The following is a 109,531-nucleotide window of genomic DNA, read 5'->3' on the forward strand; positions in this document are numbered from 1 at the left end:
CCTGCTGCCAACTGAAACGTGAACTTATTAAAATGGTGAATATGTAAACGGTAAAGAGGTGAATTTAATAAAATGGCGCAATGCTCCCAGTCTGGGGGTATTATTTTCAGAGCACCCTCGCCTAGTGCAAGCTATCAGTTCTACAAACGCAGCTGGTTACCGAAAACTCAGTAACTTTCCTGCCCTTTCTCTGGTTTGTAAATCCCCTGCAGTAGTGTGTGTTTTGCCTTGATGCCTTGACGGTGCTGTAAGTAGCAGGGGAGAGCAGGAGTGAGGAAGTGGACCGTGCACCTGCTGTTGGAATGAAATCTGGAATTCAGCAGTGAATTTTTCAGCGCTTCATTTTGTGTATCGCCTCCCAGCTAGGAGAAGCTCACTGCAGGATCCGACATGGAAATAATGGTTTTATCATTGCAAAAATGAGATGGTCTTATTGCTCTGTAGAGCAATGAGGAGTTTTAAAAAATCAAAACAAAAGTTGTGGAAATGAGTAGTTCGCACCAAAAATGCATATGCATTACTAAAAGACCAGTTTGGTAAAAAGCTGGCTTATTACTTGTTTTTCGTTTCTTTGTTTTGTGATTTTTCTGAGCAGATCCATGCTTTAGAACGGTATGCTGCTAAGCTGCCTTCGTGGTTTGGCATTAACTCATTCAGGAGACATCCTGCGTTTTCTGAAATGAAATAAGGTAGAGATGACAATTAATCTCTGAATGCCTGATGAAATAGCAGGCCCTTCTGCCAAATTAAATATTTTTCTTACAAAATTGGTAAAATGCAAAATGACATGACAATTCATCCAAAATATCCTTTCCCATGGGAAACCAAGGAGCAGCAAAGCTCTTTAATGACTATTGCGAAACAGAAAGCAATGTGGTTAAGCATTTTAATACTTCACCTCAAAGTACATCTTGCACAGGTGTCAAAGCATACCTAGAAATGAGAAGCGTGTTATGATTTTCTGTGTGTTACTGCGCAGAGGCCTTCGCAAGCAGAGAAATTAAATCTAACAGTTTTTGTAAAATGTATTTTCCAAGTTGCTTGGAACACTAAACTACAGAAAGTATCTTCAGGACAACTTGTTTGAAAATAGAGCTGGTGAAATCATACAAAAAGGTGTTGGAAAAAAAAAGTTGTTTATTTCCAGAACTGAAAATGAATCATAAATATAGCATTTAGAATATTAATGTTTAATATCTATTATCCTATAAACACATAAGAGTTGTTCATCACTGCTAATTTACAACAAGAATTGTCACTCTAGTTCGAATCTCATGAATTGGAAGTAGGTGTGCTGAAGTCAGTGGTGTAATTAATACAAGTGGAAGCATTGAGATCTACAGTATGCATCACAAAATCCCTAACATCTATTTAAGACTTGTTTATCATATTTTTTAAAGGAATTATCCTGGAATATGTACAAGGTGGTGAGCCGAAGACCAGATCTATAGATCTACTTGATCTTAGCCCTGAGTAAGTATGATTCCACTTCAGATAACAGCACTATATGCTGTTTTATAGCATGACCATGTACAACTCTACTTGGTTATTTTAAATGTAATTGAGGTCAGTTATGTCTTTTGCGCTAAAACAAACTAGCAAAAAGAGAAAAAGCAGTCATTCATTCTGCTTGTATTTTAAATACAGAATTTGCATTCCAACTGAATATTACCATCATGCTTTCTGCCACTGTTCAGAGGTGGAAGCTCTTTTTGCTTATGGAGTTACGATTATCAAGATGCCTGTACAAAGCCAGCAGAAATACTGAGTTTTATAGTGCCAAACTTGTAATGTTATAATTAGTGATAGTTAATTCTTAGGTACTGTAATAATATTTCTGTTCAGAATGTTTTCAAAAACCAGGTCTGATTCAGCTCCCAGTTACACTTCATTAAATGGACATGTTGAAATCACTGAAAACAACAACTAGGCATAAGTTCAGATCACTCCTGTTGATTAATTAATTGTCTTATCTCTAAGGTAAGATAGTGTAAGATAGGTAAGTAAGTATTAATAATTCCCTCTCATATATCTGTGTGGAAAAACTAAGTATCTGCTTCTGTTGAAAGTAATGGAAGTTTTCTGTTTCTTTTGTTAGGAATCTAATTGTAATTGGGTTCCAATTGTAGTTGGAAGAACAAGTACGAGTGCATAATCTGATTTTCTAAATTCCTGCAGATTATGATGGAAGCTGTAGGGGCCTGATATATCCCAAAATCAGGCCCTGATTGGCCTGACTGAGGAATAAAATTCACAATCTGTTTCACAGCCAAGTTTAGAATTAAGTTTGATATCTTTGGCTAAGATAGAAAGCTGAAATCGCTTCATGAAGAAGCAAGTGAAACTTATGTGGAAGACAGTCATCAATAACATCTAGCCCTGGCTTTTCAGACAGTTGGAAGGCACCAGTCTGAAACTCATCTGTCTTCTTTGTGAAGAACAGAACAAATCTGTTATAACGATTAATTGAAGGAGAGTTGACTTGGCAGGTTACTATACTGACATAGGTTTAATACTATTACATGTAACTTGTGCAACAGTGCTTGAGAAGTTATTTGACCTACTGACATTTTGCGCAGTCTGTGACAGAATATAGTTATATCTCTAGTGGATCTTTTCACAGAACTTTTTGGCTGGCACCATAGAAGGATTATCAGGGTTATCAGATTTTATGTACCTTCTTGGCTAAGATCTTCTAGGCACCCAAAAAAGGAAAAAAAAGAAGGAAAAAAAGGAAAGCTGAGAGCTCTCATACAGTTTTAGTCATCGTAGTCAGCAAACATCTCTACACAACTGGATCTGGTTGGAAGAGCTTCAGAAAGGGCTAAAAATGCCACCATTAAGTAAAGTTACCAAAACCAATGGAGCTTAGAAAGATATGAAGTAATATGATTGCCTTGTTACTGACAGTCATATGGAAGAGTCCTTGCATGTGGACAAAACTTAGTAGACAGTGTGACCTGCACATGCAAGCTGAAAAATCCAAATTAAACAATTACGTGTTTTTGTCTACCTGAAACTGTCCAGCTCAGTACTCTGGATAAAACCTAATGAGTCACTTTGTGGAAAGACAGAAGCTGTCTCATATTAGTTAACAGGAGTATAAGCACTGAGAGAATACTAACTTAGGAGAATGTGACTCCATTTTAGAGGACTGATATAGAAGATCCCTTTTAGGTTGTGATGATTTACATGATAATAAAATGCTGGGTTTTCTCAGTAGGACCAATTATAAATCTTTGTTAGTGCTCTGACTGATGGGTATTGTCAGCCCTCAGTGTTTCTGGTTAGATGGTCAGAAATGAGCAGTTTATCTGATGATATGAAAAGCAGATATGATTCCACCAACTGGATGTGAGCCACTTCCTGGGGGCTGCATAAACGCCAAKGGACCGTGTACTGCATTTTGGCAGTTATTGCTATAGCTAAGAGTTATAGGAACAGGCATAATTTGTGAAGCCATGGACAGAGATTATTTTAAGACTTTCATATATATTTTATCATGTTGTTACTTCATGTACTTTTGGAGAATTTATGAAACTCCACTTTAATCTAGATATTTATTCTTAAACTACCAGTTTTGGAAACTTTTCTCCCACATCTGACCTTCTGTGGGAACCCTTTGAAAAGGAAGAGGTCTTGCCAAGCTAAAATTTTTAAAAGTCAGATCTTACTGAACTGCTATACTAAAAGGGGAAAGAAGTACAGAAACAAAAAAAGATTTATTCATGTGTCTTTAAACCATTATAGAATGAGATAAATTTTATATAAATAATAATTTTATGTAAATAATTGCTTACTTTTGTTTCTCTGCAAGTAAACAATATGTTTTTATAATCATAACTATTGTCAGAGGATGAAATCTATTTTTTCTTTATTTATTTTTCATAACTAGCACAGATGTTATGGCTTTAGTAGAAGAAATTCGGAAAGGAGAACCTCTCATCACAGCTTCGTGCAAGGAGCAGGTCATACATTTAGTACGAAGATTGCAAGAGAAGCTTGGGGAAAAAGAGGATCACAAGTTCTATCTTTTTAAGGTCAGAGGCATCTTAAAATAATTGTGGGCATTTGGGGGTGTTTCAGTTGTAATATGGTGAGTGCATTTTTACTGATATATGTTGTAACTGAACACAAAATTTGGACTCTCTGACCAGTTCCTCAGTTGTTTTCAATCACCTCTGCAGCGTTTAGAGAGACTGACTGTGGCTTGGCTGTGTCTGCTAGGAATTCCCCCAGAGCACCGGAGGTATAACTATTCCCAAAYGCTCTTTACACGGGCTGATGTACAAGGGTGTGTTTTGGATGGAGAAAAGTAATTATCTTGTTTGTCAAATGACTTTGTGGACCAGCAACACCCAGAGTTACGTTTAAACAAAAACTGTGAATAGAACTCAAATAAATTAGCTGATGGGAAAGGCCCTGAATATTTTTCTACACATTTTTTTTTTCTGTTTTTCATTTTGTGTAGATTATGATTATTTTAGGCATTCTGCTGCATACAGCAATACCAGTTGTCATTACTTTCTGCTAGCCAAGGGATATGATAGAGAAATTCAGAGATTTTTCAAGGGTTGGGGCCATATAGGTCTTCTGTGGTGGAATAATAGATGGTATTTAAAAACAAGAAGATTATTAGCAGTCTTTCTTACTGTTTTGCTTGCAAAGCTGATGAAAAGGTAGTAATAGGAAAGTACCCAATAGTGTGGATCTTATAAATGCTAATTTATGCAGTGGTTCATTATCTGGAGATAATTTAAGATTAATAAAATGCCAGGCCTTGCAAACATCATCTTTATAACAGACCCAAGGCTAGGAGTGACACTTAGGGAATTTTCATCTTTTATTTTACTCACRTCCACCTTTCTTTTCTTTGTATATGGGAAAGTGTAGTTGCTGTGTTGATACTGTCTTGCACTAAGTAAAATTGTCACCTTTTAARCTGTAAAGGTTTGAATACTGATGGTTTGATCTTCAGCTCGCACACAACATTTTGTATGTTTATTTTAAAAAAGTAAGCTTTTTAAGAGTAATGACTAGAAGTGACCTCTCAGGACTTCAAGTCCAGTCTTCAGTCTATGGGAAGAGAATAGATTTAGCTGTCTTTAATTGTGGAAAGAAAAATAAAAAATTATATTTACCTCCAGAGATTTCATTTTACAGTCTGAAATAATTGTGTTGTATCTTTATTGTGTCAGCAGATGGCAATGTGTAGCTGTTTAAAATTGTTGATTGCTATGTTATTGAGTGTTACATTGAATTTAGAGGGAAGAGGGAGAAGCCTTGTGTTTTTAGATTTTTTTGGTATTTTTTTTTATTTATTAAAAACATAACTTAAAATGTTACAAGAAATAATTTGGATTCTTTTGACCAATAGGACACAACTGGATGAATAATATAACAGATTTGTGTATTTAAACTTGGAAACGAAGCTATGTGTAATAAGGAATCTTAAATTTAAAGATTTTTATGTGTGTTTTGTATGTGTGTTTTGTATGATGTGTTTTAAGATATACTCTTTGTTGTGGCAATGCCTTGATTTTCATAATCTTTTAAAATTGTTCATCACAGGCACTGACAAATCATCAAGTGTATGTCTGAATTTCAGTGTAAATTATATCTTTGTTCTTTGCTGGGTATAATGCATTGTTTGATTTTCTTTATTTGAAAATATTAGAAGCAGGCAAATCTGATCAGTGTTGGCTTATTTCCTTCACTCAAGAGTAGTTAGAAGTGTGTGAAAAGAACTTGTTTTATGTTTCAGTTCCATTTAATGCATGTAAATGATACACAAGTATTAGAAGCTGCTGAGATACTAATATGATGTGGCGAGACTGTGGTGAGGGGAGAAAACATTTTTCTGAACAACGTTCCATATGTTTGCTTTGTTTGGAAATGAATATTTTTTCCTTCTGCACAAGAGCATAATCGAAAAAGAATATGTAGGCAGCGATATAAACCCACCTTTGCTGTAATTTCCAGTAATTGTGGGGATGATGTTGTTGGACACCCAGCAGAGAAGCAAGCTATTGTAACAGGTTCTCAGCTTGTAAGCTATTACAAATCAATGGCATGCTGTACTGATCTGCAGAGCTTATTTTAGGGCCTGGTATAGCAGATTTTGCCCAATTGAGGTACATTTTTTTGATATCACCGATTATTGTAGCACTTGACTCAAGCAGCTCTTGCTGACTTAGAGCTCTGTAGATGGAGCAACTGCAGCATTGGGCCTTGAAAGAACAGTGCTACTTCTGCTGGGGAAAAAAATTGTGATCTGAAATTGAACATAAACCCACACCCTTTTCCTCCCTTTTTGTTCATGCTTGTTAGAAATATTTGTTGTTCAGAGCTGCCTGCATAGAGCCCTAAAAATGTCATGGATCAAATTTCTATAAATTTCCATAATTAGCCATGCTCAGATGCAGACATTTGTATACTTTGRGTGTTTGAATAAAGCAAAATATTTTTGTCATCTCCACATCTTCAAGGCCCGTTCCCACTGCTGTAACTGAAAGGAGAACTTGTCTTGTTTTCTGTAGAGAATAGAAACGGCTCTTTCTCTAACATAAAGTACCTTTCTCTCTCTGTCGCTCTGTCTCTGTCTCTCTCTCTTTCTCAGTCCTTCACCCGACCCTTGTTGTTACTCTTCCATTTTGGTCAGTTCCTCCTCTTCTGAGATCTCTGAGCTCCCTTCATTTTCCTTTCTGAATCTATGCGTGGCAGCTGAGAAAAGACGTAAGAAAGCAAGAGATAAGAACAAAAAGTTGAAGCTCTGGTGGTATGTCAGTGATTAAATGGCCTTGCTCATTAGTCATGTCTTCTTCATTCTCAACACTACAGAGAGGACCTGATGGAGCACTGCTGTGTTTTTAACACCCCTTTATTTCATTGTCAGCAGTTGCTGTGATTTTCCCAATTATGATTTTATTATAATGTAGACTCAAGCAGAAGCCAGCTTGTGAGAGTGAAAGTTTTCAAACACAAACCATGTTATACAATCACCAGGTTACTCAAACACAAACCAAATTATACTACTTTGTCATTTTTAAAATATGACAGTCTGACTTTCATGGGGCAGTGTTTGAAGCTATTTTTACCTATGTTTAATAAAATTTAAAATGTATTACTATAGGTATGAAGTAATTTGCATAAAGAATATATACTGTCTGACTGAGGATCTTAGAACCAGTGTTAGAAAAATAGTGGCCTTCATAACCTAAACAATTCAGACAGAAATTAAATTTGAAATCGCCTCGTTGAATTTTGTCCTGAGAGGGATCTTTGTTTTAGTTCTGTATGCCTGTCTTGTTATGACCCCAGAGGGTGGACCTGCACCTTTAATTTTGTTCTTCCCATTTTTAGAACGATATCATGTACTAGCCCAAAGCATCTGATAACATAAAGGGTTCAAAATACTCAATTCACCTGCATGCTTGGGTCACTGCATGAGGCTTAACAGCAGTTAGGATTTTTTTCATCAGTGAACTCATCAGGCATGGTCCCCTCAGCCGTTTGCTTTGCCTTTTCAGTGCCGGTGTAGGGTTACTTTCCTGGAGAAAAAGGAAACATGAAGGAAAGACTGTATAATTTTCGCAGAGATAATGTGATGAGGCATGGTTTTTTTCAGTTAGTGGATAATGTATTACAGTCATAACTGCTAAGTTGACTGGAGGAGGAGAAAATATTAAGCTATTTAATATTCTGAGTATTTGATTTTATGAAAAAAATGCATCAAATCTTGTTTTCTTCTTCCCCTCCCCCCTTGTATTTCAGGTACTTAGGGCACATATATTACCGCTGACTAATGTAGCATTTAACAAATCTGGTTCCCGGTAAGTTGTTTTTAAATTCAAAATATATGATTACTAATGCCAGTTTTGTATTTGTAAATTAAATTGTAAGTGAATTTCAGTGTTCTTATTTTCCTTGTAAAAAGAAGTCAGCCATGCTGCTTCTAAGCAGCTTTAGATTGGTGATGAGATTTCAGGCCTCTCTGGGAGACCCAATAGGAAATGCAAAAAAGTGGTGGGTGAGACTCAGTTTATATAATTTTTTTATTCCAAGATGATAGCTTGTTGATGATTAATACATTTAACAAAGAAGCACCTTTATGGCAAAAAAATGAATGTCATTAAAAGCAAATGAGTCTTTGACATAAATTCATTTGGGACTTAGATTGTAGCGGAATTCTGCATTAGCTGATTTCACTCTGGGCCTAGGCCTAATAATTTTTTCTTTTGTGTCTYAAAAGGAGCAGCTTGATTTTTAATTGAAATGCATTAAAGATTAGAAGTAATTTTTTTTATGGTTAATATTAAAAAAAGAAAGAAAAAGAAAAGGAATGTCCACGGTCATTAATCAATGTTTTGGAAAGAAAGAAAAGATTTAGGAGCCGAAACAATGCTGACTGAAATCTGTGGAAATAATTAATTTGGCTATGCTCCAGGACCGTTAAGGTATTTGTGGTATTCAGAAATTAATTTCTCTTTATTTTAGCTTTATCACTGGAAGCTATGACAGAACCTGCAAAGTATGGGATACTGCATCAGGAGAAGAGTTACGTACACTGGAGGGACATAGAAATGTTGTCTATGCAATAGCTTTCAACAATCCCTATGGGTAAATATATTTTCTCTGAGATGCATCATAATTGCTAATCATGCTATTTTGCAAATTCAGAATTGTTACTAGAACTTTGACATAAAATAGATTATTTAATCTCAAACCGAAACTGTTCAGATTCTGAACTGAGAAAGTTAAACTGTAGCTAATAACCATAGGAAGACACTGTATATTATTTGTATAAGAGATACATTCTAGCATATTTTCTACTTTAATTTGTAAACTGATATTTAGAAATTCACAGCTTAAATTTCATTAAGTATTCAGTGTCTTGAAAAAATATATATGACTCAATATAAATAACATATTGAAACATGGATTTATTTCTGATAATATCTATATAATCAGATTGTGTTCTGAATGTTAATCATTCTTTACTGCCTCCATGTAATTGTATATAATAGAAGAGAAATACTTATGACCACTTGTATTGCTTCAGTTATGGAGAAATAGCATTTCTATCATAACAAAAGTGGATTTCTCCATTGGGTGTTACACATTCATTATTATTTAGGACATGATTTGAAAATGTCAAAGCTGTCGAGTAGTTTTCATAAAATCCGCAGGGGGCTGCTGTGTGGATGTCAGATATGCATTTGTGCATCTTTTGTTTTCTGCAATAACTGTTTGCCTTGGTCAGAGCTGCCACCTGTTAAATAAAGGGAATTACATGTTAGGTGTCGCGGTCCGCGGGAGTGATGGGAAAGAATCATACGCACTTACAGAATGCAGATTCAATTCCAACTTTATTCAGCAATTTGTCCATCTTATAGGTACAGGAATGCGGCGCCTTGACCCTTGATTGGTGGTTTATACAGATTATGTCACAGGTAGCCAATCATGGCACCGATCACGCACACAGCGATCATGCCTTGTACCTTGCTACTTGTTTAGGAAAGCTGTCTTGCCCTTAACCTTGGTTCCCACTGGCTTCTGCTAGTTTATCTGTACTTTCTCAGGATGTATCATTYCCAGCTGCACCAGTGTCCTTGGGTACGTTTGTCTGAGGCTCCTGTTGCTTGCTACTTGCAACTTTCCACCAGTTTAACCCTGTCATGGCCCTCCACAGTTAGGTACTGAAGTTTTATTGTCATTCACTTCCTGAGGAAGCTTTTGTGTCAAAATAATCATTTTGCTTCTCTGCAAAATAAGATAGAATTAATTTCTATTTTTACATTGAAATGCATTACTTTTTTCACTGTCAGATGTCTTTTTTACCAGTTGAGCAGTACACAGTTAACATCAGGAAATAAATGTTAAAGACTTGTTCTTAGGTTATTCTGAGCATCRTCGGTTCTTTCTAAATGGAAGGACTAGAACCTACTGTGTCTTCTACTCTTACTTTAAAAGAACAATTTATGAAATTGTTCTACTTAGTCCAGAGGAACTACGTACAACAAAAATTTGTGATGAGATCAATAACTAGACTGTGACATAAAAGCATAAAAGTGGAGAAGCAATATGTAGCAGATATCTGCTATCTGTATGAGAGAGAAAACCTGATAAGACTCTTGAGCTACTTTTAAAAGTCCAGTAAAAAAGAATGTTTTTCTGCTAATCTCTAGGTTTCTGTACAGTGTCCCTCACTGCATTTTTGGGGCACCTAACTTCAGTTTGGTCTTGCTCTAATTGCATTAGTTACAACGCTCCCATTGACTTCAGTGGGAGGAGAGTTGGACCTTTGAAGTTTGGGTAAGCTGTTTGTAATACCGGTTTATAACTGTTTATAAAACAAACAAACCCTGAATTTATGGGAGGTCTGTCTGATGAAATGACGTTACTTTTGAGTATGTCTGGAAGCACAGCAGATAACCTCACCCCTAATGTAAGTTAGTCAACAGTTATGAACACCTCTGCCCTAATGGATAGTCACAGTGGCTGTTTTAGAAACTATTTATGTCTACAAATTTTTTTTACTGTAATATAACTTCCATTTGTGCAAGCCTGCTCCAGGATCTTGTAATGTGGCAAAATGCGTGCAAGAGCAGAAATCACTGCGTGAGCTTCTTGCAAGGAACTCTTGATTGTTGACCTGTGGTTTTGTTGAGCTCATACAGAGGGTATGTGACCGTGGACAGAAGTGATGGAAATTGTCCTTTGCTCTGTGCACAGAAGCATAAGGAGAGAAGTTCCCAGCTCCCATTCTCCTCCTTGCAAATCTGCACGGGAGCAGCCACTACCAATTGAATAAGTTTATTGCTAAGCTAAGAGCTTGCGACTGAGAGAGTTTGAAGAAATATACTGCTGTTATGCTTTGAAGTTAGTGTATTGTTTGTATGTTTTCTACTGTCTTTGAAATCAGAGTTTCTCTTTTCTAAATAAAAATGACAGTGTTTTTCCATTTAGTGACAAGATTGCCACTGGATCTTTTGATAAAACCTGCAAATTGTGGAGTACAGAAACAGGAAAATGTTATCATACTTTCAGAGGACATACTGCAGAAATAGTGAGTACTGATGGATGTTTCTTATTCCTTTACATTCCACACAAAGTCATACATAGCTGTGGGCTTCAAGTAACTGTGAGTTGACACTGGAAGGGGCTACTATTCTGCATCTGTTCTCACATTCAGACATTGTATGGGAACATGTATGAAGAAGCATTCTGACAGTTCTGAAGAAATAGAACAAAACATTGTACACAGTTTGAGAGGTTATTTTTAGTCTTATCTTGTTACAATTTCTCCTTTGTCAAATGTTAACACATTTTTGAAAACAATAGAACAATTTGAATTTTCAATTTATTGCACTTATTATTCCTTGATTTGTTTACATTTTACCCATTTTCTTCTAATATTTTACACTGCCTCTTGTATTTGCAGAACTGAATACATAAGAACATCATCGCTTGTATTGCTGTCTTTTACATTAACATTTGTACTAATAGTACAGGACCGATGGGAGTCATAGAAGAATTTCTGAAATAAAATAGCATTTTAAGTATGTTAACTGAGAATATGTGGGATACGGAAATGCCAAAGATATATGATAACAAAACAGTTTAAGCTTAGAAATGCTAAGTTTCCTTTTCAATGCACTAGGAGGCCTAATAGCAGAAGTAGCTATATTGATCGACAGCATTTCAGTTTCAGAGAGCGAGGCAAATCTACTGAAACACTGTTTTGGTGCAGAATATATTTCTGCATAAAAGTAGCTATAGAATCATTACTTAGTAAAGCATTTCTGGAAACTGTTTCTGGAAAAACTCTACATTTGATTTGTAGATTGCAAGGTCTATAACCAGTGTAAGAAAATGCTGGTTTATCTTGGTGGAAGGTAGGGTTGGTTTCAGTAGGTTTTTGGTTCCACGGGTATTTGAAACAGTTATCTCTTAAGATGAAAAACATGTTTGCTTACTGAGACAGACTGTAATGATTTTGCTTCTATAAATCAAGTAGCTAAATATTTAAAGGCCCTTTCAATTTCCTCTGACTTCCGTAGGGGTGGGATTAGGCCTAACATGTTATGAGTTGTGCTAACAAACTGGTAGACGAGTGTACCCAGCAGAAAATTGTGTGTTTCTCTGTATGAGACCTGTTTCTAAAAGAAGACCGTTATTGCATGTGTTGCATTGCTGGCAAGGGCATGTCCATGTCTATTCAATATTAAAAACGAAAAGGGCACCATAATAAAAATGCACCAGTGACCTCAACTGCTGTTTTCCTTTTTGTGTGGCACCTGCTGTTCTTTATTAGCAGGACAATCGTATTGAGTAATACAAAGAACAGGTTGCTGACTACTTCATTTTTTAATGTGAAAAATGAATTAAGGAAATTGATAAGGTTTCGTTCATGCTTTTTCATTATTAAATAAATATGGAATGGTGGGGACACATCCAACCTTTGGCAAGTGACCTAGATAACAACAGCTGTTAAGATACGCATGTGAGTGTACACAGCATGTGTGAGTCAGATACACACCCTCGGTTTGCCCCAAACTGATCATGTTAAAGAGCAAGACATCCATCAGCCCCCAAATGGCAGTGACAGAGAGGAGGACAACCATCAGCTGGATTGCACAGTAACTGGGGATTTCAAAGAGGTGTTTGAAACAAAGAAGTAGAAAAGCCTGAAAATAAGGATGAAAGAAGCAAGGCAATTTGTAACAAGGAGGAGGAGGCGCTTGCCTGGAAACAGCAGTACTCAAAACCTGCTTTGGCACTGCCGGAAGCGGCCCTACCGGCATCACTGTCTCTGCCCTAGATCAGGGAGCGCGGCCTCCCTGTTGGCCATCCGCATCCCACTAGGGGGTTGTCAGTATAGGGTGCAACAAGAGAGCCCCCTCAGAGGTGTATGTATGTGAATTTGGCTGCCTTCCCTCCAGCGTGCGGATCAGCAGGTTGTAGGAGCAGCACGATTTCCGTCAAGCCAGAGCGGGCAGGTCTCCTCCAGGAGGGGTGTGCAGCAGGGCAGCTGCGCTCCTAGAAGGGAGCGTGAGCCTCGAACCCACGCGAGAAAGGGATGTGTGCACAGGCGACAGTGTGAATGTGCGTGTGTGATTAAAAATTCCCGGGGTTACAGAAGAGTGTTTAGAAATTTGTAGGTGTTTATTAACATTACATAAGTATCTAGTGTTGTGGTTTGTGTGTTACATTTCTGGTCCTGATCCTGAATGTATAGTTCTCTGATTGCCAGTTAATCATTGTTGTTAATAAATTAGTTAACTGCTTCAATCCTGATTTTGGTTTAAACTTTGGGAGCTAAATAGCTTTTCCCCGTGATGCAAAATGAAAAAACCTAAAAACTGAATTTTGATCCAGGCTCAGAAAATAATACAGGAAATGTTCCAGTAAGTCTTTTTTTAACACATAGTCATTGTAAAAGCAGCCAGTTAGTCCAACTGATTTGAGTAGTTGTCCGAGCTATGTGATAAGGATTTGTTTCCTAGTGAACTCTCAGAACCACCTTGCAGTTTTCTGTAGGTCATAAACTATTAAGTGGGATTGTTGTCATATTCAGAAATTTTAATTCTGACCCATTGTTTTCAGAAAATTTATATAAATCATCTTCTTTCCATTTTTTTTCTCCAATTTTTTTTGCTACAGGTATGTTTATCCTTTAATCTTCAAAGCACCTTAGTGGCAACTGGAAGCATGGATACTACAGCCAAGCTATGGGATATAGAGAAAGGAGAAGAAGCAGTTACTTTAAGTGTATGCTTTCCGTCTTTATATTTTTTAAGGTGTTTCTTGCTTTTTTAGTTTTCTGACTGAGATAAATAACAATATACTTCTTAATTTGTGTTTCAAAACAAAGAAAATTGTGTTACCAGGTATGTCGTACAGTGACTGCAATTACAAAACAGATTAAGCAAACTTGAAGGGAATAAGGAATTTATGGTGTTTTATAATAAATACTATTCATCAAAAGACCGATTTTCTCATTTCAGTGACATTACTGTTACAAGTCGGAATGCCTTCCATTACCCACTAAAACATGTTGCTATACTGTAATTTATTGCCTCCTCTGCATTAACATAAAGCAACTTTGAGAACATTAAGGTCATAAGCTACATCTTTATGGGTCTTCTTCCTGAAAAAGTAAGCAGAGGAAAGTTATCCCGATATCTCTAGATGTAATTTCTCTTTGCTTTATATGGCATGCCAGGATTCCATGGATTCAGTGTTTTGGCCAGAGCTGCTAAGTTTCCATACATCTCTCTCACACAAATTCTGCATAATGGGCAGTGCATAAGCTTCTTTCTTTGGTGTATGTGACCTATAGAGCGGGGGAGGCAGTTCCTCCTCCTTGACTTTCTCTCCCTCAGAGCCCTAAGCAGAGGAAGGAGCAGTGGAAGAGATGGACCTTCAGCTTCCAAGTATGCTTACGGTCATTTCTCCAAGTGTCTGCACCAAGGCCAATGACAAGCTGTACTGTAGTTTTCTGTAAATGATTCAGATTCATCTGATTTCAGTATGTGTTGGTGAACAAATGTGATTCTGTTTAAAGTAGATATGGAAAAGACCAGTGACATGTCTGATTCATTATCTGTCATTGCAGGATTGCTCATGCACTTTACTGGTTAGTGCTTAAGTGATGTGCCTGATTTTTGCAGCTGTTGGGATATTGCCTATTCCACAGCCCAGTAGACCTTTCTGTCAAAATTGTGATATACTGGACAAGGCAGTAACTAATATGTTAAAGCATTATAGAGGGATTATGTAACAATACAAATAAAATTTCTTTGATTTTTTTAATGCTACTGAAAAAGCTACCTATTGAACTAAGTCTGGAAAAAGTCTTATTTACATTCTCATACTCCTTTTTTAAAATCCTCTCAGGGGCACTCAGCAGAAATTATTGCGTTGTCTTTTAGCACCACAGGAGATAGGATTATCACTGGCTCCTTTGACCATACAGTTGCAGTGTGGGACGTTGGCACTGGCAGGTACTGAAGTATTAATAAATGTCATTTTGTGTTTCATGTTTTAATGACAAATGAAAGGGAAAATGTTAAGCCAAGAATTACAGACCTTGCACTTCTACTTCTTTTTGGGTAGGCATTCCTTCATCTTTCCTTTTCTTACTTCTGCTCCCTTTCTTCTTCTGAAAAGGAATCCTGCTCACCAAATGATTTTCTGTGCAAAAGGTTTAGATTTTTATTCTAAATTTCCATTTTCTTATGAACACTAAGGAGGCAGATGGAATGGAGTGATCCTGTGTTTTTTACTAGGGAATTCTCTAAACAGGAAGATATTTTATYAGTATGGAAACTCATGATTTGGAAGGTGTTTAGATTTTTTAGATGAAACAGACTGTTTAAATAAAAAGAAAATGTATGTTATGTCATAGGAAATTGGTCTGGTCACTTTGTCTTGAAAAAACGTAGAGGGTTTGTTTTCCTTCTCACACTGCTTTATGTCAGTATACATTTATAAAGAGGAGAAAATTTGGTCACTCTGACTGCAGAGAACAAAATGTCTTGATTATGATGCCAACAAATAATAATGTAGTAGCTAAATACTAGCTGGTTATATTATCCTGACAAATCCTCTTGTTTTTCAACTGGAAACTCAGTATAAATGGAATACTGTAATAAAATGGTTGCCCTGATTACTGACAAAGTAATTTATGAAGATAAAGATTCTATTAAATTTCCAGAGAAGATGTCTGTCTTTGTGAGAACAAGGGGAATATCTCTGTAATTAATATATGAAGGGAAAGTGTATGCATAGTGATATCTTGGAATAATGAACTTAATGTGTATCGCTTCAAAACCAGAGTAATGTTATTAAAAAAGGTAATGTACACATAGTTTATCATTTAGGGCTTGATGCTGTAAGCTTTGAGCAAATACAACTTAAGCAGTTTCATGTTTGGCATGGCTAGGAGACACTCACTCAGCAAAYTGGGCCTTTGGATTCAGCACTGCTGTTCAGCCTGCTGTTCTTGCACATATGTTTGTTGGAAAACTGCTTCTTCTTTCATTGTCTCGTCTGGACCCGTAGTGAAGTCAAAGTCTTAGGATTTTCATGTTGCATTCTTTTTTTCTAAGAAATGACTGTGAACTTCACATCAGGATCAAATAGCAGGAAGTGGAATATAAAGGAGGAAATTGTTTAAACACTAGTAGCTCTGGTAGTTAGCTGGTGGGCAATGTAATCATGCCAGGGTCAGCATGCAGCCTTTGAGATGGCAGAGAGTCATGTGCACGTTTAGTAATAGAGAAAGGTTGCAGTTAAGAAAGACTTGTGAGCAAATCACACTTTGCTGAATTCTGCTTCAGGGAAATTTGCAAAAATCTTGTATGTGGGGTTGTGCGTGCTCTTTCCTTTCACTGTATCGAATAGATGAGAAACATTGCTCTGCAAATACGACTGTGATGGTTCCAGATCCTTTCAGTTTTGCTGGCTGACTTTGATGAACGCCTATGTTCCTCAGTTTTTTTCTGAGAGCTATCCAGAAGTGTCCTGAGGGAGCTGAAGTAGGGACAAGAAATTTAAATCTCAGAAGGTTCAAGATTCACATCAAAAATGTTTAAAATAAAAAAAAAGGGGGGGGGAAATATATGAAAGTGTATTTCATCAATAGTTTTGGCAATGACAAATGCAGTCAGCTATGGTTCATTAGAAGGTGTTTTCAGAGCTTCATTTGACAGATTTAACAGCCTGTAACTGGGATCAGGAGTGGGGGACACCAGAACACTGTGAGAGAGAGAGTTTCTTCTTTTTTACAATTGTGGTGCAAATACTAGAGCATCTACATATTAAATTTCACTATTCATGAATATTTATACCAGTAATACTTGTGGAAATTGAAGACTAAAGAAGCATGACTGAACCTTAATTTTTTTCTTAATTTAAATGGATAAGTTTTATGGTATTTCACAGCCCTATTATACAGGCTTTTCCTAATTGCRTATCTCTTAATTCATGGTTTCTGTGAGACAAGTTGCACACATTGCTATTCCTTCAGCTTGCTGATTGGAGTTTTAGCAGGTTGAAGATTGGACTGCCTTTTCAAAATTTGGAAATCAAAATGTTTGTCATGATTAGGTATTAGGATTGTAATAACAATAACAGCAGTCTTGATGGCCAAATAAAATATTCACAAAATTAAGAAGTTTTTCACTGTTACTGTTTTCTGTTTGTTGATTTTTTTTTTACTTTAAAAAGGTCTGTACAATTACAACAGACTCACATTGTTAGAAATTAGAAGAAGTAATTTTATAAGATGACATGAGCATAATCAAGTTTTTGTTATAAACAAATAGAAAATTCATTTGCTCAGGAGTTTTGCATTGTGATCTGTTCATTCAGCGTATATGTTAATTTAGCTCTCCTATATCTTATCCAACTAATAACATTTCAGTTACTTAAATGCATTTAGTTGTTTTTCTAGTCATTACTTTGTCCATTACTTAAAACTGTTTTCTATTAATGATATGGTAATATTAGAACTGTAATAATATCTTAAGTTACTAATCCTTTAATATGTCTATCAATTAATCTTTTTTGGAGTTCACTGCTTTATAGGCCATTAATTCATACCAAACGCTAATGGCTAATTGTACCTCTCTATTCAGCTAAAGCTGATTGAAGAATTTAATGGAACTAGCATTGTCAGTCCTTGTGCAGCAAGAAGTTTAGCATTAATGAGGATTAGAAGTCATATTTCAGCTTTGCCCTCATTTGTCAGTTACTTGAGTATATGCTCAAATTAAGTACCTGATTAATCTCAGTTGATCTGCAGTGGATTTTATAAAAAGATTTAGATTAAACACATCAGTGATACAGAATTTGAAAGATATACTGTTTGCAATTTGTTGAAATAGGATACTGGGAGATTAACGTGGAAGAACTTGCTGTTTGTACTTTGGATGTAGATGAATAAAAGAAATCTGTTTCTGGCATTACCAAGTCATAACATTTCACTGGGAATACATTCATTGAAATGCTTGTTAAAGAGAAGAGAGGACTCTTCCATTTTACTCCTTATTTCTTCTCTGTATCAAAGAGAAAAAATGGAGGTGATGTACTAGAGTCTAAATGAGCGGCATCACTCCACTTAAGCCCTTTAATGGATAAAACAGTGATGATTGGACCCCTTAATTATACCATCTTACAAGCTTGCTTATAAATACRTGTCTGTATCAAAATACACACTAAAAATGTTAATTTTCTTTTTTTTTGTTAGGAGGTTACATACTTTAATAGGTCACCGGGGAGAGATTAGCAGTGCACAGTTCAACTGGGACTGCTCTCTCATTGTCACTGGATCAATGGACAAAACGTGCATGGTAAGGAAGTGAAATATGGACAGGCCACTCCTGTATAAGATCTCTCTTGCTGCAACAAGTAATTTATTGTCAGATTTTACGTAGAATATGGTGAATCCCTGTAGTTCTTGTTACAGATTCAGAAAAACATTGTAGCTTATTTAAAAACCTTTTCTATAAATTAGCTGAGTGGTTTGTAAGGTTACCCGGTATAGCTAAACTAGAAGGCATGTTTTGGAATGCCATTACAACTCATTTATTGCTTTAGTAGCAAAGAGAAAGGAGGACTATTTTGCAGGTCATGTCATGGAATCTAACTCAGGGGTAATTGCTTATTGCTTCTTGTGGCACAGCCATCAAATGTGACTTTTGGCAGGTCAGGAAGAGATAGGTTTTCAGTAAAAATACCTGTGATTTTGAGTGCTAAATTGCGAAAGGTGTACATTTCAATGGTGAGAGTTTGTCTACCCTTATCTGCACATCACTGAAACAGAACTGAGGTGGAGGTGCTCAGAAGTTCTGCAAATTTGGTATACTAGCATTTAGAGTAGAGCACCCATATTTATAGCATCCTTTATTTTGCCCTCTACAGAACAGATGAAGCTGTAATATTTCCAAATCCAACTCTTCAYGGTTTATTGTAGAAGAAGTTGTTACTGTGAGGGTGGAGTTTTGCTTATTAGAATCAGAGGAGGAATGGGGGAATCCAGCATCTGACATACTTCTGAGGTCCAAGCCCACCATGTCACGTGTAAAACCTGAATAGCTTGAAAGACATTCCACAAGATGAATTACTGGAGTCTCATCTGAATAAATACCTTTGTGTGTGGTATCACAGAACTAAAATAAATGAGAGGTTGTAACAGCTAGATTTACGAAAAAGAAAGGAACTAGGAAAGCAAAATAAATTCCAGGTGTTTAGTTTTGACTAAGATGGGCACAAGAGGGAGTGAATTGAACTAATTTGATGGGCTTCACTTGCTAGATCCCACACGTTGTATATTATTACCCTTGACAAAGGTATCGTCTCTTTATTAATTAGCTACTGCTTTTCCTTCTTTTTAGGTAATGTAAGCAGATTGTAGTAATTGAGATAGATACTGATTCTTTTGCTGAATTTGATTTTTCTCTCTGATAGCTTTTTTACTGTATTTTTAGAATTCTTTTCAGCTCAGTTTCTACTGAAGCTTTCTCATCATCTGCTTTATATAAAAATATATCTTTTGTAACTGAAAGAGCTGGTATGTATAATTCATTAAAGAATTTACAATTAAAAGCAAAACCTAGGAGCTTTTTATATGAGCTTATTCATTTCAGTGAAGCCCAGTTAAATAAGATATATATTTTTAAATCTCGTTTAATCAATACTCCAAAATACAAAATATATCAGACTGCATTAAACTCTAAGCAGTGACTCTTTATTAATTTATATCCAGGTTTCACATTAATACATCTAGCCAGACATCAGAAAGGCTCTATACATGTCACGTTACTGATCAGCTAGATACCTATCAAGGAAATTAGTCAAAATAAGCACAAGAATTACTTTTATTTACCTGTAGTAGTTTAGATGGTTTATTTATTTATTTTTATGCATCTGCAGCTGTGGAACGCTATGACTGGGAGACATGTAGCAACTTTAACAGGTCACAGTGATGAAATATTGGATGTCTGTTTTGATTATGCTGGCCAGCGTATTGCAACTGCCTCTGCTGATGGTAAGTGAAGTGATTTGGATTGGGACCGCTATAAGGATTGCAATGGTAGTGTAAAAACACATTTGACCTTTTCCTTTGGTTTTGCTCTAAGTGGAGCTTGATCAAAGCAGAGGTTCGTGACTTGAAACTACAGATCAAGCTATGTTTGTTCCATTATAGAAAGTTAGCATTAAACTTAAGAAGGTTTCCCCAGTGAAAATTTTCATATTTCACACATTAATCAAATCAAAACATCTTTCCCCTTTAACTTCAAGCTTGTAGGGAAATAATTCTCTCGTGGCTGGAACTATGTTTAAAAAATATAGGGAGGTAGCTTTTGAGTGAAGTTTGGCTTAAGCAGCTCAAATTTAGGCTTAAATGAAAAAGGTGGCTGAAAGTTTAGTAGTGGATTTGCTACTAGATCTTCCTAATACACAGCAAGAGAATGCACAGTAAAGAGCTAGTGAAATAAGCAGTTTTGTTTTATTATTGGTATGCAGCAAATTTTGTATGCTTATTATTTTTTTATGAATCACAATAAATAGCTTTCTGTATTTACCTGCACAGCATTTTATTATAGCACATAATGATGATACCTTTTTTTTTTTTTTTTACATACTTACTTAGTGTATTGATTCTGCACTTTCAGGAACAGCATACCAGACTAGATGGGGGGACACTACTTGGATCTGATTTGCTAAGTTAAGACATAATACAATGTAAAAAGCTTCTTGAAATACAATAACTAGCTTATAATTAATAGCTTATTAAATACAACAAGTATCTGAAAGGTCATGAAAGCTTTCTGAATACAATGTAAAAAGCTTTCTGAAATTACAGACTAAAGTGGTCCTTGTTCAAAGTGGACATTTTGCAAGTTTCACTGCAGAAGCCATTATGAAGTTAACCTTTTCCAACCATATTACAGATACTTTTTGATACCCTTTTTCCTTGGGGAAAACTAGTAAGATAGCCATCTACTTCTGTTGAAATCAAACCTGAAGATGAGGCCCTTCCGGCCCTATTAAAATGTTCTTATTGAAATACATGCCTCAGCAGAACAAGCACAAATGGATTTTTATCTTCTACAACAGGATCAGGAAGAGTTTATAATGCAGAAACAAAAATGTGCATTGCAAAGATAGAAGGGCATCAAGGTGAAATATCAAAGGTGAGTTGTATGATTTGCACTCTTTCTTATTAATTTCTATGTGACATCCAATCCACCAGTTATTCCACAACACGGGAAGAAGGTTAAAGAATAAGCTAAGTTTTTTAGTCTCTTGATGACATCTTAAGGCTATTGCCTTCTGAGACTTTTGCCATCACCCTCTTCTCTTGCTTTCACTAGATCTACTCCTCTTTACTCTTTTTCATTTCTYTGCATGCCTGATTATGGAAAGGAACAGAAAGACCATATTTCTGTGGCAAAATACATGGTGGGACTATTTGTACAGGGGAATTGGAAGCCTAAAGCCCATTTCAAAAACCACTTGGTTATGAGAAGCATACTCATGTACTTCACTGAATTTTCTGTCCAGCTCAATTTTCAGTGCCAAAGTTCAGTTCCAAAGGCATTTAGTTACTTCTGGTTTTTTAAATTTTAATTAATATCAATAAGTAATTAAATTATTAATTAGTTTTAAAAAAATTTGTTATTTAATCCTTGTAACTTTTCCTCATTCTTTCAAATGGTTAGTTTTCATTAGCTCTGAGGCTAGTGTGCTAAGTCTGTGCTACTTTCTGTTTGATGCTTTTTGTAAATGAAATACTAATATTTTGAAATTAGAATAGTTCTTCATAAACAAAACTCTCACTCTTTCTTTGTGTTGATTATAATTGCTCTAATGAGAGAATATTAAGTTCAGAAGGGCTAGTCTTTCCTCACCTAAAATATTCTGTGCAATACTTCACACTCACTGTGTGCTGAGGAATGCAGTCAACATTTGCTGAAATGTGGAAGGGTTACAGGCAGTATCCATCGGGGTCTTTAGTGCTGGCATGGATTTCTTTGCTGGAAGTGAGAATTTGCTGATCTGGGAGCATTCTGAAAAGTCAATCTATTTCTGCAGATGTTCTGCATGGCTGTGATCACTTGGGAAAGTTATTGCTTGAAAATTTGATTTCTGAGGAGTGGGCATTTTGCCCTCAGTAATTAAGCAAGATTGCATTATATAATACACCTGSTATTTTCTGGTTAGTCATATAAAAATATATGTGTTTAACTGGAAATGCATGCAAACTTGGCAATGAACGTTTAGCAAAATATGAAGACATCTTACAAAATAAGTTGCCTTCAGTGGGAATTTGAATATTACAGAGACATTGTTATTTAGTGTAGAACTCTATAAAATATGTATTTTACATAGGAATAATGACATTTAAATAAAGTTGTTACCATTGTAGAGCAAATGTGATCTGGTGGGATAATATTCTAAAGTCTTGGTCCTGTAATGAGGTCAATGTGGATAGATCTTTGTACATATACAAAATTTCCAGCCATAAAAGTTTTCTGGGGTGATTCTAGTGATATACTATACTTAATATTAGCTGAAAAATGAAATGTAAGAGTTGCTGACTTTTGGTTTCATGTTTTAATCACTAGACATGCTTCCTTTTCTAGGCATACTGACAAATAATATCACTCTTCTATTTTTTTTAAAGATATGTTTCAACCCTAAAGGCAACCGTATACTAACAGCCAGCTCTGATAAAACTGCTCGACTCTGGGATGCTGCTACTGGCCAGTGCATTCAGATATTAGAGGGTCACAATGATGAAATATTCTCCTGCGCTTTCAATTACAAAGGCAATATAATCATTACAGGTAACTAATGTTCTCCAAAGTAGATTTTCTCTTCATTTTTTAGAATCTTGTATTTTAAATCTTGTTATTCAAAAATTTATAGAGTCTGAAAGATGTCCTGGGACCACATCTCAAATGCAGGTACCAACAGTGTCTCAAAATATAGTCAAGAAAAGCTAGAAACTCACTTTGGAACTGAGGCTTAAGTGAGTACTGCCACGATCAGATTTGGGTGGAGGCATAGGCATACCCTGCCAGCAGTCCTGTGGTCATGTACAAGCTGCAGACCACTTACTAAGCCATGTTCTCACGCTGCATTGCAGTGAGGGAGCTCTGGATGCGCAAAATGCAAAGTTTCTTAAATGGGAGCAAACCTTTTGTGTGTTTGGCACTGTGCTCTGTTCAGGTTTCATTCACTTCAGACACAGGAAGTCCTGGGAGTGGGAAAACACATGAACAGAGTATTTGTGATTGTTTGCTTGGATCTTTTGGCTGAACCACCAGAATATGGGGTGCAGGATGATCTCAGCTAAAAATATCACTGCAGGTCCTGCTGTTTCTTGCTACTAATGTGCAGAAAAGGTTTGTTTCTCTGGATCTTCTGCATTCCAGATAGCTGTTGATTTAAGTTTTGTCAGAAATGGGTGAGTTATACAATATAGCCAAAGTATTCCCTCACAATGTGTCCTTATTACTAGGGAGCAAGGATAACACCTGTAGAATATGGCGCTGACTGAAGATAAGGAATGATCCAGTTTGGTACGTGCCTTGACCAACATCATGAATTTCATAGTCAATAAAAACTAGTTTTTCAGATCTGTTTTCTTTTATCCTCTTTGTTGGGTTTCAGCTTTGCTGAAGTAGACAAGTTACCTAGATTTTGACAGGTTTGAGTTCACTGACATCTGCTAGATGTAGAATCATGGAATAGTTGAGGTTGGAAGGGACCTGTGGAGATCATCAACTCCAACATCCACTACTCAAAGCCAGGTCAATTAGAACAGGTTGCCCAGGGCTGTGTCCCATTGGGTTTTGAATATCTCCAAGGATGGAGACTCCACAACCTCTGTGGGCAACCAACCTGTTCCAGTGTTCAATCACCCTTACAGTAAAAAAAAGTTTTTTCTCATGTTTAAATGGAATTTCCTGTGTTTCAACTTGTGCCCATTGCCTCTTTTCCTGTTGCTGGATACCACTGAAAAGAATCTGGCTCCATCTTCTCAGTTACCTGATTGTGAATGAATCCAGTAGGCTGGCCCCACTTATTTGTGTGCACTGCTTTTAATAAAAAAATAGCTTTCTCAAGTGTGAAAGGGATGTTGTTATGCATCTGCTCTAGGTACTGTGTAATTTTTTTTTGTTGCACAATAAAGGATTGTGTTAAAAAGCCAGTTATGTTACTTGTAATACAATGTCCGACTTGGTATTTTGGGGGAAAAACATTAGCAATCATTTGTGAACTGCACTACTATTAACTACCACATGCAGTAGTTAAACTCTCACTCCCTCCCCTTTCACGCTTGCCCACCTCTTTCCATTAATTTCATTCCTTTCTATGCATTCCTCATTCTTCCATTTTTACCTGAGGTTAAAACCAAATTGTGTGGTGACACCAACTTTGAATCCTGGCCAAAAGATTATGGCTCACATGACAAAACAGCACAAACCAAAGATTTGGAGCCAAGGATCCATAAACTGAGCAGTGGCAGGGGAACTTATGCCACACAATGAAATCCCACCCAGGCTTATCTGTCTCCAGCAATTGCCAAGAGGCTTCACCTGGGCAGCGCTCTCCCCGCCTGCCAGCCCAGCACCTGGAACTGTGGCTGCTCTTTGCCGGGGGTAGCAAAGGAGCAGAGCCTGGCTGGTCAGTCCCAGCACTGGTGGAGGGATGGATGAAGAGGCAAGGAGCGCAGGGCTGAGTGAGCTGTGCAATGGGTGAGATAGTGACGGAGAGAGAGAAGGAAGTGGGTGGCAGAGAATACAGTTGAAGGTATTTGTATTGCGTATTTCTGAGTGGTTATATATTTCTCAAATTTAATATGAAGTTACTAATGCTGGTGCATTCTGACTCTGAGTGCTGGCTCACTTTGTCATGTGTACAGCAAGGAACAAAATTGCCTCTTGTCACTTGAGAAATGTCCTGGTCACTCTAAGTAGAGCTGTCTTGTGGGAGAACTTGGCAGTGTGCTGCAGATCATTCAAGGTTAAACCTTTACCAATAGGTAAAGTGGTGGATGTTAGTATTACAGTAATGCTTGTAGTGTTTCCTTCTGTCTTGCATAAAGACTTCTGGCTCCACCAGAGCATCTTGGTAATCCTGATTTGAACGGGGCAGGAAGAGCCGTGTAGTTCTGTCTGTGTCATTTTAGAACTGCCCAGTGCCCCGAGATAAATTTGCACCTGTACGTAGAGATGAGAGAGAGAGATGATTTCTGTTTAGCAAAAATGGAGGAAAACTAGTATGATGAAATGTGCACAAATACTATTAAATAGTTAAAAACTGAAATTTGACCTTCCATGAAACCATCATAATGTAAAAAATTCTCTGGACTGCAAATAGGAGGTAGATTTTTGCCTAATCTTTCAGGTTGTGATCTTTTCTGTTGTCTTTTCCCTTGTGATTTTTCTCTTATGCTATGCTGGTGATTAAGTGAATCAAACGTGTAGTAGATTTGGCTTCTAGCTCTTCTCATCCTATTTTTATGACAAAATGGCAAGCGAGTTGAGGTCTCATAGACTAAACATTCGACTGAGAGTCAGGCTCTCTGGGTTCAATTTCTGGCTTTCCCTGGATTCCCTGAGTGAATACGAATAGAATGGCTTTTCAGTCTAAGGTATCCAGGTTTCTTGCTCAAATGTGCAATACTTGCATGTTGGGGTGATGCACAGCACTGCTGAAAAGCACGCTGACTTGGTGGCTTGTAAGAAATTAAATCATACTCTAGGTACCATCATGTAAATGCTTCGCTGCTAGGCTCCCTGCACCTTGGTTTACCCATTACAGTATCAAGCTGACTCCTTTCTCTAATTCCATTTCAGCCCTCAAGACCAAAATTGCATGCGTGTGCGCTGTAACTCTATTGTCTGSTGCCATTTTGGTCTTACCCAAACGTGGATTCTGTGCTCCTTGCGCTCTCCAGGTGACCACTGTAATCACTGGGCAGTTGGAGTGGGATGAGGCTCTTGACGTTATCCTGAGGTGCTGGCAACTTGATCCACTGTGACTTTATTGAAAGGCATTACCTTAGGAGACTTCTGAAGTGTGCCTTGGTAGGGACTGTCACTGGGGAAATCAGATTTGCTTTATTGTGTCCCTTAGTCCACTAAATCCTTCCATTATATACCGCTGCAAATATACAAGTCTGTTTTTGTGGGAAAGAAGCCCTCAACTTATTTGTGCCACATAATTTTCCTAGGATGGAACATATGTTTTACAAGACAAGGGCAAGGTTTTCTGTGAAAGTGTGTGACATGTACTTGGACTCTTGACATAAGCTTTTTGTATCTCTTGAAATTCGAATTCTTTCCTGAATATGTGAGGATAATAATACTCATGCCCACCCATGTTTTAAAAGTGGCATTTAGTGAAAACCTCCTTTCCAGTTGCATGTGATCACTTGTGCTTCCTGGGGATGTAGTGAAAGGATATGAAATATATCCTGCATGGTTGTATTTTCCAGTTGGCTGCACTTTACTGTCTCATTTTCAGCAGAAGTTGGGAGAAGGGCACGGTACTGCACAGCTAAACCTGTTTTTGCTACAAATCTTTTYAATTCGTTTGCTAGCCCAGCTGCCTACTTTAACTGTCCGTCCTGCTAAATGCTTTACAGCTACAAGCTATTTTCTGAGGGCCGATTCCTAGTGATGACAATGGCTTTAGAGTGGGCTTGAAAAATTAAAGCTAGTGGTATTAGGAGTTTGCTCATAGTTACCAAAGGTAAGGAATGGGTCTGGCTTGAATTAAATTTCTTAAATTGGCTCGTGCAGAAGTGCTTTCCCTCTCTGCTGGAGATTTTATTTATGACATAGCTCACGTGGGCTGTTCGTTTCAGTGCTGGTGGTTTTTCTGAAGTTCAGACCGGCGGAGGCAGGACCGTGGTGCCATTCCTCTGCCGGCTGTCGTGTGGCCCTGCGTGAAATCAGACAGGGGAAACAGTAAAATCAGCCTCTCCAGAAAAGTTACCTGCTGAATTTAATAGGATAACTGTAAACAGGTGACAATTTTTATCATGAACCACTATAAAATGATTAATTTATTGATGGTGTTATGAGAATCTTTAATGTTAGCATGAAAGAAGATTATAGTTTTTCAGATTATAGTTTAATGGAAAATTATAGTTTTTCAGTTTCTAATGATCCCAACATTAAAAGCATCCYGAACAAAACCAAACTAAAAAAATAAGTTTTTAAATACTTATTTTTCAATAATACTCTGCTACCACGGAGTTATTCTCTTATGTTTGAGCTCATGTATCTGCAGGCCAGAATGTGCTCTTCATTGGGGCGGGCAGCAGTGCTGACAGGGGGGAGGCACCTTCCTCTGACCTCCGTGTACGGAGCGGGATGGTGGGGGCGGCAGCGCTGGGGTGCTCCAGCGTGGCCCCGCTCCCTTTCCGGCAGCAGCTATAAGCAGATGCTGGGGCAGATGTGACTGCTGCTCCCATGGGCAGCCTCTGGTTGCCAGGGGATCTCCTGAGCCTCACGGGGTTTGTCTGTTTAGTAAACCATGGTGCATCTTTTTCAAGTGCTTGTCCAGCCTCCACTTGAACCTAAAAGTTTTGCATCCGCTTATTTGATAAAAATGCCACCTCTTCTTGTTTGTCTTGAATCTGGCTCCTCCAACTTGCTTTTCACGGGTCCTAGTTCTTGTACTGGCCAGGGCAGTGAGCAGCCACCCGCTCCACGCTACTCATGATTTTAAAGACCTCTATCACGCTCATGTTTAAGCAGAAAGGCTGAACTGCACATACCTTACTCTCTGCGATGTTATCTGAATTTGCATGTAGTAGGAAGTTTTAATTTCTGTGTATTTAAAATTGACTATAATTTTTTCAGCATTTTTGGTGGTGGACTCTTCCTGTTCTGATGTACTCAGCTAACCTAAGTGGTAATTTCCTGTTCTGTCTAGCAATAGAAAAACCTTTACACCCAGGTAGTCGGGCAGTAAATATCTGTGCAATATCTGTGGCCACCCCCCCCCCCACACACACCTTTTGCAGGTAGTGAAAGAAGGCTAGAGTAAGTGCTGGTAGGGGTTTGGTGCACTGGAGTTACTCTGGGGCTAACTCTGAGGGGCCACGAACACCCAATTCCTCTTAACTTCTGCAGTTCCACCATGAAATAATGACTGGCCTCACGTCGCTTGGCTGAGCCGTGGAGCCTGAGCACAGCCCTGCCTTCGGAAGTGAGCTGAGCCCTGCAGCTCGCCCTGACCCGTTTCGGGCAGGGCCGCGGTCAGGGTTCTCTTTCAGAAGCAGTAGCTTTGACAAGCTACAGGGACAAAATCCACCTATTATTAAATTGGTCAAATAAAACGTATCGCGTTCATGAACTTCTTTTAGAAAGACAAAGAGGACACACTTTAGAACATAAATTTATTTTTGAATAAATTGCAACATTAAGAACTACTGTACAGAGGAACGGCATCACACTGTTACAACTCAGTCATGATATTTGTGCTTTGTAGGATAAGTAAACATTTATTCTATCACAGCAAAAATTTGTATACTGACAGCTAACTAGATTTGGTTTAAAAATAAATACACTTTCCCATTTACTAACTCAAACAGAGCACTTTCAGTCTATAATACTTAGTGCTTTTTACTAAGTTTCAGCCTCAGAAATGCTGAGCACTCAGAGTTACCGCACGGGTTAGTGGGAGTTCAGCAGTTCTTAGGAACAGGCCCAGGGACTGCATGGTTAAATTTAGTGTGTGCAAGAAGTTGACCTTTATCTTGACAGTAAAGTGACCTTCGCTGTTTTGTATATACTGCAGAGCAGATGTAGAATTAGCTGTATTATTTCATCTCCTGTGTTAGATTTTTGATTCACTGATGATTTGCATTTCTTAACAAATGAGTGTGAGGGAATCGTGCAAGTTTAGGAATGGGTTTAATGATAAAATTGAGACTATGGCTCTTTTTCATAAATTATTTAAAACTACTTCAAAATCTCCAAAAATATTTAGTGCAAAAGGATAGTTTTTTTCAAGAAATATTACAGAAGCAAATACTGTTATAAGGAAAATAAAACATCTCTTAAATATTTTATTGGGAAAGGCAGGCAGATTTTCTATTACATGGGTGTGTAAAGACAAAAGATAAATATATTTTCAAAGAAATTGCGGAAGAGTTTTGATGTGATAAGTTATATTTATCATTAAATTCAAAACCAATCTCTTTGGCAGAGTCAAAAGAATGTATCATTAAGTGCATGAAACATCATCTCAACAAGAAGATACCATAGTTATATTTTATCAAACAGTTATATAAATGTTACAGTAATGTGAACTATCATATATAACCCAAACATTTATATCCAAAATGAACAATTATGTGTGCTGAAAGATGTTAACAATCATTTTGTTTTCTTGTAAGTTATAAAAACTAACATGGCTAAAGTTTTTATTTATGCCAACGTAATTCTCTTTTGGATGTTTATTCTTCCTCTCTTATTAACAATTTATTTGATTAAACTGAAATTAAAATAGTATTTATTTTTCCAGTGCTTTTAACCAGCACATAGTGCTTTACATAGAAGCACTTTAAATAACAAATTTACTGTCATTACTCCCCCTTACCAGATAGGGACACTGAGGCACAGAGGTGAACTGACTTGCCCAGGATCACGTGGCAGGTCTGTGGGGGAACAGGGATCCGAACCCAGCTGTCCCGATCCCCAGAGCTGTGCTCTGGGGTCTACCAGTTGTAGCTATCCTAAATTGCACTGCCTCCAAGCGAAAAGAAATTCATATTTCTGAAGGATAGTACTTGAGAGTCTAGATTTTAGTTTCTTGAGAAAAAGAAAGGAATGGGGAACAGCTATGGAAGAGAATCACATGGAAAAAAAACTGAAACATGTTTTCACATTTTATATCACATTTTATTGTGTTGTCTAACTGCAAACACCTTAAAGAGTTCAAAACTTTTTACCCCTTAGAAGGTGGGGCTGTGGGGATCAAAAAAAATTATGTATTTTTGTATTACTGATCTAGGGACCTAAGTCTTCCTAGGCATCCTGGAACACACTCATGTTCTAATAGTTAGACTGTGCAAAGACTGGTTTTTTAAAACTGCATTTTAGCACACTATTAAATTTCAGCTGGTTGATTTTATCCAATTGATGAAAATGGAACATATTAGATATTAAATTAAGCCTTTACTGTATAGTCCATTAATTCAAAAGGCTAAAATTCATCCCCTCCTAGTACAGTACATCCTGTAGCACAGTATGTCAAGAGTCCCTCATGATACAAAAAGATACGATGCACCTCGATTTCACTTTGCTCGGTGTATAGTTGTGGAACAGATGTGTGCTGTTTCTGTAGAGTTTGTATATCTTTGCTCATTTTATTCAGTGATATTTGGAAATCAGAGCATTACACAAACACTGCTTATTTAAACTGGATTAAAACAAAAATGCTGAACAGGTGAACTTTCTTAACCCAATTCAAGAAGCCAATCAAACAGGCTTGGTGTCATCTCTCTGCCTTCCTCACTGAGCTTGCAGTACTGCACCACAGCATGAAAGATATCCCCCACTTTCCAGGACTTCCGTTGAACTAATTGCACAACATCTAAAAACTAAATAAAGAAAACAACACACTTAGGATTTGGTCAATGTTCTGTGTAGTTTTTGTTAAATGAATACATGCAAACTGCTCTAAGACCATCCTTTGTAAGTGCACTATGTATCATCATGCACATCGCAACAGAGCAACATAAGGATTTCCATAGGCTCTCACAAGACTAGTCTAATCTCATGATGTTTTCTAAATCAGCTGCTCTCACCAATTATTTCTTATTTATTGCAATGAAATGGAGAACAATTAAAGTGAGCCTGATAAAGGATTACAAATTTCCTCGTTATCTACAGCTCACTGTCAAAATAACAGAAGTGTGACTATTCATTTTAAAGAAAAGCATTCTTCTTCATTACTTTTAGTTATGTTTCTGTTATATTAAGTTCCTGTATTTCCACATACACATCTCACAGAATTTTAAATATTCTTACAATACTGGTAAGAGAGAATTCTGGGTAAACTTCTTGCACATGAAGATGTTTGCCACAATTTTGGCTGAATCACACAGAGGATCTATATTTGCTTTTTATTTTTATTTTTTTTACCTCCATGTAAACAAGGGGTTAAATACATGTTCTTAAGCAGCTGGCAAAAATCCTGAATTTTGTCCACTTTGTACTTAATAATGGGCTTCACAGTGTCATGCATCTGGTCCAATTTTTTTCTGAAGCTTAGCAATGAAAATCAAAGCTTTTCATTTCCTTGAATTTCACAATCAATATCTAATTAGCTTGCTCCTTCTACATTTCTAGTTTTAAACCATACAAGAAAATATTGTGTCTCTCTAGTTAGTGTAGCTGTTTGCTATTTACATACTGAAGCCTAAACTTTTAATATGTATTTTAATGATATTTAATAGGCACGCGATTTCCAAGAGCACTGTTGTAGGCAGGATGTGCTTCATTATTCTCTAGTGTATTTTTGCAATTGAATTAACTGTTTGCCAAAGCACATGGGTAAAGCTGACAGCTGTTTCTTTAATTAGATGCAATTTGGACTGTTGCTGCTGAATGCATTTTAAATTATGTTTATGATTCCCAAATGCATGTACTCAAGAAAAATCAAACAATATCTCTGCTGCTCAAAATGATCTTCCCATAGACATTATTTTAAAAGACCAAAATACTGATTTGTAATACTTTTTTCATTAATCTATTTGAATACCATGACACTTTTTGAAAGCCTTAAGGCCTAAGTCATTCCTGCTGACTGTGGAAAAGGGGCAGCTTTGGTCATCCCTGAAATGTTGCAGGTGGCATTTGATGGTGTCTACAATGGAGCAGGAACTAATCATGCTGGAATTGAAAGTGTCTGTTTTTCTTGTGGCCATTTTGGACTTGAGTGCGGCTCTTGGTGCTCTGGCTTGGACTAATACTTCAAAAGGTTTCTCTGTTCTGCTAGTCTGTCTCTCTCTCTGGAAATAGATGCTGCTTTCAGAGTGGTGACTGGCAGAGGGCAAGCGACGTCTGCCTGGGATCAAGAGGGCACTGGAACACATGCTCAGCATTTTTTATTGCTGTGGGGGTGGTGCCTCATAATTTCCATGGCATGATGCAAAATATTTCAGTCAACAATTCTCATTTTCCAAGTAAGAGATGTCTGATTGCAAATATGGCTCCACTAGAAACACTGGCTKGTCACTGCTTGTGCCAAAACTGTCTCTTAGGGTAACAACAGTATAAGGATATGCCTACATGCATGGGTCCACCCTGCCTGTCCTATGAACTTTCAACCAGCTCTGGTGCAGAAGCCTTCTAGTCTTGTTATGTGTCACCCTGAGCCTGAGTCAACATGTTCTCTTTATTCTGCAGTTAGTGTCTACTGTACCGAGTGGTGTGCCCACTTCTTGTTGAGCAGCAAGCTCTTTCTGCCAGCATAAAGCGACTATAAAGCCAGTGCATTTGGCCAGGGTAGGTTTCACTTAAATACAGGAGGAACTGTGAGGCCCCTGCTGTGCCCTACTGTATCCCCAGCTGTAGCAATTTATGAACAGCCAGGTAGAAGTTCAGAGCTGCCTGAGGCAGATTCTCCATAAGGACTAAGGAATCTCAAAGCTAGTGTAAAGCCCATATGAAATCTTAAGTACAACCTCTGTCTCATGTCATAGTCTGTTCTTATTGTCATTGATGGGCCCTCCGTAGTAGAGCATTGTATGTGTGATGTCTACGCTGAAGTGACTTTTTCTAAGCTACATGTTTAAACTCCATGTAAGCTGTCTGTAACCATTCAAGTGCACCTATATAAAGGACCTTTTCTGTTAATTCTGTCTTTGGCATTGCTAGGTGATCTGAAAAAGGGAACTCTGATTCATCAAAGCATGTAAGAGTGATTTTGGAGAAGGTCTCATTTTAAGTGGTGATACCTTTTTTTCAGCTATATTATTAAAAATCTTCTTTCATGTGCCTTAAATTCTGAGGTATTTAATCCTCTCCTCCCCCTCTCTAATTAACAGTTGCATTGCCATCTCCCTGTAATGCAGATCTTTTGTTGTTTTTGCATCTGTTTTTAAAACTCAGTAACTTCAATACAATCACAACTGCTACTATGATTTAAGTGATTTAATAGTGTGTGCAATCCTGTAGATACTACCTTTTCAATTCTGTTTTCCTGAGATTTCTTAAAATAGATGGTTGGAATTCCAAGCTCAGAAGCAGCTATCCACTGAAGAGTGGCTCGCAGCTCTGCGTCAGGGCGTTCCGGTTCCAGATCAAAGTTGATCACCAGTAGGTCCTTCTGACAATTGGCTGTTCCCACTGAGAGCCCAGAAATACTTTCTGGAAAAAAAAAAGGAAAAAAAAACAGTTACTGTGTAGTTACTGTGTAACTACTTGTTTTAGCTTCAAATTCTAATCTATAATTGATATAGTTCAACTTACCCTCTATATTTTCTGTCTGTTCTTTAAGGAAAACCTTTTCTTCTACTAATTCACTTAGAAACAAACAACAACAAAGCTTATTAGTGATACTTAGGAACAGTCTACAACATTGCTTCGTGATGGATAAACTTCTCCCCCAGTGTAAGACTTTTCTCCTAGAAAACTGCAAGAAAAAATTTACATAGGATGAAACAGTAAAATACTGAATATACTACAATAATTTCATCTGTAAATCAGGAAAAGCCTTGGGAATTGTACAGTGTTACTCCCACAATAGGATGAACTGCTTGTACTATATGCACTGTGTATTACACTTCATTCRGATCTGTGTATCTTTACAGTTTATAGAATGAGAAAGCAAAGGACATTACATGACTTGCTGTGTGCTATCATAACCAAGGGGGAAGTACTGAATTTCCAAGGTGTGCATTTTGCAATTTTATAGTCCCTGGCTTCATCTTTTTCAGTCTTGCTTTCTAATTTTCTCTCTCATAGTTGAACACAATCATAACTAGCAATGACTTCAACTACTGCTGGTTTTAAATATATTAGCTGTTTGGATAAATAAATTCTGTTTACATGTTGCAAAAATTTCAGAAGATCTTCATTTCCTATGTACTACCATTCTTCTTGTTGAACTACAGGAAACAAACTCCAGATATGTAGTCACTGCTTTATCTTCCCTTTCTGAAGACTATATCCACACTCATGTACATGTAGCAGAAGACTGCAAATTTGGTGGTGATGACATAGCTATTTCATTCATTTCATTGCTCCTGGAGGGGATAAGCACTTACAATACACATTTGCAGACTGTCCCATTCTGTCCTCAATCAAGAGGAACAGTGCAAGTGTCATATTATGTTTCTAGCATGGGAGGACACCGCTCTTACCACCCTGTTTCACAGGATTTCAGAATCTCCCCCAAGGCTTCAAAGGATCGAGATTATATATACTTTTGTAGTGATTGCTGCCAGATGTGAGAGGAAAGAATAATATGGCAGCATGCAATGTATGGTTTGTCACGAGTTAGTATCAGAGGTGCTTAATAACATCCTTCACATCAGATTTTTTTTCCAGTTCTCTGAACAATACAAGTATTCTGTCCCTTGACTTTGATTTGTGGAAGTACAGGCTGCACTGAGTGGTGTTCTTGCCTTCCACACCATCTGTCCTTCCAGGATCTCCAGCCTATTGGCTGTCACCAGAGAATAGTGCACTGGCAGTGCACTAGGAATCAAAAGCTTAGCCCCTTTGTCTTCGGAAATGTAAGGAAGAGGGGTCGTCTTTAGGAATGTGTGTAGGAGCTAGCACTGCCTGCTGTGAAGACAGGAATGTTTTAACAAGGTTAGGGTCTTAATCAACAGCTGAAAGAGAACGCATGTAACTCTACAGAAATATGGATGCCTACATTGCTTACAAAAAAGAGCTTTTGAAAAGCAGGGTGGTTGGTTATAGTATAGTCTGGTAACAAGGTGTGAAGATTTTCTGCTGTCACTGACTTCACGAGGTTCTCATTTCTCTGCATGATGTACAGTACATACGTGTCTGCAGTGGCCATGCCCTGACTGCATCAGTTCGTTTACCATTTAGTAGCTGGCAGGTTATACCATGTTTCAGGGTACCAGAATCTTTAGGCAGGTACTTGCACGTCTCTTGATAGTTTTATTGCTATTGAGCATGCTTGGTAGAAGCATGCCCAGAAACAACAGATAAGGAGTGCCTTGGGCCAAATTATCCACCTTGAAAAGAATTTTATCACTTTTTTTTTCCTTTTAGCTTAAACTAATTGAACTTTCTTTGCTTGATCTCACTTGCTATTACAGTAATGTTTTGGTGATATTTGGAGTTATTTAGAGAAAAAAGCTCACAGAGTGGGAAATCGATAGCTCAGCAAACTGTCTTTTAGGCAAAGCAGTTGGTGGATCCATATTCTCTTGAGAGGTTCACCTGCGTGGGCTTTCCCATAGTCTTTCACTCTGCAGTGCTGTCACTCTGCACAGAGACACCTGCATGTGGATTTATTTTTCTGAAAGTGATGGCAGGCTAAGCAGCAGGTGCAAAGCAGGGCTTGGGACATTTTAGATGGCATAAATGATTTGCAGTTAAAATTAGACTAAACATCAAATCTCACTTCAGTGACTACTTACTTAATCATAGGAGAAGGTGGCACGTTCTCCTGATAAATTTCCAGGTCCATAATGCCAAGACTGCTAGTTGTACTGCTGTTGCCATTGCTGACAAAGYAAAAGTTTAAATATTAGTGCCAAGCTGCACCCAACATGTCTCCGTACATATTTTCTTATTTACGTACAAAGCAAAATGAGGGGGATGTCCCCAGTATGCAGAGTTCCACAGAATCAATTGTGCTCAACAAGTGGTTCCCAGGATAAAAGATACTAATCTGTGCAAAATCATTAGGCTTTTCTTAAAATAGTTCTAGATGGATCATGTATCAAGTGATGCTGTGAACTGAAAAAAAACAGTGGAATATCTTCTTGTGAATAGTTTATTCAGTGAACATTCGGCCTCCAACAGAGAAACAATCTGCATGAGTCCTTGGAAAGAAAGACTGTCAAGCATAGAGATGTCCTGGCAAAACCTGCAGAGATTCAGATACCTCTGAACGTGGTGAATTATAGCAAGGTATTTGACTGCCCATYGCATACTTACCTATTGGGTTACTCCATGCCCGTAACCAGGAGCAGGTTCAGCATATGAGATCATCCCCCCAAATACTGTCAGAGATCTGATGGAACCCACAGGTACAGGGATGGTCCCTTACATCTCTGCTACTCTGAAAGACTGAGATTTCAATTAAAAATTTTTTTAATGGTGACCCAGTGCTCATAGGGACCAGTAATATGCAGAAGTATTCTTTCTGGCTACTTCACAAGAATGAAGTGTTGCATCTGAGAATATTTGGAAAGGATAGTACTAGCTCACCTTGTAACATCACCGTAAACTAGACGGTGAATGTTTACGTGGATTTCATAATAGTCTGATAAACAGGTTGTGAATATACTAGCTACAAGTTGATTAGCACCAACAAATTTTGTGTGGTAATTAAATTGAGCCACTTAATTTTTACTAAAAAAGGCGATTAATAGTATTTTTCCTCACATCAGAGGCATTGACTAGACAGTTTTTCTTCATTCTGAGTCGGCGTCAGTATGCAATGCCTTCAGATGTGCTGTATCAATTTCTGTTTCAATGCAGAGCCAAAAGGCACAACACATGAGTGCTCTCAGACTGAGTTTGTTAAAGGCTGATACTACACATAATGGGATGACCAGTCACCCAATGGACAGACAAGTTTCTTTCACTATTTTTTAAACTAGCCAATGGTACTCTCTGACATGCAGAGACTCTTTCCTTTCTCTGCTTCATTATCTTACTTTTTCCCTCCTTGTCTTCAGAATACCCAAGAGAATGACATAATTAATTGGCTACATTAAAAAAACTAATCTAAGGGCATATGAAGAAAAAATCCTGCTCAATGTGAAGTTGGGAAAGGGCTAAGGTCAAACTAGCATCACTTTATATAAGCTCTAGGACTAGATGACATCTTTAAACACATGGCCTGACTTGAGTAGGGACAAAAAGCAAAATACTGCAATGTGAGCAGTGGAATTTATGCCAGCTCAGGGAGAGCTCTGCCTCCCATATGCCAGCCTGCTCCCCTGTGCTAGTACGAGCAGAACAGGGCTCTGCCCCTGCTCTCATTGCACCTGTACTTGTGGGGAACAGCAGTCTTGCCAGTCTCAGCCCAGGAAATGCCAAAATAAGCGTTATGCAAATGGTAACAAATAAAGCAAATTAAAGATCACAGCAATTAACTTGTCTGATGCCCTTTCGCTGAAGGGCTGTGAGGCACTTGCTTGATGTGCAGTAGTTTTTTCTTTGAATTTAGATGCTCACCAATGCAAAGACCTGGCTGAGAACCAGAACACGGGTCACTAGTTTTAAAAATGAAGAGATGAACAGCGTAGCTGAGCTTTCTTTGCAGCGTTCTGAATATACCTTGAGCTGCTGCCTTGCATTCCCAATGCGTGGTAATCAAATCTTTGGCTTGACTGATTAGACCCTATCGTATATTGACCACAGACAGAACGCGGGTACCTCAGGGATCTCTCGCTGAGTTGCAGGTAGCTACTTGTGTCGTCAGGATTGTCCTCGTCGTTAGCTAGCTGGGACCAGCTGCCGGTGCTTTCTTCGCTGCTGCTGAGATGGTTTGGAAATTCTTCAGCTGTTTTTGTCTCTGCTATGATTTCAGCATCTCGTCGGCTCTGAGTGCTGGTGCTGGTAGGGTGATAAGGAAGGCACATTGATAGTGTAAATAGAAAATACAGACAAATAACTAGTACCACCAATCTTCAGGAAATGCTGCTCATTAAAGTCAACCAAGTTGCAAAATTATACAGTTGCGAGAGATTGGATAAGCTTATAATTCATACACAAACTTCAGTTGAACATATGGTCTGGGATTCCCTTTAAAAACAGTCTTCTTATGGCTGCTATTAATAAACACAAAACAAAATTAGCCTTCTACTGAAATATGCATAGAAAATGTTTAACTTGTACAAGCAGATTTTACCTGTGCAAAAGGAACTGCTCACTGCATAGGCCTATTCCTTAAAGAAGTTTRGTCGCTCGGTGGTTGAAATGGCTGGTGTACGCCAGAGCCGACTAACAGCACTTCTTGGAACTGTTCAATGGCAGTCGGTTCCCGTCCTTCCGCTGGGCAGCTTCCTTGCCAAAGCTTCCCCCTCATGTCTGAGGACCTTTTATTTCTATTTGACCACTCATTATATTAGGTACGTTATTGATGTAATCATTAATTAGGTGCATTATAATATATTGAATACTTGCATGTACATGAACATTTTCTCCATTTTCTAAATAGGGGAGCTAATAAAGGATAAAGTCTAAAACATACATTACTCCTTGCCTGGCTCTTCTAATGCCAGCAATAGTCCTTAGCACTTGAGTGATGCAGCATTTTGTACTTTCAGAGTTCTGTACGCTCTTTTTTATCAGTATTTTCAGATTTCTTTTTTTCCAATTTGTGGTCTGTAGCAGTAGTGTTGAATTTCAAAAAGTACAATTTAAAAATGTATTAATCAAGCAGTAGAAATGCAAAATATATATTTAAGCAAGTAATTTCTATAATGGAATATGGGAGCAGAAGAAGACAATATTAACATATTTAGAAGTGAAATCATAGCAGATAGATGGATCTTATTTCATCTCATATGAGATCTGCAGGATCTCTGAATGGAGAATGAGTGTGATAATTCCAGTGTGATAATTATTTTCATCTCCCTAACTCAAAGTGACATGAAGAATACCAACTTTTTGTGCAGAGCCTTCACTGGTAATGCTACTTTCCAAAGGTCTCTTTTATTTCTGTTTGTGTATGTTTCCTTGAATTGTTTAAAATGTATTTTGCTTCATTTAAATACAGCAGAAACACTCAGAAAACTTAATATATTTTAAACAAAATTTAGCTATTTTAAAACAATATAGGAAAAATTCTACAACATTAGGCCTTTATGGCAACACTGAACCTGTTTATAGGAAGTTAGCAAGTAAAACAAAAATAAATATTAATACCTTTCATCATGCAAGACTAGAAAGCATCTCACTGACTATTTAAATTAACACACTTAAACCATCCTCGCTCTCTTATTTGCACACAGCTGCGGAGTTTGAAAGCAAACGAGATAACAAAGTGAGGGTAAATTCTGCTGAAGTGCTGCAAACGGAGCCTTACCCCCCAGGGTAGTTGTGTAGTCTGCTGCAGGCCAGTGACATTTTACACTTTCTTTCCTAACAGGACTTTTAAAGGCACCCGCATTCATATACCCTTATGTGGGTCACTCTATCACATAAACAAGCTTCCAGCGCTTCTACTGCCTCATGAAGTTCAACAAAGGSAAGTGCAGGGTCCTGCACCTGGGGAGGAATAACCCCTGGCACCAGTACAGGTTGGGGGTCGACCTGCTGGAAAGCAGCTCTGCAGAGAAGGACCTGGGAGTGCTGGTGGACACCAAGTTAAGCATGAGGCAGCAATGTGCCCTTGTGGCCAAGAAGGCCAATGGTATCCTGGGGTGCATCAGGAAGAGTGTTGCCAGCAGGTCGAGGGAGGTCATCCTCCCCCTCTACTCAGCCCTGGTGAGGCCACATCTGGAGTACTGCGTCCAGTTCTGGGCTCCCCAGTACAAGAGGGATGTGGCACTACTGGAGCAAGTCCAGCGAAGGGCTACAAAGATGATTAGGGGACTGGAGCATCTCTCTTATGAGGAAAGGCTGAGAGAGCTGGGCCTGTTTAGCTTGGAGAAGAGAAGGCTGAGAGGAGATCTTATCAACRTGTACAAGTATCTGAAGGGAGGGTGTCGAGAGGATGGGACCAGACTCTTTTCAGTGGTGCCCAGTGACAGGACGCGAGGCAACGGGCACAAACTGAAACACAGAYGCTTCCATCTGAACATGAGGAAAAACTTTTTCACTGTGAGGGTGACAGAGCACCGGAACAGGTTGCCCAGAGAGGTTGTGGAGTCTCCTTCTCTGGAGATATTCAAAACGCGCCTGGACACGATCCTGTGCAATGTGCTCTAGGTGACCCTGCTTGAGCAGGGGGCTTGGACTAGATGATCTCCAGAGGTCCCTTCCAACCTCAACCATTCTGTGATTCTGTGATACTCTGTTAGTGCTGTGGATCCAAAAGAAGTCTGGAAGTAAAATCAGGAAAGTATTGTGGGTTGCAAATCATTAATGAGTTTTAGCCTTCTGTGCTTCTTGGTAGCTTTCTTGAAAAGGAAAGGTGTGCTGCTTAGGTTGGGGATGGACAAAATGTTTTTTATTGGTAGGTGTGCATTAGGCAGTATGAACCCAAACTGAATTTGCAGCCCAGACTGCCTTTGGAGGCTATGTGGTTAGGAGAAAAAAAAGCTTTATAATTCTGCACACTTGACATATATATGTCTCTCCCTCTCCCTCTCTCCCTCTCTCTCTCTCAACTACATTTAGATATTTTATATTTTGTTATATTTATAATAAAAACTATGTTTACAATAACTTTTCAGAGCCCAACTGGACTTTGCAAGACTTACCAGGGGAATTCTGATATGCAGGCAGAAAAGAATATAATACAAATAAACCCCTCTTGGATGATAAGAAAAAGGTAATTACACCACTGCAGCAACCAAATAAGAGCTAAAGCAAAACTATAGTTGTGTTATATTTACTGCATGGTGTGCATTTGCAACTTTGTGATTAAAAAAACAATGTGTACTGGCAACGGGTGTCTGTCTGAAGGCTGTAGCTTCTCTAGACTTTTACCTACAGTTATGGCTGAGTAGCTCTGTCTTCAGTTAGAACAAGAGATCACCCCAGAAATTCCATTGCTCCCAAATAGTTAACTTGATTAAGAGAATACTGAAACTATTTCATTGTGGATATCTCCTTTTGCCATGCTCTAACTCTCAGGGCAGCTTCTGAGAAGTTGCTGCAGTAATGCTGGATGTAACAGAGAGAAAAGGTACTTATTTGCCTGAGGGCCTCTGACCTAGCAGGCACTTAACATCCTTCAGCTAACCAGACCCCCAATCCCTGACCTCTCGGGCACAAAGCTCATCATCCTAACATAAACCCACTCTGAAACCAGGTATGAGGGTAGCAATGTTATCAAGATGCTTTTTAATACAGGGCAGGTAGCACCTCATACTTAGTCCAAAACATATGAGATTTGGGGGGTTTTCTTTACTTTGCATTTTGGGTTTTGTTTGATTCATTATGCAATTACATATCACAACAGAAATACTTCCGCCTGGCAGTTCCCTACTTCAAACAGGCTGTTGGAACGTTTTCTGTGAATCTGTGACTGGCCTGGGTCTGATGCGCTGCCTACGTATAGGAAACAACTCTTTTTCCTCATTGAAGACCTTCTCCCCAGGCCTGCACAGCTTTCATTTTTTGATAATGAGTACATATCTGCCTGGTATTTTGCCTGGAGTGCCGCTTGCTTCTATCTACACTAACGAATAATTTCACGTGATAGAAACGGGTCAGCAGATCAAAGCAATTGGTGCTGATGCTTTTATATCTACATTATACATATTTGGGGGATTTTACTTCAGTCTAGGCTTGGTCCAAATGTCCATACCACACGTGGTTCAAACTGACATGAAAAATAGTGGAAAGTTTGTCTTTCCATGGGGGATGAGAGCTCGCTTGGTGCATGCTCGGAGCGCGGCTTCTGGTTTCGATTCCTCCCAAAGGAATCTGCCTTGCACCCTGCACACTGAACCTAGGCAGGGAAATGGGGACAAGCTGATTTCGAACTGCACTGCATCGCCAAACCAAAACACTAATGTAGGTGTAGCCTCTGGGTGCTAATTCTCATCTACCAATACTATTACTTTAAAATTCCAAAAGCCATTTCAGGAACTCTGCATCGAAGGCAGAGGAAAAGCTGTTATTTAAAGGGTTCATAAGCTGTGCAGAAAATAAAGTTATCTTCAAACAGTCAAGTTTCTAAACAGGCAGATTTCTAAATGTATCTTATTAAAAGTAGGTTGTGTGTGAAGGAAGAGGAAGGTTAGTGGGGGATAGTCAGCATGAAATAATAGAGGCACTATGCTAATTATCCACCTAATTGCTACCATACACAGGGAAGTACATGCTTTCTCACTTCAAGCAGAGCATTGTCAAAAGCCAAAACACAGTACTGTATAGAATAAAATGAGCTACAAAATAGTTTCTAACAGGAGCACCTGCAATCTTGCCAGCACTCTGAGATAATGGGGTGCTGCGATGCTCCAAGTGATTGGCAGTTTAGATACCATTAAAGTAACAGATACGATTAAGACATACAGTTAAAAATAGGCAATGCCTTGAAGGAGATTACTGCTCTTAACATCCACAGCAATCCTCTACATTTGCAATCCACTGTAATACAGCAAGGCTTTCATTTTTCCTTAACCAAAATAAGCTGGAGCTTCTTCAACAAAAGAAGCAGCTACAGGGAGAGGGTGGTAGGCTATGGTATAAACTCTATGAAATGAAATTTTATTCTTTTCTCTGTCTAAATTCTACCAGAGCAGCCTTGAACCAAAGGAGGTGAAGGATGTTTTTAATAAAAATTCTTTAGTAGAAAAAAAATTTACTTCTTGTTCCAGACTGTAAACACAAAGTGGAACTTCAAGCTGTAAGAAGCCTGGTCTGCTTTCCAGGTGCATAAATACATGAATAAGCATATTAGAGAACTAAAGGTCAAATGGCAGGAAAGGAGAAGGAATAGCAGACTATTTTTTCTTTTATAATAAAACTGATTTTTTTWAATTGAGATATTAGCCAGTTGCATCCACCCATGCCTATAGATGATGCTTGGTAGAACCAGCACTAATCTTTAGAAGGCAGTGTGGCTTCAAGTGAGTTAGTGAGATTTTTTTCTAATGCACAGCTTCCTCAGTTGGACTTGGAGACACCTATTAGTAATTTGACAAGCAGTGGACATAGATGGTGCCATCTATGAGAGTTTGGATAGCAGTACAAATGAGGCTAGAAAGTTCACACTTTGAGAGTCTCTCCTGTCTTGACTGTAAAGGACAAACATCTGTAAGGTAAAATTTACTCATCTGTGTAGTATTAGACTGGGCCCTCAGAACCATAATATTGGCATGTTCAATGCAAGTCTGTTCCAGAAATCAGTACTGAAATATATGACAGTGATTTTATGCCATTAGGAAACTGTAGTGAGAACTTACCCTGATTATTTCTCAAAAAGTGCTTATCTCCTTATCTTCTTCCTTCAWCAAAGTCATTTTTACTGGGAAGATAAAACAAACAAACACTAAAGCAATGTGCTGATTTTTTTTTTTTTTTGGTCACTTACCTATTTATTAGAGAACTGGAAACCACGTGCTTCCCAGCATATGCTTCTGGAGGCTTTTCTTTGCTTAGATGCTCCTCTTCAGAAGGCCCACATGAAGTTAAGGACTCTTCTGGCTCTTCTCGTTGATCAGTTTCTATCTGAATTAACGGCACTTCCCTGTGCTGACTTGCAGGGAGGGATCCAAGGTTCTTAATAAGCCCTTTTTTCTCATCCAAACTTACTCCCTCCCCTTTGGGTTTTGACTGAATCTGAGTCGCACTCTGGTGATGCTTGCTTTCCAGCGCATGTTCTCGGCTTGTATAATCAAAGGAATCCTGCTGGACAACAACAAAATTTTTACCACTTTCAACAATATTTGCAGCCAGTCTGTTTGCATATTGTTCCACGTGCGGTGGAGAATCACTGTGAAGCTGATCTGCCTCTGCAACCTCTGCCTCATCTGCTATAATTTTGTTTTTGCGCATTAGCGATTCAATAGAGTTTGCCCATGTCTCATGAATCAGCATGTCTGTTATCTGGTCAGTCTTGCATCTTTGGTACAGGCATGAGTCAGACTTGCAAAGACCTGAAGAAGCCACAGTACTGACTGGCTGCACACTTAAGGAATCCTGGTGATGATGGGCAAATCCGTCTAATGAGTTTGCTTTAACTGGGGTATTTACTGTTAGTCTAGAGCCTGATGACCTGTTGTCAGGCATGGAGGATTGTCTAAAACAGAAAGGTGTTCGTAGAGAGGGTGGTAGCAAACTGCCACACCAGTCCTTTGAATTCCAAGGGGAAGATGCGTTATCTTTGTTTTCCTTTTCTATTTCTCTTAGCATATACCTATAAAATTCTTCTGTTATGCTTTCTGTGCTGGACTGTTTGGATGGGCAACTTGGTTTTACATTAAGACGACCGTTCTTCTTGGCTACCTGTTGCAAAGCAGAAGTTAAGATGTTGTTTGCATTCTTTCCTGCATAGTAATCCAGTAACAAATCAAAGCCTCTTCCTTCATTTTCCATCTGGTTCACCATAAATCTTGAAAATTCATCTGTAATGCTTTCACAGCTAGACTGCTTAGAGACAGAACTTGTCTGGCTCACAGGCTGACCAAAAGCGTTCATCAGGCCTAGGGTATGGAGAGAGCCTTTGGAATCTGCATCTTCCTCTGGTATGCTCTCGCAACTCGATGCCTTGCCTCGGCTCCATCTTTCACAGTGCAGCCTGYTCCTGGGATGGTTTGGACCTTGCCAGATGCTATCAACCACAGAGAGTTCAGTGAGGTTCATAATCTTGGCAGCCACTTCATTTGCAAAGATACTGACAGAATCTGGTGTGTCCTCAAGGTTTATAGATTCATCCACTACCCGATTCATCAGTCTTTCTTTTAGCTCAGGATGCTCATCTGTTTTCCTTTTGATCTCACTAAGTCTAGGTGCCCTGTGCTTCCGAACAACCGAACCATTAGTCTGGCTTTCCTTTTTCCTTTTTATGGTTCGGCATGATAAACTCTGGGTGACCATGTATTCATTGCCTCTTTTCCATGCACAGAACCAGGGCTGCTTTCCATTCGAGTTTTCAAGACAAATGGCAGCTATTTCTGTTGCCATAGAGACCACCGTTTCTGCCAATTCTTCTGCAAAATCTGTTATACAATATTTTTCTCTTGAATGTTTTACCTGTAGCACAGGCTGAGAAGGAAGCAGGACATGGTTTCCTAATAAAGACAAGCTAACTTGAACATCATTATTTAGCACAGCATCACACTTACGCTTGGCCTGGTTTTCTGCATTTACAGTGGCATGGGAAGACAGTCGTTCTTGGACACCATGCTTGCATTCATTGTCTGTAAAGGCATTTCCTCTGTCTGAAAATGATCTGTAGTCTTTCTTCTTTTGATTGTTACTCTGATTTGGTGATTTGTAACAGTCTCGTGTGGTTCTTTTCAAATACCTCTTCTTGGGAGATGTTTTTGCAACAAGTGCATTATGCCCAGTAGCTCTACTGGTTGGTCCTGAATGAAGTGGGACACTTTCTCTGCTATTTACATCTCTCATATTACTTTTTCTAGTGCTTGTGGCATTTCCAAGATCATTGCTAGCACTAGCACTGTAAGAGGTATGCAATGGCTTACTAGCAGAGCAATCAAGGGGTCTGCGTGGTGCTTCATGTGGCGTTGCCTGTGTTGGCCATCCTTCTGCTATTGTTACTTTCTCTGCTTTTGTGCTCTCAGAAAAGAGAGGAGAACACTCACCAGCATGTCTTATATCATTCATCTTCTTGCAAGTGAAATATATCACATTAAAAAGCAACTCATTTGTAGTCTCCATGAAAATGTCTTGTGTACTTGAGCTGTTTTCTGAACGGGGGCGTAGCTGTCTCTTCTTCCTAACCTCTTCAACAGAACGTCGTAGAATAATGTTGGATAAGTTTTGTGCAAGTTCATCCCTGATTACTTCATCAGAGTGTGGAATCCGTGGCCTTGCTGCTGTTTCAATGATTCTTCCGTTTATGGATTCCATAAAATGCCCTACATTTTTGTATGTATTGGGCTTTGTCAAAATTATTGATGCCTCTTTGAGAAGTGTCTCTGCAATGCTATCATTCAACTTCTCCATGCTGCTACCTATAGCTATGCTACAATGAAGAGTAATAGCTGCAGAAGTCTGAGCAGCAGACAGGAGTCCACTTGAAGTTGCAGAGTACTTATCTTCCTTTGTTTCTCCCAGACCACAGACTGCTACAGCACTTGCTACTTGAGTCATGCCACACAGAGCAGATGGAAATGAATATTCTGTGCCAGCACAGTCATCAAGTGGCTGTGAAGACGCTGTCTGTAGCACTTCATTATCAACTGCTCTGTTTTTAGAGTCTGTGGCTTCTTGATCTCTTCTGAATTTCTCTGCAGCTTGGGGACTTGAAATGGTTCCAATAACCGTGGCTGCACAAGCCAGAGCCACTTCCAATGCGCTCTGGGTGTGTCCGTTTGAATGTTCTTCCTCAAAGTAATCTGAAACTTCCGCAGAACTTTCTGATTCAGTCCAGTGGCACAGATTTGGGAATGCGGATGCTGGCCATTCTGATATACTCTCACAGCTATCTGGACTCTGCACTATGACAATCTTTGGAAGTTCATTCCACGATCGGGAAGCAGTTGTATCTTCTGTCTTACAGGAGCTTCCTACGGAGATGCTAACAGCCGCCTCGTCAGTAAAAGTGGGTTGAGACTGTGACAGTCTAATAAATGCATCTTGCAGAACAGATTCTGCTAAATTTGTGGCATACTGACCTGTTGTCGCTTGCTCATTTTGCAAGGGAGGATCAGCTTTCCTAATACCTGCACAATTTTCCACATCTGTCTTACTGTCATGTTTTGCTGTTGGGTCATATGGAGGCCCCAGCTCCTCTTTAGCCATTTCGGTTAAAGATACATCTTCTAACACATGCACTGAGCAGGAATTTTCAACCTTGCCAGTCGAATTATTAGTACTGAAGGATGATGTAGCTCTTCTAGCTAATTCCTTCTGCCAGAGTATTTCCTGGGCTGACTTATCTTTGAGTTGTAAGTTGCTATCCTCAGCCACAACATTCACAGCTTCAGAGACTCTAGTAGCTGCGTTATCTTTATTAATGCAGTTCCCATCAAGAATAAATGGCAACCTGGCTTTTCTGTAGTGGGGATTTTCAAATCCCTTTCCTTTATTTTTTTTGAGATCTGAAGAAAGTTCGGAAACGCTTAATTTTTCATGACCTATTAATCGAAAAACAAGACATTAGTATTTGCAAAGCATCCTGTAACTTCAAAAAGAAAATGGCTGCATAACTGTGTATCTCTGTAAAGCTACTGCACAGCCATGTATCCTTGTCTTTGAACAACAATTTAAAAATATGAATGATTATACATTTTCTAAGTTACAATTAAATATATGCATGCATTAACATCAAGTGCAATTTATGTGAGCATTGCCATGGCTGTTTTGCAGTATGAACAACAGCAGAATTATGCTCAGTCTCATTGCTTTTACCAGCTTTATAGTCATCAGCCTCGTTTTCATCTTCGAGGTGCTCAGATGCTGTGAGGAAATCTTCTTCTATTGAGGACACTGAACAGTTTGTATCATCCTCAGGCTTTAAGACATTAGCTTCTATCTGCAGCTGTCTCTCCTGAACAAGCTCAAGTCCAATCAGAAACTTGTTTATCTCAAAGATGATACAGCTTGTGCTGTTTTTCCTGTCCCCCCGCGCACACTGAACCAAGCAGACATCTGCCAGCCAAGGACACTAGAGGGGAAAAGAATCTCAGAGAGTTATTTAATTAAAAAATAAAACTTATTTTAAGCCTCCCTCTCTATAAATACCTCAGGAATGTTCTGTTGCAAAGATGCAATACAATTTGTCATTTAGCTGTTTGTAACACAGTGTGCAGTTACATATATGCTGAAATAAGACCATTTGGAATGACATCTTCTGGTATACAAGCATTTCAGTAGAGAACTCTGTTGTTTCACAAGGGTATCTTTATTTTGTTAAAGTTATCAAGTTGTTTGTTTTTTCATCAACTTGTTTAAATGACAGAGCCTTATTTGCCTTTAGCTATGTCATGTTTAGCTATCCGACATTCCATTATTAAGAAGGCTCTTACACCATCCGGTGTTACCTATGTATTGAGGGAGTAGTTTGTGGGCCTAAATTCCTCTTTGGGATAATTTCTGCTGCGACGTTTGTTTGAAGGCAGCCTTGTAAATAGTGGCTGTTGAGGTTGTTAAGAACAGGTCACCTTTAGTTGTTCTTACAGACCATTTAAAAATACTGTATTTTAAAATTCCTGTATTTGTGCAAAGCCCCATTATTTCAGACAAGTGTAACTCCCAGTTGAATCTGGGGCTCCACTGTGTGGTGTGCTGAGCATTTACATCAAAAATGTCTTGGTCAGAGAAGTGATACAATAAAGCAAAAAGTTGGACAGAAACTGAAAGAAAGGAATTCTTACCCTCATTTTACCAATATTAAAGCCTTTGAATGTTTATACAACCACAGAGCTAAGTCAATATCTCTGCATGGAACTACATTTGTGGATGTACTCTGAAGCAAAGCCAAACCTCTGCAGCTTGCTGTCTTGTGCTTTAACTCGAGGCCTGCAGCATGGAGCCAGCTTTGAGTGGAACCGACTCTGGATCAAGGYGCTGGATTTTAAGCCGTGCAGAAATAAGCCCCAAACACGCTGTGCGTTTGCACAGTACCTAGCATAATGTAACCGCAGCCCAGATATTTGCCTTTGGGTGGGAATGCAAGGCATATCTCATAATAATAGAGTGGGATGAATATTACATTGGAATAACATGTTTTATTAGCTCGCTCTCCCTTTCCAACTGTAAATCATCTCTGAACAGAAAACCAGATACATTCGTCTGTTAGAAGTAAAGCACAAAAGATAGATTTTTGAACTTGCTGCTAAGGACATGTTGCTGAATCAGACTTGAGCATACACTGCGCTGTGAAAAATGTTACCAAATAAACAGATGTAGTCTTAAATGAAACTGCAGTTTCCTCAGTCCACAGTTTGCAGGGTTGTACTTGGGAAAATGGCCAGCAGGGGAAAAAAAATCAAAAAACAAAAAACCCAAACCTCTGCAAAAAGATTGACATTCCTGATAAATGAAATTTTCTGGCAAGCCAAACAATATACGGATAAACACAGCACGAGCCCATAAACCTCACCCAGTCTCTACRCAGAAGCTCCACCTATTGTGCAGGAGGGAAATTTGGATTAGTTCTCATTTGTATCACATTYGCACCCTCTTTGTGAAGACGGCCAGTCATAACGGCCACAGTCTTTCAGAGATGTGGGCAACTATTTGTTTTTTTAAGCCTCAAAACAGCCTTGCGTGTACCACTGTGGCTTCCTGGTATCTCTTTGGAATCTCACTGCTCCCACCACAGGTTTGTGCATTATTTTTTTAAATCTTTCTAAATTCAGCCATTAGTCATGAGCAGCAAGGAAGCTCAATAACCAGGCAATTTCTCTCTTTAAAGAGCAACACATTGGTATAACATAAAATTCAATGATCTTTGCCGTACAGCTGTTATGGGGCCTATTTCATGAAGATTTATGTGCACAAGTTAATTTCAGTGGAAAGAAGTTTTCTGCTGTTTTCTGCAGTAGATGGAACTGGAGATACCTGTTCATGTTTTTAAGTTTGCTGAGAATGTCTCAATTTTTTACTCCAGAACAACTCTGCAGTTTTAATGAAGTTGTTGCTAATTCATGCCTGGATAAATAAGATAAGAATCAGGCCTAAAATACTAAGGAATATTCATTCTATCTTCTTTACACACACATGAACAGAAAGGCATAACGTATGATAAAAAGGTAAAAAAAAGATTTTGGTTATAAGTAGTTAAGCGTCTGAAACTTGTGTATTAAAATACCTTTAAGCAAATGGTTTAATTTATTTCCTTTTTCTATGTGATGCCAGTAGCAGGAACTCCTGGCCTACAAATCACAGRTATGGAGCATTTCATAGGCAGTAACAGGAGTGAAGGGGTTTGCATGAGAAATCTGCCTTTAACTCCTTTAAATGTTAAATTTTAATTAATGTATTAATTACATTTTAAGTTGCACAGAAGCTAAATGAGGTATCAGCTCCGATATGGTTAATACACCTTGGTATTTTCCATTGGCACATTCAGGCTTAAGGTAGCCTCCAGGATCTTCAAGCCGCATCGTCAGTTCTTTTCTGAGGTGCTCGCGTGGGAGAAGATGGATTGGAAATGAAAGTGGGAAGTAGCAAGACTTTACTTAAAAGAGAGTCTGTAGGAGCTGTGTCCTGATCCAGCCCTGTGTATATAAAAAGTACTACATCTTTCCTTCTGCCCCCATCTGTGCTGCCCTTCTGACTCCCGCTAGTCTTGAAATCTGGGCTTATGAATCATCTGTGCCATCACTGCCTGCCTTCCCTGGAGGAGCAACTGCTGATAYGGCTTAAAGCAGTATCAGCTGCCACCCAGATGTCCACAGGAGAATCTTTCTCCTGTCTTCGTTCCTCCCCCCCACTTAATTTAGACCTTTCATAGACAGCTAGACTAATTTTTTGTGTTTGCAAACACCCACCCAGTTCTTAAACTGGTATACRGTCTTTGCTTTCAGCTTCCCTTTTTTCAGTTTGCAAATTCCTTCCTTCACAGCTGTGATGTGATCTTAAAGATAAGTGTATGGTTCCTACCTGGGGAACTTCATAATCAGCCTGAAGATTTCCTGATGTTAATCCACTCAGCAGGACTATTTCATTTTCCTTTGGTGGCTGTACGTTCATAGAGCTGATAAGTTTGGGGAGATTTGGAGAGACGCTGATCAATCTCTGCAGTATGAAAGATAGGTTTTGCTCTCAGGTAACGATCTCTGAGTTGCATTGTTGTATTCATAAATATTACAATAAAATAGTTACAGGCATTACTTCAAAAAGCTTACTGAAACTTACTACCTTGAGCCCATCAAAACCTGGCAGCGTTAAAATACACGTTCTTTCTTTTGAACCATGAGACAATGACCACGGTGACAGTATAAACTGCTGCATAATACTCCAGTAGGACAATCTGTTTGCCCTTAAGGTGTCATGTTCTAAACAGCTTGATTGTCTTTATGCATCAAAATGCTTGGCCTTCCTACTATGAGTTCCTAAGAGACCTGGAACACCATGAATACTAAGTATGTTGTTCCCTACAGCAGAAAAGATTCAGTAAGTATGATAGAATGGGGCAAATCTTTTAGTTTTCCTCCGGGCATATGATAAGCAAGAAACTGAAGGGAGAGTTAGCTAGAAATTGCTGATCAAATTAATGCAATACTAAACCTGGAATAATAAAAAACTTATTTAATAGACAGATGGAATATCCATTTCTCAGATGCTCCACTGGACGCTTCCATGACCTTTCATTTGCAATGATACAACAACTGTCTGTCTGCTTTGTATTTGCTAGAGCCAAAGATGATGACAATAACACCACCAGTGATGCTTCGTAACACAGGATATTTGCATTGCGATACTGCTAGGAGTCCCCAGTCATGTGCCAGGACAGGACCGTGCTCAACAGCGTACAAAGGCAGACCAAAAGGTCAATACCTACTCTAAGAACTCTCCTAAATCTTTTCTGCCAAGGATCTCACGTGCTTTATGAACAGGGAATCAAGGATGACCCCTTACACAGGGACTAAATACCACCTCCATTTTATACGTGAACACAGCACATCAAATGGCAAAGCCATTAAGGGAATGCAGGCCTCTCACACCCAACACTATGCTTTAGCTGTGCAACTCGGTGATTCTTCACTTTTTCCTTTTCATCTTCAAAATGATAAGCTTGCAGTACTGTTATTTTTCCTCAGAGTGAATTAAATTAGATACAATAAAACTTTTTGGCTTTGCAAATCTAATTCAATTTTGGGGAACAATTCACTTTTCAGGAGACTGATCTTCAGCTGAGGCTAAGTATTTATATTTGATATAACTAAATTCAGTGCTTCGATTCAGTTTGACATTTTGGTATATCACAAAAAACTTCTCATCCTTTTCTTTTTTTAAATCATAACCTTTCTGTTATCATACACATTTCTCTACTTATTTCTATTTTCTACTACCTAAATTGCCACATTTTATCAGATTTCTTAGGTAGGAAATCATGACATTTTGTGTATCTTTTACTTCACTCCCTTCCCTTTTGTTGGGAATACAAAAGGAGAAGTCTAGAAAGACAATTCTTTAACACTTAAAAAACAGTTTAACCCATTCCAAGGTCCAACGGCTAATGTGAAAGCCTAACAGAGAATAACAATACTTATCACTRAAAAGTTATATATTTCATATGAGCAATGGCTATGCTAAAATGCTAAAATTCCTTTACAAAATGCTTTCACCACATTAGTGTGTTGTATAAAATTGACCTCGCTCACAGCTGTTATACACACACCCAATATGGTATATTATATATAAAAATTGTGATGGGGCAACTTTCCTCTTAGAGGGGAGGAAGAACACACAGTACCTGTACTAACACTGAATATTTTATTCTGTACACTGAAAACTAATGGAAAAATATCATCCCCTAGTCATGCCTAATGAATGTGTTGACTCTGCACCAGCACCTACGTTTCTAAAATGAGACCAAACCTTGCGGCTCACCATTACCAGCCAGCCCGCGTGCGTCTCGGGGTGCAGCACTCGGGCAGCCGGCGGGGCTCTGCTGCGAAGGACGAGCTCGCGGCTGCGCAGAGCACACGACCGCTGAACGCGCCGCTTCTGCAGGGCTGACAGTGGAAAATCATGCAGCTGTTTGCAAAGGTGATTTGTGCTTGTGACGGAGTAATCTAATTTCCAGGTATTATAAAGAGGAGCTGCATAAAGCTAGTTTAACTTGGCTTTTACACAGATGTGTAGTGTTAACCTACAAGTAAGAAACCTTTTATATTTCCTCAATCCTTATGACTTGCTATAGTTTTTGATCCTTAATAAAAAACAGTGYAGCACTGTAAGCAATAAAACCATTTCTTGTTAGAAAACAACCCCGTGCTTCTGTGGATTCAGGAAAGTTAAACCTTTCAATCTGTTCTGCACGGTCAATCCTCTGATTCAACAGAAAAATCATTTGCTGCAAAAAGCTGTAATTATTTTTGATATCTGAATTTTCACAGATCCAGGATGTAGAAAATAGCATGTAAAGCAGTTCCTGCTAATTAACGACCTCCAGGGGGCAACTAGGTCCCAACACTGGCTGTCTTCCCATGAATTAAAAATGGTCCCAGCAAATKAACCTTGATGTTTGACTGAGGAGCTCCCTGAACACTGTCAGGAGATCCCACCTTTGTTCACATACCGCGTGTTGCTGCTGGCAGCTACCCACCAGTTGTAGGCGCCAAGCCAGGATGATGGGAATGGAACTGATAAAGGAAGGTGTAAGCTCAAAACTGACATTGGGCCATAGGTTTAAAATATGACTTCCTCCTCAGATTTGAGGATTTTTTGGAATGGTATGTATTTTAAATAGCGTATATATGATGTAATTTGTTTTACTGTTTGTACATTAAAAAAAACAAACAACCCTTTTCTATCCCCTCAAACTTTCAGTTAAACAGGTGAAGCACACCTTTAGCTCTGTTTTCTCTAGTCTCTTCTCCTGACCACACAATCAAACCACCTGGAGCTGGACTCATTAAGACCAGTCAGCTGAGTAAGACCTAAATGAGTAAAAGAGTCTCAAGGGCTTTTTGGCAGTAGGAAGGAGAGATCTCAGAGGTTTTTTTAATGTTGTACTATGTTAAATTAGGTAGTTGGATATATGATACATCCATGTTCACATCTCTGATGAAACTAAGACTAAGCAAGAAGTCTACTCACAAGATAAACACCGTGGATTCACAGGCTGCAATATTATGGTAAGTGTGTCTGGTCTAGGAATAAAAAAAAGCTATAATATAAATTATGAATTGGTGTTTAGATAAATTCAAATTCCTAATTCATTGTTCTCTATAAGAGTTAAAATCTAGAGTTGGCTTTGATTCATCCTGCACTATAATCCATGAAAGTTAGATCTGGCTTTGCATCAGAAAATCCATGTGTACTCAAATATACTTTTGTGCATGTTATCAAGACCTAAACTGTTACCTGTTTCACTTGCTCGTCACTGCAATCATCTCTGYTTGCATCTAAATTCACAAAACAAACCTGCAATAAGAAAAGAAACAGTAGCTTACAAAGTCATACCAGAGCAGTAGCAACCCTGTTAAAGTCAATATAAATTTCTGTTCTTGCAGCTGAAACTGTGAAACCTTTTCCTAATACTGGAGTTGTAGAAAGGTTAGCAAAGAGAGAATAACCGAGTAGATATTAAGTAAGGAGAAAAAAGGGACAGAAATAAGAGTCATGACTTCATCTGCTCTGACAATTAACTTGTCTGATGAATGGCCAAATGTTGCCAATAAAYGGTAATACAAAAGAGATGAGAAAAGATGGAGGAAATATTAAAAATGCATTTGATCATATATTGGGTAAATTCTTCACATCTTGCTATTCCAAAGAATGCCTCTTTTCAGATGCTTGTTGCTATATGCTTTGTAAGTGCATGTGTTGGTGTATGTATGCATTTTTAGTTGCTTCTGGAATTTTCTCTGCATCACAGAAATATTGTAGTATTTTTCTTAGCCTCTGAGTCAAAGGCCTGATTCAGCAAGGCTTTTGGGCTCACACCTAAGGGAGGGATGTGCATTCAGTGTTGAAGCTGAATAGGACTGGAATAAAACAGGATGAACACACCGTTATGTGTTTTCATGAAAATGAAGCTTAAATTCTCAATTTGAAATCAAAAGGTACTTTCCCCTGAACAAGCATAGCCAGATTGCTCTTCTTTTTCAGTAAGACTAGTATTACAAACTTGGTGATAATCTCCCTTTGCACAACTTGCCTGTTTTGCTTAGAGGTATAATCTAACAGACACTGTATAGCACAAACTAGTTTTTTTCATTTATCGGAGAAAGAAGGAAAAGGGAAACTACTGGAAAAGGGAAACTAAAATTAGCTAAATAATCTCAAGTGGGATTGTTTTATTATTATTATTTTTAATTTCACTAGCAGTTTGAGTTTATGGAAACTTTTTTTTTTTTTTTTAAACGTTGGTTCATGACCCAACACTCAAGCAGAAGTTTTCAGCAGTACTAACCAGGCGATGGAGCTACAGAGGTGGCAGAATAGTTAACTATCTAGTAAATTTAAATGCAATTCATTGGAAAGTACTGCTTTTAACTAGGACGAGATTTTTTGTTCCTTATCTAATCATTATCTATTTGAGCACCCACTTAACAGTACTGAGATTAGCTTAAACAGAAAGTTAAGATCTCAAAACCATTTCACTTCTGAAGAATTTTCTTTTTCATGTAAAACTGAAAGGCCGTGTTCTCACTTTCAGAAACAAAGTCCCTCCTCCAGCTTTAGTTCTGAGTTAAAAGCAGAAACTCCCAAACTGCACTGACTGTCTTACTTCTGGGTGTTGCAGAAATCTCATGAGAAGTTGGCGAGAGTTTGCTGTTGTCTTGATTGAAACCCAAATCTGGTACATATTCAGGGCTGAGCTGAAGCCAAATTAATTGCAGATCCAGACTTTACCTTCTAAGAGATGAGTCATTTTTTCTTCTTCTTCACCTAACAGTGAATGCTTCTTTCCTTAATTCCATGCAGAATGCTTCTTTCCTTAATTCCATGCAAAATATTCTTAGAAAAGTAAAATGCTCTGAATTACTTACTCCCTTCACCAGTATTGTTGTTAGGCATCCCAGCTCATGTTGCGTGCCTGCTTTCACCCCAAGAMAACACTGATTTCAGTTTATATATGCACATACCATATGCACAGATTATGACCATCTGCAGTAACAGCAGATGGAAAGATCCAGCCAGATCTCCCATTATGAACCAAAACCCAACCCCCCCAATCCAAAAAGAAAGCTTTTTGCCCTTTAAAAAGGTTTAATGGTTTAATGCATCTTTATATGACCACAAAAACATATTTTCCACCATTTTTACAATTTAAAGAAAAATATTTCTCTGACAATGTCAACCATCAGAATTTGCCACTGTCATCTGCATTTTATGCATGGCTAACTTTTAAGAGGTTGTTACAGAAATGTCAAAGCTGTAAAGTATTAAAAATACCCTCTAGCAGTACAGTGCTATAGTTACATAATGTCCTGAACATGTTGCAGTTAATTATATAGACAAAAATCTCTCTTACTTTCCACTGGGATTTTAAGTGTTATCATCCAGGCAATAGGTGATTATTACAAAGCATCAGAAAATTATGCTCTCGATTTATTTAACACCCCCCCCCTCCACGCTCTGAAATTCCCRGATGTCCCCAGTGCTACACGTTTATGAGTGCGCAGGTACACTGAGGTGTGTGCACGTAGGAGATCATTTGGCAAGTGTGGTAGGAGTGCTCGAATGTATACTGCCAGTTTTTCGCCCTCTCAAGCGTGCTCACTACTGCCCTGAAGAAAGGGCTGTGCCTGAGGAACTTTGTTTCCAAGCTCGTATGTGAGGACGGTAAGGTCTGATTTTTATTTTTATTTTTTTCCACTGGATTCAATCCGAGCACTTTGCGGAGAAACCTACATGGGTGCAGTTGTGTCTGTGCACATATATACTAGCCAAATGCTCTATTTTCTGGTAAACCTTGTTCTGTTATTTGCTACCTACCTGCTGGTATAATGGCACGTATCTTGCCTGCGTTATACGCTGCCACTCTTAAAAGTGACATCAACTACCATCCTAAAGTATGCCAGCTCCAAGCTACCATCTCTGYTTCATGTGGTGTAGATGGCATATAATTATCTACTGCCTCAGTAGAAGAAATAATACTATGTGCAGGAATATCCATTATTTAAAGTCATACCCTGTTTCCTTCATCTATTTTTTATTTCATTTTCAGTACCAAGTGAACCTATTATATAATGCCTACAGCAGTACTGAATCTAGTTTCCAAATACACTTGAAGGTCCAAATTCTGTTGGTATTTGATTACGCTGTCTTGTCAATGCAGTCTTAGCATTTTCCTGCCTGTGGATTTTGCAATTGTAATTTATAGGCAACTTTTGCACAAAAACAGTTTTGCACAACGGAAGGACACTGAAGAATTCATTTACTTTTTGCTTTCCTTCTGCTATTTGCTTTGTGGTTAGCCCTCCTTTGAGCAGGGCGCTGGACTCGCTGACTGCCTTAATCACTAATTCTACAATTCCCTCCTAACATGCTCTGCACTACTGCTACATTCCAGAAAATTCACTGTAAGGTTATCAGTTCTGGAGATGCTCCATCAGAGGTGCTCAAAGAGAAAAGACCAATCTGAAAAATCTCTATTTTCTGCTGGCCTAATGTAAAATTTATTAAGTATGTCACTGAGTGGTACTGGTTGATGAACTTCTAATAATTACCACTGAGACCTCCATCAAAACAAGGCAAAACAACACTAAAGGGAATCCATAATCTGAAGGAGGGAAATACTGCACAGATTATGAGAAAAGGCCAAGGGCAGGTCAGTATCAGCTAGCCTCAATTTTATTCTGACTTTCTTCCCTGAGATCAGATGCAGGTTCATGTATTTTAGCTTAAATAGAACATAACCTTGTCCTAATCATAATATTTTTAAGTGTCAATCCTTTCCCATATACCTCTCCTTTACAGTAGCTCACATCATTGTCTTTTCCCCACAACCATCTTTTCACTTCTGAAATATGTATACTCTCTTCTCATGCTGAGCTGCTATCTGGAAGCCATGCAGGAATGTAGAGAGGGGTATTGCCTTTTTGTTTGTTTGTTTAGTTTGGAGGGAGAAAACAAAAACATCAAATGGCATTGCATAACACAAAAAGCCCCCCCAAATTCTGTGCTTACATACTGAGATAGTCATGCACAAGTCCCCTGTTAGAGGCTAACATCTACTTTGGGGCCCGCTCTGTTTCCAGTGTAGAAATACTACTCGCTCAAGTGACAGCAGTTTTGGCCTATGTTGCATGATAATTCTGGGGGCTGGTAAAAGGTGAATGGAGTAAATTCTCAAGAAAAACTGTTTCAGGACCTGAACTCTACTCTTGACTCTGACTGTATAGAAACTGCGCAGGCACCTCAGTTTCCCCTGTCTGCAAATTGAGAMTACTACTTCTTAAATTAACTACATGTTAGGAAATAATTTGTTTAAAAAGCATCTAAAGATACAATGCAGTATACACACAATACATGATACTCATTGACAGATGGAGCAGTGGCCTTAGGGAACTGCTAAAAGCAAAAAACCTACTGTTTTCACACCCTGGAACAGTCAAGCAATTTCAGGTTGTTTCACAGTACTGATGCGAGCAAACAGCTTAATGACAAACAAGGAAATAAATTATTGCCTCCATTTGCCTTACTGCTGTGCTCCAGCCTGTATTAACCAACCTTGGCATACTGGCATTTTAATATGCCCTATATTTAAAAAAAGGGCAACGTTGCTAACGAAGAAAAACTGTCTCAGAGGTATCTGCTATCAACGGTAATTAGATTCCTCCCATTAAAAAAAAAATATTATTTTTCCTAAATATGTATTGTAGGGTGATGCCCATTTCAGCTTCATGGTATTTTCCAAGGCAAGAGATTGCTAAACTCTTTTCCTGTTTGTTTTAAGAAGCACTAATGTCTCTTTTGATTATCTGTATCAGCCCTTGCTGGTAAGGATGGGCTTTTTCTTTGTCCTGTGAAACATTATTTAGCTTTAAATAGAATTAAAAAGTATTTTTTTTTATTAAAAAGAAAATCTGTCCCTTTTCCAATGCCCTTCTATGACAAAGCACTAACTCAGCACAAACAGCTGAAGGCTGGGCTCATCCTGCCACAAAAGCAGTAGCTTCCGGCACAGTGCTATAACGGCAAAGAGCTGCTAGCAGCTTTTGGCAAGAGAAACAGCTCTTGACCAAGATGCTTGGTCTCTTTTCTCCCATGAAGCATGAGTCCTTCCAGCTTCCTCTTACGGAAGAGGTTGAAGTGAAAATCCACTATATTCCTCCACCAGCAGTACGTTCTCATAGGAGAATAGCTGTCCCATGCACCTAACTAATATAGCTACTCTTGCAAGTAAAGTGAGAGCCACAGTCTTGTGTTCCGTGCTGTAAAAGCCTGTGATCAGCACCTAAGCGTAAGTGCTGCAGGAGGTGTTTATCTCTTTCCATAATATCTAAATATATACATTATGTACAATCCTCCCAAATACATTTCAATATCTATTTTAAAAGAAAGGAAAGAAGAGACAAGACTTAAAAACTAGGACTATACAGAGATGGCTTAGGCAACTTTAATTCTACCTCCTTGCATGCCCACATTTATGCAGCATAGTGACTCTCTGGCTGATTCACTGAGCAGGAAGACTGCGAAAAGGCACAGAATTAGCAAGAAGCAAGAGAACAGTAAATCTGCCATTTTCTAACATTTGAATTCATGACTTTGCCAGCTAAAGGACACTCTTTACATGGTTTATTCCACTCTAATCTCTCAGTGGCAATAGGTGGATTACAGCCATGCAAAGACAGTATCAAAATGCTGCAGTGGTGGCAGAACAAAATTCARCAGGCACAAACCACTCCATTGCTGTCGCTCCACTACTGTATACAGATCTCTTCGCCAGCTATGGACTAGCTAGCCCAGGGTCACTAGCAGGCTGTGTTCGGTGCCGTGCACCTTAGCATAGGCTGAACACCTCCGTACTCATTTGGACTGGCAGGGAAATCCTGCAGAGCTCGCTGTGCTCTGCGCTGTCCTGGTTCAACTACTAGGGTGTAAATCTTGTCTGGGGATGAAGCTTATATGGGCTTTATGTCTCGGGTCTGCCCTATGCTCCTCTCTCCTGTCTTCTATCGCAGGACCAAGCCTATTTCGACATGCAAAGTGCCAGCTCTGACAGCCCAGGAGCAAGTTAGAGGAAATACCTGGTTTGGGACTGCACTGCAACCTGCCCATAAAACTCAACCTAGTGTCCTGCAAACAGAAGTGAAAAAGATAATTAGCGCCAGGAGAGATTGTGGGAGGAAAAAAAATCTCTGAGCAAGTGGTTCCTGGGTGTAAAAGGAGGGGGAAAAAAAACAAACAAAAATACCAAAAAACAGTTCATCTGTCTAAGCTTGAGGAGGTGCAGGATATAACTGTTTGCCCTAGGAAGGTGGAATAACTGCTCAGCCAGACAGTGTTTTTTATGTATAACCAGCTGATGAGGATGCAGCCCCCAGGGGCAAAGCACTGGAGGAGCGAGTGCATCTCCACGGCAGGACGGGCAAGTCAGAGCTGTGCTGTCCCTTCCGCCTTTGGCTTTCCCTGACGGCACTCGGCAGTTATTTTGTTCACTTTAAATGTCTCCTAGTTAGCATCTGCTATTGCCAGAAGTCCAGTAGTGGGAGTGGGATGGTATCCTGTGCGACAGGCGAGCTGGCTGTCTCCTCGCTGTCCTGGTTTGAGTGATGCAAGTATGACACTCTGGCAATGCGGCTTTTTAATTAGCTTATGACTACGCTTGTTTGTACCTTCCTTTGCTCCTTGTGACCAATGTGAGTAACATGCATCTTACATTAGTGCAGTGATTTTTATCATGATTGTTTAACATTATCCTTTGAGTAATTAAAGGCTGAGGGTTTATTTCCATGTTGTTTCCCCTCCCCATATGGGGAGGAATTGCTGGTTCTCAGGGTGTGTATTGTTTCTTAAATGCTATTGTGCTACTGAACACTAGCTCTCTTTTTTAAATGTAAAACTGTGAAGGTACGGTTTGCAAAAAGGGTTGTGAAATCTTACAGCAACTATGACTGTTTCAACAGTTGTTTTTATGAATTTAATGGAGTGTCTGACTTTATTCATTTCTGCTCTCAGGAGTAACTCTGTGATGTGCAGTTCTGGACTTCTGAACCCTCTTCTGATCTTAATTTCATCTATGCAAAGTAGAAAAAGAATATAGTTCCTCTAAATTTTTATTAGAGCAAAGTCAGGGTCTCCTGGCTTTAGAAAGATAGTTTAAATCACCATAATTTCCCCACAGCACAATAACCAAATATAGTTACTCCAAGTCATCACTCACTAGAATGGAAAGTGTCTATTTTGTAGAATGGTACAGCTGCATATTGGGTTCCCTTAGGAGCTGAAGTCAGCGAAAGCCCTAGGAAAAAAATATTGTTTTACTCCAGGCATCTTTGAGACAAAGCAAACTGTAGCCCACAGGAAATATCAAAGGAATGGCAATATGCCATATTTTCTCCCAAAATTTTCTGTAAGCTTTGTCTCTTTGAAAATGACCAGCGACATTTACATATTTTTGATTTATATAAGGATGGCATAAAATGCCTTTTCTAGCAGATTCTAACAATGCAGCCATCTGTCTTTTCCGTCTGTATGACAAGTTAATTTGTTTGATGGTTATCAAAATGCTGATCCACAAAGCTTCCAAAAAGAACCATGCATTTATTTTCACTCAAAATATTTCTGCCAATGTAAAGGTTAAATAAAAACACTCATAGTTCTTGTGATATATAGCTTGTCTGTAAAAAAATCTTAAATACTGATGTCACTGGCTGTCTTTAAACTTGCAGCTTCTTGAATCTTGTAATTACAATAGTGTTTCAACTACTGTTTATTTATTTATTTAGAAAGACAGGCAAAATAGCTGTAAAATGATGATTTCTAGATAAGCATTCTGGAATGTCGTATGAGAATACCCTCTAGTTAAACATTAATCAAACAATCTCATAATTTTGGGGATCCTAAGAACTTCTTTAGCATCTGAGGCTTGTAGGGCTTGCATGAATACCCAAAGGTGCTTGCTTGTGTGAATTTTCTGGGATGCTTGTGGCTTTGGTCAGTTCACTGCAATCTGTCACTAAAAGCTTTCATACCTGATGCCTGAGGCCAATATGACTACACCTCTTAGAAAAATTTTTACGATCTAATTATGTGCTGAAAGGCTGCTACCGGGTTTCACTGTGACTCAGTAAGGCTTTGGGAAGTTGAAGGCTCCCTTCATTGCTGCCTCAGAAATCTGAGGTCTTGGGCAAATTCAGTGACTTTGATGGAAGCCAAGGACTTGGTGACTAGCCAAATGAATACGCGCATGTCGGGTGTCAAACTTCACACATGACTCTGCACCCGTCAAGGCCAAAGGCAAAATCCAGTCTGGTATTTCTACCTTTTGCTTGTCTCTCACTAACACTGAAAGGTGTATGTTTCTGTGTTACCATTTGAATTTACAGATTGGGGTCAAAAGCAGGTTTTGCTGCAGAAAGAATAAAAAATACAGCTGCTGGTGTGTGACTATGTTAAGGCACGTACCTATAAAACCTTATGTCCACATTAGTCTTCTTAAGTTACTTTTTTGCTAAGCCTTATGCTTACTGATTTTCTTTCTTTCTGTATCCATTTAAATGTCAAGTGCAATCTTAGAGGACTAGACAATAGAATTGGGACAGTTAGCAAAGCTGAGAAATCTGATTTCAAGGCCACTCTGAGTAAAACATTGATAAATCTAAACCAATAAACCATTATTGATACCATCATTTAGCTTTATTTAAGTTAATCTTGTCTTTTTCCATTTCCTATATTTCAAGATTGTTGGCACAGAAAAACTATGGTTCCATCAGACCATTTCAGGGCATGTTATTTTTAAGGAGGATTTGTTCCTAAGCAAAATAATGAATATGGATCTGAGACCACTTTGTGTGTCACACAGAAACCAGCCCTGCTCCTTCTCCTGCTTCCCTTGACCTCTCTCGCAGCAGGGCAGGCCAGAGCCTGCCACCCAAATATTGCTGCAGCCTGAAATAGTATGTTGGTGACAGGGTTGTTCAGAAAGGCAAAGATAAAACTTAATGAAAATATTTTTAGACATTTCTAGGAAAAAGATTTCATGGAAATTGTTGAAACTTTCATTCTTTGGGTTTGTAACTTCTCAAAATGGTATGAAGTTTGAACTGTTGTAGTTAACTGTAGGCTAAACTGTTAAATAAATGCATCAAGGAACACAATGTTTAATGGTTTGGAAAAGCAACTTATTTAATAATGAAATTAAGGTGAAAGACTGAGCTGCAAGATTGCAGCTTCAAATTTCTAATTGTCTTGGCAGCCTCTGCCCAGGCCACTGTTCATAATCCAAGAAATTTAACTGCCCATAGTTATAAAGCCAAACAGATGCATTTCTTAATCTTATAAACAATTTAAGTGGGGAATTATTAGTCTTGGATATATGGAGAAAAGAATATTTATGGTACATTAGCAAATGAATGTTCAGATTTCTTGGACAGCTGAGTATTTGTCTATTTCTGTAGCTCTATTTGGTATAGTGTTGCTCTAATTACTAAAAAAATCAATTATTTTTCCCAAAGACATTTGTATGTCATGTAGAGGCAGAAAAAGATGATAAAAAAAAACCAAAAAAAACCCTTAAATCCATTCTCCTTATCTGCGCATGTCAAACAGTTCTATAGTGCACTACAGCCGTTTTCAGTGCTTGAGAGAAACAAAGTAAATGCTGTTAAGCCTAATTTAAAATTGCAAATGATTTTGCTAAACAAAGATGTCAAGTGAAAATATTCCATAGCAGTAACTATGGGAGAATGATTGGTCTCAAGTTCCAACCGTACCAGGTTTCTGGGGCGTATAACTGAGCAGGTATTACCAAGGCTTAAGTACATCAATCAGATAGATGGAAACAGTAAGTTTTGTGTTATACAACTGGATATGAGCTCTTAGATCAGAAACTAAAGCAGAAATATCTGGAAAAAGTGTGTTTTCTTTAACTGAGTGAGCCAGTTCTCACTTGCCTCTACTACTCAATAGTGTTTATCACTTCACAGCTCCTGGGGTGATATGCAATATGATATATTTCTCCCTTTCATAGTATAATGTCAGTGTGCATAATAGTTTAGCCTGTATTTCTCATTTTTATATTTTTTTTTGCGCAGTGGGGCAGGTCTGCTCCATATCGCTGCCCCCTGGACTTCRGTGCCTTCATTCTGCACTACACTGGGGAGAAAGGCATGAGGAGGTGGTCGTTCATAGTGCAGCAGACCAGCTCAGCAGCTCCAAGGTCTGCAAACCTAAACCAGAGAGCCCGATGGGGATATAATGTTTACCAGGGGTGTCCCACTGGCCAATACGTGTGGGGACTGAGAGTGCAGTGAGTAGGTGGCATAGCAAAACCTTTTGTGCTTACAGGAAATTAAGTAACACTGCTCAGCTCTTCAACTCAGTGGGCTCAAAAAAGAAAATAAACACATTCATTAACTGCAGGTTCTCATTCTGAAATCTCTAGGGGTGAGGGCACAGCCGCAGCAGCAGGGAGGGAGCATTGCTACTGTAAAGCTGTCAGAGCGTAAGTCCTGCCAAGACAGATGCTGCCTTGGTTCACGCGCAGGGTCCTGGCCAGGGCTTTACAGCTGCAGGCACATCACTTGATGCRGGGATGTGCGATACCTGCTCGTGCTAGTGAGGGATGTCATGCCTCACGATAAATCTGTACTCAGTCTTCTGTGCAAAGGACTTCGGGACTGGGCTCACTGGATGAGAAAGCATTTGTCTCCAGAGTAAGAACAGGGCCTTTTCCTGCTAGGCAGAGTGATCCTTCTGTAGTAAAAGCATGCAATACAGTAAGTTCTCTCTCTTTTTGAGAAAATGGAAATGGGAACTGATTAAGGAAGGAAGTACACAGATGTGATGGTGGGCTTTGACTGAGCTCAGTCATATGATAAATATACATCAATCTATATTAATAAGAATCAGTCTTATAAGGTCTAAYTGATCAGGATAACGCCCTGTACTTCTCCCTCTCCCCTTGAGCCCATCCTGACTTTAGTGCTTTTTCCTGCTCCCTGTGTCATAAGATTGCTAAATTTTTAAACCAAAATCATCATGTTTTCTCTGCTCTGAAAAAGAATGCCTCATCCTTCCCTTAACAGCACTTCCATCCAGCCCCCAAAAGATCCAGGTATAGCTAATCATTGTTACAAGCAACAGAAAATACAGCCTTATAATGGAAATAGTTTGGTGACAGTGTTCTTAGCTCCACGCACTTCAACGTCTATCAGAGTTACACTGTGGATATCTCTAGGTGAAGTTAAAGTACAAATAAAAAAGTTCACTTTGTGACTGAACCAGTGGGTTCTTTAGAGTACTTTTTTCACATAAAACAAACTCTTACAGTACAGCTAGTGGTTTCCACTGCAATTTAGAAGATAACATACCCCATTCTAAATGCTGAGGTCCCAACACATGGGATAGTCTCTAAATGCAGCAATCCCTTGATCCAGCCCTCAATCTAGTAACCTCCATTAGTACACTTACACAAAGGCCACTGAAGTTAAGACATGAACTATTAAGAAAACAGTAACATGAAAGCAGAAAAACAGAAATGACAGTGTCAGGCCTGTCAGAGTCAAGGATTATTCCAGAACTAGGAGTACTGCGCTTTGCTTTGTGTGTCCCCTCCGAACAGTATGTTCCAGATGAAGGGCTCATTGTCCAGCTTCACCAGCTCCATCTTTTACTGTCGGCTTTGTTCCTGCTGTGGCTCATCAATCTCTATTTTCTTCATTTCTGACTAAATAAATTTCTAAAATAAAGACAACATATGCTTGCCAACGGCTTCAGTAATTTTAAACTAAACCTTTAAGGACTGACCTCTGTTTCTGCTGAAGGAGACTTATGTAGCATCTATCTGCTCACACATGCGTTATGAATTCCAGGGCTGTTCTGCCCCAGCTGTTAGACAGGTTATAAATAGGTATAGCTCTGAAGCAGCAAGATTACTTGAAAAGAATGAAATATTACACGTTCTGATGAGATGCTCTGGAAAATGGTCAGATGAATTTCTGAATGGTTACGTGAGTGCTAGAATTAACAAAGCTTGCTTACCTACATATTAACATTTCAAAGCTAACTTTTTAACATCTTGAGGTGTAAGCTCTGACTGACACTTTTGCGTCAGTGAAGTGTTTATGAAGCTGTTGCCTTGTCTTGTTTCTCTGCTGTGCAGCAAGGCGCAAGTTCATGCTCAGCTGGTGCACTTTATAGTCTCCCAGCTCTACCCATTTTCATAATACCCACATGATCTTTTGTCTCTGGGATCTCTGTACTGTTGACAAATTAGGCAGAGATCAGTCAGCAAGTTCAAAATCTATTGCAGGGCCCACCTAGACTGCTTGTTCTCTTAAGCTATGACTCTATTGGAAATGAAGCTCTAATCTCCAGCACACAGAGTGGTAGATTAGCTTGGCATGTCAAGCATGTCAGAGAGCAGATCCTGCAAACTGCAGAGGAGTTGCAAGAAAATATTGGCGGGGCAGAAACGTCAGTTCCTCCATCTCCCTCTGTCAAGACTGGTTGGCAACAGTCTGTCTCCTGATCTGGGCTACCCACCCTCCAACCTTTGTTCTTCTCACCTGCTTCCCACAGACCATCAGGGCTTAAAATTTGGCCTGAAAAAAGCTGAAGCCCAATGCTCAACTTCTGCTGATGGTGYCTGTTGCTGTAGGAGGTTAGGTTTGACATGGCTCAGTCAAGTCATATGGCTCCTCTGCCTCTCTGTTTGAGCCTCTTGGAGCCATCAGGGGAGGCTCTGTTGCCAACTGTGTCCCCGAAAGGAGTGGGTCAGTAGGTCTCTGCTTCTGTAGAAATAGAGGTTTACTTTGGTGCTGCCCTCTTTCTCTCTGCCTATTTTTAGATGACTCCTTTGTGTAAGCATCCATTAAAAAAGAGCATCTTGTAGGATACCACCATCTCGGATCGCACAAATTTTTTTTGAAAATGAAATGAATCACCATCCTTACCATGCTTGCAAAATGTGTTGTTCAGTGACATTAGAAAGATTCACCAAAGTCAGTTAATTTGACATCTTAAATACATGCTCTCAAAACCCTGAATGCCACTGCATAATTAGAAATGAAGGCATGATTGAACTTCGAAATTTTCTTTTTCCCCCCACTTCTCCTTTATTTGCTCTCCCCTCAGCTTGGATTTGCTCTTTCATCGCTCTCAGTTGAGCCTGAAATTATTACTGTTGGTAAACAGGCAACCAGAAACCATAATTATGGTTCTTTAGTGAGGCTGTAATCCAAGGTAGATAGTCTCTTGATTCTTAAAAAATATTTAATCAAGCTAATGTAAATCTAATTCAACCAGTCTGTCAAACTATTTTCATGCACACAAATCCGCAGCTGCTTTGGAACAGTGTTTTGCCTAACTACAGGTAGTTTTTGACAGATTTAGGACTTGCTCCAGTTGAAATTGAAGTCTGATCTATTGATTTCCAGAATCCAGTATGAAATAGTAAAGACAAACAGATAAATGGTTTTTCTCTCTTACAGCTTTCTTCGACCATCTTTCAAAAAAAAGGAAAAGGGAGCCTGGAAAGATTTATTTTTTATTTTCCCTAAATACTCCGTTTAAGAAGCAAGCTAGGAAATTGTTTAAATTGTTCATGATGCATAAAGTGGTTTCAACTGGGAGATCATTTTGGTGGATTTTACAACAATTCTTCCTAAATGTTTAGAAAAGTTACTTAGAAAAATATGACTGCCCCCATTGTTACATTGTTGGTTGAAAAGAAGGSGGAACATTTCACAGCTAAACATCTGCTGGCATTTGGAGCAGAGGGCCACCAGATCAGAATTATCAACGCCATCCCTAATCCCTGCGTGTGATGCAGAAGTACCTATAATTCTGCACACTCATCCATTCTCACAAGCTCTGTATTCCAAGAGCCAGACCACACATTTGCTGAAATCATGGATGCTTTTCTACTAAATTAAATAGCACCAGACAGAAATAAACATCCCTCCATCCAAGAGAGTCAGATTCTTAGCTTTATTAGTCCCATTTTTAAGCTCTGAAGATTTAAAAAGCTGAGGTGTTCAGTCCACATAGTTATATAAACACTTTTTCTCCAGCCAAATATAGAAACTGCATCAGAACAATGCCCTTGAACAGCAAACACTGTTAAATAAAGTAAGAATTTCCTAGCTTCCAATTTATCACATCTGAAATTACATATCTGGAAATTAAAAAGATGTTTCTGGTCTGAACTTTCTTTTTCTCCTAGACAGGGTTGTACTAGGACAACATTTGCTTTCCTCATGGGCTCCTTTAACCTGTAGCTCCAGAGTAGCTGTGCCCAGAGGACTGCTAGGCTCCTTGCTCTGCTTTCCATGGCTGAAAGCACCATCCCCAATTTGGGCTCGTATTATGATGCAACAGAAAAGGGCTCAGACGCTCCTACAGTCTTGATTAAAGTCAGGGCTTTTGCAGCTCCCAGCTTCTTTGCAGAAGAGCAAGAAGATGAGAAATCCTGGGATCCTTGGAAAAGGAGCTAGAAACCTTTGCCGGAGCCAGTTTCCTGCTATGCTATCAGGAGCGGTAATTTCAGAAACACTATGTGGTGGGATTCCAGTTTTCTGTTGTTTTCTGACTTATGCTGATACTTTTCAGAAAGTAAAACTTCCTACAGCCTACAAACCCTTGTCCTTGGTTTCGCATAGATGATGGCAGGTGTTTGTTAGTTAAGCTAAGAAAAAAACCATCATATGCTAACACTATGATGGTAAAATGGATGTTGTATGGATAGCTGTAGGTAATCTTTCAGTTCGAAGGGCACTTGAAAATATATTTTGTAAGAATAAGGTTCTAAGATCCAGAGTAAAATGGTTATGGCAAAACACTGCAGTGCAATGACGTGTAACTTGCAGTGGAAGTTAGGCTTCAAACTGTAAATGCTAAGAGGCTGGGACTGGTACCCAGATGTGCAAAGCTACTCAGAAGAGTTTCCAACCCTATCATGCGCTTCACTCTCTCACACTGTTATTGGGCGTGTGTTTATCTGTGTAAAAAACAACTGTCCATTTTGCCCCAAAGAAGCTTTCTTGTTGCAGCCAGCAGAAGATCGAACTGGAACAGAGGCAATTAGAATAGCTGCCTGAGGGCAGATGGGTTCACTCAGGCCCACTCACAAATTTCACTGCTGTTTAAAGATGTAACTGTGCAGTCACATGCACCCTAATGAAGAGGAAATGAATATTATTTGAAGTAGGAGTGTGTGTGTGTGTGGCTTTCTTGTGCATATAGATTCATAATGACTAATGCGCCATCCTCATTCAACTTCTTTTTATTTTCAAACTGTGCTTCTTTAAAGTATCTTAATGCAGAGGGTGAGGCTTGTGACACTCAGATTATAAAGCCTGTAAAGGAGAAGACACTCTCCTGTGGTTTCTGGACAGACAGATTCCAGCTGTTCATAAACTACCAACTTAAATTTGCTGAGTGTCASGTGATATCCTATGGATAGGGTATGTTTTCGCCCCCTCCTTTCCTTTTTTTTCAGTTTGGTAATTTCTCTTATTTAGCCTCCTGTTGCTTCACCTCTGAAAAGCTTTGGGAAGCAGGCAGAATTTTGTTTCCTACCTTGCTATTGAGTTGGTGTGCTATCATAGGATGGAAGAAGGCAATCGTGTAATTTTCAAGTGTCTCCCTTTCCTGAGCATAAAGATAAATTCCTGGAGAAGAAGGATGTGTTAGAAGGACTGACTTCTCCTTTTTATACAGATATGACATTCTTGGCAGAAAGGAAATAAGGAAACTGAAAATTACCGATTGTTGCATATAAATTCTTTGCTTTTAGATCAGAACGTTTTTTCCCCCTCACTGACTAAATTTTGGTGACTCTTATTTTCCTCTGGCACTGGCTATAATCACTTCTATTTGGAGTCATTAATGGTTGTAACTAACATGCATAGCCCAGCCCTTTGGGAGATGGGAGACTGGGAATGGCATAAGGGGATCTGGCTCTCTCCTCCGCATTTGGTAGAATTTGGTCCTTAACATTTAAATGGTTAAAGAGGATCTTAAATTGAATATGTCTTATGAGGTGTTTGGAATAGCTTGATAGTAAATGACTCRGAATAAAAAAAGCTTCCTCTGGAAGACAGAACTAATTATCCATTAAAATTTGGATGCAATGCCTGTCTCGCATTAATTTCCATGCTTGCCAAAAAGATTCTGGCAGAGAAACCAGCTGTAAAATGTAGAAGTAAAAACATTAGCTTGGAAGTACTAGAAGGGCCACGCAGCTGCTTGCAAAAGGATGTACACAAACGGAAATGCAAGGCAGCAGCACTACATAGGTGGGAGAATCTGCAAGCGGCAGCCCCAGCGTACAAAGAACCTCAGGTGCACCTTCTGTATTGTAGTCTCAATAACTTAAAAAGCTTCATGAAAGCTTCATGGCAGGGACTCCTGACCTATACCAGGATGCTTTCCTGACCTCATCAAAGTGAGATTAGATACTGCAAACCAGGAAAAAGTCCATCCTAATCAAATAAGTAGGACCATGGCACTCTGCCAATAGTTTGTCTGCCCTTATCTTCAGCAGGATGCAGAGTACGTGGGAACACAGCAACGTGTGGCTCAGTCTGAGCAACCTGTAGCTGATTCTGAGCCCTCCTTCTGCCCCGCAATCCTTTGTATGATTACAGGATGACAATTTCCCTCTCCAGCTGTGAGTGGAGAAAGTCTTTTTCCACTTCCTCCCCTCTATTTTCATTAGGACAGCCACAAAAATCACATTATTCCTTTCAGACTGTAAAATCCAAGGGTGTCTTTCTGGCTAGTGTATATGTGCTATGAAAATAACAACCCATCTTATTTCTCTGCCACACTTTCTTAGTAAACACTTGCCATGACTTTGAGATGGACTTTTAGATTGTGGCTGAGGGAAGACAGGGTAATGACTTTTCAGCTAAAGTAGAAACAATATGTTGAACTCTACACCCTTTAATACCAYGTAGGCATTATATGATTAGTTCAATTTGTGCTTCTTTCAGAGCTACTGTAGCTTTTGTACAGATGCAGAACATGGACTAAGTAATTTTGCCTCAGGACACGCCAGGTTAGTGGTGCTGGAATGAATGCTCACAGGTCTCTGGCATCCTTTGCTTAGCTCATCCTTGCACTGTGCTCAACTGTCATAGTTTCTCCATTAAGGAAACAAGACAGCAGACCTGTAGACATTTGTGAGTTTATTGCTCCTCTTGCCTATTAAAACTTTTAAGTGTCCCTAGTGACACCATCCCTCCACTGACACTTCTGTGCAGTTTGATGGGAGAGCTATATGGGACAGATCACCTATACCTGAAACACGTAGTACATGCARATGTGAGTGTCTTCAGAAAGACAACATTGATCTGAAGGCTGAGCAACTTAAGCAACTCAGCAGCAGCTAAGTGGGCCTATACTATACTTTATCAATAGTGCTTAGTGCCAGCCCACAGCTCAAAGGCAGGAACAAAGTAGCAGAAGTCTCTGAGAACATGGCAACTCGTAAGTAAGGTTAGCCTCTTAAAAAATTTTCCTCTGCCCTCCCGGTAGGGCAAGCAGGAAAATGGGGCTGGGAAATAGCACTGTGGAAATGGAAGTGCCTGAGCATGTCTCCTCTTTTTTGCTCTAAACCCCCCTGTACCTTACTGTTTCGACACACAGGGTTCAGGAGGCTCGCTTATGTGAGAATCTGTCCTGTGAGCTGCACAATTGCTACCTATCAYGCACATGGGGTTTACAACTGCTCTTTTTGCAAGCTGTAGTAGATTGTTTCCAAAAGCAGTCAACCCAGTATATACTACCTTCTGTGAGTAACTTAGTCACATAAGTAAGGTCCTGATGTGACTCCTAGCTGCTATGTCTCCCCAGCCCAACCACAAATCTTTTTTTTAGAGAACACTGTATGTTGTCAGAAGGATGTTATTATGCTGCTTCCAATGCGGCCTTTCTCCCTCCAGCATTTTTAGCAGGAAATATACCTGAAATTTAGTCCCAGTTACTCTTCAGAAGGTCTGCATCTCAAATGCCTTGATGAATTTATGGGCCTTGATATATTAGAGACTGTTCCTATTTTAATGGCCGGACTGCATTAATGAATCATCCAGAGTCATCTCTTCATAATTCACGGCTTCAGAAACAGCTGTGAATGTTTTCTTTCCATTAAGGCTTATTCCTTTGGGTTTGATGTAATTAATTGTCACTTATGACTTAAAGAAAATAAGCCAATAAATATTTATGTCACATGCACCATCTGCTTTCTCCGGTGCCCTGTATACACAATGTTTAACACATTTCTATATGCCTCACACTGTAAATCATGTTACAGGGAGCCTGTGGTTATGACAGCAGCAAGCAGTTATAGATGTGCGCTCTGGAGGCAGGACAAGGATCCCATTCCTTGAGAAAGGAGATCATGGAGGCACTGTGAATATGACAGTGTGAAATGCTGAAGGGGATACAGCTGCATTACCACGCTTGATCCTCCGGGTGTTAGACAACGCTATTTATAGCATTGTCAGCGTGAGGCTGGGCATCTGATTCTCTTATACAGAGATATCAAAAAACCTGCTGTATGAGAGTATCATTGAGGGACAGAAAAGCAGATGGAAGATCTAGACAGAAGATTAAAGAGTGTCCCAATCTAAAGTTGCAAAGGAAAGGAAAGCTCACTGTCACTATTCTTTCCCCACAGAATTCATAAGGTATTTTTTGATTACTATATAAAATATGTCTGTGACACTGAAAATGCAGAAGTACAACCCTCTAAAGGCATATTTAGTTTCTGCCTGAACATTAGCTCGCATATGAAGATATCTTTTCCTGAGTCAAATATGCTCAAGAGCAAAGAGAAACATATTTTACAAATTACACATGGAATCCTTTCTTCACAGAGGCCAGTACTCTTCTGAACTAGTGTTCAGTCTGCTTGCACTGGGCTCCATAAGACAGAGAGTAACTGGCGAAGAGGAGAGTTTCCTAATTTTCTGTGCAAGTCATAGGGGGGGTCTCTGGAAGGTATTATTCCTTATCAGGGCAGCATGAACACCCACACATGCCTGAGAAAGGGCTAAGACTCACTGCCACAATTTAGCCTGCAGCTGTTGATTCCTGCTCCTTGTCAGGATATAATTAAGGTATCGTCAAGCTGAATAGGAAGATGGGACTTAAAACTAAAAATACCTCTAGTAATTATGGCTTAGATCTGGAAAGCAACGTCTGGATTTTGATTTCTGAAAGAGACAATGCTCTTCTGGAAGATGCCTTAGTAACTACTGAGTGAAAGGTAAAATAAACATTCTTCCGTAATGCTCTGTCTATATGACAAACTGCTGAATGTGTGACTGCAGGGAGGGTAAATGTTTTAGAATGTAGGGTTGCCTATTTCATGCAGACAAATAGGCCTTTCCTATGTTTACTAGGAAATATTCATCTTCTCCAAACACAATAAAACAAAATAGTTGTTTTAACTATGATCGCTATTCAGAAAAGTATATTTAGGGATTTTTTTGAATGATGCCTGAAATCATACATACGGTTTTGATTAAAAAACAAACTCAAGCAAACAAAAAAGTTCCTTTGGAATTCAACAGCGCACTTCCGTACTTTGCTTATGGAGAGCCTTCCTGGCTACCACCAATCCTGGGAAGAAATAGCCTCCTTTCTGAACTCCTGTAAGATCTTTACCCTTCAATGAGGGCTATTCTTTGAGGACTCTGGAGAACACGCTGGAGATATGGGCACTGATTAAGAGGACAAAGTGTCCCAGTGCATAGATTTTCATTCCCTGACCTAGTGACTGCACTGTTATTAGCTAGTTACCTGGAAGTCACTCTAAATTCAAAGAAGCTGATGTAAAATATAAATATGTATATTTGTATGTAAACATCCAAAGATATGTAGTGTCAAATCTTTACCAAAAGACTTGGGTGAAGAAATGGATGAAAACCACTCTTAATCTACTTTGATTCAACTGGAAAGCGCTCTTTTTTTCCTCAAATACATCTTGTCAAGGAATCTCCCTTTCTGCATATGTTATCCTTCAGTTTGAATTAATTTGTGAGAGCTGTTTCCTGGATGTGTCTCTTCCATCCCTTGAATGAGTACTCAAGGGCGTCAATATGATTTAAGGACGAATTGGCCAGAAAAACTAATCTCTTAGTTTTGTAGTTACTTTTCGGGTAGTTTTTCTCTCTGACTTGACTTACTGCACATTTGTACAAGTGCCAGGGCAGCATAAAAGACGAAATAGCGGCTGGGGGAGGATGTGAGACCACAGAAGCCCTGATTCAACCAGCTTAAACTACTGTTTAATGGCATCTTTAACCTCCCTCTGGAATTTGTTTAAAAGCTGGATGGCTAAACTGCCATAAAATGGGCACTGCACAGGTATCTGCTTAGGATAGCCAAGCCAGGCAGTATCAAGGTAAGGAGTCAGTTCTGAAAACCCAGCTGCTGTGATGGCATAATGACATTCCTCAATATCTCAGTAACAGAGAGATCAATGAGCACATGATCCATAATTACAGCGCCTGTTTGCTTTCTCAGCAATCTGTTTGCTTTCTCACCACGGCAATAGTTGTGCCACCCTTTGACGCTAATAAGCGTTACTTCCTTTTCTTGAGATGCTCATGTCTGTCTCCCAGGCTGGGTATGTTCTCCCATACTTGATTAACCATCTAACAACCCCATGCCACAATTCTTGCTCTTCCTGTTCTTGTTGATGGATTAGGGTTCTTCCATAGCAGCATAAGCACCCGTGTTTGCTAGCTACTGTCCCCTCACCGTCCCTGCTTCCCTATTCACGTCTTCTTCCCCTCTCCTATGTGCTAAAACCAGCACTCATAAGACCTCAGACCAATGCAAATGGCAGGGGGTGGGACACTAGGAGCCAATGATTAAAGGAGCCTCAGAGAGTATTTTAATAACACTGAGTCCAACCTAACTTTGGGCTGCTATCCTCTCCCCCTTCCTCCAGTCTGGCCATGTATTCTTGCTGCTCACTTGGGCTGATCAAACTAATATATGACTGTGTGTGTCTATGCATATATCCTACATTATAAATATACTTTTATGGAGTTTTATGGTGTGAACACTTAGGAGTGTTGTTACAGAGTAGGAGTACTCACAAGTGGAGAAGACTTGAAGGAATTGCAGGATTATTTCAAGAATGTTTTAAATCTTTAAACCTTTTTTTGAAACTGTTTTCTCACCCATCTGCCTGCAAAGCCAGATTTTTTTCAGCTATAAGCCATAAAAAACATTTAAAATTATGAGCTTTACAGCCCTTGACACATCCTGACTCTTTAAAAGCTGGTATCTTGTTATGCCAAAGAAATTAGTACTGTATTTTTTTTTTTTTTTAATTGAAAAGCTGTGAATTTCCACCTTCCATATCGATCTCTGCCACTTAATGGTGTAAAGTTTCTGTTTCTAGTTCCCCAGGATACTTGACATAAAATTTTGCATCATTTACATAGAAGAAAGCTTTTCTGGTCCAGTCTGGAAATCCTATTACCCCTCACAAGGAAGAATACTGCTTGGGAAGGGAAGAGCATATTTTCTTAGAACAGTGGTTTTCAGGTGCAATTTTTGGTAGGCTGCCATGTAGTGGAAGGCCTGCTTCCCAGCCTCCATGCTGGGCATATGGAGAGGTAAAGGGCATGATGCTGCATTTCATGGGAGTCTGGGTTCATTTTGAGAGAAGATCCCTTTTCAGTGCAAATATCACTTCCAATGGCTTTTCTATCTGTTACTGATCGCTGGTCTGGGGCATGAAAATCCAGAGAATTTCTGGAAGTCTCACTGCATCTCTAAGTAAATGAATGCCAAATGTCTTACAGGATTATAATGCACCCACCTGTTTTGCATCCTACTTGCTTTCCAGATTGCCTTTTTCCTTAAAAATTCCTAAAAGATAAATTGAGATTTATCTATAGCAGCCTGGCAATACCACCTTAATCATGATGATGCTTATTGCACAGGCATTGATGGAAAAGGAAAATGTCAAGTCTGAGGATCTATTAAGACTCATAAATGACTTCTCTGTGGGCAGTAATAAGACTTTGTGCTTTAGGAGAGTCTCATACTAGAAGAAGAAACTGTAGGTCATCTGAGAAAGGAAGAATTTTAATTTCTCCACTTAACCATACGTGTTCAGCATTGGTGATTAAATAGCCTATGTCTTTGGAGGGAAACTAGGGACAGTGCAACTATCAGGTTTTTCTTTCTAAACAAGGTTTGTTTAAAAGCAGGTTCAAAGCTGGAAACATTTGATATAGGCCCAGTGAAAGAGACAGCTGGCAACAGKGGAGTGAGCAAAGATATGTATGCGTGAAATGATATCTGTTCACAGGTCTCTCTGTGGGGTAATAAGAATGTCACATTACAGATATTTTCATCACATTTGTAAGTCATTTTGTGCAGCTTATGAATGATTATTTCTCGTGAATCCATATATTTTATTCTATTATGTGGATTTTGATTAAATTCTCATTCAGTGTAAACAAACAAAACAAAGCTTCCATAATTAAACTACCTTTAAAATTTATATCATCTAATTATGACATTAGCACAAAATTATATATCCTAATCTGCAGCAGTAAATTGCTGCAAAACAATATCACCGTTAATTAAACTAGGTTTAATTTGATGTTTAGCAATTATTCAAATATTCTCTGAAGAGGAAAAAAGTTAGATGAACTGCTAGAGCATTCCACTATGTACGTTCATAACATCAGTCTAGAAGAAGAAGCTCTTTGAGGGAGTTTAACCTTTTTCAGCAGATGGCATGGCAAAATCTGATAGGTTCATCTTAAATACAAAAGGTAGTACACTTCAAGGCAGGGACATTTTGAAGAGAGCTGGTAAAATGCGTTATTCCAATACAGAAATGGAAACAAACAGCACTGCAGCCTAGGATTTACCTTCACTCTTTCCCACTGTGCCTTCACTTCAAGCTCTGAGAACCCTCCTTCAGTTGTTCCTTCCTGATTAGCTAACTCTGCTGAAAGTCTTCTAGAAACCCCTAATTACATAACACAGTTAGCCCTGTCCACCTGGACTAAATCCCAGTGTACCTCRTCTGATTTTGTAAATGGAAACACAAAGAACTCGGATAAAAAATTACTCCTTACTCATCCACAGAAAGCAGAAAAGGAAAGTTAGAACAAGACAATCTTTCAAACCCTGTTCACATCATGCTCACTCGTAATACATACAACACTTCTTTTGATAGACAACTCACCAACATATCAGAACTCTCCAATGGAGAAGAGGCACTGCACCTAGCTATTCTTTCTCCTTATGATTTCTACTGTCGATCCTTGATGACCATAGCCATTGGAGAGATTCTGGCTATCTACACCCAAAACCTTATTTGCTCACAAATACCTGAAGCAAAACAATAAGGTTAATGTCACCAGAATTATGTAACATAATCGGTCCATAAAGGAATACTAGGTCTCTTAAGTTGGATAAGAAGGGAAGAACAGTAAACAGAGGGGCAACAAAAGATCTAAGTGAAAAGACTGTGTGTATGAATAATAGACCAAGAGTTTTGAGATGGATTAGGAGAGAGATAAAGGTTTTTTATTGGTAGAAGCAAATGACAAAGCTTTTAAAGCAAATCTAATACACTAACAGCCATTTCCTTCTTGAAAGAAATTTGATGTCTACTGGGCTTTGAAGGACCTTTCACATTATGATCATTATATGGCTAGGGTCAAATTCTGCCTTGAGCACTGCACTAGATAAGCAGCTCTGCCAGCGCAGTAATACCAGAAAGCATACTAGCAGCGTAACCCTGGACCAGCTCGGCTTCTGCCTCTGGCTTAGGTAAGGTAAATACAGAGCTATGGGGGCCCTGAGGGGCAGCAAGAGGCTCCGATTGCCCTGCCCAGCCCCACTTCCACTCCCTTCCTGCACCAAAGCCCTGCTGGTGCAGGAGCTGCATTTAGGCTCAGGCCAAGGCCCCAGCGCTGCCTTTTGTGCCTTTGCGGCACCAGGGACTCACCAGGACRCAGTTACTGCCCTGCTCGGGGCTGCGGGACGGGGCTGCTGGCGGGGAGGCCACTGCCCTGCTGTGCCCTCGGCACCCAGCTCCCCTTCCCGAAGCGGCTGCCTGCCCCGCTGCTTCCCCACAGCAGCAGCCAGGCTATGTTAAAGGCAAGTTCCTCGGATAGTTCAGCTCCTCTGTTAGGGACAGCCTTTTAAATCCCCGGGAAACTGTTAACTTCTGCTCATCCAGAGATGGGGACACAGCAGGTGGAATAAACTAGCACCCACACTTACAGCATGTGCAATCCCTAAGGGYTTTTTCAGGGAAGCTGTGGACCCCCCAGTTTGCTAGCTATATAACTCTTTATAAGTAATGACCTGATTTCCATGTAGCACTATAAATACAATTCTCTGGAACAGGTCTTTGCAATGTGTCACAAAAGGGATATTTGTACCATATGATAGGCACTTCTGCTATTTCAGAAATGAGTATTGTTGCAGAAGTCACCCATTACTTAGGGATGGGTTTGGGGATTTTATGGTAACTATTATGAGCAGAATTGAAATTCTGCTTGTATTTCTGATTGACTAAGTCCTAGGAAAACAAAGGACAGAATTGTAATTTCAGTGCCTACAGTGCCTTTTAGTTGCACAAGTAATACAGATGCTCAAATAAAAGCCCCAATTGGAAAATGAAAAGCAGGTATAGGGAATTTGGTCCCCCATTTTACTTATGCCCATGATTCCAGTGCTGCTGACCATCAGCACTTGTAACAAGCTATCACCAGCAAGGAAGTTTAGTAGCAACATGCTAATGTTGGATTAAATATGGACACACCAGCAATTCTTTTATCATGACAGGGAAGCAGAATTTGAAATACTGAGTAGCGAACATATCATGTGAACACGCTCATATTTTCAGAGCCCAGGAGAAAATTTCCAGTGTAAGCAAATATGAAATATGGCTCCTCTGACACAATTAATTATTTTCATATCATAATGGCTATCTTTTCATTAGCCAGTTTGGAGATTAGTGGGCTATTACCTATATGAAAATGCCTTTTCTGCTTAAAAATTCTCCCTTTGGAAAAGCAATCTGTTATAATTTAGTTAAATGTTTAGTGTTTTAATAAATTAATGTTAGTATACTTGTGAGCATATGCAGGACAGCCATGAGTCTAATTTTATTTGTACTAAATGTGCTAATCTGTAATTGGATATAATGAATATAACATTTATGAAAGCTATGTTCATATGGTCCTGTTGCATTTATAGTTACAGTAAGACTAGACCCCTTATAACTACACATGAACTTTTCCAAACGAAAACTGAACACTTTATAACTAAATGTATTACCAGACGCCTTTGGAAAAGGCAGCCATTAATGATACAGTACCTTTGAGGATTTTTTATTCTTTTTACTTCTTCAAACCTAGTGGCAACTTTCAGAGGTGGTTGGATTAAAACATCTCTGGCACAATTGGTTAAGAGTAACTTACACAATATTCCCCATGATAAAGAGGGTAGACTATTTTCTGCTACAGGCAGTGTGGTTTGGCAGCTAACTGAGAAGCTGGGGAAACTATTCCATGTTCATGTCTTTCTCCCTCCTTATTCCTGGAGCCTCTAATAATTTAGTGTCAGTTATTGGTAAGGACACAGAATGAAATGCTTTGAAGTGTCTCAGTATGACTACTGAACTAACGCTTAATCCTTGCACAGCAGTAAGAATTTCTTGTTTCCTGGTCTGCTCATGTACTCAGCATGGCCAAATGCACCATTTAACTACCTGAGGTAGGTAGAGCAATTCTGGAAAAATCCTGAGTGTGCTTACACTCGTCCACATGTCAAGCCCGATGATTAATGTCGAAGTTTTTCAGTGTACTGCTTGTATCTAGGTTCCTACATTAGTCATGTAACTTTTCAGGCACACAAATTAAAATCCTGTCCTTTAATTTCACTAAGATTAAATCAATCCAGAATATGAACAAAACTTCAGTTTTACTCATAACTGTTATCCCAAAAGAATAACTTCCAGGAACAGACCAAGAACTAAGCTTTCAGGCCACCGAGTATCTTCTCTCTTGGTGTGAAGAGTGATGTTTCAAAATATAATTTAACCTCTTAGCTTCTAAATTAATGGCCTCTCTGTATGATATTTTAATTTCATTGGATATATTATTGTACATTTCACCTATCTCATGAATACAAAATTGTTTCAACACAATTTCTTTTCTTCTATAGTGATTATAACTGTAAATTGCAGAGTCAACTAGGTACTAAAATTTTGCTTTGCAGATTGCAAAAAGTTTGTGTGTGTGTGTGTGTTGAGTTTGCACTATATTCAGAAAGCAGCACAAGGAAAGCTGATTGTCCTGTATGTACACTATGCAGGGAGTGAGAAAGCAATAGAAGATGACTTGGCAGATCTTGTTTCAAACCATATCTTAATATTTCTCCAATATAAGGAAGGGGCCTGTCAGGATTTTGTACTTTAGGATGGACATTAGGAACTGCGGGGCAGTTCCATGTCTTGGAAGCCTGTTGGGGTGCCTTTGCCCACCCCTCTGCCTAAAAGCAGAACTACATCCACATGTACACTACAACCATCTTGTTGCAGTAGCAAGAGCTGTCTTCTTAGGAAAGAGCTTTGTCTCGTTTATCTTTTCTTCGACAAATGGGAACTAAAAGACAACTATCACCTTGCATGACTTTGCCATGGAAAGTTGTGGGCATTCGGCACAAGTGAGATTCGGGTCATTGGCTGCAACCCCACATCTCAGAAACTCCTTTGGAAACTCAGATGAAAAGTCTTTTCGGTACTTCTGCCTCTCCTCCCACATCTGTAAAATGGTAGGAGTAATGCTTATTTTCCCTACAGGGTGACTGACCAGGGCTAGATAAAACCTGATTTGCATTTTCAGATGAAAAAAATGTTTTAGGAGCAGTATTATGGTGGCTGGTGTGTATCAAGCAGTGGTCCTGGCTATTTTTAAATCAAATTTGAGTATAGTCTTTTCTGGGCAGCTCTGTCTTATTAGAGACAAATATTGAACTTTTCCCATTATGTTTGAAGAAACATGAAGAATAAAGTCAAAGCTCCAAATATAAAAAAAAGCAAGTACCTTATTAATTTCTATATTATTATTAATACTGTTCATTTGCTCTGAGAAAATAAGCCTTTTTTAGGATGTGAAATACTAAACCCAAGTGACTGTTGTAAATGTCTTTTGTATTAAAAGGAATTCTTCCCTATATCGAACAACACAGATACCACTAGATTACCCTGTTCTGGTTAAGAACCTATTCAATATACTGTTCAGGTGATAGCATTTCAGGTGTAATTGAAGAATGCTGTATTCTTCCAAATACTGTCACCTTTTCGCTTGGGAGAATACATGTAGAATCCTTGAAGACCAGGAAATTCCTCTTTATGTCTAGTTTTGGGAGTCTTGGAAATAGCACCACTAAATATTGCCCCTTAATATCTCCTTCCTTGTTCCACCCAGCATCATCCAAAATAGAGACACAGATGAGATATTTAGGGTCTCACCTTACACCTTGTGCAGTTGCTTACTAGTGCACTTTGGTTGTGTACTTTGTTGCTTCTATCCTGTGGAGACTGAGAGCCCAACGGACAGACTGACAGTGAGCCTCTCCCATCTTTGACCTGGTTCCTAGCTTTGACATGCTCTAAATCACATTTCCTGTGTTGTCCTTTCTGGACTGTCCTTGGTTCTTTGAGAGATGATTTTTCCCTGTGAATAAGAGCAAGCGTAACAGGAGCCTAAGGGAGCTAGCTGAGCCTGCTGCTGGTGTGTGTGCTCCTTCCCCAGGCCTGGTGGAAGACACGACTTCTCTGCTCCCCGCTCTGCCTGTGCTAGCAGAGTGGTGAGAGTTGGGATTACACGGGGTATCACTGGTGCTGTTCTCGGCACCCTGCCTCACCCCCCAGGCAAGACACAAGCCTCCGCTCATTGCCGCTGTCAATTCAGTTCCTTGACAGCAGGCATCTGAGTTCACAAGCTACAGCTGAAATGTCCTTGAGGGACAGACTCTGTGAGAGCCCTCAGCTGGTCTTTAGGCTATGTGGGGCCTGAGTGGCACTGGAAACCTTTAGCCTGAGATAAAACTGCTCTTTTCTCAAATCCTTGTTGGCTCACTGGGGTCAGGGGGTAACAATCAAATGGGATTCCTAGTAAGGATCTGCTCTCCTGAGCCCATCCTCAGATAAAAAAACTATTACAATCGTAGCAAAGTACTGCCATCCAACTTCCTCTAGCTAGTGTGTAAAGCAATATAACAACTCCTATTTATTCATACACACTCTTAACCAAAAGCTATTAATTTAACTGCATTATAACCCACAATACTGAGATTTAAATTTCATTTCAAATATAAAATAATTCTGTTTGAGTTCTTCAGCAGCTTCTCCTCATCTAATATGGAAAGAGTTTTCTCTTTAATCGTATCTCTATGCCTTCAAGAACATTTAGCAGCCTTTTAAACATCTGCTCTTTCCAACCTGCCACTTAACCAGTTATGGTTTAGAATAATTTTCTCTTTGGCCTATTTTTCTCTCTTGTCAGTTGCAGACTATCAGCATAATAAAATATGGAGGGCCAAAGTCTGAAGGCTAAATGTGGGGAAACATCTGAAGTAATCTTTATTAATGTACTCTGTATAGAAAACTGTATGCATTTTTGCTTTGGGTGCTTGCTTTTAACATAAAGCTGGAAATTACGAAAACTATAGATAGACTAGTATAATTTCAGTGCCAGATAGTCACTGACTTTTTTTTAATTTAACATGTACTGTGATTGCCCCCACACCTACCCAAATAGCTCGCAATGGACTTTTCCCCAGAGGAGATTATAGTGAGTACTTACTGAGGCACAGTTGCTTTCTGACTTGTCTTCCAGAAAGCCAATTTGGCATGGTGTCCTCTGATTCTGCAGCCAGTAGTCTGTTGACTCTAGCAGACTGTTACTGCAGAGAATCTGTTAAAATAGTTAAAAATAGTTAAAATAATTTAAAAATTTACTTAGTCCTAATGTGCTCTGGGGGCCTGAACTCTACCATGGAGCTCAAAGGGAATCTTGCCTACAAATTTTGTTTGGGACAAGATTAGGACCCCTGTTCCTTTTGGACCTATCCAGTTAATGCAACTGGGATTCAAGTGATTTATATAACCCTTAAAGTATTAGTCAATGAACTGAAAGTCCTTGAACTGAAAGTCCTTCAAGATATTTGAAGGAAGATGCCTACCAAAACATTTGTATCGGAAAATATTGCCAGGAATTTTTTTCTGTGTTAAAGTGATAAATGCAGATGTTGGCAAAACTAATTATTTAATTATACCCCAGTGTACAAACTTGCAGCCTTTGTGATTTACTTTATCTCTTTCCACAACAGATCAGCTCTATTCATTCTGCTAGCAGCCTCATTTCCGGGGCTGCCTAGGCTACAGACTCTTTCTTCTTAAAGATACTTTTCTGCTTTCTGAGAAGTTGAAGGTAATTAAAGACCTGCTATAATGAGTACTGAGCTCAGTCAGTACCGAGACTAAAACTTTGAATTTTATCTCTCAGTGCTGTTGACTCAATCCTACCGCATAAGGACAAGCTTTGCCCAAACAAAAACGAAGTGGGGCTACTGGTATCTGCAGACCAGAAAGAGACAAAGCCAGTTCTGCAAGTCCAGTGCTCTAGATTGCACCGAATTCCTTATCTGCTGTCCCTCCCTTTTAATAAACAGACCTCCAATATGTTATTAAAACATACCTGCAGCAAGTTACTTTCTGAAAGGATTGTCTTTTTGAGCACGGCATGAGATTTCTCTGAAAAGCCTTCAAGTCTGAAAGCAACTCGTGCACCTGGACCGGCTGCGCCAAGCTATGACCAGGAGCTGCACCGCTGTGACTATGGAGCCAGAGTAAGGGTGCTCCTCTAATCACACAGTTTGTGGGGGCAGAAAGAGCCATTATATGTAAACAGGCAGACTTGTACTGCCTATTACAGGGCCACAGCAGAAAGATCCATAGCAAGTGGGGGGGACAGCTGGCAGCATGAGCAGTCAGTTTGCCCTTTCACTGAAACGGTAAAGACTGGACCAATTGACCCTAATTTTATTTAGGGAAGAAAGTGGAAGTGGGAGGTGTGGTGGTACCTTGGGTTTAATTTCTACACTATCAGACTGTGTTAACATTGAAAAGGTTGTTTATTTTAGCTGAGGATTCATTCTGTGTTTAATATGATACCAAGGATAAATAATTGAGGTTGGGGAGGAATGGGAGGAGGAGGAGGTATGCACATGCATAAGGTGAGGGAGCTCACTGCCCAGCAAACGGAGAGGGGCGCTGACCTCCTGCAGGAACTGAGCTCTCTGTACAAAATGCCTGTCAGCCTAGTTTGCTCAGTTAGGTACTCGCATCATTCAGTTTAAGACACGTATTTCAGTTACCGTGATAGTCTGCTAAATTGATCTGTGGACCACCAGTTGGAGATACTTTTTCCCATTCTGCCAAATCCTTCCATGAAAAAGGACCCTTAGTATAGATAACTGCAGGGAAAGAATAGCAACAGCAATGATGGTAGCTGTAGAACATTTTATATGGCTAATCAACTTCCCCAGCAGCAATGTTAACAAGAATATTTGTGATAAGGGAGGTATATTTTATTTGTACTTCTGGCAATTCCTGCATTACACAGAAACAGGCTGTGCTCTATCTATTTAGCCTTTAATTTTAATAATTATATTTTAAAATATAAATTTGTTGCCATATCTGGAAAAATCTAACCACTGTATTTTGCTTTATCTTACTGCATATTTTGCATTGACAGACCTTTGTCTTACTTTAGAAATATTCAGGAACATTTGACCTGTATGCCTACTTCCCACTTCTCTTCCTAAGCAATGGATGAACTTGTGAGGACTCCTCATTTCTCAGGGAAGATGGCTGAGTGTGGAAAGCTGATCTAGCCAGCTGACATAATTTTCTAATACTCAGGGACAGTCCAGAAGTAAGCTTATTACTACCCACAGACTAACACCCACTCTAATTTTACCTCTCTGGCAGAAAGCCAGATAGATAGCTAATACTGTCTTCCCTGTATTATTCTCCATTGATTTCTGAATAAAAGTCAGCAGCAGAGGATGGAGGAAGTAATGGGGAACACCACATCTCATAAATCTGGCATTCCTTCTGTGCTGTCTGCAAGAGAGGGGCTTCACACCTTTGTGGTGGTTGTTTTTTCTTTATCATGCAGAAGAAAAGAGGTTTATATGCAAAGACCCTTTGTACTCTAGGCGTGGTATGGTATTTCTACCAAAGAGCTTCAGAATACAAATGTATTTAGGGCTCACAAAATACTCATAAAAAAACACTGTGCCCAAAGACTTTGTTCTGAGACTGGCAAAAGCTTGTGAATGCTTCACATCTACAGCAGCCTCTTCTTGGGGACTGCTAGCTAATCTTGTTTACCAGTTCAATGACTCTGCATTCAATAAATTTTATAACCTCCTGTCTCAATGAGAATAGATTTCTGCCACCACAACAAACTCTGAGACTAGATGGGGAAAATAATATATTCCATATCCCATAGAAACAATTTCCTGTTAGCATTATAAACCGTTACTCATTTTTTTAATAAATGTTTTCAAATGTGGAAAAATGGAACCATTATAAACTGATGGGTAAAACATAGAGTCAAACATTTTTTTTCCTCCTCTTTATATACCTGGGGTTCCAAAAAATGCTGTCTTCTGAGGCTTTTACGAAGACATAGAATTAAAGATACATGCACACACACACACACACTATATATATATATATGATTTCAGATTTCATCTGACACTAGATCTTCTTACCCTCAGGGGCTGAAGTTATAATCATCTGTTTGACATAATTTTGCATACACAGGAAACAGTCCTTTTAGCTGAAATAGCTCTGGTTGTAACAAGTGGACTCATTAAATTTCCTTAAAAATCATAGCAAATTTGTSTTCAGCTTTAATCATTTTAGATCTTTCTTCCCCAAATCTCAGCCAGTTTCTGAGAAATTAGACCAGACAAATTATTGTGCGGAAACAAATTTCAGAAACCCTGGATACTCTTCTTTGTCTCATAATGACTTGGTGTGCACACCTAACTTCTCATCAGAACAGCTGGGCCATAGCAGATGATTACTGCAGCTAACTCGTGAAATGAGCTGGATAGTCCAAACTTCACACAGTTTTCCTCCTGTGGGATGTTAGATGACCCTTGGCACCTCTATCTCCCTTTCAGGGGATGTTTTTGTCTGGAAGCAAATACTGGTAATGCAGCAAGAGAAGAAATAACAAATGCTTCAGTCAGGCCATAGTTGTCAAGTTTCAAGTCACTCCAGGATGGTTTATAGATTGCTATGTCTTACAGTAAATTCATGTATGCATCTTTTCATGACAGACTTTGAAATTGAGGGTAGAAATTATTACATGGAAGCTTTGAAGAGCATGTGATTTTTAGCAGCCTTGAGGAGATGAACATTGGCAGGATGATGTTCTTCCTGGGCCAGATTCTGTTCTCATTTGTGCACAAGCATTTCTGTGAGTGAACTTGAGAAGGTAGTCAGAAATGTGAAAAAGGGTGCAAGACAGGAGGTCTGAGATTCAAATTCCAAGTAATTTGGATTTGAAGGAGTTAGGTGAGAAAAGTAAAACAGGATATACTGTTGAGTGAGCAGAAGCTGGTGGAGGTCAGGCATCTAAAGAATACACGTAGGCCTAAAGTCCCTGGGAAGCCTCTGGAAATTACTCAGGTAAGACAGCTTTCTGGGAAACGAAGATACACAGGAATAAGTGGGAGAGGCCTCCTTGCAGATGGCTCTGCTTTTACATGGATCTGAACAGTGCTTGGGAGAGTGAAAGTGACATTTGGGGCAGCAGTGACAGGGATGGAGGGGGCAAACTTTGGATGAGTGTACACTCTACCTTATGAGATGCAAGTTTCTGCATTACAGGTATGTTATTCCTTACAACCTTCCCACTAGAACTTCTTCTATAGAGGAAGGATAATCTGGGCCACTCGGCAATGCTAACTGCAGTAGGATTACATGCTCCCGTTGTCCAAATAGTTGCATATAGAAACCATATGAACTTTTAGACATACCTCTTTGAAAACAGGCAGCAATATATCATGGTCCAAGACACACACACATAGGAAGAGTGAACCTAAGACTACTCCTAGGATCTCGCTATTGTAAGACAATTCTGCCTGTTAACTAGGTGCACGTGTCATATGAAGTGGGTGTGTGTATGCATTTGAACTTGCTAGGATATTCATACTTTTAAGGAATATCCTGAAGGAGCTGTCCTAAATTAACAGGGCTAATTAACTTCTCAAATGCAGTGTGAGCACAGTTATTCCTCAGAGATGTAACTCTACCAGTACATTCTGATTGCCACTTCCGCAATTAGGCATGTCTCTACAAAATATACTGAGCTGATCTGTATCAAAGGATAAGAAATCTAAACTTGCGCTACTTCAGCTGTCAGTCAGCATCCTTCTTGTATACAGCCTACACTTTTATGGTGAGTATCGCTGCTTGCCAAAATTTCCTCCTCCTATCTTGTAGTTTTCTTCATTCTTACCTAATTGAGACAAGTTCTGGGCCAACTCTTCTGACATACATCCTTAGTAATTTTGCTGAATTCAGTGAGGTTTCTTCTGATTTACAATGGTACAAGTTAAAGCAGACCTTGATTCATTGACCATACTTATGTTTAACAGCTGCACATGCTATACTGCTGTATATCTGGTGCAGAGTTGGATCATCACACTCAGAAAATAATTTAGGATGAGTCTGCATTGTATACTAAAAGTGAAATCAGCAGTAATTCATGGTTCTAAAAAAAAAGAAAAAAAAAGAAAAAAAAAAAGGAAAACTTTTCCACTCTCATCTAGAGACTCAGCCATCAGCATTACTCAGTGTGTTGTGAATCAATGAACTAAATCAGCCTCTAGCACAGTGTGGACTGGAAAAGTCACTCTTTCCCAGAGGAAAATATGGCATACAAGTTTAGTGTAACAGCTTCCTGCTCCCAGATTTAGATCATAAGACATTAAAATACAGTAAATATCTATAACCAAGATGACATTAAAAAGGCTCTGCCTTACAAATGAAACATCTGCGTCTTCATGGCTGATCATCTTAATTGCCTTGGTTAATTACTACTCATCAAAAAAGATATGAAAGTGGGACATACAGAATAAGATGAGATATCAAGGGGCACATCTTCTGCATTTGTTCAGATTGGTCTGTGTAGCAACAGATGACGTCTCATATGGTTCTTGACAGGAGTCATTCATGCCAAATACTAGTATTCAAACCTGCAAGTGAACTATTTAAACCATTTCCTTGCAGTAGGAATCCACAGTGTTTCACCCCAGAACCAGTTATACATCTACCTTAAAAATCACTGTAACTAACATAGGATAAAAGAGAAGGTAATGGCCTATTTTGATAATTCTGTATCCTTTTCCACAAAAAAGAATGCTAACACATTCTGTGACAGTGCTGTAAAGAAGCCCAAAATATCCTGCTGTTTGTCAGAAGTGTTGGCAGAAATGAATCACTTCTTTTCGTATGCCTAGAATCATAAAATTGACTTGTGTTACAATGAAAAGTTCAAATGTAAGGGATCARACGGGTGAAGCAGCTCTAAAATATGTGGTAAAGGCTAGCCTTTAAAAGCAATCAGTGCTTCTGAAGGTGACCAAGCTGGAACATTTATAAACACAGTGATGGCACTTCTCATCACTGTGCCACTGTCCTTCAGTTTTACATAAAACGGCCAACTCTGAGATTAAACAAAAACTTAAGGCATTCTCCCAAATTATTTGACATTGTTCTACATACTTCTATAAAAATGGAGAGACCAATTACAGTTAGTAGCTTTTCTTTTTTTAAAATAAGGTATTCTCTTAAAAATAAACAAACTCTTCTGAACTACTGACACTTTGCTTTTCAGCTGTGCTGGGGTGAGCTGGAGATGCCCAATCCTAGCATAAACACAAGTCTATTGAGTTTTTTTATTTCAGTGATTTTACAATTAATGAAATTTCTGAACACAGTCAATACTCACCTCCACCCAAGGTAGTTTTCAGAAGGATAAGGAAACTAAATCTTTATCCTCTGCATGTTTTAGCTTTCTCTCTCTGTATATGTATGCGTGTATATATGTGTGCGTGTGTGTGTGTTTGAAAAAAACAAATGGAAAGCATTATTATTTTTGGTGGAAGGAAAAGAAAAAAATAGTAAGTAAACTGAATGAACTGTGAAGCTTTATAACATTTCTGTGGCAAAACAGATGCTTTCTTATCAGCTCTAGAACTATGCCTATGGGAGACARTAGAGCTCTGTGGGTTATTGCAAAGTGAGAGATGAAAGATGGCCAGCCATTCTCAATAGGTCTTTGACAGTGCCCTTCCCTTAGACCATACCACCACAGTCTGACCCTGGGGAACAGGAATGAATGGAAGCATCCAGGGTTTTCACCTGTGTATTCTCAGTTGTACTGAAATACCTATATGCATAAACTAACGTCGGTCATGCCTGGCTCCACCTAATGACATACAGAGGCATTGCTTTTCTCTTTTTTCCATGTCCTCTAAATTAAGTAACTACATATAAACCTACTGAGGCAATGAAAACAATAGCAGTCAAGCTATATTACCTCCTGGGTTGCTGAAACCCATCTGGTCAGATACTAGGGAAGGCAGAAAAGCTCTGTTTCATGCAGGACACTACATCATGTTGAACTGAGAGAAGCAAAGTTCTGAACTTTCAGGCTGGGTCCCAGAAACTTGCAACCTATTAAAGCGCAGTCCTGAAGGTATTCATGCGATATACTACTTGTATTTCCTATTTTTAGCTAACAAAGAAAAATAGAAACGTTCAGGCAAAGTTCACCTCTCACATGCATAATATATATTTTGGTGCCAAACAAGCATAGTCCATGTAGCCAAAGCTGCAAGATACTGTAACAGCACTCAGACTTTATCCTTCTGTATCAATCCTTTTCTTTTTTTTTTTTCAAGCATTAGTTTAATTTTGTATTCCCAATAAATGTGAATGCTAAGAAGCAGAGCTATAACGTGGGATATGTCTGCCTTTGAAAGTAAAATAAACTTAGAAGTTACCTTCTTACATGCTGTCACAGAGCTTCCCAAGCTGCTTCCCGAACTGTCTATGCTGCTGCCTTGGTGCTCTGGGACTTCATACATCAGTGGAGATTCGAAGTTGCTGAAGAAAAAGAACAAGAAAAGAAAGGAAACCCCAAAAACCTTTCCAGTGACTCAGCTACATAAATAACTGAAATGATACCAAAAATACAGTTCAGTAAAGAGATGTAAATTAACCTAGATTACAAGAAGTTCTCTATAGTCTGCTTGCTGACATTACTATTCTATTTTATTACATTAATTTCCCCTTTTTGGAAGACTACTATCCTGAGCTGTCATACTGTGAATACGAAATAGCAGTCCAATGCCTTTTGAAGACTGAAGGATAGCACTTAGCTGCCTATAATTACGTCTGCCTGCCTTGAATGATACAGTAAAGCGCAGTACTAGCTTCTTTTTGTAAGTAAGCAGCTTGAAGCAGCAAATGAAATACTTGCTGCATTAATTCAGCTTGGTAGACAGCATATAAAGAAATGCTTGCTGTAGTTCACCCCCATTATTATCTGCCTGGATAGGAGAAGTTAAGGAGCAGTCATTAAAATGTAAAAAACAGTGGCTGGATTCCATAATTCAGGCAGAATACCTTGATATATTGTAGGTTTAGAGCAAAGGTAAGTCATGCATGTGCTCTGTTTTGTGAGTCAGTTATACACAGCAGAACCATATTTACTTGGGGACTGTACAGATGTGAAAGACCAAACCATAAAAACAAGCTTCCCCAGCCAAGGTATTTGCATGTGCAGCTGGTATTACTCCACAGATTACTTCAGGAATAATTCAGGCCAATCTTGGAATATCTCCCTCTATATAATAATTGAACTGTAGCAAGCTTAGTGAAGCTTTTCTCTCGAGACAGGTTGTGAGACCTATTAAAGGCCACCCAGGGCTAAAGGCCTGTTTCTCCAGAAATGTAGTAGGGAAAGAAGTATCCTGTACCATCTGCTTCTGTGTGCCAGACTGGGCCTCTAGAGTGCTTTTAATACATTGGAAGTCATCTATGAGAAGATGTGGAACACATGGTGATGGACCATAACAAGCGATCAGATTACCATGGTTTAACTAATAATCTCTCATCGGTTCAGCTTGGATAACAGACCAAGTGCAATTTCCTAGTATGACCCAATTAGAAAGTAAAATGTATTTTCATAAGTCACCTTCACTGGAGCTTAAGCCAATGTTTTAAGAGGAGGCTACTTTCAGCTATTTGCCCAAATCCACAGTCAAACATAACAAAGCTATCCTTGCCTCAAAGATTTACATATGTATATTTTACTTGATACTGTTTAGGAACAGATATTGACACACCTACTCGTACTGATAAGTAACTTGGTCAATAAAGATTTGAGCAATATGTGAGGTGCTATTCCATAATTACTTAAAAAAAAAAATCAATCTATATGTGTTACAATTAGAACAGTGAATGGAAAACATAAAATGAACTTAGCACTTATTAATTTCACAGAGGGAAGTTTTATGAAATGCATGGGAGGATTGAATACAGATGTACAAATGAGACTGGTATACTGGGTTTACTTGAAAAGTGTGATACCACTTAATATTCTCTAAGATACCAGCATCATTTGCATCGAGAAGGGAGGGGATTGTTTACAAAATACTGCTCCCTTGCTCAGATTATATAGATAAACCTCAATATTTCTGGGCAGTAATTTCTCTGACATTTGACAAGGTAAAACAGCACTTTTACAGGTCATGCCTGTAGACCCTGTTCTTTAACAGAATGAGAGACACTAAACATATGAAGTCATTCTGGTTTTATATCTTCATTAAAAATAAGAGCATCACATTCAGCAGGTCAAATACTGTATAAGTGAATTGCCCTCCTTGACAAGTCTGCATTTAGACCAGGCGTAGCCTCTGTACTAGGTACAACTCAGTACTCCCTAAAGAAGCTGTACACTGCCTCTTTTTATAAGATGCGTCACTTCTGCAATCTAATAGCAAGTTACAAATCAAGTCTGACCTTCAGGTTGAAGTGTAAGGTCCATTATTTTTTCATGCTCTTCACTGAGAGGAAGACTGAGTGGCTTTGGCACTGCTTTGCCCTACAGGGAGTTGATATGTTGATAATAACTCTGTTTGCTATCACTTACAATGTGTGCAGGTAACTGAACCCATGGCGGAGAAAGTGCTGGTGAGTCTAAAAGCAACAAAGATGAGATTGTGGCCGCTAATTGAAGGTCTCTTTGGACTTTAATTAAACAATACAAGTAGAATAGTAAATTAATGCATAGCTTGAAAATATATTTAGGGAGTCATGTTCTGGAGTATTAACAAATTTGTGTTATCTCTAGGTGATAGCTCAGCAGAGTGTAGCACACTGCATGTTCCATACAGCAGTACAGTAGTCTTTCCAATCATAAGTAAAGCAAAAAAATCTGTAATATCTGCTTGATCCTTTAAAAATCTGTTTTCTTTCCAAAATAAAACCACTTTTCATTTGCAAGTATAGAAAAGCTAGTTAAAGGTATGTGATGAGTGAAATAAATGTACACTGCCATTATATGTTTTGAATGAGAAAAGGCCACATCTCAGACTGAAGTTCAGGCAACTAAGAACAATTACCAATGGAGTTACTGAAATCTGGTAAACATAAAATTCTGTTGTCAGCTATCCCAATCCTCAGAGCCGTATTTCATGTCAAACTGGCTACTCAGTGCATAGGTAAAATCAGCAAGTGTGTTTCCCAGCACACGTGACAATACATTCAGGAGTATCTGCAACACTGACAGAGCTTCTTTTTTGTCTTAAGGTTCATGGTTCCTGCTCTGTAAACGTAGAACAGAACCTTTATTCTCATGCTGCACGCAATTCAAGCCAAGGATAGTGCGTTTGGTACAAACTCCAGCCCTCAGCCTTGTTTGCAAATAAGTTTATCCAGTCGGGATTCAACAGACACCGAAAAGTAGAATAATTTTAACCAAGAAACACTAAATTGAGAGCTGTATTTGGAAACAGTTTTAGACTCCATAGCCTATTTTTCAGTGAGCTTATGGCTGTGCAATTTCTAAAAGAAGTACAGAGAAGCATATATACCCATATGTTGGCCACCACTGATGGTCAGCCATGTGAACATCTCTAGGTATCATGCACAATAGATACATATTAGTGGATACTAATTGATGGGAAAAGAGCACCCAGCTGATCATCTTCAGGTCGGGCATCCAATGTCACAAAGACTCTACAACCTGAGTCCTTCATAACCCAAGCAGGTGCAATGTATCAGATTCTGCCTAGATACCTCCAGGTTCACAGTTCTTTCAGTCAATATGGAACTCAGGTTTGGCTTTTCACCATCTTACAGTAAGATCAAATTTTGCTCTTTTCTTTCTTTATTCTCTGGGCTCCCTTCCAAGCTGTAGTTTTCAACATGCATGTGATCTCTTAAGAGAGAGCCTCCTCAGGCCATTCAGCTCTGCCACCTTCATTCTGTAGCGAAGTCAGTAAGATAAACCTACTTTTCATTAACTCCCCAGGGAAAAGTTATTYGGTCTTCCAGAAGCTGCCTGCTCTCATTAGTTCTTCAGCAACAGGAAACTAAAAGAAACTGCTGCAGAGATGCAGCCATGTCATCATCAAATGATCACTCTGCATTCATGCCATGTACTCATTAGTACAGCACATAAAGAGTTTATGAGAAGCTCTAGTCTTTTCAAGATGTCTGAAGCAGATTGGAGTCTTTTCACTACCACAAGACAGAGCAAGCTGTTGAAGGCTTCAGGTCCTAATTCTCACTGTCGCTCGGCTCCCCTTTATTATGTGATGGAGAGTGCTCATCTGATCAAGATGTGCTCATCCGATCAGAGATAGCTCTCTGATTTAGACCTATCACAGGAGGCCATCGGCTTAACACAGCAACTCTGCTATAGGGTGGTTCATCTGGGGACTACAGATAGTACAGTACTTACTAGAGGATGCAAATCTTCAGTAATATCTACTAAAAATGTTCTGGATCTTGTGGGAGAATATGACATGCACTTCCTTTTGAAAAAAATGTTCCCTTGGTGACAAGGATACTAATTTACAATTCATCTTTTTAAACTGAAGCTGGAAACCCAGACCATGATCCAGGGGTGAGAAGAAGTATGCCATTTACAGGATAATATTTCCATTAATAGAAGAGTCTCTAGAGTCGCTTATTGGCCACCAGGTGCTGTCTTACTGATACGTGAATTATGATTGATACTTTTTTCCTACATAGCTAAATGCTTTCATTCAAATGAGAACAATTTTCTTGGAAATTAGAGGACAGCAGCTATGAGGTTTATGGCACCGACTGTAACAAAAATACATCCTTTATTACAGACCAAAATGCAAAACAATAGCTTCTATTTTCCTACATGAAATTATTCAAAAATACTGACCTTGGTGACTCAAGACTTAATCAAAAGAACACAGCTGCTCCTAAAAATAATTATATTTGCAGATGTGGCAGATGGTGCTACATCAACTAAGAAGCGGTAATTTAAAGAATTCCCCAGAATTTCCACTAAAGAAAATTAATCTTGTGAAACAGTATCAGAAACTTCAATTTCTTACCATCTTGAACAAGTATAACCAGCTTCCAARAACTTACTGTTCAATAATTGTTTCTAAGGAGCAAGTGCAATAAATAAGTGACCATTATATATATTTTTTGAACTAATCCCATTACAGCCTACTGCTTTTCATCTTCTTGTTATGATTCCTAATTTCAGCATTTTGAACATACAAAACATATTGATTCATGAAAAAGATGGTCTTGATGAAGTAAGCAAACTGAACAAACACAATAAGTTTTCTCAGTGCAATTAACCTTATGCTATAGTTGGCTACATTTTGAATATTTTGCTAATATTTGTACTGAACACCACCACCAACAAAAAGATATAAAACTAATTTTGAAATAGAATTACATGACAAGTGAAAGCATGGCAAAGTTCTTCAGCATATTCTTACCTTTACACTCACAAATAAGCCCAAAAGCTACTTACAAGCTCTAAGGTAGGCAGCTGGCTGAATCCAGACCCTAAGCAAGCTGCACTTTTGAAGGGCATACAGCATTCAAACATCATCCCTTAACTTCAGAGACCAAAGCCTTTTTGAAGTGAACAGACTAGTCACATTCTTCCTTGTGCTACCTTTCAAATTTTGCAGTTTTAAAATTTACCTTTGCATGTAAACAGGTCAACAGAGCCACTAGCAGCAAAATCTTTAGATATAACATTGTCAAAGTTACTATTTTAATACATAAAATTGGTTTTGATTCAGTCTGAACCATGTGTATACTTCAATYAGAGCACAGATGGTTATTCACACAGACGCTCTATAAATACCTCAAATAAATGTCTTTCTGATTTTGTTATGGATTTGGAACCCACGTGCAGAATATAATCACTGGCAATATCAGGGTCTGATCTTGTAAGTTTTCATAAACTGGTTTCAGTCTCYCTTGGCTGCTACTGACTTTACCAGCAACTGGAAATAGTGAATACTTCTCATCATCATCATATCTGATTGTCTATACAGTCTAACCGGTACAGGGTTGCTAGTTTTACAGATAAGTGCACTAAAAGAGTAGAAGTTTGAGTGCTTTATACCTAGATTGCTCATTTCATCATGTCTTCTATGTACTTTTGATTCACCTTTCATTTTTATCAGAGTGATACAGCTGCAAAAATGCCCAGTCTTCTGCTGTGCACTAATGAAAAACAAGAGCAGAGAAAAAGCAAACTATTCTATAGGGAACTAGACAATAAAAAAAGCCTTCTCTTTCCATGTTCACAGAGCCCTGAATGCCCTTCATCCTTCCAAATTAAAGAAAGTAAACAAATCTGGAAGCCTCAGCAAGAATTAGCAAAGCTCAGTCTTGTTTGAAAACATGAATTAAAAATATTATAAAAGAACAGACAAGTTTTACTGAACAAKAAATGTAAAAAAAGAACAAAACTTTATATTTATATGATTTTATATGATTTATATGATTTTTTAATGGTTATTCCTTCCTCCCTTTATTTGATTTACTCCTTAAAGGAGGGATAGCAATGTTTTATCTGCACATCTGACTTCTGCACATTTAATAGCTACAGCAGGGGATACTCTGATTAAACAAGACAAGAATCAAAGAGTTGACAATCAGGAGCTGAATGATAGGTGACTGAGGATTTTGGCTTTTTTTTTTTTTTTTTTTTTTTTTTTTTTTTAATTTTTTTTTTTTTTTTTTTTTGATGGTATAACTATATTTCGGTAGTTTACTGACAGAGAGCTGGCCCACAAAACTGGGCCTTAGCAAACAGCTGAGATGCATCCTACCTTTTTCCCAGCTGTTGCTGGATTTACCACAACTTTAGAGGGAAAAAAAGGAGAAATCTGGAAGGACCTTTGTTATGCTTGTAGAAGAACAGCTACTTGCTAGGGAAACCTTCAAAAAAGGACAGGCTTGTACCATATTCAAAAGAGACTACAGAAAAAGCACATGAGGATCCATGAGATTTCCTCTGGGGTTGGGAATCAGGGACAGAACAGATAAGGCAAATGAAGAAAAATGCCTAGGATAGCATGTAAGATGCAGTATTGGTAATGATCTTTTTTGAAGGTTTCCTGATTTGGATGACTTTTTAGAAGGTATAAAAAGAAGCTCTGGAGACCAGCCAAGGTCTGATAATGAATAAAACTGACTGAACCTGGGAAAGATTAAGGAACAGACCTTCTTCAGGGAGAATTCAGAGAGGGCTGAAGGACTGCTCCTGATGGAGATGGACAGAAAAACAGCTGAGACTGTTCTTCTACCCTAAAAGCAAGGACACCATACTCAGCACTGGAGCGCCAGCAAGGTGGGAAGCTAAGGCATAACTGAGGGTTTGACTTCAGGAAAGGTAAGAAATCTTCTTAAAGGACAGATTCTTCAAACTATTTAGTTTGTATGTATTTAACTTAAGTGGGGCAGTGCTAATCAAGAAGATGATTTGAGAAGGATGAAGTTTGAGTCCACTAAATCCAGGCACAGATATTACAGAATAAGATAGTTTCACTTCCTCTACAGCAAGGCAACAGGCCTGCCACTTTTTAAGCCTAGCGAGTCAGAAAGCAGCAATATGAAATCAGAAGTACTCTTAAAAATACGTCCCACAAATATTCCTTATTCACTTAGTATATGCAGGTATACTGTACAATAGCACTTGTCCTTTTGTTGTAGAAAGAAAGCCTGAAGGACACAGAGGAAATGCTTGTTCTTCCTCTCAAACAGTAACATTCATGACTGTGTATTTATTAATCAACTTATGTTGCCGACACACTTTTGGTGGCAATGCCTCTTCTTTGGGAAATGAATACAGATTATGTTAGTGCAGCACAGTGTATTTTACAAGTGTGTGACGTCATCTGATCTTACTACCTTTAAAGATAACTGAAAAAAATGTTGGGAAACAGCTGGAATCTGCTAAAACTTAGTCCAAATTAAAAACAATACAAAAGTGCCTGCAGCTCCCCACAGATTTCAGTTAGAATTGGAAATTCTCAGCATTTTCAAGATGAAGTCAAAGATGTTGCAAATTAGGCCATAAACCACTAGTTATTTTTTAAAAGTCTGGTTTAAATGCTTCTTGCAGTTAAGAAAAAAATGGCATTCTCTGGCTGCTTCTCTCTCTCTCTCTTTTGCTATCCACAAATTGTCAGGTGGGTGTTTTAGGAAAACTAATGGAGAATGAGATAGGAGCAACTGATTGATTAATGTGGGGGATGTTAATCTTGGCTTAACTAGTTTGTTAAATATTTTTGGCATCTCTTTTTATATTGTATAGTCAAGCTTCACAGCCGAGCTTCTTAATCAGCTTTTGCTTTATTCCCATGAATTGTGTTTCTGATTATGAGCATTAGAACAAGAGTCGAATACTCACAAAACAGTCCTCAGAGTGCAACATGTGCAATAAAATATGTCACTATATGACCTTTCTTTTCTTAAAAGCTACTGTTTACAGATGTCAGATCTACTCTATAAAAGCTTTTCATTAATTAAATTCAAGACAGATACCAAGTACTTCTGAAAGGAAGACAAATGTGACAAAGATGTGTAACTTAAAAGCAAATGAGTATGTCATGAATATTTGAATAGAAAATGCATGTACCTAATCAAAACTTTCTAGATGTTCTAGTGTTTCYCTTTTTAGATTGATTACAAATCAAATAGACTATAAAAGTGTAATGAAATGTAGTAGGTACTTAGTATTATGTGTGTGATAGGCAAGTGAATAACGCTTTCACATTTTAAATGTGGTACTTCTAMAATTCATCAGACTTTCTGAAATTCTTTCCACCAGCTCTGCTCAGGAGTATTAAACCTGGTTTTGGAAACTTGACAGTAACAAAGTGCAGACTTCTCCCCAAATGTTTATGGGAGAAGCTTGGGAGCTTTCCACTGTCACAGTATCACTTTCAAGTACTTTAAAAACAATAAAAGAATTTATAGGGGGAAAGCTGTTTGGGAACAGAGGCTGGTGATACTGGAAAAAATAATGTTTAAATGCAGAAACTGAATTAGGAATAGTTTGGTGTCTTGGAAAAATAAGAAAAGTTTGTGTATGACTAGCCAACAGACCACAGTGTCATGCTGTATAGTGTTCTTTACTACAAAATCATGAGATTGTAGAATGACTTCAGCATAGTGTAGTTGAAGAAGAAAAAAAATAATCCAGGTTTCCATATCACAGAAGCTAATGTTTCTGAAAACTAAAAGAAATGATAATAATAAAAAAAAATTACAAATACATGAAGCTTCCCTAGACACTAATAAGCCACCGAACTAATCAGTAAAGCATGCCAATTTTTTTTAGTATCTTTGGGACACACAAGATAATGACAGTTCAAGAAGAAAGAACAGGGAATCTGTGTGGCATACAACTTGCTGAGCTGGTGCTATTCTGAGCCTTTTATAATGTGGGGGGAGTGCTACCCCAGAAAAGGAATGTAATGTGGCTCTGGCTGTCATCCCTCCTCCCATCAAAAAGCCATTCTAGTCCCTGTGGTTGTTCTAACTCATGAAGGGGGTAGAGTGTTCAGTGGAATGGGTCAGACTATCCTCAACCTCATCATAATGGTGGCTTGCGGATGTTTTGGCTTCTGCTTAGATCTTTTGTTCTGGCAGAGCAGATATTTTGGACCCACCTGCCTCAGTTCCTCCCTTCCACCCTCCCCAGAGAACCAGGATGTGGCTTCTGCGAGCAAAGCAGGAAGCTTTGGTGGATGTCTTTCCATGGAGTGTACACCCTTCTTCCTCAGCTTTCAGAAAAAAACTATTAGCCAATTATAAAATTATTTCTACAGCTATAAAAATGAAGACAATTCATAGTCTACTATGTCATCCATTTCCTTGGACAGGAAGCTTCTTCAGTACCTCTATATATTCAAAAATCAACCGGTCAAAGCTACTCTGTGAAGTTGTGATGCTGATCCCTACTAAAGTAAACTCATTTCTGATAAATATTTTACTTTAATGATGTCTAAAGTACTTTCAAAAGTATCTGTCTACTGAATGTATTCATTCTTCAACACCATTCTCGTTTTCAGCCCTGAATATAGAAAGTCAAACTGCTTTAGATTTCTGCTAAAATTTACAAAAAATTTTTAGGATTATAATAGTGTTCATAAACAAATATTTTTTTTGCCTTAACTAATGATTCCAATCTAAAAATAAGTGTCTTTGTCTAAGATATTCTCAAAAGTTTCATATTCTCTTTAATCCTGTATTGTTTCTATGACCACCTGCAGTTATGTTCGTAAACTATCTAGTTAAAATGTCAGGGTACATTCTGAAATTATTTTAATGCCAAAGAATACATTCTGTCACTGCTTATTCACAACAAATCTTATTTTAACATAATTTACATGACTGAAACATTCCTAACAATTCTGTTTTCCTACTGATATCCCACTGGAACACAAATCTTATCAATTCTGATGCTAATTAATTGGTCAATAAACAGCAATCTGTGATAACTATAGGAAACAAGGCCTCAAAACTGACTTGTTTAAAAGTGTGCTTTTTTAAACAACCCACTAACATCATCAGAGATATGAACAAAATGAAACTGCCTCCCTGATTATCTTGGCTTCTAATGAGATAAAACACACTTTTGTGTATTTCCATCAAGATATTACCAACCCTGTCTTTGGTTTAGCTTGCTTGAATCTGTGAAATTTCTTTTTCATGGGCTGTCATGTGTTTAACAGAACTGGACAGTAGAGCTAAAGGCAACATTCTCAATTTTTTGCGCTCTTATACCAGCATAAAGAAAGCACGGGATTTCACTCTGAGAAATTATGCTTTTTTTTTTTTCTGGCAAGATTAATCCTTCTCCTTTCTACCTGCTAAAATCTACTGGCTTTCAATGTATATGGAACATTATCCCTGAAAACCTAAAGATGAATCAAATCACTGAGTTATTAATTTTAAATAACCTAATTTTTTTTCTCTTGGTGGCATGGTGTTGATTAGCTGAAGAGCTTCTTCAGCCACTGCTCTTCACTGAACTTCAGATTAACTACGAAACTGTTGCGGTGACTGGGCTTGAAATGCTTGACCTGTTCTCCCTAGGATGCCCAGATCAAGCAGGGCTATCTATGCCACTCTGAGCTCAAGATAAGCCCTCAGATATCCTTATCATAACCTGCGGTGGAATTAGGTGTGTACTTGCTAAACTAGTATTCTTGCCTAACGCAAATATATAGACAAGATTCTGTGTAGATACGGATTTTTTTAGTTATCCTTCAGAAATCAAGAGCAGTTCTGGCTGCAGAGAATCTGAGAGAGATTAAATTGCTCTTTGATGCCATTTGTTCTTTTTCCTGTCTGGTCCTTGAAGATAGGAGGAGAAGTGTTTCTGTTAGAAAGATATTTTTAGTTCGGATAGAGACAAGTTCACTTGCACCATAGTCTCTGAATGACCCTACAATAACTTCAGTGAAGCTGACTGTGTAGTTGGGTCATACATGATGAACAGAAAGGGTATCTAAACCTGGCATCTGCATCACAACACTTTAGCTTCTCAAGGCTTCTTTTTTTTAGAACAGAGTAAAATGCCAGTGTGAAATTCTTGTATTTTGTAATGCAGCCTAAAATGCCAAGTGACCATAGCTCACGGTACAAAGTGAACTGTAGATGCTCATTGTCTCTGGAGCAGGGATGTGATCCTACCTTAGCAGAGCCCAGCAGCAGTCATGCTCTTCCCATTAACTTCAGTAAGAGCAGAGGCAGGCTCCTGTCTCATCTTTAAGTGTGTTTACGTTCTACTCTGTTCAACACTGCAAAGTCTAAGTCCTTTTGATTCTAAGGAATAAAGAAAGAGGTATGCGGTTAAACCCAGGTTTTGCAAAATTACTATTGCTTTATTAGTGGGAGATCACTGTAAGAACTTCACCTGACGAAAGATACACTGTAATACAAAGGTCTTGTTGTGTGTAACTGAAGTAATCCACCCCAAAGTAAACCTGGTCCTATGGCCTCAATTTTCTTTCCTTTTTTTTTTTTTTTTTTTTAAAGATTACTGGATTTGGGTTATTGTTTTTCACTCTGTCTCCATTTTTTTCAGTAGTTACTCAATAATTTTGCTACATGTGATACCTTGAAAGCCACACCTTCTAAATCAGAAAATCATGTTCTATTCAGCAAGTATGTACTTGCCTGTGAATTAGTTTTACTTGTACGCAATAAAAATTTGCTACTGGTGGCAGAAGCCAAAGACATACATCTGTATTATACTCAGATGCACTGTTCCATAACGTACACTATTGATTTCCATAATCTTAGAAAAATGGCTGCACTTTAAGAAGCATCAAGACTTTTTGCATTTGATAACTACACGACTAATTATATCATGCAAACCACTGACAGAGTTCAAATATGCTATTTACATTTAAGAATGTGAATAAATGGCCATTGGTTTTCACTGGATTTGTGGCTTGTATTATGCACAGGATTGAATTTATTGGCATGTAAAATGTGAAGCCAAGATCACACGAGCATTTAACTAAGGTCCTTAATAGGCACGTTATCACTTTTGTATTTTTATATATTCAAGAAACAATCATTTTTCTTGTAGCTGAGGGGAGGGTGTCATTCCAGAATTTGTGTGAGGATGATGTGGACTATGCAAATCTTTTCCTTTTAAAAATAAATGAGCTTTCATTTTTATTGGATGTCTACAATAGTAATACACATCAGCACTGAGAAGGAAGAAATTGCCCTGACAACAAAAAAGCAAAATAATCTATAAGCATGTTGTTGGACTGTTACCCTGCTGATTTGGTCTCTTCACTTTTCAAACTGAAATAGCATAGACAGTTATAAATTAATCTTGGGGGAAAAGGATTCGGACCCAATTTAAACAGTTCTCCAAACTAGGAGACACTTTTTCATTTTCCCTTTAATGTTCTGGAGAGCTACTGCATGTCATGAACAGTTCCACTTCTTGTGGAAAAATAGTGTGATTGGTTTATGAAATTCTCACTAATACTTATAACTATGCAATCTCGCAAATACTAGGTTTTTCACTGCTGAAACAAAATACAAGTCCAGTCCTGTGGGACAATCTAAGTAAACTGAGCTTTCACTGAAGTGAAACTACAGTATGCAAAAACTGAAGATTCCTGCACAAACAAGCTCTGCAAAGCCCCTCGGCCGGCTGAATGCGCTTCCTTTTGCGACAGCCCTGTCGGCGGGCTGAGGAGCTGCACTCAGGCGGTCTGGGCTTACCGAGCACATGCACCCTGTGCTATCGCTCCAACAGGAAAATTCACCTCCAGGTAGAAAAACGCTACGCATCTAACTAGTTACTGTTACCACTAAGTAACTAATTCCATATAAGATCCTACAACAGGGGTGGCTACTCTATTTTTGGGAAAGTCATCTAAGTTACAAGATCATTCAAGTCTAGGCATCCTAAATTCTGCATATCTTTCCGATCAAGGCATTTTACCTGTAATACAAAGATGCCTTAGTTCAATGAATTCCRGGTTTTTCAGCAATTCATATTTTAAAACAAACTATTCCAGAAAACAAACAATTCTTGTAATACTCAGAAGCTGGTTATCACAAGTGCATAGAATCAGCTCAGAACAGAGCACAGAGGGTAAGTCCCAGTCTTAAATGGGACCATTTAGGGTTTATACAGGACTCTTATTGATGACCGGTTTTGAATTTCACCAGCTGGGAACTGTGCACTGAAGCACCAGGTTCTGTGTTAAAAATTTTTTAAATTCCTTTTTATCTCAGCTATAAATTAGATTATATCAAGATTTAGAAAGGAATCTTTCTCAGATAGCAGGCAAGAAGAATTTATTAGATGTACAATAAATTGTTATGCCACAACCAGGAGAAAACATCATAGCTTTAACAAAAAACACTGACTCCCCTTTATGTGTCATGGGCATTGGCAGGAGCCAGATATTTAATAATAATCAGTTAAATCTTGAAGTGAAAAAAAATTAATGAGGGATGCTAGAGAGACTAATGAAAAAAAATCCAAGGTTGACAGGACTAAGCAAAGTCCTAAAAAAGAAGGTTTAATATTTCTGCTTGGAACCAAGTAAATCCTAGCAATTGCAGTATTAATCTGCATGTGTTAAATTTGTACTAGTTGTTTAAAAAAAGACAGAAATAACCAGTATAAACTTTTCCATCTGTTTTCTGTGAAGCAGAAGGAAGGGAAGGTGTACCGCATAGGCAGCCTGAAACACTATCTAGTCCATCGACAAGCACAGAGGAGGTAAGAAAGAAAGTCTGGAAAAAAGTTTCAGACAAAAAGCTTCCCACATACGTCAAGTGTTTCAGAGCGCGCTGCCCCTACCAGAGCTAGGCGGGCAGGTACAGGGGCCACGGGGCAGGCGCCCCCCTCCTGCTCCTCCCCGGAGAGCACAGCCCCGCACCAGCCTCCTGCCTGCACAAAGCACAGCAAGAAGCAGAGCCCTGGCTGCATTTTAGGCAGCGAGTTGGTGATTTGATGTTGTTTTGATGTGGGAGACAGAGTTTAATTCCTTTCTCTTTTTCTGAGAGAAAACTGAAACTGCCTTTTGCACCTCTGGGTGAATGCTCAGAAACACCTGGCTGTTAAGGCCCGGGCTCCTAATCCTGATGCTGAAGCTGTTTCCCTGATGTTAAATAATTAAGTGTTAATTGGCTCTGAGAGGCAGAGCTGCTGCACTCCAGTCTGAGCCTGAGAGAATGTTTAATGCAGAACAGCCTAACTGGAGGGACCATTGCCTGGATCGCTGTGATCCCAGCTGGCACCCTCACCCCTCCACCGAGCTCGCCGAGCCTCTCCTATCAGCCCGTCCCTGGCTCCTCAGCACCTCTAGCCAACAAGACAGGCTGCGCGTGGGACTTACGGCTCTGACTTCTGGCTGTTCAGGTGCCCACTGTGCCTGAAAACACAGTTCTTCAGAGGTTGCTCTAATTTACGCTGTTTGGGGGCCCAAGTAGCTGAGGGATGACAGCCGCATCGGGCAGCGACCCGATGCAGGTTCCAGCGCTCGGGTTTCTTAGCTGCAGTGCAGTGGAAGGCTCCCACTAGCCTAACTCTGCCTCCCTCCAAACTACATTTAACCACAGAGTAAGTAATTAACCTAGGGCTGAGGAACAAAACAACGAAACCTTGCTGACCTAATAAGCGTGTTTACAATGATTACTGGAAAGAGCTCGTAGCCTAAATCATATACAAAGTGCACAGGCACAAATTAGGGACACACATCAAATTGTCACTGATATGTGTTACGGCTTCTCAAATCTATCCTCATGGAAGGACATTTGAAGGAGGAGAGGACTGAACAACGAGGAAGAAGGGTTGATACATATGGGCAGAGCTGCAAATGGAGTGACTGACAGTGATACAGGCGCTGCAGTCAGAAAGGGGAGAGGTGATGGATGGGAGTCGAGTGACAACTGAGAGAGGACAGTAATGGATGTTTTGAGGAATAGAGGTGTGAAGTTCATGGGGGAGGCTAATCCAGGGAGTATGGATTAAAGAATTCAAAACTGAGAAGAAATTGGTAGAATAAAAGAAGTGTAGATGTAAGTCTGGAAATAAGCAATAGGTTTTTGTCGCTATAGTGCATACTGTGTTAGTGAAACAAAACACAAATTATATAGTTCATTTCTTCACTACTTCTGCAACTCTCCCTCCTCCTGTCACCCACAGCCTCACTGCTCAAGGGATCAGATGCCTCATCCACAGACCTATGACTTCCGACATTTTAAGGTCCTTCTCTTTTTAGCCGAACTTTTTCTCCCCTGACCTCACTGAAGAAAAAGATATCCCTGCAAATTGTTGCCTGTGTTTGACAACATAGGTTAGACAGGGTAATGAACTGTTAAAAGAAATTCTCAGTGAAAATAGGATGCAGCATGTCATTTCAAGAACTCCCACCACTGACAATCAAACTGACAACGCAAGCTGACATTGAAAGAAGGTAGTGAATCTCCAAAATGATCAAATTGTAGTCAATATATTTTCTGGCCACTCCACTCAAAACATCTGGTAAATTTGTCTGCTAATTTGCAAATGAAAAGCATTTCCAGCACAAATTTAACTAATTCCTCTGATAGGGCTGCTGTACTAGTTCTGCACTTGTGTAGAAAAACAAAATCTCATCTTTATATGTGATACCAGCTACTGCTCCAATGCATGCAATTATCTTGATAATGAGAGCTTCTACACTACGCTCTTGTTCAGGGGATTTCCTCATTTGCCCTTTTATTTAAATATGACTTGTAACACATTTGTTCCTCTTTTACTCACAGAAGATGAAAAATATGGAGAATGGATCTGTAAGCTATGCAGTCAGTCTCACCAAATTCTACCCATCGCCTCCTGAGTAGCTCAGTCTTTGCCTACTTCATTCCACTCAACCCTGGCAATGGTTTAAAATAACTTGCTGATACTGATTGCTTTGGGTTTATGCACTGTTGTTCTATATTATTTCATTCTTTAGTGATTCCTTCAAAGAAACTGTCAGATCTAGCTTAGTCCCTTGACTGTTAAACATCATAATTTGTGGTACTTGTCCACAACTTTTTCTCCTTAAAGGATTAAAGTTTTATTTCACTCATCCCTAAAACCATCTTTCCCTATTGTAGCACAAAGTCACCAAATCTGTTCTCTCTCCTATGTAAGAACTGGGCTGCTTTGCTGGACCATAAGAGCAGCTGTCAGCTGAAGCCTGTGACATTAATGCTACTGTGTAAGTTAACAACTGAAAAAGAGTCAGTGCCATATGACTACTGTCTGCAAGAAATGTCAGATACAGCCACAGCTTTTGGATCTATTCTTGGCTTTGAATATCATAACTTATTTCTTTGTATCTCTGGTCAGGCCTACCATATTCATTAAATGCAAAAAGAACTTGGTTTCCAACAGGCACCTATGAAGTCAGAAAGGCTTTTCTTACCCATTCTCTGTGCACTATGTGCTGAAGTGTTCTGTAATGCCAAGTATTACTGAGATGTAGCAAAGATATTTTGTGTTGGTGATATAAAAGTCTTTGTAGTATATGGAGAGTGAGTTTCTAAGAAATATCAGTCATTCTTTTGACTTGTCTTTTCACCGTGTAAAACCTGCTACTTCTCATCTCTGCTAGGTGGAGATGCATTTTAATTCTTTTGAATTACTGTTCAGTCTAATGTCGCTGCTAAGCCTCAATTGAAGAACACCGTTATTATTCATCCTTTTCTTTCCAGTTTTCACACAAAGGGTGTGTTAAAAGCATGTGCCAATCCAAAAGACAAGTGCTTGAAGACTCTTATTTCTTCATCAGCTAAGAAGACTTTCAGATACACAGGCTTGGCCAAAAATTACATATGTCTCAGTTTCATGAGAGGCTTGAGCAGATCAAAACCTGCAGTTTTACCAAAAGGGGTGGTTGTATCTCCTTAATCTATTGTGAATGAAACAGCATCCCAGATAGTCACTAGCTTACACAGGGGACAGACGCACAGAAGTTCCTGGCTGATACGTAGAAAACTCAAGCACTTTTCTCTCGCCTCTCACCCAAAGAGGCAAAGGGGAAGCTGGAATGTTTAAAGACTTAATGAGGTTTTGTTCACCATGAGGACTGGAGTTATAGATCAGAGTTCCAGGTTCCCAGCTGTGATGTGTACCAAAAATGTCTGTTAGCCCCTACAAAATAGTGGACAGAAAAAGTGGCAGCTACTAGTTTTGTGCAGATCTCTGAAGCTGCTAATCTGATCCCCAGGGTAAGTGTTCAATGCAAGTAGCTACTGCCAGAAAAGTAATTTATCACTAGATGCCTCAAAGGCCAGTAGCCTGCTCTGCTGTGCTCCACAGTGGCTGCAGGCGTCCAGACACACAGCTCATGCTTTAGCTTGAGATGTGGAAGTAAGGGAGGGCGTCGAGCAGGAAGTCAAACTGCACCCCAGGTTTATGCTGAGCTCAGGCAACAATCATAGTTTTGGGGGATACAAGTGTGTGACAGGAGAGTGGGCAAGGTATGCAGAGCTTGGGTCTTGGTTCGGGAAGCTGGGTGTATGTGGGTAGGATCAGGTGTGAATAGCTACAGAAACAGGCCCAGCCCCAGAGTGATTCTGCAGGGAAGATGTGAAATACTATTTGTTTTATGACAGTTCAGCAGTGCAGACTTCTTTCTTTGGGAAGGTCTACAAAGCCAACTCCCAGTTGCTGACATTCATTGTTCCTGCTTCTTTGCAGCTGCTCTCACTAGTTCCCAATTCAACCTGCCCAGATATTGTATGGCAGGCACAATGAGCAGGAGGTGAATGAGGACAAGCTATCTGTGCCACAGCTTCCTCCCAGCTGTGTTTTTTTCCCAAGTTTTCCTGGAGAAGACAAGAATGGACTGAATGAATTGCTCACTGCTCTAGCCACCATCTTTCCTGGATCCTTCAACCCCTTTCACAGACAAAAAGTGATGAGGCTTATGTAGCTGTACAGCAAAGAAAGGGTTACCCTGATTAATAAACAACAAGCAGCTGTCAACATACCAGCTGCAGGAGATAAAAGGGCTGAAAAAGAAGGCTGTAGTTTCTGGAGCAGGGATGGCTGACTTGCTTAAGTGACAGAAAGAAAATCTCTTGTGCTTCAGTGGGAAGAAAGAGGTATGTCACTCGCAGGAGAGCGAGTGCTAAGCCTTGGCCTTGACAACAAAAATAGACCTATGTTTTCCAGGTAATGTGCATAGCTGGTGTCAAGAGTTGACCACATGGCAGAGCTCTAGAGCAGAGTAGGACTGGCTTCTTGAGATGTTTTTATATAGTGATGAAAAGCCCAGCAACAATTGTGTGGTGCTGGAAGACAGATGTATCTGTATGAGAACACAAGTGTTTAACAACAGAAGTGAGACTGTAAGCAAGGAAAGCAGCAGCCTGTCTAACTCATTTTAAGACTATCTTTTTGGAAGATCTGTCTTAACTTGACCCAAGATGCTGGGGGGTCAAGAATACATTTTACCCAATTTTCCTTGTAGTGGATGAAATATAGGATGTTGGACTAGATAATCTAAACATCTCTCTGGCTTTAAACTCTGAAGTGCTTTTTACTTTCAGACTGAGACTTCTCATAAAACACTAGTTTGTAAAAATCACCTCTGTGTATTCGGTGTTTGAAAACTGCCTATAAAAAATGCAATTTTTCTTTTAAAGGAAAAACTAGAATCTCATAATTTCATACTGAAATGCAACGGGAGAAATCACAATGGGCTATTTCTAGGTCAGGCAATTCAGATCAAGATGCAATAAAAATATTACTAAACTTTAGTCAGTAAGTAACTATTGATATGAGACCCTAGTCAGTCAACTGAGAAGTTGTTTTAAAGCTTTTAGTTTCCCTTTAGTAAAATAAAAGCAATTTGTCATGCAAGTAATTACTACCATTTAAATGCCTCCCCCCTCCCCCGGCCCCACACAGGCTGAGAATTCTGGCTGTTCTGTATCTTTCATAAGGTGTTTTCCTTCCTTCCTTTTAGGCTGTTTTCTCTCCAAATTTTATATGTCTCACTTTTAGCGCTTGCCTCTTTGGGCACGCAGCACTGGAAGCAAGCAAAACAAAACCAATTGTAATCACTTGTAACATATGCTCTTATCTCTGATAGTTTGTATCACATTTAAATGGTACAATTTGTATAATACTCTTGTCTGCCTGCTATCATGAAAATACAATTTGCTTGTGATAGCTGAGGATTACTGTTAACCACATCTTGCATTTCCAGTAGGCTACTCTTATTTGTGCACCAATTTCCTTCTCAAAGGAAGTTGTGCTCTAATCTCTCATTCATAAATGCTATAAATACACGTTTGATGAAGCTGAGATAATAAGAATACAGCGATCTTTAGGTTTTCTTTTACTGTGGAAGAACCTGACCTACCGGGTAGCGCACCTAAGCAGAAGTGATGGAGGTGGTGAAGGTATCTTATTAAGAACCAATTCGCTTACTGACTTAAGACGCTACAGTACTAAAAATAGCTGTTAAAGCGAACTCGAAGGACGGCAGGCCGCTTT

General features: G+C 39.0%; 2 protein-coding genes across 2 annotated transcripts in view; one reads left to right on the forward strand and one right to left on the reverse strand.

Moving 5' to 3' along the window:
* DAW1 (dynein assembly factor with WD repeats 1) overlaps nt 1–23,641 on the forward strand; it is a 29,006-nt gene extending 5,365 nt beyond the window's left edge. The window contains exons 3-14 of the mRNA XM_026087024.1: nt 1,401–1,473; nt 3,896–4,040; nt 7,774–7,832; nt 8,497–8,619; nt 10,969–11,068; nt 13,666–13,773; nt 14,902–15,008; nt 18,257–18,359; nt 19,942–20,056; nt 21,130–21,206; nt 22,700–22,862; nt 23,540–23,641. Coding sequence (XP_025942809.1) covers nt 1,401–1,473; nt 3,896–4,040; nt 7,774–7,832; nt 8,497–8,619; nt 10,969–11,068; nt 13,666–13,773; nt 14,902–15,008; nt 18,257–18,359; nt 19,942–20,056; nt 21,130–21,206; nt 22,700–22,862; nt 23,540–23,574 — 1,208 coding nt within the window. The 3' untranslated portion in view covers nt 23,575–23,641. The remainder of the gene's footprint in view (nt 1–1,400; nt 1,474–3,895; nt 4,041–7,773; nt 7,833–8,496; nt 8,620–10,968; nt 11,069–13,665; nt 13,774–14,901; nt 15,009–18,256; nt 18,360–19,941; nt 20,057–21,129; nt 21,207–22,699; nt 22,863–23,539) is intronic.
* Nucleotides 23,642–29,619: 5,978 nt separating this feature from the next.
* Nucleotides 29,620–90,075, reverse strand: SPHKAP (SPHK1 interactor, AKAP domain containing). Its single transcript, XM_026087042.1, has 10 exons — nt 89,976–90,075; nt 82,685–82,795; nt 54,057–54,116; nt 50,625–50,759; nt 47,427–47,682; nt 43,420–47,152; nt 37,644–37,823; nt 33,522–33,574; nt 33,235–33,419; nt 29,620–30,646 (listed from the first exon to the last, which is right to left on the reverse strand). Exons 1-10 carry the CDS (start codon nt 90,057–90,059, stop codon nt 30,503–30,505), a joined length of 4,941 nt encoding a protein of 1,646 aa, XP_025942827.1. The 5' UTR covers nt 90,060–90,075; the 3' UTR covers nt 29,620–30,502.
* Between the last annotated feature and the right edge of the window lie 19,456 nt (nt 90,076–109,531).

Source organism: Apteryx rowi, unplaced genomic scaffold, assembly GCF_003343035.1.
Source record: "Apteryx rowi isolate R43461 unplaced genomic scaffold, aptRow1 scaffold_70, whole genome shotgun sequence".
NCBI lineage: Eukaryota > Metazoa > Chordata > Aves > Apterygiformes > Apterygidae > Apteryx > Apteryx rowi.